This window comes from Rhipicephalus microplus, chromosome 1, assembly GCF_043290135.1.
Source record: "Rhipicephalus microplus isolate Deutch F79 chromosome 1, USDA_Rmic, whole genome shotgun sequence".
Taxonomy (NCBI): Eukaryota; Metazoa; Arthropoda; class Arachnida; order Ixodida; family Ixodidae; genus Rhipicephalus; species Rhipicephalus microplus.
This window is the reverse complement of record NC_134700.1, coordinates 178434591-178578769: the sequence shown is the minus strand read 5'-3', so window position 1 is coordinate 178578769 and position 144179 is coordinate 178434591. Positions and strand designations below refer to the sequence as shown.

Below are 144179 nucleotides of genomic sequence, written 5' to 3'. Positions count from 1 at the left end.
ATTCGTCTGTCCACATGTCCGTCTGTCTGTCTGTCTGTCGGTCTGTCCATCCATCCGTCCGTCCGCCCATCTAGAGAATGCTCCAAGTACCGCCATTTCGCATTTTCTTATAATATATTCATTATATACAAGTGCCACCATCCAGCGGACATTTCAAGGACCAATACGAGAAGTGGCTACAACATACAGAAAACGCACGACGCATGCCTTAAAAAGGTATTGACACCTCTTTTTAGAGGCGAGTTTGCTCTGCCATACAATTATCCTCTATACACAGACGACTCGGTGCAAGTATGATGATCTGCAACTCCTAATGAGATATTTTATTTTGATAATAAAGTACCATTTCTCGCAGCGCACCTATCGAGATTGACACTTCTTTGACGTCAGAGTACAGTACTAATCCTGCTGACTTCACGCAGCAGTCCAGCAAGTTGTGATAACGTCAAGCACCGAAACGCACACAAAAAAATGGCAGCTCTTGATCGTCTGTTTGCGCCATTTAGCCGTGTGGTCACTGAAATCCAGTGTACATGTGAAGTGAGCTATCGGAATCTGGAATAGTGTACACGCACGCGAATAGAAGACTACGCTTTTAGGAAGGCAAATAAATCGTTTGATTTAGAATTGGTCGTCATGGCACCATTAGTTGGCCCTGTGGATGGTCTTGCACCGGTGAAACGGGGGACAATAAGGGCTTTTAGCTTCCACGCACACTTCTATGCGTTACCGTGTTACCAGATAAATATGTGCGTGCACGGGTATTTGCAGAACGTGAACCTTTGAATAACGTAATCTACCCGCCAGATAGGCTTTACGTATGAGGCCCGATCTCGCAAATGAGCCTTCGTTGGGAGGAACTCACGATATAAGCATTGCAGAAACTCCAGCCGTCGAGTCAAAATAAGCCGTAGTGCGAGCATCATCAGCAATTACCTTGTTTAGGCCAGAATACCAAAGCTATAAGTGGTAATACTGGCCTAGAACATCGAACCTGTAAAAGCGCAAGCCCCTCAAAAGTAGAATAGGTGGATTCATCTTGCAGGATTGAAATGAACCAAGCAGTCACAAAAGTGTTATTGCAAAACCATTGTGCAATGCATGCATCGTGCCAAAACCGCGCTTCAGCGTTATTACGATTGAGATACCTTTTTAATTATTTTCACCTAAACAACAATACGCGTAAGCCAAAGTGTTCATGGCTGTGGTTGCACGAAGTGTCACAAGATGTTGACACCATCCCTGCAGTGACGTTGTATTTTTTCTGCGCATTTTTGCGCATAGGAGGATACCGTAAAAATGTCTTGTGATCTTGCCACAGTGATGAATCAATCCTCTCAAATTTAAATATAGTTTGAATGCAGTTAGCATCACCAGTTATGGTATGCAAAATCGTAAAGGTAAACATTTACGTATCTACGTAAGCGTTAACTTCTGGGGAACCGACACGTTGAAAAACATGCGTTCCGGTAACGGTAAACACAAATCGGTATCAGGCAACACGTTAGAGTGAAGAAGTATGCGGCTAAAAGCACTTTATTGGGAGTTTTAGAGTAGCGCACCGCGAGCTCTTGCGGTGCGGTCGCTGCCATGGCGCATGCTCTGTAACGAGAGCCGCATTCACGTTCGCAGCCGACCCGCAGTACATCCGAAATAGCGTGTGGTGATCACGGCCCGCGTGGCCCGCGAAAAACTCTGTGTATCTTCCGTGCATTTAGGTTTGGTTGGGGCGAAAGTCTCTGGACTTTTCCTTGGGGACAGCGAACGCTATTCTCAAACTCATATGGCAACCGCTAAGCCCACAATGCCCGCAACACCTGCAAACGTTATTTTAAAACCCCATAATATGTGCAAGTTGTACCGATTCAATTCCGATTCAGCACTGTGACAAGCGTGCACCGACTTGGTGTGCCATTGTGGAGACTGGACGCCAACCAAGCGGAGTTTTCTCTGTTTTCTCCACTTCATATAGGACGCGTACACGCACAACATGCAGCTGCTGAACGACTTCGCATTGTCGACGAAGAACCTGCGCCTTAAGAAGTCATGTCATTCTAACATTGTGCCCACTGCCGCGAAAGTTGTCACAGATGGCGCGTGCAGCAGACGACCTTAAAAGCGAAGCGTGGACGAGAATATGTCACGAAAATTTGCGCGTGCACAAACTACCATCCTGTGGCACTCCTAGTACCATGTCGTGACGTCAGGGTACTGTAGGAACCGAAACTAGCTTTTAAAAACATGATGTAATTAATTTTTTCAGAGTGCATGTCAGTTCGAGAAACCGTATTTTAAAATGTTATCGTTATGACCGCGACAGCGTTAAAGAGCTTGTTTCGCAGACGTTCTGGCGTCGGTGGCAGTGTCGGCATCGTGCGAGCGAAGGATCAAATTATACGTGACCGAAAAATTAAGAACGATGCAAATAAAATAAATGATAAAAATCCTGGGTCACAGTTTGGATCGAGCCCGGGTCGTTTGCGGGACAAGCAGATAATTGAGAATATTAAAGGTGAAATAACAATTGAGCTTTCCTAAATCATCTCTCGCCTCGCAAGGCCAACACATGCAGCGCATGCTAGTAAATACCCACTGCTAGAGCTGCACAACCATTCACTGGCCACTCCGAATATGTAGGCATGATGCTATGATGGTACATTTAATATAGCGGGATCAGTGAGCAATATACGGTTGTTGAAAGTTAGTGCTGTGTTGTCTTGAATGTGCCTTCTTTTGCCCATGTGCTCAGTCGGCGCTACTATCGATTATCATGCTACTATACCAACAAGCCAAAATTGCCACCCTCATCTCTTACTACCTTTCCATCCTCTGATTTCTCTCTTTTCCCTCTATTGTTATTCTATATGCATGGTTGTGCTCTGGGTAACCTACCCTCCCCCCCACCTTTTAAATATTCACATTCCTGAGCTGGAGGGGTCTGGACGGCTGGACTCAACTCTACCCTTCTTCCACGGACGTGCTTATCAGAGTCTTGACGAGTTATAATGACAACAGGCAATGAGAAATAATTCTGGGAAAACAGCGGGTCAAATGAACGTTAAAAAGGCCGAAATGTCTTTCGCTACGAGGAAAGCTGGCCAACTAGACTCTGGCATTGCTGCTGTAGGTCAGTGTGGGCAGTCTTTTGTTTACTTTGTAAATAGTTTTGTACGTGAAGTTGTATTCCGTAAACGTCCAGCGTCGAAGATGTCTTCCTTCGGCTCAATGTCTTGAACACGGGGTGGTCTCTGTCACGAAGCTCGAGCCAGGCGTTGCTTTGCCAAAAAGAATCGGTCTGAATTCCCGGAAAGTTTGAAAAAAACAACAACTCAATACTATACATGGCTACTCCAGCTCTCCTTTAAATTCGAAGAACTTTAGAGGCCTAGCTTGTCCTCCACCCGCGTACTCCTGTCGCAAGGTCAGACAGTGGTCGGTGCAGGCAGAAAACAAAAATAAACTGCTGCAAAGTCTCAAGTAGTATAAAAAAGAAGGATAAAAAATAAATCATTGCAATATTTTTTACTAAATTGCGGATAACGTTTCTGCCCCATACGGCTGAGACTCGTGCAACGCCGGTGAGGGTGCCACTAACTCGTAAAGTGTGCAAATTCTGAAAGAATCACTTGGTCAACTGTGCTACGCGCTTATTCTAGTTTCAAGTAAAACTTTATTATAGGCTGCAATTTAAACTACACAAATGATTACACAACAAGGAGGTTAACGAAGAATTCTTGTATTTTATTTACATATAATATTTTCTTAATTTATTGCTTTCTCTTCCTTGTCTTTCTTTTCTCCCTATCCCTCTTTTTTTCTCTCTCTCTCTTTTTTGTTCGCTGTCTTTCCTTATTTCTATCTGTTTGTTCTCTCTATCTCTAATTTTATTTTTTTTTGCACTTGCTGCGGTGGTGCCCTGCGTTACGGATTTGAAACCTTATACCGTTTAAATGGAATGCTGTGCTACGCAGTACAAATTTAGGGATGCAGATAGGGTAGTTCAACGGGCCAACGACGTGGAGGAGGGGTTCAGCCTACTTTTTCCGACGTGAGAGCAGCTCGCTACGTCTTTCTCACGCCCTGACGGACATAAATGAAGTTTTTTCATACCCACACACGCTTTTATTTCTCTCCTTCTCCTTTCTTCCATCACACCATCACATCTCTGCTTAAAACCCTTACTTTCCCTTGCCACCTTTTGCTATGTTTTGCTACGTAAGACTACGCTATGCTCTGCTAGGGCACCTGGTTAGCCGAGTGGTTAAGAAGCTCGGCTCCGGTTCGTGTGTACGAGGTTTCTAGTCTTGCTTCGCAAAGAACTTCTTTTTAGCCAAGGCATACCAACGACAAAGTTCATAAGGGTCGAGGGAAAACGCCAGGTGTTTGCAAAAAATGCTCTACGTTGCTCCTTGTCAGCCACGCGCACCAACAGCTACCACATCGGGATTTCTCGCCGCGAAAGCCGATCCCGAACGACAAAAGCTCCTAGCTTCTACCATGGGTGCCCACCTATCTTTCCACGTTTTTTCCAGCATTGCAGTTTAAACATTCTTGCATGGTCTGTCACGGGCATTCGCCTAACTCTGTTTTGTCTACGGAAGGAAAGACGTCTCGCTACGTCTTTCTCAAGCCCTGACGGACATAAATGAAGTTTTTTCATACCCACACACGCTTTTATTTCTCTCCTTCTCCTTTCTTCCATCACACCATCACATCTCTGCTTAAAACCCTTACTTTCCCTTGCCACCTTTTGCTATGTTTTGCTACGTAAGACTACGCTATGCTCTGCTAAGGCACCTGGTTAGCCGAGTGGTTAAGAATGCCAAGGTAAATCCCGTAACATCAGCCAGCCTCGTTGCTTCCTAAGTCGTTGTTGTTGTTTTCCTCTGCAAATGGCTCGTACACAAAGGAGGAAATTGGTCAATTATAAGGTGAATTTGTTCGATACTTTCTCCTTTGCTTCGTTCCTAAAAAGCAGTAGGTATTCATTAGTAATTTGAAGTGCCAATTGCGAACTTGAAAAGAAAAAAGGAGGAAAAGAAAAGTAGTGAAGCCAGAATTCAGCAAGAAAATCGTTTAGTCGCAGTGATGTATTCCTGAATAGCGAATAAAACATCCCTGTGGCTGTAACTCAGTGTAGAGGCTCCAAATGAAAGAAGAGCAGGTTCTGATAATTGCAAGCCCAGTTTTTTAGGAGTTGGGGCTAGTATGCTTCTCCTGAATAAGTGGAAACGGCGACAATATAATAAAAATTACTAATGCTTTCATCTTCATTACAGTAAATGCACAAGAGGGAGTTCATAAACCGGATCTGTGCAAGTGAAAATTGAGGGAGGTTATGCGGCAACAAAATTTTGTGATGACAACTTCCATCTTACAAGGTAAGTGTACACTTTTTCTTTTCATTATCATCTGTTTTCTTCAGTTTTTCTTTCCCGTTTGTTTTTTCCACTTTTATCTCTCTGTATGCCTGTTTTCTCGTCAATTAAAGTAGTGTATCCCAGGCCGAAGAAATTGCCTCACGTTTTTTTGGGAGGGAAAAAGACGAAGAAATAGGGAAAGAGGGCGTGGAGTAGGGATGTTGGTTCACGATGGTGATAATTCCCGTTCCAGACTTAAGAAGATTCTCTTAGCTGAAAATAAGTCACTGTTAAATCATATACAAATTTATGCGTCAAGGGTTCTCATAATTCTAAGATTATTGATGGCGTTTTCTGTATAGATGTAACTCACCTTCTACTGATATCATTCGTGGTTGGCTTCTCCGCTCTATGATAGCATGTGCAGCAGTGCACCCTTTACAGGCGAAACAGAGCACTAATAAAATACTACTACTTTTACGTCTGCTATGCTTCGAATTTCAAACATATTTATCGAAATGCAGTTAAGCGATAAAGAAGCTCTAGTTTAATGAAAGCTAGAATTTTCTTGTGTAACTCTTTGAGCCCACCGAGCTGGCACTACGACACCTGCTGAACCTGGTTTCATCTTGTTGTTGTGACTGTTGACCTTCACTTGTGGCTCATACCCATCGTGGGGGATCGGCCAATAATTGAGTGGACTTACAAAGTATTATTCAATTTTAGAGTTAAGGAACTTGTGGAGCTAAAGCTTTAAAAATTTAAAACAAAATTATTTTTATCACTGAGGTGTACCTTCTATAAATTTTTAGTATTAGTAATAGATAGTGACTTAATCAAAACCTAACTTAAAAAAGGGAAAAGTTGTGCACTTGTTCATACAGAAGAATATTAATATTAGTTCGTTTTTTTCACTGTCAAACCCAGAAATAGAGGCTCCAAAGGAAAGAATCACGGGCGTGAATAAGTTCATTCTAATAGCACGTAAAGGATTTTCTAACTTGGATTTGCGAGCTGTAGTAAATCGCCTACATGTCAAAAAGTAATGATCCATAGTTTCTGGCTCGCCACAGAAAGCACACATTGGAAAAAGAGCCCGACTAGACCTATGATGGTGGAAATTTAGTTTCGGCATCCTACAGTGCAGCCTTGTTTTGTGACTTCTAGTTTACGTGTGGCACTACTGGATATGCGCCAGGGATATAATGAGTGGCCATGCTTTTCAAGTCACCAAACCACGCAGCCACACCACGACATTTTTCGCCTCATTCTTCTCACGTGCATTTGCTGAATGGAACGACATTTCCCACGGCACTGCCGCCACTACCTGCCCGACTTTATGCCTGCAAAGTATAGCCCATCACCTGTCGCGTAATAAACATATGTGGTTGCTTGTGTTATATATATATATATATATATATATATATATATATATATATATATATATATATATATATATATATATATATATATATATATATATATATATATATATATATATATATATATGATGGGTTGGATGGTTTGTAGAAGCAGAGAAGGAAGAAGTGAGAATGGGAATAAACATAGCGTATAAGCCAGGCCACGTCACCCAGTCATCGTAGCGTCACACGAGTCGACTGGATGAAGACCTGGCGGCTACTTTGTCACCCGGCCACCATCTTCGAACGTCTCAGCAAGACGCAGTGACCGAACTTGGACCACAAAAGTACATCCCAACACTATACCAAAACCAGCATCATGACAGCACCATCAGACAACCTTGACATCCCAAAGTACACCAGATCAGAGGACGACGGACCCGTAGAGTACTGGTTCAACCTTTTCGAGCTCCACGCCACCGCTGCATCCTGGTCAGAACGGGAGATGATCATAAACATCACTGACTACATCTAAGGTGAGGCATTCTAGTTTTACCTCACCCACATCTTCAAAAACCATGAGTCTTGGAAAAAGATCAAAGAAGAAATGATCAGCCGTTTCAAAGAATACGATGAAGACCTGTCCATATCTCATCAGCTGAAGGCTTTTCAACTCAACCATCCCAGTTACGCGAATTCTTCCCGCAGTAAGCGTATTTCCCAAACAAGACTTGAGAGTAAATATTCTACCATTGTACCATTATATGACTAGATCGAATAGACTTCACGCATTACAACACCAACTAGGGACTTGCACGTCGCAGCAGAGAAGGTAATGCCACCGTATGCCAATAGGAATGTTGACCATTTTGTCAAAAGACTGAACTTATGGTTAGATTTTTTACGGGTGATCAAATCGCCATTTTCAATGTGTTTACGGCACCATAACACTCCACGTGTTCCTGAACAACCCGAATCACTTGATGCTTCGTGTCGCAGACATGGTCCACACGGCTTGACGGCATTTACGCATGAGGAGTTAGTGAATCCGCACGAAAGCAAACCAGACAACGAATGTTCACAGAAATCTCATTTCTTCAAAGTATTCAGCTCAGCAGTTCCACAAATACAAAAGCATTCACAATCAGCATCTTGTGAAGAAAAGTGTTCTGCAGAAGCGTTGAGTGTTCATCAATCACAAGATCAAAGCGACGTGAATCCAGTATACTACCTCAATGCCTATAATGAAAACAAAACCACAGGTGCGACTTTTGATGAAATAAGTACTCTTCAGGCAACCAATCAACGGTTTATAAATACAGAAGATTCAAGTGCACGAAACCCGGCACATTATTTTGCGCATGAAACAGTAGCATTGGTTGGCGTTGTAGAAGCCTGCAGAGAACTCGCTAAGAATCCTGGCGCACCACGTTCAATGTCACACCACAAGCAAGTTGATGAAACCAAGAAACTACAACGTCAACGTATACTTCAACATTGTCAACGATGAAAGAAAATGTCATTGAGTGCACTCTTAAGGCTTGAAAAACATTGCAAAAAGGCCCATCGTCGTGGATACCTTCTCCACCAAAAATCAAGAATGTGCTTTCGATCAAAACATCTGTGACATCGCCATAAAAAAATGAAAAATCTCCAAAAGCCACAAAAGCACGCCTTGTACTTGGCAGAAACACAGGCAGCGCCCAATCAACCTCGATCAACGCGCAAGCAAGCTGCCTGTTCGGCCTGTGCCACGACGAAGAATTCAATGCCTACGATATCTGAACTGTCCATTCTGCAAGCTGTTTGAACCTCGTTTGTTCTTCACAAGAATGCCGGCTGCGATTTCCGCTATTTCCACGTGCAAAGCATTCTTGTGCTTTTCTGGACGCAACCATCAGCCTCGCCCGCCAGATCTCTTATTGATATCACCGGACTGCAGCACTCCCCCCCAAGTCTTAGCCACGAAGAAGACAACGCGTGCATTTTGATACTTGTGAAACTACCTCTTTAATTTGACATTTGTGACTTTTAAGCTGCTCTGTGTTTACTTTTTTCATGTTTGTGAGTTGTAACTCATGCCTTCTTTCGGGGGCAGGGGGAATCATGTGGCATATGATGGTTTGAATGGTTTGTAGAAGCAGAGAATGAAGAAGTGAGAATGGGAATAAACTGGCGTATGAGCGTATGAGCCAGGCCACGTCAACCAGTCATCGTAGAGTCACACACACACACACACACACACACACACACACACACACGCGCGCGCACACACGCACACACACACACACACACACACACACACACACACATATATATATATATATATATATATATATATATATATATATATATATATATATATATATATATATATATATATATATATATATATATATATATATATACCCACCCCTTAGGTAACACCCACAAGTGGGGGTTTTTAAGGAACAAAACGAAATCAAATGAAACGAAGTGCAGATGTTTTGTCGAATTTGTGAGGGATGTACCTGCGGAGCTTTGTATAGTGATACCCTTGCCAAATCGCACCGCTTTTACATACGCGAATGGTGGAAAACACGGTAAAATTGGCCCACTGATTGATGACTTTGCTATAGAATCAGCCATTTTATTTAAGAACAACCCCTTATGACCCGGTACCAAACTAATCTAACTTTTCTCAAATTTGCGGGTATTAATGAACGAAACGCCTTTATTATGTGCAATTTAGCACCAACAGAAAGCGCAGGGCAAAGAGACAAAGAATCTGTAATTATAACAGCCGATGAAATTTCCGCGTTTAACTTTCGTAAGGCCAGTACCATTGCCCAAAACTCAGCCACAAAAAACGGGTATGAAATCAGATAGTCGGACCGAATAGGACAAATCTAAGTTCGGGCTGAATATATCACCATCTGACTTTTCTTCACACTATGATGCATCTGTAGCAGTATTTACACTTGTTTCGATGCACTGCAAGTGTTCTTGCAGTAAACCCTTTAGAGTGGGATTAGGGAGTAACTTTGGATTATTAGGGAATATGTCGTCAAATGGAATACCCCCATGGAGTGAATTATCAATAGTGTGCTTCATCTCGTAGGTACCTACAATCAGCGGGTCCAGTAAACGTTGTAGAAATATAATATGTGTGGTGTCAAACCGTGGCAATCTAACACTAAAAAGAATTCCGGAGAGGATATGAAAACTGTCTCCGACTGCTGGATTGGTCGCTCATAAATTCTTAAAAACGTCTCATGGTCAAGATACAAAACCTGACGAAACAGAAGAAACTCTCGATTCTAGGTATAAAACGCAGTTAGCAACCATTTTGGGTAGGCCAAGAGATAAGCGTAACAATTCTCTTACTAAAATAATGAGAGGCCGAATTTAGTAGGCTGGAACACTAGAGAAAAACACGCATCCAAATTCGAGAATAGGACGAACATACATTTGATATATCATTACTAGTGTATCTCTCCTCATGCCTATTCGCTAGTTGCTTATCCTACGTAACAAGTGGACTGGTTGTTCACGTTAACCAGCTATAGGTTCAATGTGTTGGCTCCAGTTAAGAGATGCATTATAAATTACCCCAATATATTTAGAGATTTCACCTGTGGTATGTCCTCGAAAATAGTAACATATTGAGATGTGCACGGGGTATTTAAAGGGGACGGTAAGAATGGCACATTTACTTGAAATAAATGAGAAGTGGTTGTCATCAAGCCAGTTCTCCAGGGTGATAAGATAAGACTGCAGGCGTTTGTATAAAGTCTGAATTGTGTCTTCAATTGCAAAGAAGGCAATATTGTCGGCATAAACATAAGTTTTTACGTCCTGGTTACGTGGAATGGTGCTCATTAGCACATTATTCAACACCAGGGACAGCACTGAGCTCTGCGTTACTCCACTCGTTTTTCTGTACACAATCGATGAAAAGTCACCTCGGAAACAATAAAACTTCCTGTCCAAATGGAATTTGTGAATCGACGTTACTAGTGAAATGGGTGTTGCTGTTCACTGCCCTCGATACACTATGTATGCCGGAAAGTCGTGGGATTCCGGTCGACCTATCAGAATACCATGCTCTACAGTATCGCATGCTTTAGCGATATTCAAAGTCACTAAAGCTGCATATTTGTTGTCCCGTCGAGTTAATTTTATACGACTTTTTAAATCAACATGGGCATACCATATAAAGCGCCCAGCCCTGAACCCGATTGGACAGGGGCTCAGAATTGACCATTCGTCAATAAATCTAGTGATTAAAGTATAGATAACTCTCTCAATCAAGTTCACACCAGATTTCATGTCAAGGCATTGGGCCTTATGTTGTCCAATATGCATCGGCCGTCTTGTTTCTTCAGCGACAATCTAATTTTAGATAGTTCACATTCGTGCCGTATCCATGAGTTCTTCAACGATTAATTCACAATATACAAAAGAACATTAGGCGATTCAAAGTAAAACGTTATCATGAAATTTGTAATTCTTTCCGGTCTAGGGGCAGTCGTGGGTAAACAGAGTACAAGTTCACAATACAGTATTAATTCACAAACAGTATTAATTCACAATATACAAAAGAACATTAGGCGATTCAAAGTAAAACGTTATCATGAAATTTGTAATTCTTTCCGGTCTAGGGGCAGTCGTGGGTAAACAGAGTACAAGTTCGGTCATTTCAGATGTGGAAAGTTCTGTAAATTCATGCATAGATTCCTGCATGTTGTGAATAGTCAGGAGATCTGTACTAATGCGACATTCTAAACCTTCAGCTATCTCTTCCAGTGAGGCCATTCATCTCTTGCAGCGCTAAGATACCTGATTTTAAAGGTAAAGGTTTTAGCAGTACCTTTCTTGACCGCAGATACGCGAACAAAGCACACCTATTGTTTGATTAGGCAAGATAATCGAAATGTCGACAATCATATTCTACTGTCGTGCATTTAACAGTGCGTTTAAATACACCGGCAAAAAAACTGATAGTCTTTCCAATTTATTGGGCATTGATTATGCAGAGGCTTCTTCCAAGCAGCTTTCTGCCTTTTGTAATCGCGCACATTTATCAGTCCACCAACGAGTTGATAGCCGTTTACTCGATGGAATAATGAACTCTGAAATTTGCCGACATCGCTCTAGTGTGGAGCTGATCTTAGATGCAATTTCCTGACCATTGACATTCTGAAGTTTTGCAATGGCCGAACACAGACAGGTCTTAAATTTCTTATGCTTGACATATACTGGAGGTTGCTGCTCCAAAGTTGTTATTGAACATACAATGTAAAACAATACGGGAAGATTGTCGCTGTCAGTTGGAGAGTCAACCACGGATCATGGCAACACATTAATCGCACTGGTACAAAACGTCAAATCTAACACTGATTGATTCTGACCTAGCAGAAATGTTACGTGTTCTTTATTTATACACCACAAACTTTTGTGAATGGTACACTCCAACAGCCGTCTACCACACAGGTCTGTCTTTCTCCCCCAGACAAATGATGAGAATTAAAATCACCTGTGAGCGCTGTTTCCTTTTGACTGGCTGCCAAAGCGCCGCTAAGCCCGTTTGTCCTTTGTACACCAAGGGGGAAATAACAATTCATGATTGAAAAAGGATGGCATCATGGGCGGTACAAATCTAATGCTATTATTTCACAATCAGGGTCCGACATCCCGAAAACAATTTTCGCCCTATGACATAATTTACTTGATACTAGTATCATTAAACCACCACCATGTGTGGATGATCTAATCGAAAAGAACGAAATTCTGTAAAAAATAATTTTTATCAGCTGTAAGCCAAGTTTCTTGTAGAATTAAAATATCGGTGTTAAGTTGGTTAGAGAGGTAATGCAAGTCGGTTGAGGCGGTGAATATTGCCACGTTCCATTTCCCAAGTTTTTGTTATCGTCCGAAAACACCGCACGATTCTCAGCGCAAACCGCGCCTGCAGTTTTCTAGAAGGTTCCGGACTGTAGTAGATCATTTCGATAAGATCACGCCCACTGTGCGAACGGTACAGATTGTTCTGGAACCTACGCCACCGCCAGCGACAACGCTAGAACATTCGACGGCAAGAGTATAAATGCCGACGCGCTTCGCCGCTTGTCAGTTGTTGATCGAAGGCCGACGCTGCGTTCGCCGCTATCAGTCCGAGACTGCTATCTGTGCAAGACTGCTGCTGTAATTAGACTTTCCCTTTACAGGGCACAGGTTCGCCCAAATAAACAGTTAAATCCCAACACTAAGTTTTTTGTCTTTGGCCTCGTCACGACCCCGTGACATCTGGTGGAGGTGCTGCTTCGTTCGTGTACCGGACGCCCCCGTCAAGCCGTGAACCCAGCCCCCTTCGCGGAGAAGACACCGACGCCAACCAAGAGCAGCGAACGAGCCGCCGACAGCAAGGTCTCCCCCCGGAGTACGGCCTGCTACAAGACAAGGCGCGGAAGACCAAGACCATGACCTCGACGGCAGCGACAATAACAACCGGAGCGTCCCAGCCCGCGATCGCCATTCATCAACCCAGGGAACCACCAACGTTCCATGGCTCATCGTTTGAAGACCCGGAAACCTGGCTAGAAACATACGACCGTGTGGCCGCCCTTAACCACTGAGACAACGAAGAAAAGCTCCGTCGTGTGTACTTCTACCTGGAAGACACCGCAAGGACCTGGATAGAGAATCGGGAGTCCACGCTCCGAACGTGGGATGTCTTCTGCGGCGCATTTCTTCAAACGTTCGCAAGCGTCGCTCGCAAAGAGAGGGCCGCTGCCCTACTCGAGACCCGGGTTCAGCTACCAAACGAAAAGGTTGGAATTTTCACAAAGGAGATGACCCGCCTATTCCGTCACGCTCATCCAGACATGCCTGAGGAAAAGAAAGTTCGTTTCCTCATGCGAGGTGTCAAACAGGAGCTCTTCGCGGGACTAATGAGGAACCCACCGAACACCGTCCAAGAATTTGTATCCGAGGCGACCACCATCGAAAAAACGCTGGACATGCGCACCAGACAGTATAATCGTCGCCTGACTCCAGAATGCGCTGCTGCTCAAGCCAGTGATTCCGACGACCTGCGTGAAACGATCCGAGCGATCGTGCGGGAAGAGCTGCGCAAACTGTTGCCTTCGGCGCAGCCTCAAGTGGATTCAATCGCCGACATTGTGCGAGAAGAAGTCCGGCAATTGCTTCGAATTCCCGAAATACCGCCGCCCGAGCCAGAAACTATGAGCTACGCCGCTGCAGTGCGCCACAGCGCTCCTCCCCGTCCACGCCAAAACGCCGCCCCGTCACACTTCCGTCGCCAGACGCCACCGCCGCCACCACCCCAACCGACGTCCTACCGTTCCCCAGCGGGCCAGCGCAGTGCACCGAGAAAAACGGACGTTTGGCGTGCACCTGACAACCGCCCGCTCTGCTACCACTGCGGCGAGGCCGGGCACACATACCGCCGTTGCCAGTACCGACAGATGGGACTGCGTGGCTTCGCCGTCAATGCACCGCGTCCGCAGCCAGGAGATCGGCCACGTGACATCGCTGACTACCTGGCAGGAACTCAATGGACACCACGAAGTCCTTCCCGTTCGCCGTCGCCCAGCCGCCGCATGTCACCACACCCCCGGCAGTACTCTGGCCCAACGCGGGGCCGGTCTCCTAGCCCGTATCCGGGAAACTAAGGGCAGCAACCGATGGAGGTGCGGTTGCTGTGCGACGAACTACCGAAGATCCTCCGACGACGACGCCGACGCGACGGAGCTTTTTGAACACAACTCCAACCAGGAAAAGCCCTGAAGGCAAAAGCTCACTTACCGAAGGTGGCCGGACGACGCAACATGAAAGCAGCGGAACAAGCCGACGCAGCCGTGACCCGACGCCACGCCCTAACTGTAATGCGAGACGGCGAACTAGCGACCTCGACGTTCTTATCGACGGCCACAGTGTGACCGCTCTCGTCGATACTGGAGCCGACTATTCTGTCATCAGTGGGTCGTTCGCCGCGAAGTTAAAGAAAGTTAGGACAGCTTGGAAAGGCCCTGAAATCCGCACAGCCGGAGGTCATCTCGTAACGCCTGCAGGAATCTGCACAGCGAGAGTCACCATTAACGGCCGTATTTATCCTACAGACTTCGTAGTCCTACAGCGTTGCTCGAGAGATGTCATCCTTGGCATGGACTTCTTATGCCTCCATGGTGCTGTCATCAACCTAAAAACAAGGTCAATAACGTTATCCACAGAAGAAGCACTACCGCCGCGTACGCCGTCAGGACACCATGCCTTGAATGTGCTGGAAGAACAAGTCACCATTCCGCCTCGCTCAAGCGTCATTATTTCAGTCGGCGCTCCTAAATCACCTGACTTGGAAGGCGTCGTTGAAGGCAGTCAGCATCTGTTGGTCACCCGAAATATTTGCGTCGCAAGAGGAATTGCAGAGCTGCGGGGAGGCAAAGCAACGGTTATGCTCACGAATTTCAGCAATGAGTACAAACATGTGAACAAAGGAACAACGGTCGCATACATCGAAGAAATTGTCGAAGCCACTAGTGCTTTCGCCCTCGCCGATTCTGCGGAACCTGCTCAGAGGAACCAAGCCCCTCCCATAGCTTTCGACGTCAATCCCAGACTTCCGAACGATAAGCAAGAACAGCTCAAGGCCCTGCTCCTGCAATACGAAGATTGCTTTTCGTCGGCATCAAAAATTCGGCAGACCCCAATCACGAAACATCGAATCATAACCGAAGAAAATGCCAGACCACTCCGCCAAAGTCCGTACAGGGTTTCGACGCGAGAACGTGAGGCAATGAAGAGACAAGTTGATGAAATGCTGCGAGATGACATTATCCAGCCGTCCAAGAGTCCGTGGGCATCCCCCGTGGTGTTAGTGAAGAAAAAGGATGGGACCCTACGTTTCTGCGTCGATTATCGCCGCCTGAACAAAATCACAAGAAAGGACGTGTATCCCCTCCCACGAATAGACGACGCCCTTGATCGGCTCCACAACGCCAAGTACTTCTCGTCAATGGACCTCAAGACTGGCTATTGGCAAATCGAAGTCGACGAACGAGACCGAGAGAAGACGGCGTTTATAACACCGGACGGCCTCTTCGAGTTTAAGGTGATGCCCTTCGGCCTTTGCTCAGCGCCTGCAACTTTTCAACGCGTTATGGATACAGTACTGGCAGGATTGAAGTGGCAGACTTGCCTTGTGTACTTGGACGACGTCGTCGTGTTTTCCTCGAGTTTCGACGAGCATCTTCGGCGCCTTGAAGCTGTACTTCAAGCCATCAAGACGTCCGGACTCACACTGAAGCCAGAAAAGTGCAGATTTGCGTATGAGGAGCTCTTGTTTCTGGGGCACGTTATCAGCAAGTCTGGAGTTCGTCCCGATCCACGGAAAACAGCCGCCATCGCCGATTTCCCGCCGCCCACTGACAAGAAGGCCGTGCGCCGATTTCTAGGCCTGTGCGCCTATTATAGGCGGTTCGTGAAAAACTTCGCCCGCATCGCCGATCCTCTCACTAACCTTACCAAAACCGACTCGGAGTTCAAGTGGGAAACGCCACAGGAACACGCTTTCCAGGAGCTTAAACATCGCCTCCAGACGCCTCCGTTACTTGCCCATTTCGACGAATTCGCCGAGACAGAAATGCATACTGACGCAAGCAGCGTAGGTCTTGGCGCCGTTCTTGTGCAGAAGGCTGACGGACTTGAAAGGGTTATTAGTTACGCCAGCCGATCGCTATCCAAAGCAGAAGCAAATTATTCCACAACAGAAAAGGAGTGCCTCGCCATCATCTGGGCTACGTCGAAATTTCGCCCCTACCTCTACGGCAGGCCCTTCAAAGTTGTGAGCGATCACCACGCCTTGTGTTGGCTAGCCATCTTGAAGGACCCTTCAGGTCGCCTCGCACGATGGAGCCTAAGACTTCAAGAATATGACATTACTGTCATTTACAAGTCCGGCAAAAACACTCCGACGCTGACTGTCTCTCTCGTGCGCCTGTCGACCAACCGCTACCCGACGACTCGGATGACGACTACTTCTTGGGAACGATAACTACCGACGACTTCGCTGAACGACAGCGGGCCGACCCGGAACTTAAAGCCCTAATAGAATACCTCGAAGGCAGGACGGCCGAATTCCCGAAGGTATTCAAGCGCGCACTTGCGTCGTTCTTTCTACGAAACGGTCTTCTACAAAAGAAAAACTTTTCACCGCTTCGAGCTAAGTACCTCCTTGTGGTGCCTTCAGCTCTGCGACCAGAACTCCTGCAGGCCCTGCTCGACGATCCGACGGCAGGGCACCTCGGTGTTTCCCGCACGCTCGCGAGGATACAAGAAAGGTACTACTGGCCACGTCTTACCACCGACGTCACTCGTTATGTGAGGACATGCCGGGACTGTCAGCGACGCAAGACACCGCCGACAAGGCCAGCGGGACTTCTGCAGCCAATTGATCCACCTTGCCGACCTTTCCAGCAGATTGGTATGGACCTACTGGGGCCGTTCCCGACGTCGGCTTTCGGAAACAAGTGTATCGTGGTAGCTACCGACTACCTCACCCGCTACGCCGAGACAAAAGCCCTGCCAAAAGGCAGTGCATCCGAGGTAGCTAAGTTTTTCGTCGAAAATATCGTCCTACGTCACGGCGCCCCGGAGGTCCTTATCACCGACAGAGGAACGGCATTCACAGCCGACTTAACTCAAGCGATCTTGGCATACAGCCAAACAAACCACCGCCGGACGACAGCGTACCACCCACAGACCAACGGCCTCACCGAGCGGCTTAACAAGACGATCGCCGACATGCTGTCAATGTACGTCGATGTCGAACACAAGACGTGCGACACCATTCTTCCGTATGTGACCTTTGCATACAACACGGCGGTGCAGGAGACGACGCAGATATCGCCATACAAATTGGTCTACGGAAGGAGCCCGGCAACGACGCTCGATGCCATGTTACCCAACGTCACCGACGAAGAAAACCTCGATGTGAGCGAGTACCTTCAACGCGCCGAAGAAGCCCGACAACTTGCACGTCTCCGTATCAAGAATCAGCAGACGACCGACAGCCACCGTTACAACCTTCGACGACGCTTCGTGGAATACCAGCCCGGTGAACGTGTTTGGGTGTGGACGCCGATACGCCGACGTGGACTAAGTGAAAAGCTTCTGCGACGGTACTTCGGACCGTACAGGGTGGTTCGACGGCTCGGCCCACTTGATTACGAGATTGTCCCCGACGGCATCACGAACTCTCAACGACGCCGATCGCGACCTGAAGTCGTCCATGTCGCGCGCCTCAAGCCGCTTCATGCGCGTTAACAAACTGAACTAGTGTTTTTTTTGTATTATTGTTGTATCGTAATTTATTCATTGTACTTTCTTGCATTATTTTTGTACTTTCATCTTTAGTTAAAGCATCGGGACGATGCCTTTTTTCAGAGGGGGGCAATGCCACGTTCCATTTCCCAAGTTTTTGTTATCGTCCGAAAACACCGCACGATTCTCAGCGCAAACCGCGCCTGCAGTTTTCTAGAAGGTTCCGGACTGTAGTAGATCATTTCGATAAGATCACGCCCACTGTGCGAACGGTACAGATTGTTCTGGAACCTACGCCACCGCCAGCGATAACGCTAGAACATTCGACGGCAAGAGTATAAATGCCGACGCGCTTCGCCGCTTGTCAGTTGTTGATCGAAGGCCGACGCTGCGTTCGCCGCTATCAGTCCGAGACCGCTATCTGTGCAAGACTGCTGCTGTAATTAGACTTTCCCTTTACCGGGCACAGGTTCGCCCAAATAAACAATTAAATCCCAACACTAAGTTTTCTGTCTTTGGCCTCGTCACGACCCCGTGACAATATAGAACTGCAGTTCAACCAAGTACCTTTACTTGGCCCATGGTGCTGAGCGCAACACAGAGGCACATGCCTTGCCCTTCATGGCGTCATTTTTTGCATTCAACTCATTCTTTTTAGTTTTTGGCTTTAGGCCCACAGAAATAGGTGGTCGTATACATTTATGAGCTCGGATGTGAATTTCCATATCTGTAGCATTACTTGTGCTTGGCGGAGGCGTACAATGGTGTGCCTGCAACGGTGGAACAGGTTGCTCAGCTTTACGTACACATTCAGACAGTTTAACCAGCACCATGCCAAGTAGTTTAATGGCATCGATGGTGTCTGATTGTTGAGGAACTGTAGGAGCCTGAGCTTGCACTTCTTCCACCGTCTCAGTTGAAAGGATTTGCGTTAAACAGTCACTGAAATCAGATATAAACTTATCCATTCCCTTAGCCATTGCCTTTTTGACGGCCAAGTCAATTACTTGTGAAAGGTTGGAGTCTATAATAAAATGTGTCGTACTGCTGCAGCAGAATATACGAAGGCCCTGCCTTTCATTTTGTCAATAGCTTCCCTGCGCGAGCAGCGGCGGTTGTCTATAATTTCTAGGATTGATATTTCCTTGGAGCGAGCAGAGCATTTGGAATCGTCTGTGGAGTGACTCCCTTCCACAAAGGCAGCATTTTTCTGATGTTGCTGAGCATTCACTTAAGGAGTGGCCTTTGGCGCAGAAGCGGCAATGAAAATTTGACTTGCATCCTCTCGCACTATGTCCGAATCTCCCGCAGTTTATACATCGGACTGAACGGGAAGGGAGAAGTTGCAAAAAATAAGAGGCCATAGCTTTATTTTTGACCACCAAGTTGTGCCCACAAATGCAGCAATGACAGATTTGGTCGGTATGTTCTTGTTATTAATCAGGCGACTGCAACGGTAAACGGAAATAACGTCTGCTCCCGAAGTCTGTATAGGGTCTCTTCTAGACTCAGTTTGGAATCGACGCCCCTTACGAGGCCTTTCGTACACGTGATGCGAGGCGGAATGAAAGCATTCACCGGGGTTGACGCGAACGAAGTACACTAAAGCATATCCTGCATACAGGTCTGCTCCAGTGACCTACCCACTATGCCATCTTGTCCAAATTGGCACACGTCAGTGCTGGTCTGAAAGTGGTTAGATGTGGCTTTCAATTCTTTTTGGACAGCCTGAGGGTTCGTGAGCCTGGTGAGACCCCAATTTTTAGGCACCTTGCAACATGAATGTTGCTGACCCCACTGCGAAAGAATAACTCGAACGGAAACTCATTAGGTGACAGTGGTTCCGACCAGGCGGATGGCACTTGGCCAGAAGAATTGGTTGACGTCACCACAACAGATTGGTTAAATTCAAAAGCAATGACAGTCTACTAGAGACTTTAAAATAAAGCTCAGAACGGAGACCACTCAATCTTAGCTAACAACCCCACGTTTAAACCGAGTCTGAATCCCGGCTGCGGCGGCTGCATTTTCGATGAAAGCGGAAGTGTTGTAGGCCCGTGCGCTCAGATTTGGGTGCACGTCAAAGAACCCCAGGTAGTCGAAATTTCCGGAGCCCTCCACTACGCCGTTTATTATAATCATATGGTGGTTTCGGGACGTTAAACTCCACATATCTATCATTCAAGGAAACTGAGTCTGGCACCAGCAGCACCGATGGCAGTGAACGTCAGTCACCTGACCTTGCGCTGAAGGCCGGTTGTTCTTAGCATAGCAGTGGTCTCCACACATGAGCCGAATAGTAATGGTGATAACTATGTTTCGAGTTAGTGTTGAAATAGGATGACGCCTACGGTATCATTCAGTTGTTATATTTTTCACTGAGTTTCTATTTTTTGAAGCTTTGGTGCTTGTTTCATTCTGTTTCGCCTGTTTATTTTGTGAAATACGTCTCTAACTTCATTTGTTTTTGCAGATTTATTAGTTTTAGCAGTGGCTCTGCTTCAGTCAGTTCGTTATTTGTGAACAAATGTTATCATGATCCTGCACGGACTCTCTGCGACTTCTTCGTCTTCTGCATCTCTCACAAGACATATGCGCCATTAATAAACTCTGATGCCAGAGTAAGTGACAAGAGAAAAAGAGGAAGAAAGGAAAAAAGACACAAAAAAGTTAGAAGAATGTTGATGAAGAAGTGTCCCTATGATGTAGGATTTGAACCATTGCATCCCTGAACCGAACGCGGCCATTTTGACCCCCGGGCGTGCTAGAACAGCATAATACCATTGCCTTGTGTAGTATAGCACAGCAAGGGCAGTGGAAAGGTAGTGAGTGCGAGAAGGAGTATTGTTAGGATGAAAAGTTCGAAAAGAAGGAGGGTAGAAGAGTAAGCTTATCGCAGAAAACAAAGAGATACAAATAAAGCAAAAGATAGTATATAGGAACACACAAATGGGAAGGTTTAGAAAGAGACATTGAAAGAAAGTCGATATAGAGAAAAAGACAAAGGAAGACATAGAAAGAAATAAAGACAAGAAATAGAACAAACTCAGGAAAACAGAAAGAAAGAGAAAAAGAAATCAAAGTTCAGTTGAGCATAAAATTAAAGGCTGCCTCACTCGGCTCTTGCTTCACACATCAAATCACTTGTGCGAAGTTGTGCTAAGCTGTTTATGCTACCAACTTCGAATTATCATGGCATTCCGTCTTGTCAATTTCATACGTGTATTCGCCAAACTTCCGAGGCCTACTAACAATCTATTTCGGCTTTTATGCCACTAGGGTATTTTAATTACCCCACTTACCAAACTGAACGGCCCACAGCCATATTTCGTAAAAACTCTTTCCTCACTTATCAATGTATTCTAAACGGCTCTCGTCGAGTTTTCCGCTCGCAGCGTTCAAGGTTTACCGAACTCGAACATTCGCAAGGGGCACGAAAGAGAATGTGCCTGCAATGAATTCGTTTCTTAAAAATGAGTGCACGGCAAGGACCGAGTGGGCAGACGAATTTCGAGGCAGGCGTCCTTTCGTGATAAAATTTTCTCAAGTGCCAATCAAAGGCGAAATTCAATTTGGCACAAATATTCAGTTTGTTGAAGAGACCAAGAGACCATCTGTGCCTGCTAGGCTTCCCGGTGTGTCTAAGAAGTTGTGTCGTTCGGCAAACACCGTGCGTGGCCACTCACACGTTTTTCTCGGTCTGCTCTGTTTTCGTTATCTGCTGCTGGTTTCTTTCGCATACCACTTTGCTCAATGGTTGCTTCGCATGAGCACCTGTCGCTCACGTTGTAATTTTCTGTTGTAGTTGAGCATTTTACTGGTCCTAAAAATTTTCATGTAGAACTAATTCCCGCATTTATACGTCTTGCTTCAGTAAAACTATTCAGTAAACGCAGAGAAACTTGCAGAAATGCCGGTTAGCAACAATGAACGGATATAAATGCAACTAGGCCTCACCACAGTGTTCCTGTAGGTAAGCTACTCGGCTTTTGACCCGTAAGTCACGGGATCAAATCTCGGTGGTTGCGGCTGCGTTTTCGATGGAGGCGAAAATGCTACAGGCCCGTGTGCTCAGATATGAGTGCACGTTAAAGAACCCCAGGTGCTCAAAATTTCTGGAGCCCTACACTGCAGCGCTTCTCCTAATCATACGGTGGTTTTGGGACGTTAAACCTCACATATCAATCAATCAGTGAAGTGTGTGCAATGACGAACTTAAATGTGCTAATGATATACTGAAATTTTTGAAAACTTAGTCAATACAAAGAAAATAGTTATTGCAAGGGTTGTTAAGTAATTAAAAGGGCGTGTTCGCACAAATCTGTAGTATTCACTATCTGGGCATGTAAGATACGAACTGATACTGAACCACAGTTGGCAGCGGAAGAACAAGGTATAGAGTCTTACATAGAAAAGGTTATAGACAAACGACATAGCGTACCACATAGAAACACTACTGCGCTTTTTTTACGTCGAGCTCTTTGAAGACAGTGCTGTTCTTGCCTTACTATGCGCTGCGGAGTTCCCAAAGAAAGCTTGCGAAAGGCATAGCAGAGAAAAAGTTGTGTGGTTCGCTGCTTTTTTGCGCACACGTAGTTGCGCACGGTAGCACGCCTTTCTTGGCGCTGTTGGTTTTTGAAAGGAAACAGAGGTTGTCATTACTCTTGTGTTATGTTTCACCACCTTTATTCTTCAATTATCTGACACGTCCTGTAAAAACTAAAAAATACGCAACAATGTGACGGCATTGCTACAGCAGATTGTTGATGTCTGAGCACACGCACACGAACACACACACACACACACACACACACACACACACACACACACACACACACACGCACACACACACACACACACACACTCACACGCACTCGAACACACACACACACACACACACACACACACACACACACACACACAAGCACACAAGTTAAAACCACTGCTCATCACTGAATCAGCAACAACGTGCAGTGGACGTTTGTTCTGAAGCAAGGAGAAAATAACAGGAGAATAAATTTCGGCAGGTATTTCGCTTGAAAGCTGAATAATTTAATTGGTTTCCTGTTTTTAGTTGTAGAAGGAACAGGAATGGTTTAGAGAGCATTGAAATATTTTGAAGCTTTCAGTTCGTGAACTAAACAGTACAATACTTCCCAATAAAAATTGGAAAATCACTATGGAAATCGGCGTCATGCGAAGCGTGTAGAGGAATGACTGCGGAGAAATTTCTTTATTCAGTGAAGGGTTACAAGATGACGCTGAAGATATGAAAATGTACTTACAGACATATGTCGAACAGTCACATATGTATTATATAACCACTTGTTTAGAGACACGTAACGATGCCAACATCAAGAGCGGTATTACCAATACCAAAAGTGGTACTTTGATATGAAGTGCCTGTGCTAGCGAGGAAGGTAGCACTGGATAGTGCTATGCTAAAAAACTCCATTACACGGCGCTTAACTACAATTTACGGTAACCCGACGCGATGAATTTATCAAGGAAGTACATGTAACATGTGTAAACAATTACATGGAGAATTGGAACCACAATTCACATTTCGCTAAAATTACACCTGCATACGGTACTTTTCTAGGCCAGTTCTGAAACCTGGCGTGAAGCTGTAGTAGAAAACTTCATTTCCACGCAAATAATTGGGTTGAATTTCTGCTGGGACCCTGATACTTACTCTTTTTGCTTATCGGGTAAACACGATTGATGCCATTTTTTTTTCTTATCGCTCTGGCACTTAAATTACCAATGTGTGTTCTTGTCGTTGCTGGGTAGACATAAACTGCCAATCACCTATGGCGAATTTTCGCATACCATATCCCTTGCTGTACGTGTATGTGCCGTACTTCTGGAGGAAATGGTTTGACGACATACGCGACAAAATTTTTTATATTATTCATGTCATCACACGACAGTCACATTCATCTAAAGCTGTTACCCTCTTATGCCAATTAGCCCCGACGCGGTGGTCTAGTGGCTAAGGTACTCGGCTGCTGACCCGCAGGTGATGGGTTTGAATCTCGGCTGCGGCGGCCGCATTTCCGATGGAGGCGGAAGTGTTGTAGGCCCGTGTGCTCAGATTTGGGTGCACATTAATGGACCCCAGGTGGTCGAATTGCCGGAGCCCTCCACTATGGCGTTTCTCATTATCATATGGTGGTTTTGGGACGTTAAATTCCACATATAAATCAATCAATCAATCAATAAATTAATCAATCTTATTCCAATTATGGTCTTCACCTAGTTATGGAGGTCAAGACGACAGCATCCAGACGTAGGTGGCTAAATAAATTCATAGATACGTAGATAGAAACGTGCAAAGTGCCTTCAATTCCCCAAAACGTGCTTCGCATTTAAACTGAAGGGGTATGGAGACGCTGTCCTAGATCCAGCGCACAAATAATGCATGCAAATCACATGGGAACTGAGCAGTTTAGAGAGGAATTCGTACCATGAAATCGTGCGTTTCGCATGAGCACCGTAGAAGCCACGCAATGCGTCGCAAATCTGTTAACATTCTGGCAATGTTATTTTTTAGGGAAGTTGACTTAGTACATTTTATTTCTTGGTGAGCTTGAAAAGGAAAGACACAGTTAGCCGCAACTAAAGCATAAAATAAAGCCTTTTATTGTTTTCTTATATCGATTCTGTGTGTCCTTTAGTGTGGCGTTGTTTGTCAAGTGTGTCCAAAAATACTGCACATAGTCACTTAAGGTTCTTCAAGATTGATAACATTGCTTCAAAGCAATCGACAGTGTCTACTTTTTAAACGCAATAGCATTAAAGAGCTCGTTTCGCACAAATTCTTGCCTCGGCTTTATTGCTGCAGTGAGTATCGGTGTCTGTGCCGGCGTCGGCATTGTTGGTTTTCAACAAAAATTGCCTTGTTCGTGCCCGAAAAATTGCGAAACCTGCAAATAAAATGAACAATAAAAGCTTCTGGGTCCGATGGACAATCGAATTCAGGTCGTTTGCGTTGCAAGGAGGTTTTTTTTTCACAGAGCCACCGTATTGTTGAAACTTCTTTGGAAATAAACGCTATAAGAATGTCAAGTAGTGGAAGTCTCCTTAAGAATCATATATATTGTCTGACAGAAGCGTGGAATCGCTCAAGGCGTCAAATGATGTGAATTGAGCAACAAGTTGTTCTTTTGAATGTCGACCAATTAGGATGCTCTCAGACATATTTGACTGTCGTCACCAGCCACACCATCAACAAATTGAACGATTGGGTTGGATAGAGTTTTCCATAAATACACCGGAAGGAGGTCTGGAGCTAGTGTCTATGGGAGCTGCAACGCATGGCACTTCAGTGAGCATCAGAATGATGGGCAGTATTCGGATTTGTCTAGTCTCCATACTTTCGGCTCCATTTGGCTTCGCCTGACTTGGAGTTGCTTTGTTAAGAAACAAAAATCAGCAAATGTTCAGCAGTTGTTTTTCACTAACTCAACCTTTTGGGCTTACCATTTCAAATTTGCCCATCAAGTTCACAACCATCCGTTCTATCATTCGAACCAAAACCAAAACCCAAGTGCGTTTGAGGATTGCAAGCACGAAGACTAGGAAAATTCGTGTACTACCTATAATTGCCTTGGTCGATGAACGATCGCAGCGCCAGAGGGCTTTCTAGTTCATTTTAGAAAACCCGATGTTGTGTAGGTTCGCGTGTTGCCCTATGTAGGCGTAGTGGGCCCTTCACTGGTGCGCAAAAGGAACAATTAGGACATAGTTGGCACTAAATAATCTGTTCACAAAAAGCATTCAGGGATACTCTGAAACAGTCAATGTTATGCGTACAGTTATTAGTTTCCTTACGGCACAGTCGAAGCATGCACAGAGAACTGAAGCAGACTGGCAGTTCACAAGCAGTTGCGCACCATACTCGATTACGCTATCGCGATCTAATTTTGAAGGCGAAGTTCCAGCATCTTACAATTTTTTTCGGTGCTGGCCGCTTCCAGATAGGACGTGTATCTATGTAAGTGGAACGTGTTTTTCGGGCTGCACCTTCAGTATCCGTTAATGTTATGCTGAGGAAGCACCTTACAGTTATTTTTGAGCCTCGCCACCATCGTGCGTGCAAGGAAGCTCCTGAGGCTTGACCAATTCCTTGCCGTATTATTATACCACAGACCTATTTTACTAGTGTAAAATGGTGTACAATAAGCTCAAGTAGCAGCCTTTCTAGTAACCGCTGCGCGAAGCGTTGGTTTACAGTTGCGTCAAGACGAATTCCTTAGAAACGTGAGGGGCGTTGTGTTCTTCTTTTGTGATAAAAGGAAGGGGTATATCAGCATAACAGAAACGGCTGCAAGAACGGCGCCATCTTTAAGCCACAAGCTTTGGGTAGTATGCGCCTAAAAGCCTACGGAGTGTGCGTACGCAATGTATGCTTCCACGAAGCCGGCTAACGAGAGCCGCTCGTTTCCGGGAAATCCGCTTTTTGCCCTCTATTCCTTCACCACCGGAATCGTCTCTATCTGGCTCGCTGAGTCGGGCTGCCTTCCGGGACTGCGTTAACGTGGCGACGAGAACGGATTGGTGCCTATTAGGAAGCCTAAGCCACGAGATAGGACTGACGACACCTAAGTTGCGCCGAGCTCTTGAGCTCAAGGTCACGAAGAGGACTCATATGCTCACTCTATGTACGACTGCCTCTGACGCTTTTGTATCAGTCTTTCGGGGCCCTGTTCTTCTGCAGCATTATTCCAACACGAGCTTCAGTTATACTGCACCATGTGCTTCTGCTTTTTTGATGTACACATTTTTCCATCGAAGCTGCCTTAGCTACTGTGCGCTATCGTCCTTGGCATCGTAGCAATATCAGTGGTAGGAGTAGTACTAATACTACTAGTAGTAGTATAAGTGAATGGTGAATAATGACTGGTGAATATAATAATAATTGTTTGGTGTCAACGTCCCGAAACCAGCATATATATATATATATATATATATATATATATATATATATATGAGGGACACTGTAGTGTAGGGATCCGGAACTTTTGACCACCATCTAAACACACGAGCCTCTAACATTTTTGCCTTCATCGAAAAAGGTGGCTGCTGCGGCCTGGATTCGATCTCACGACCTGCGGGACAGCAGTCGAGCAAAGCAACTACTAGACCACATGGCGGGTTAACGGTTTAGAAATTAATATGTGCAATTCGTGCAGTGTCCCTATTCTTTGTTTTTTTTTGAAACTTGACCTAGATATCATGTTTCTTTGCTGATGCGTTTATTTCTTCATAATTTTTACTACACTCCTGCCTTCCACCTAACAATGGCCTGTCAGTGTAGTGACATTCAATAATTTACTTGTTTATTCGCAGCATTTGGTTTATTAAACCTTTGAAACAATAATTTTGTTATTTTTGAACAGAATCAAACAGATCTTCCTCGCTGCACAAAATTAGAAAACCGTTGGTTCGTTCTTTGTCTATTTTATTCCAAGTTCGTCGATTTGTATTCATATATAGATTACAGTTGCGTCACCTAACCATTACCCTTATAATAATGCCGCGTGTGAGGCATGAGTGCATAATGTATAAGCGCGACACTTTTAAAAAAAGAACCACGACCGATAAACAAAATTTTCAGATATTTTATTTTTTTGTTTACCTTGAGTAGTACCATTACCTCTGTGCTAATTTGGGTCTGTACAGATGTATAATTATGTGTTCTTCTCAAAAAGTAACTATTCAAGTTTTAATTTGGGTCAGTCAAGACTTGTGATTATGTGCTCTTATCAAAAGGGAGTTATTTGAGTTTCATTGAGTATTTTTACTCTAGCTAAGGCAACAAGAACCACTGCAAAACATAAGCCCGTATTCACGAATGCTCCCTGATTCGAAACTCGATCACAAGGGATCACTGAGGACTGAGTCGGGTTGGTATTTCTGCAACGCAAAGAGTCTTTAAGGTCTCTTGAGGTCAAGTTTTGAGTCGAGGAGCGTTTGTGAATACGGGCCATAGAGAGCATAATCAAACGCTCACCATCTGATTGCCGCTTTGAGTTATGCACTAAGTGTATCGTTTGCTCCTTCGTGCTCTTTGTATACTTTTAAGTTTCTCCTTACCCATATTTCAGTGCTGAATATCAAACCGGATATTTATCGTCTGCTTTACATGCCTGTCTTCCGCGTGACGTTTATTTATCTCTTTATCTTTCTCTCTCTCTCTCTCTTAAAAGTGGTGCGTTCAGGGTGCCCTTATTTCGCCTTGTACAAGCAGCAGTTAGAATAGTATTGACCAATTGCTAGAGTTTCCATAGTTCGAACCTTCATAGTTTTGAAAATAAGCCACACGTACATCAGTTTACACGAACAACAAAGCAGAGATTGTGTTCTTTGAACGATACGTGCTAGCAGGTGACGTGCTGCTTGAGGTAACTGTCTGGTATTGGTCGTCATGGCGGGGAACTACTGTACCTTTGTTATAAAAACATGTGTTTTGAATAAGTTGTTTCAGTTGTTAGTAGCGCGTCATCCTGTAATTTTTAGTTTTTCAATCGGGGTGGTCTTGTCACACCTTAAGTGATGTATTCCTAAATATTACCCATAAAGAGTGACGGGCAGAGTGGCCGATTGGTGACGAAGTGTCTTCTCTCTTTACTAAATATCTACTTCAGAAAAAAATGCAACTTAATTCATGAGTAGATACATAGTATTTCCATGCAACCCGTTTAAACTACACATCTTCAGCTGCCTCCATCATTTTAATGGTGCTGCCGATAAGCAATATGGAGAGCAATGCGGAAAGCAATGCGAATTGCACAGCATGCAATGTGAGGATGCTAGGGACAGCAGCGAAAAAAGAAATGAGATAAACGCGTCAGTGGTACGGTCAGAAACAGTGAACTTCCTACCAAAGTAAAAAAAAACAGAGAGAATTTAGGACAGCAACGAAAACGGTTTTCTCGTGGGCAAAACGGGCATTCGCTCACAGCTTTGAGAGTGCACTATGCAGCGTATGTAGCTTACGTGGGCGGCTCCAGGGATTCGCTGCTAAAATATCGCTTGATGCTATTTTTGCCGCGCTTTATTCATTGCCGACTGTGTGCCACCAAATCCTCAAGCGAAAATGAAAGCTTCATTACGTCGTTTTGGGTAAAGCCCTTGTGCAGGCACTCTAGCAAGGCAAGATATGCAGGATGAGGACATAGCAGAAAACAATCCCATCGTGTTAGCAGTGGTTGCCTTTTGTTTTCTACTTTCTGCTCATTGTCTGTGTGCATGTATTTTTGCATGATACTTATTACAAGGGAGCTTGCTTGTGCTTTCAAGCAATGAGGACCTTCAGGGAGGTAGCAAGATTCAATGCTGGCGCATATGCGTAAAGGAAATTATTGCTCACACTTGCCCTCGCGCTGATAGTTGAAGGAAGTCCAAGCTTTGACAGGTCAATGGTATAGTGAGACGATACCCGAATCACTCTATGCGGCGACAAGCTGCACCAGTGGCCATGATGGCAACGGTCGTGTTTGTTTTCTGGTTTATTTCTTTGTTGTGCAAGACAAAAGCGAAAACTATTAAGAAAGTTTGGCATAAGCAGATCTGCCTTTTGCAGATTCACAGTAGCTGTAACGAAGAATAAGCAATAGTAGGGACTGTTTGCGGTACCACCTGCAAACGGGTGAGTGGTCGGTAGTTTAACACATTTCTTCCTCTGGTTTGCCATGATATATGAAGCAGGAAACCGAGGTAGTGCCACGCCATAGAAAGGGAAGAAGTACATCACTGTTTCCTTGGTGGGCGCGCAAAGCGTCATGCGGCAAACAGCGCTCACCCAGGCCTGTAAAGAGTAACAAACAAATAAAGCGTAAAAATGCGCTATAGTCTTGCGTAGTTGTACAACGAGACCTTGGAAGGCTTTGGTGTCTAAATTTATTTCGGTTGTTTCAACTGTCGTAACACAATAAACGGCAACTATTTACATGCTTTGAACGAAGAACTACAGGAAGATTACTTAATTTTTAAGTACCCTATCTGCTTATAATAAAAACGCCTGTTGATCCCATTAATTCTTGGAGTCTACATCATGCAAGGTAGTAGGCAAGTAGTTCCCGATATAGCGTATTTTTATCGCTTTAAGCGTAGCGTTGGCAGTTCTACCGGCTACTTTGGACATTTTAAGAAGTTATGTGTATCTCGTTGGCAGGACTACGAAAGAGATTCTTTTTGGAGGAGGAATAACCTCTTGCTGAAGGGCCATAAATGTGCCTTTTTGCGGAGGCAGCTATTCGTAGGTGTAAGAAGACCATAGCATCCTTGTTTTCTCCGCCATCTTGGCTACGGGAGTGATCGTGGGCTTCCAGGAGCGCCGACTTTAGTGACGCCCAAATGCATCTTATCGCCGAACGTAGCGTCGGTACGTAGCTTAAAGCACAGATGTTGGCTTTATCAAAATGAATGACATGTTACTGTGCGATTCTGTGCAAATCTTCTGGGGTATTCCTCCGGGTCAGGCAATGAGTAAGTTATAGGAGTTAATATGTAATGTTCCTTACATAGTTACAAAAGCTGAGAGCGAACGCTGCAACCACGGTTCACGGTGCCGATATACATTGCGTATTTTATTGCGACAGCACGTCATAGAAGCGCGCGCACACACACACACACACACACACACACACACACACACACACACACACACGCACACACACACACGCACACACACACAAACAATCACACACACACACACATACACACACATACGCACACACACAAAAACAATCACACACACACACACACACACACACACACACACACATATATATATATATATATATATATATATATATATATATATATATATATATATATATATAATGCCACGTTCCCTTTCCCAAGTTTTTGTTATCGTCCCAAAACACCACACGATTCTCAGCGCAAACCGCGCCTGCAGTTTTCGAGATGGTTCCGGACTGTAGTAGATCATTTCGATAAGATCACGCCCACTGTGCGAACGGTACAGATTGTTCTGGAACCTACGCCACCGCCAGCGATAACGCTAGAACATTCGATGGCAAGAGTATAAATGCCGACGCGCTTCGCCGCTTGTCAGTTGTTGATCGAAGGCCGACGCTGCGTTCGCCGCTATCAGTCCGAGACTGCTATCTGTGCAAGACTGCTGCTGTAATTAGACTTTCCCTTTACCGGGCACAGGTTCGCTCAAATAAACAGTTAAATCGCAACACGAAGTTTTCTGTCTTTGGCCACGTCACGACCCCGTGACAATATATATATATATATATATATATATATATATATATATATATATATATATATATATGTGTGTGTGTGTGTTTGTGTGTTTGTGTGTGTGTGTGTGTGTTTTTACTGCATATGAGAAGGACGTATACCCACTACCACCTTTTGATGATGCTATAGACTGTCTTTCATCACCCTCCTACTTTTAGTCTGTTGATTGCAAGTCAGCGTATTGGCGAATTCCAATGCATGAGGAAGACTAAGAGAAAACGGAATTTGTTACACAAGATGGACTTTCTGAATTTATTGTGATACCATTTGGACTATGCAATGCGCCTGGAACTTTTGAGCGCTTCATGGACAACATTCTGCATGGTTTGAAGTGGGAAGTACGCATGTGTTATCTGGATGATGTTGTGATTTTTGGGCTCACTTCCTGTGAGCACAATACCTGCTTCGACCTCGTGCTAAACTGACTAAGCAAAGCACGCTTGGTGCTCAACTCAAAGAAATGTCGTTTCGGAGAGCGCCAAACAATCGCCGTTGGACACTTGGTGAACAAAGAAGGCATATGGCTGGATCCCGCGAAGGCGGCTGCAGTGGAGGCGTTCAAGCAACCTCACTCAGCAAAAGAACTACGCAGCTTTTGGGGCCTCTGCTCATACTTCCGTCAATACATCCCTGGATTTGCCAATATTGCGCACCCACTCACGTGCCTGCTTCAGAAAGGCATGCCATTTGACTGAACTCCGAGATGTGCGTCCGCTTTCTCTGAGTTGAAGTTGCTTTTGACATCCCATCCGATTCTTCGACACTTCGATCCTCTGGCTCCCACAGAACTTTACACAGACGCTAGCGGTGTCGGTGCTGGCGCCATGTTGGTTCAACGCTTAGATAGCAAAGAACAGGTTGTTGCGTATGCAAGTCGCTCGCTAAGCAAGTCTTAGTGTAAGTACACCATCACAGAGCAAGAATGCCTCGCAGTAGTCTTCGCAGTGCAGTGCTTCCGGTCCTACCTGTACGGACGCCCCTTTACCATCGTGGCAGATCATCATTCGCGCTGCTGGTTGGTCAATCTGCGTGACCCATCTGGTCGACTAGCGCGTTGGCCACTCTGTCTGCAGGAATACGGCTTTACGGTTTCCTATAAAAGTGGTCGTCGTCACGCTGATTCAGATTGTCTTTCGCGACTACCGCTTCTATCAACAGACTGTGACGCGGGCAAATTCGACACCTACATCACGCCATTGAACCTGCCATTCCCTGACACCAATGCCTTTAATATTAGGCAGCAAAGAGACCGCACCATACAGGAGATGCTTCCTACCGAGACTGTCTCTTTCCTACCGAGACTGTCTCACTTCTGCATGCGCGATGGGCTTGTGTACAAAAAGAACTATGCTACGACCAGCTAACAATATTTTCTCGTGGTTCCGAAGAGTCTTCGCGTTTCTGTCTTGCAGGCTATGCATGATGACGCAACGTCCGGCCATCTAGGCACAGCGAAAACTCTTTGCCGGCTTCAAGAAACATTTTTCTGGCCGAAAATGCGCCAGACGACGGAACACTACGTCTCTAGTTGCAACGAGTGCCAACGCCGCAAGCGCCCTAACAGTGCTCCTTAAGGGCGACTACATCCTATTCCACCCCCTAGAACTCCATTCGATCAAGCAAGTTGGGGTTGACCTTCTGAAGCCCTTTCCGAGGTCTTCTAATGGCGGTCGCTGGATAGTCGTATGCACCGACCACTTAACACGGTACCGCGAGACAGCTGCTATACCATCGGCAGCTGCAGCTGACGTGTGTTTATTCATGCTGCGTTTTGTGGTTCAACGACATGGACCTCCTAAAATTGTTATCAGTGATGGCGGGCGACAATTCACTGCAGGCATGGTGGAAGAGATGCTTCGTCTATGCGCTTCAAGCTTTCGGCACTCTACGCCATATCATCTCCAAACGAACGGCCTGACGGAACAAACTAACAGGACACTCGCGAACATGCTATTTATGTATGTTGCAGCAGATCACAAGAACTAGGACGGCGTGCTACTTTTCATCACTTATGCATTTAACACCGCAAAGCATGAAACTATTAGCTATAGTCCGTTCTTTTTTTCAGTATGCTCGGCCACCTCGTCATACCCTGGATACCGTCTTCCTGTTTTTGGACCACCAAGATTCCGGTATATCCGATATCGTCTGCCGTGCAGAACAAGCCCGACGTCTTGATTACCTGCACACCCTCGCTTCGCAAGATAACTGGAAGACACGTTTTGACCGTCAATGCAGACACGTGACGTATAATCGCGGAGACCTCGTGTTGCTGTGGGCGCCTAATAGAAAACGTGGGTTGTGTGAAAAACTGCCGGTGCAATGTTCGGGAACTTATGCTGTTCTAGACCGTATATGTGATTTAACTTACCGCGTAGCACGTCTTCATTCAAATGGCCGACGGTCTGCAAAGACTGAACTTGTAAATATAGCACGTTTGAAGCGCTATATTCCCAGAGAGACTCTTTAGCTGGCCCGGTGTGCTTCGTCTGCGTGGTGGGAAATGTTACTGCATATGTGATTTGGGTATAAACCACTGGGTAGTGGGAAACAAGCAGATAGAGGACGTTCGGCTAGCGAGATAGGCCTCCGGTGCACCACACCTTCAAGTCTACCGGTATGTTACAGCGTAAACACATTTATAAACGTAACAATATATATATATATATATATATATATATATATATATATATATATATATATATATATATATATATATATATATAATGACATCTAACAGACAGTAATGCCAAGGAATGTACAGGGGAAGTTATTTGAACGAATGAAATGTAAATAAGAAGAAAGAAAAGTGGATGAAAAAATAACCAGCCGTGAGCAGGAATTGAACCTACGACCTTCGAAGAACGCGCAACGCGTTATTCGAAGGTCGTAGGTTCGATTCCTGCTCACGGCTGGTTTTTTTCATCCACTTTTCTTTCTTCTTATTTACATTTCATTTGTTCAAATAACTTCCCCTGTACATTCCTTGGCATTACTGTCTGTTAGATCTCATTAATATTGTGTTAAAACACGGAAAAACGAGCCCTTAAGTATACACTTCTTTCCCTTATATATATATATATATATATATATATATATATATATATATATATATATATATATATATATATATATATATATACTGTAAGGCAACGTTTTGGCTGCAAGACACTACTTTTACTTGCCGAGCCTCTGCCCTACAACACAAGTCAGACTGATGATGATGAGTATGTACATATGATAAATGACGCGTATGAATAATGCTCACACTTATTTTCCCCACGCGTGAGTGGCGAGCCTGGACGCGTCTTAGACAGAAACGGAACGTCGAACGAATGGCTTCAGACGTGATACGCGGACAATCTCCGAACCACGACAGCGACGATCCGAAGAAAGGTCGGTGGGAGTGACACGATAGTTCACTGGGGACGTTTGTTCATTGATTGTATAGGGCCCAATGAAGCGTGAATGAAACGTGTGACACAATCCTGGAGTACGAATGGGCGTCCAAAGCAACACTTCATCCCCCGGACTGAAGGAGACGCCGCGATGAGAGCTGTCATAGCGTTGTTTGCGGTCTTGCTGATTGGCTTCGGTATTAAGGCGAGCCCATTGCCGACATTCTTCGAGCCTTGTGATGAACTGCTCTGATACGGTTGCCGAGGCGTCGGTTGGCACATTTAGGAAAGAGACGTGGATGGTGAATGTCGGTGAACGACCGTACACGAGGTAGAAAGGTGAGTAGCCAGTAGTTCTTTGAACAGCGGTGTTATGGGCAAACGTCACAAAAGGCCAAATGGTATCCCAGTTGTCGTGGTTTGGTGCGATGTACATCGACAGCATATCTGTTAGTGTCCGATGAAATCTCTCTGTCAGCCCATTAGTTTGGGGGTGGTAGGCTGACGTCGTCTTATGTACTGTGTCACAGGTTGTGAGCAGGGTTTCGTATATGGTGGACAGGAACGTCTTGCCGCGATCACTCAGGAGAACGCGAGGTGCACCGTGACGCAATACAATGGCGTTGAAAAAGAACTCTGCGACGTCTGAAGCAGAACTTGTGCGTAGTGCAGCAGTCTCTGCGTACCTTGTCAGGTGGTCGACAGCAGTCACAATCCAACGATTACCTGCTGGGGTGATGGGGAGAGGTCCGAGTAGGTCTATGCCAACAATGGCAAAAGGAGTCTCGGGACACGGGATAGGTTGTAGAAGGCCAGCAGGAGACGAAGTTGGTCGCTTCCGCCGTTGACACAGATGGCAAGATGCAACGTACTTGGCCACAAAGGTAGAGATGCCCGGCCAGAAGAAACGGTTTCTGATGCGGCTTTGCGTTTTGTGAAATCCCAAGTGGCCTGCACATGGGTCGTCATGAAAGGCTTCGAGGACTTGATGACGTAGAGAACGCGGAAGTACTGGAACCCAGCGGTGTCCATCAGTAGTGTAAACGTAACGATGGAGCACATTGTTATCGAGCTTAAACTGCCGTAGTTGTCGGCGCAATCGAGCATTAGGGGTAGGTGATATGCCATTTAGGCGTTGGATAATGCGATTGCAATATGGATCATCACGCTGGCGTGTGGCGAACTCGGTGTAGCGATTTGAAGCCGGCGTTTCGATAACCGCAAAGTGTGATAATGTGAGGGGTGACGCAGTGCCTTGCCCACCAGACGAGCAATCAGCTGACGTACTTGATGATGACAGTGGAAGGGGGCAGCGACAGAGAGCATCTGCATCTTGGTGTCTTTTGCCAGACTCATAGATGACGTCAAAATCATACTCTTGCGGGTGGAGCACCCAACGACCGAGGCGACCAGACAAGTTTCTCAGTGTCGATAGCCAGCACAAGGCGCGGTGGTCTGTAATCGCTGTGAATTGGCGTCCGTAAAGATACGGTCGAAATTTTTGTAGGACCCAAACGACAGCGAGGCACTCCTGCTCAGTTATGGAGTAGTTCTGTTCAGCAGCCGTAAGAGCACGACTAGCATACGCTATAACTCTTTTTCCGTGAAGTGGCATCCCGCTGTAGAAGAACTGCACCAATGCCATGGCCGCTCGCGTCGGTGTGCAGACATGTAGGTGCGTTCTCGTCGAAATGGCACAGAACAGGTCAGACGTTAAAGCATTCTTCAGGGCTTGAAAGGCACGCTCGCAGTCGTCATTCCAAGCGAAAGTTGATCCGGATGTCAGCAGCTTGTGCAGTGGCGACGCGATGGCAGCAAAATGACTAATGAAGCGGCGAAAGTAGGATGCCAGGCCCAGGAAACTTCGTAGGTGTTTCTAATTTTCTGGCCGAGGGAAGCGTATCACGGCAGCAAGCTTGTCAGGATCCGGACGAACGCCCTCTTTGCTGACAAGGTGGCCCAACACCTTGATGTTCTTGTTGGCGAAATGGCATTTTTTTGTGTTCAGCTGAAGTCCAGCACTGGAAATACACGTCAAAACTTTGCCCAAACGATCAAGATGCTGATGAAAAGAAGAGGAGAAAATGACGATGTCATCTAGATAAAAGTGAAATGTTTTCCAATTTAGGCCGCGTAGAACTGTGTCCATCATACGTTCAAACGTGGCAGGAGCGTTACATAAACCGAATGGCATGACGTTAAATTTGTACAGCCCGTGTGGTGTTGCAAAGGCAGTTTTTTTCTTTGTCCGCTTCGTGCATAGGTATTTGCCAATAACCAGACCGTAAATCGAGGCTGGAGAAAAATTCAGCGCCTTGCAGAGGGTCAAGTGCGTCGTCGACTCGTGGCATCGGGTAGACGTCTTTGCGCGTGATCTTATTAAGTGCTCGATATTCGACGCAGAATCGCACCGAACCATCCTTCTTTCAAACTAGCACCACAGGTGATGACCACGAGCTGGATGAAGGCCGGACAACATCTCGTTTAAGATAATCAGCAACGTTGTCCTCGATGATTTTCCGCTCGGCGGACGACACTCGATATGGGCGGCGGCGTACGATTGTATTGCCTTCAGTTTCAGTTCGATGCATGGCGACAGAAGTGCGACCCAGAAGCTTGGAATATACTTCAAGTGAAGCGCTGTGTTCTTGAAGCACACCCAAACGTTCTTGCTTTTGCGCTGACGTGAGATCGGGATTTATTGTGGCTTTTAAAGCAGCCCTTGTAGCCTGGTCATCAGTACTCGTAGAGAAAGATGGCGAGTCTCCGTAAAGGGGCACCAGAGAAAGTGGTCTGGTATCTGTGAAGCAAACCACGCTGGTGCCCTGGGGCAGCGCAACAGGAAATGAAGTGGGGTCAACTGCCGTAACTAATGCTCTGCCATCACGAAATCGCACCAGGCTAGGAGCGATGGTAGGTCCACCAGAGATGTACCGTCCACACGGGGCTAGGAACACATCACAAGTATCGATCTTATCTGATGTCAGAGTCAGAATATGCTCATTACCTGGAGGAATAAAACAGTCATCAGCGGTGACGAAACGCTGGCTATGGGCATAGTTATCAGACGAAAGCGCAGTATCGGACATGTGAATGACCCTCTGATGGCAAGATATCACGGCTGAAGCTGAGGAGAGATAGTCCCATCCTGAAATGAGCGCATTGGTACACGATGAGAGAACAAGGAACTGTATATAGCGAAGGATGCCCTCAATAAAAACTCGTACCGTGGAAACACCAGAAGGCTGCACAAAAACCGCAATAGCACAGCGAAGGGGAGGTCCGCCATACGGTGTCTTCACTTTACGCAAACGGGAACACAAATCCACACTAATAACTGAGAGCGATGCACCTGTGTCCACCAAGGTCCATATACCCTCAACACACACTGAAAGTACATTTGAGGAGCGTTCCGGAAGAGTTCGATGCAGTCTGCTAAATGCAGCTTTCCCTGCTGAAGTTGCACTGTTTAGATTTCCGGGCGATGACCAGACGATGTGATAGCCGGATGAAGTGGTGACGAGGAACGGCGCATAGGTGACGGGGAGCGACAGCGCGAGGAGCGGAAGGTACTGGCTGCATCGAAGTGCTGTGGAGAGGGTGAGCGGCGTCGGCAAAGTTGGTATGGGTGACGATGTTGTGGAGAGGGGGCAAACTCATCCCTCTCGTAGTCACCATAGCCACGCCTTTCGTCTTGTTGACGTCGACGAGAGAACCGTGTGATGTGGCCGCGTATTCCGCAATAATAGCAAATAGGTCGAGATGGACGCCAGGCTTGAAACGAAGGAGGCGTTGCTCGTTGGGCAAGGACATTCAGTGAAGGCTGCGTAGTTGACCCATACTGCGATGATTGCTGAGGAGGTGACGCTGCAACCACCAGAGCGCACGTCGGCTTCGGAGTGGTATGCAAGCTCGGGACTTGCTCACACGTCGTGAACGCTAGTTCCTCTCTCACAATGTTGCGGAGGCTGCCTGTAGAAAGCGTCATGCGGAGCTCATAAGATGACGAGGTGGCTTGGAGTTGCAGCTCCTCGCGGATCATAGACCGTATCAACGCACGGAGCTCACCGTCATGCGTTGGCCTGATATCTGCTGTTTCAGGTTGCAAACATATAAGTTGAAGGTCATCGAGTCGCTGACACGTACTGGTGATATCGGCGACCGTGGTCGGGTTCCTTGCCACCAGAGCGTTAAATGCGACGGCGCCTATGCCCTTGAGCAAATGGCGAACGCGGTCATGCTCCATCATCGAGCTTTCAACGCGACTGCATAGGGCGAAGACTTCTTCAATGTACGATGTATAGGACTCGCCGGAGTGCTGGACACGTTCACCAAGCTTCCGTTTGGCGATGTCTGCACGTACAGAAGGGTTGGAAAATATCTGACGGAGCTGCTGCGTAAAGGTAGGCCAGTCTGGGAAATCCAGCTGATGGTTGAGAAACCATGTCTTAGCGACACCCGTCAGGTAGAAAGGTACACGGGACAGCTTCACAGAATCATGCCAATAGTTAAGCGCACTCACACGGTCGTACTCATCCAACCAGTCTTCAACGTCTTCACCGCAAAGGCCGGAGAACATCGGGGGATCTTTTTGAGGGGCGGTGACAGTCCAAGAAGGCATGCCCAGGGGTGCAGGCGGGGTGGATGAAGCCGTGTTGTTGTGCTCGTCTTGCGACATGACCGTAGGCTGACTGCGCAGACGGCGACCCGACCAGAGCTCCAGGGATGGTTTGTAGTCGAAGATAACAAAAAAGTGCTGTAAGGAGAGGACCGGGGGTCCGAGAGCACTCTCCACCACTTGTAAGGCAACGTTTTGGCTGCAAGACACATTTTACTTGCCGAGCCTCTGCCCCACAACACAGGTCAGACTGATGATAATGAGTATGTACATATGATAAATGACGCGTATGAATAATGCTCACAATATATATATTGTAACGGGGTTTATTTGCAGCGCAGAACGCGGAAAGCGAAGCAGTCAGCAGCGTCCGGCCAAGCGCAGCAAGCACGAGCTTATGCTGATGGCGATGCCCCTGATGCGCCGAGAAATGCCGCTGAAGCTCCTCTTCTTCACTACAATTGCCCTCCGCACAAAAAGACGCCATCCTTGCGAATTAGAGAGAACAAACGACTAATGGGTGGTAATATGGCTTGAGACGAGAGACGTGGACAGTGTTGCGGCCGCGATAGCGTAGGTCTGTGGATGGGATGATGGGCTCCACGATATAGTTGACGAGTGACGTTTGCTCTACAACACGGTATGGCCCGATGTATTTGGGAAGAAGTTTTGCGGAGCGGCCAGGCGCGGTAGCAGGTGCCCGAAGCCATACCAACGAACCAGGTGGAAAGTTTGGAGCCGAACGGTCCCCAGTCTGGCGGGATTGCTGCTGCCACTGGTCCTCGGTAGAAAACGAGCGAGCAAGCTGGCGGCATTCTTCAGCATGTCGGGCAGCTTCGGACAGAGTTGTACTTTCGGACTCATAAGGTTTATATGGAAGAATAGTGTCTACTGTATTTGAAGGTTCTCGTCCGTACAAAAGAAAGTATGGCGAAATTCCAGTAGTAGCTTGTACGGCGGTATTATACGCGTAGGTGACGAACGGGAGAACTTGGTCCCAATTTGAATGATCAGAGGCGACGTACATCGACAGCATACTGCCAAGAGTACGGTTGAAGCGCTCCGTCATGCCATTAGTCTGAGGGTGGTACGCTGTACTTGTGCGGTGCACGATTCGGCATTCGTTGAGTAATGCCTTCAAGGCGTCAGAAAGGAAGGCACGGCCTCTGTCACTTAAGAGCTCACGAGGGGCACCATGACGCAAAACGAAACATTGCAACAGAAACGTTCCAACGTCACGGGCTGTGGCAGTCGGCAACGCGGCTGTTTTGGCATAGCGTGTCAGATGGTCTATCGCAACAATAATCCAGCGATTACCAGCTAGAGTTGATGGTAGTGGTCCGTAAATGTCAATGCCGACGCGATCAAAAGGTCGACTAGGACAAGGAAGAGGTTGTGACGAGTAGACTTGCCCGGGAGGTAACTTTTGTCGTTGGCACTGAGCACACGAGCGAATGAATTTCCGCACGTAGTTATACATGCCACGCCAATCAAATCTGAGTCGAAGCCTAGCGTATGTCTTGAAGAGGCCTGCGTGGGCGCACTGTGAGTCCGCGTGAAAAGCTTCGCAGATAGCAGCTCGAATATGGCGGGGTATCACAAGGAGACACTTGCGACCGTCAGAAAGGTAGTTGCGTCGATAAAGAAGATCATCCCTTAGGCAAAAGTTGCTAGCCTGGCGGCGGAGAGCGCGAGACGGCGAAGGAGTTAGAGGATCAGAAAGAATGCTTATGAGGCCACTGATCCAGGGATCCTTTCGTTGTTCCACCGTCATGTTGCGCAAGGCAGATGACGCAAGTGCAGGCTCGAGGGAAGAGAGGCAAACGCCTTCATCCGATATAGGTGAGCGAGAAAGGGCGTCGGCGTCCGTGTGCTTACGACCAGATCTGTAAATAACGCGGATGTCGTATTCCTGAAGTTTGAGTGCCCAGCGAGCAAGTCGTCCGGAAGGGTCTTTAAGTGTGGATAGCCAACAAAGGGCGTGGTGGTCAGTGACGACGTCGAATGCGTGACCATACAGGTAGGGGCGAAATTTTCCAAGGGCCCAAATAATAGCTAAACACTCTTTCTCGGTCACGGAGTAGTTAGCCTCGGCTTTCGTTAAAGTTTGGCTTGCGTAGGCGACGACATATTTATCGAACCCTGCCTTTCGTTGCGCGAGCACAGCGCCAAGTCCAACACCGCTGGCATCAGTATGAACCTCCGTGGGAGCGGCAGGATCGTAGTGGCGGAGGATGGGTAGTGAAGTCAGCTGGTGGCGTAATTTGGTGAATGCATCGTCGCATGCTAGTGACCAGGTGGAAAGGTCCTTGTCGCCGCTAAGAAGGTCCGTAAGGGGCGCACATACAGAAGCAAAATTTCTAATAAAGCGTCGGAAGTATGACGACAAGTCGACAAAACTTCTAAGTTCCTTCAAGTTCTTTGGCTTCGGAAAATCGGCGACTGCTCGAAGCTTGGCGGGGTCAGGAAGTATGCCGTCCCGCGATACGACGTGGCCAAGATTGGTGAGCTGCCGGGCACCAAAACGACACTTCTTGAGGTTGAGTTGAAGGCCGGCGTCGGTGAGACGTGTGAGGACGTGCTCGAGACGATCTAAATGGGTGTCAAAATCGGTGGAAAAGACAACTACGTCATCGAGGTAGCATAAACATGTGTTCCACTTGAGGCCTCGTAAAATAGTGTCCATCATTCTTTCAAAAATGGCTGGAGCGTTACAAAGGCCGAAAGGCATAACGGTAAACTCGTATAACCCATCAGGTGTGACAAATGCTGTTTTCGGTTGGTCAGATGCTTCCATAGGAACTTGCCAGTATCCAGACCGTAAATCCAGCGAAGAGAAGTATTCTGCTTTCTGCAAACAGTCAAGGGCGTCGTCTATTCGCGGTAACGGGTAAACGTCCTTGCGGGTGATCTTGTTTAAACGTCGTTAGTCCGCACAGAAACGAATGGAGCCGTCCTTCCTCTTAACAAGAACGACCGGTGACGCCCACGGACTGTTAGAAGGCTGTAAAATACCCCGCTTGAGCATGTCAGCAACCTGGTCGTCAATAACATGGCGCTCCGACGCTGAGACTCAATAGGGGCGCTGCCGTAGAGGCGTATGGCTTCCTGTGTCAATCTTGTGAGATATGTTCGATGTGCGACTGAGGCCAGAAGCGTGGCTGTCAAAAGAAGTACGAAACTTTTGCAGCAGGTTCACTAACTGGCTTCGTTCTGAAGAAGACGTTGCGACATCGATGGAGTGGTGGAAAGCGTCAAGGAGTGACTGGTCAACAACAGAGTCAGAAATGAGTGCGCTGAGGTCCGTAGAAAGTAAACTAGATGGAGCGTCAAAAATGCGACGGGTGTCGATCGGATGCACGTGACTGAGACATTCACCATAGAATAAAGGTAAAGGCCCTTCTAGCGTATTGTACACGAGCGTCTTCGTGACGCCATGGTGGAGAGTAAAGAGAGCAATGGGCTGTGGAGAGCATTTGCGTTGAATGAACAGGGCAGAGGGTGTAAATAAAACATCACCGTCCGAAATAGCGTCACACGACACAGTCACCAGCAGAGAAGAGCGCGGTGGTACGGTGGCGTCGTCGGAAACAAACAGTTTATAACACGGCAGGGAGGCTTCGACACCGTATACATCGGGAAGTGCAGATAGCTCAAGTTCAGCGCGACAGCAGTCAATGACGGCATTATTATTCGCAAGGAAGTCCCAGCCGAGTATCATGTCATGGGAACACGAGGGCAGCACTACGAATTCGACGATATACACAATCCCTTGGATGACGACTCGTGTGGTACAGGCTGCGAGAGGTGTTACACTTTGTGCGTTAGCCGTTCTAAGAGAGAGGCCAGATAATGGCGTCAGAACTTTGCGGAGTTTGCGGCACAGGTTGATGGAAACGACGGATAGAGCGGCTCCGGTGTCGACAAGCGCCATGAAGACGATACCATCGACTGACACTTCAATGACGTTAGCTGGACAGGAGCGAGGACTTGTGCATGGTGACGGGGACGCAGTTCGTGCCTCGGGAACTGCGGCCGTTGGTTTTCCTGGTCGGAGGGTCCGGAACGGCGACGCATAGGGGAAAGCGAACGTCGACGTGGAGATGGGGAGCGGCGGGTCGGGCCGTGTGGACGATCAGAAGGAAAGGAAGAGGAAGGAGGGCTTGAAGGCGTAGAAGAAAACTGAGGGTCGAAAGAGGGCATCCATCGAATGTTCTGAGCAGCCTGGCGACGACGACAATAACGTGCCACGTGGCCAACACCACCACAAGCAAAACATATGGAACGGTTGTCGTGGGTCCGCCATTGGTCGGAATAGACACCGACTTGCGGCTGGGGGGCAGAAAACTGCGGCCGAGGTAGTATCGGCATAGGCGGCGGTGAATAGATCGGCGGCGAAAAGGGCGGCGACGAATACGTAGGCACTGGCTGGAACGCAGGCTGTTGAGGTCGAGCAACGGCCTCGGCGTACGTGAGAGGTGCGGCGACTGGCGGCGGTTCACGAGCGGGAGGAAGAACTTGTGCGACCTGGTCTTGAATGAAGTCGCGGAGTGTAGACGTCGATCTGCGTGGTTGATCGGGTACGCAGGACATCAAAGAGAGCTGACGAGCGACCTCAGCGCGGATGAACTCTTGGATCTTGGAGAGAAGAGGGTCATGGTCTTCTTCTATGCCAAGGGTGGACAGGCTGGACAAAGAGTTGTCGAGCACCGAGGGACGTCGGGTGGAAAGACGTTGCCTGCGCAACTCGTCAAAACACTGGCGTAACTCGGTCAGTTCTAGGACAGTGCGAAGACTCTTAAAAAGCAACATTTGGAAAGCGTCGTCCTCAATGCCCTTTATGATATGCTTGATCTTAAGCTCTTCGGACATGGACTCGTTGACTTGCTTGCAAAGGTCCAGAACGTCCTCAATATAGCTTGTGAAATTCTCACCAAGCTGCTGGGACCGAGTATGTAAGCGTTGTTCGGCACGGCGTTTGCGTACCTCAGGCCGCCCGAAAACTTGTGTGAGGCTCGTTTTAAAGACCGACCATGTAGGGAGCTCCACTTCGTGGTTTATAAACCACAGCTTGGCCACGTCCGACAGGTAGAAGGAGACGTAGGCCAACTTGGCGGCGTCATCCCATTTGTTGTGAGTACTCACTCGCTCGTACATTGAAATCCAGTCGTCAACGTCCTTGTCTTCTGTGCCTGAGAAAACAGGAGGATCCCGCAGACGCAGAGAACCGGCGCAGAGAACAGTAGGCGGTGCCGATGGAGGAGTTGGAGCGGTGCTTGCGTCCGTAGGCATAATGGATGGTAAAATACGATTCCGAAGCTCCAGGGTGATCGAAACCCAGCAGAATCCACCACTTGTAACGGGGTTTATTTGCAGCGCAGAACACGGAAAGCGAAGCAGTCAGCAGCGTCCGGCCAAGCGCAGCAAGCACGAGCTTATGCTGATGGCGATGCCCATGATGCGCCGAGAAATGCCGCTGAAGCTCCTCTTCTTCACTACAATATATATATACATATTTATATATATATATATATATATATATATATATATATATATATATATAAATATATATATTTATATATATATATATATATATATATATATATATATATATATATATATATATATATATAGATACATATATATATATATGTATATATATATATATTCACAGCATATCCCCGTGTGCATGATCATAGTGGGTCGAAGCGTCAGTCCATCCACCCAAGCTTCCTTCTGTGCATCTGTTTGTTCGTCCGTCTATCCGTTCGTCCATCTAGCGAACACTTCAAGTACCACCATCTTGCATCTTTTCATCACATAACCTGCATATAGAAGTACTGCCATCCAGCGCACATTCTAAGGACTGAACGAGAGGTGTCAGTCGCGCAATTACCTACGGCCTGCGCCTGATGTCTACTTCCTACCTTTCACCACTACTAGTTCATGGCAATATACTAGTTCATTATATTCATGGCACTGCGGCCTACCCTCGCTAAACCTTGCTAAAACCAAGGATGTTAGGCCCAGCGAGTTTAACATGGCTACCCTTTCTGGTCAGATAGTGCTCAAAGTGCGTCCTTCTGATACTGCTTTTTTAGTAAGCATCAAATTTCAGGCAAATTTCATTGGAGATTAAGTCACCAATACTTGTATCTGTAAGTTATTTAATCAAAAACTACTATCTCTTTATGCATAATTAACGTGCGCTGGTTTCTTCCACACTAGAAAAGGGTGCGCGCATGCTGCTCCTCTAGTCCGGCCGCGGAAGTGGCTGCGTACTATTACCACGACGATGACTACTACTAATACAAGTAATACTACTACATACATCGCGGATGCACGACCCACAGCATAGGAAGCTTCACCCCTAAACTGTTTTCCGACGCAAAGAATCAAACCAGTGACCTCTAACTCCACAGTGCACGACGCAAATCGTCCAGCCACAGTAGCGCACGTCTTTCAGTATACTGGCGGTGATCTATTTATATGTACACATCAATTACCGCAGGTGGTACGCCGACCTCTCGGTGGACTATTAGCGTGCTCCTTGCTTACCAGTGAGGTGGTGCTAAGTTCGGGCTCGACACCCCACTTATTGCGATGCGTCAGTGCGCACGGTGCCCTGGGGGCTAGTCGCCCGTGCCCGTACGCGCGTTCTTTCGCGCGCGTTTATCTTCTTGTGGAGGCAGTTTGTACCTCATACGGTTTGGACGAAATTTCGCGTTTAGTTCGCAGAGTGCGCAAAGGTCACCTCGCTCGCTGCAGAGGGCTCGTTTGCGAAAGAAGAGCGCTGTTCGAAACAGTGAAGTAACAACTGTGACACTTGTTAGTTCGCGCTTGCCTTGTGTGTACATGTACGTATGTTTCATTGCGGTTTTGTTGTGTGAGTAGAGTGTTTGGTATCGAGCAGTGAACGTTGTTAGTACGTGTTCGTGCTGTGTGGGTTCTTTTCGTGCCTCTTTTGAGCTTGAGCAGCGCGCTACACGTTTTGATCTTCCTGCCGTTCTTTGCATTTTCTTCAACTTTGTTGAAGAAAATGCAAAGCGTTGCGCTTGCATTTTCATTTCGTTGCGCTTGCAGCAAAGTTGGGAATTTTTTTCCATAAGCAGTTTGAAGCCGTAACATGGCTCTGCGGTAGAGTACTGAACTACTACTTAGAAAGCCTGGGTTCAAAAGCGTGAGATAGGGACAGGGGCAGAAGAGTGAGAGGGCAGTTGCAATGCCAGAATCATACATTGACTATATAGGGAGGGGGGCAAGAGGAGGGCGCTAAGCCAGCCCCACACATTGATATCGTAGGCAGAGTGGCCCACTCCGATGAACCTTCCCCCCCCCTCCCCCTTAAAGGGGAACTGTGCGCATGCTTATGCTTTGGTGCCATTCTGGCTCTCATCGTAATTTTCTCTCTTTCGGTTTCTCCTATGTTTCCCTGACCAACAACGCTACCAATGCCTGCTCCGCACTGCGGTACGAGCTCCGTAACGCGATCGCTTGAAGTTTAGAAAGTATGTTATGCCTTTCTTGATTTGATGCCAAACCCTGAATCACCGGCGGTTCATACCCGCATGCCTTGAGCCGCGGTAGGTGGGTATGTGCTACACGATACAGAAAGTGTTTCGTGACGTTCGCGACAAGTATATGGCGCTATTCATGCAATGACCTGTTCAACGGGCTCGTCATATGCTATATGCTTTCATGCATGTTTTGGTTTGTGTCAGGTATGGAAGACGACATTATCGCAGCTTCACTCTAGTGGTGCCAAGCCTCATAAAAGAGCGGAGCTCGATGACCTTCCTTATTTCTTTTTAATTTTCATCTCTTTCCCCCCTTTTTTCTCTCTCTCAGTCTTGCTATTTCTTTCGAGTGCTTCCTTCCTCTTTTTTGGTCTAATTATTTATTTTCTACCTCACTCTCTGTTTTCTTTCTTTATATTGCTTTCCCTCAGTCTCCTTGCTATCTTCTTTTTTTCTCTTTCTCTTTCTTTCTTTATCTCGTTATTTCACGTGTTTCATGTTTTTCGCATTCCAGAACTGCATTCCAGAACTGAGTATTTCCTTTAACGCTCATACCTGGTGGACTCAGAAGTGGGGCATGCCTAATCGCTTAGGCGCAAACCGACATAATAAGTTTTGCGAAACAGAACATAACTTGCTGTTAGCGTAACAGTTTACACAAGTTTACTGGGTACATAACGAAAAGAGCATGTGCTGCTTTATTATATTGATACTATTTTTTACGGTTGAGCATAAGTCACTTACACATTAACCGCACCATTTTTGATATATACGCGCCAACATGCTCATACACTTGAAGCTGCACATGTGGAGGTGTAAGGAAGGGAACGTGGTTGCGCAAATTTGTGGCCTGGAGCACACCACTTCTTTATCTCGGGAAGGATTAAACACCGAGTGAATACGAAACAGATGAAAATGCGCACGGATAAACACAGACGCCACACAGTTGCAATATGTCTTGTATTCCGTCTTTTAGCGCTGTTTTATCCTTTAAAGTATGAGCTCACCCGCCCAGACACCGGTTTAACTATCATAAAGTGGGTTGTACCGGTCCATACCTGGAGGTGATCATAGTGGCATGCCGTAGGGAGTGGTCGTGAAGTTTCTTCTATAGCGTTGTCCATGCATAGCACTCTACATTTAGAATACCTCTCATCTTCGAACTCGGTAATTCAAATCGCTATAGCATTATTTCTTCGCAACTTACTTCAAGCTAGCAGATGGGAAAAACATTGTTTCGTCTATGATTGCACAGCTTTCTCTGTTGTGCCAATAATTAATCTTGTTCCATCGTCCTATTTATTTTTTCAATCTACTTCGTTTTAAGGAGCGTAGTTTTGTTTGAACAATCTCGGTACAATATTATCCTATGAAAGGGTCTATCGAATGAGCTATGTGGGATGTTGAGGCTAAGAACACATTCTAAAAATAATTGAAGCTGTGTAAGAAGACCAGGAAAGACATTTTGAATTAAAAAAAGCGAAACGTAAATCCTGAACTCTGAAGTGTCCTTTCAATTTCCAGAATTCTTCCATTATATTTGTTCAAATGCACTAGCGCTGCACAAGATAACCCGTTCACTGAGTAGTAAGAAAGAACGGTTCGTTTTAAAAGGCTTGCGAACATATGGGACATCATGCAGCGAAACACAAGACCTAGAAAGATTGTTTGTGGGTGAATGGAACGATAATGTGATAAGCGTATGCGTTCTATGTTCGATGATGTTCTACCAAATTGCGTCTACAAGATAATGAAGCCATACAAACAAAGTAAAGTGGGTAAAATGACAGAGATAAAAAAGCACACTTTCAATTTTCGTTGAAATATAAACAAAAGAGCACAATAGTTATATTGCCGTCAGCCTTTCTGCTCATGGTTTCACTCTCAGTTTCAATGCGTCAAAAGCAGCCGGCAACACAGTTTGTTGATATTGTGGGGCCTTGAGAGATTTGCACAGATCTAATCGTGTCGCTTCGTATATTCTTTGCGCCACTCTAAATGCCCTAACGAAAACTAGGCAGTATATATCTGTGTGTGAGTCTGGGCGCGAAAATGCCGGGAATGTTTTCGAGGCCATTTGGACAGTGTTCGTCGAGTGGGCGCATCTTGTCAAGAGCAATTTTTGGTTGAAAAACAGGGACACATTTCTTTTGCAGCGTTGTTTCCTTACACGTTTCAGGGAAACTTTTTGATGCCAACGTGTCATCATTGATACAGAATGGGTTTTAGTAGCTTTTAAGGCGATGTTGAAAGTGGTATTCATTGTGCTCACGCTTTGTTTTTTGTCTTTCGTATGGAACTTTTTGCACTAATTCTGTAAGTATACACACACACTGCCCACTAATTTGATTAATACTTGATATATCCTAGCAAGCTTGCGTGTGTTCTTGTTTTTCCGTTTTGGTTTTGCATTCAGTTTTTGTTCAGCACCCCTAAAATTGCTTATTTTTTCCCTCTCATAGCGCTAACGGAGTATTCGCAAGAAAGACCTCAGATCCCGTATAAGACCTAGTCGGTTGTGTTCCCTAACTGAAACACCAGTTCTTTTAATTTACATATCTGCTGCTCTAATAAAGCTTCTAGTCTTTTCCAGAAATCTGCCATGAAACGAAATCGTATAATACTGCAGACAGTTATCAAATATCAAATTTCACTTCTATTGAAGAATTCTGGACGCACTTTTTCAAACACTAGTTCTAAGAATTTCTGCTCAAGACGGGGAAGAAGAAGAAGTGCCTCTTTAGAAGAACGCTTGTTTCTGCGCTCTGTATTTTTTTAGTGAAATCATCGGTCTTTTGAGGTGCCTCGCCTCCCCGTCTTGCGGTGATGGCCGTGGAGCATGCCAGAGGTCCGCCTGGTCACAGGTCCTCACACCCGTCAACCACAAGGAAGCAAGCTGGCTTTCCCAGTGACACTGAGGACACCGATATCTATTCTATGTTGGAAGACGACACATCCGACGGCAGCTTTATTCCTGTCCGGGGTTAGAGGGCGAAGAGAAGGACGGTGAATACAGCAGCATAAGCTCCTGCAAGCACAGCGACTGTGCAGTCAAGGCCTCCGCGCTGGCCGCACGTCATTATCTTCATGCCCGAAAATCCCGGGCATCTTCATCCCTTCATGCCTTCATGCCCGAATGTGCGGTGCCACATCAAATTAAGGACGTACGAGTAAACCCAAGAAGGAACATTCTCGCCATAGACGTCTGTCACAGAACGAGCGCTAAAAAAAGAGCGCGCCGCCAAATCCTTGCGACAACGGGCGGCAGAAACGCCGCGAGGTAAAAAGAAAAAAAAAGAAAGCAAACATCCAGGGCTCCCGGGCGCGCGCTCTCCCCGCAGAAGCACGGCTTCGCAGACGATCCTCCTCACCCCACATCGGCGGCCCAGCAAGACCGCGATTTTTCTTGAACGAAGGAGGCGGGGTCAGACCGAGTGAATCATCCTCGGGAGAGGGCAGTCGAACCGTCTCGTGCCTCTCCCCAGCCTTCGCTGCGTATCGCGCCGACGAAATGACGAGAAACATCTGGAAAGTCGCGCGCAAGGTATTTAACCGAGCAGCCGAGACGACAGAACAGGAGTAGACGGAAAGTTAGCGCCGGAGCGCGTAGGGATTCCGCCGTGGAGTCGGCGAAGGTTCTGCCCGTAGTGACAGAAGAGGAGGAGACGGAAGTGAGCGCCAGAGTGCGTAGAGAGTCCGCCGTGTGGTCGGCGAAGTTTTGGTCCGTAGGGACGGCTCGAGCTACAGGCAAGAGCGTGGGTTTACCGCTATCGAGCGAAGACGCGGGCAACAGCTGCGTGTGTGAAGCCGACGGATTACCGGCGAAGAAGTTTGAAGTTGGAAGAGTGGCCTATTGAAGACGGGAGTTTTCCTGGAAGAGAAACTCCGGCGAGGTTTCCTGGAAGAGAACTTCGAGAGCTGCAGAACGACAACAACGCTGGACTTTGAGTGAGTGATTCTCGGAAGAATATCATTCAGACTTTTGTTCCAAGGACTTTGGACTGAATAGGTTTTATATCTCTTTAGTCTTTAAGTGTCTTGGTTGTTCAATGCATGTGACTGCATTGTAGTGCATATTGTTGTCTGTGTCCGTTGTTTTGAGTGTGGCTGATTGTATTGTGTAGTACGTTGGTTGATTGGTTTGATTGGTGACATATTGTATGCAACTATTGTGGAGTGTGCATTTTTGTGTATTATTTTCGATCTGCCATTTTTGAGAATATAATATTTGTTTTGTTTATCAACTCTCGACTCTGACTTGTTCTTTGGGCCACAGCCGGCGTCCGCTGGCGCACCAATAAGGACCACTTCTAAATTGTCCACGCTTTCGTGGTGCGGTTCGGGGGGGCCGATACTTCGGCTCTTGGAACTAGCCCGGCGATCGCCTCCCTAATAAACGGGACAGGTGTGACAATTAATCTGGCGTCCGCGATACAGGACCTTTCGGTGCACAGTGTGTCCAAAGTAGTGAGAAAGAGCCTCGAGTTGTTGATAGTGCTATCGGAAGGATTTTGTGTGTTGTTCAGTGTTCTCGTTAACGAGTGCAGGGGAGTGCTCCGATAGACTGATCTAGGCAGATACTTTTTGCACGCGGCAAGGTTTATTTGCGAGACACCATGGATCTCGAAAAGATAGTTGCTCTTGGTGAAAAGATGGGTCTTTCTGGCGCCGAACTACGGAAGTGGGTCACCCAGAAGGAAAAAGAAGAAAAAGAGAGAGCCAAAGAAGAAAAAGCAGCCGAGCTGGAAAAAGAGAGGTTGGCGGCAGAGAGGGCGAAGGAAGAAAGAGAGCAACAATTGAAGTTGGAGTTAGAGAGAGAAAAGCTTGCAGCTGAAAGGGCGAAAGAAGAAAGAGAGCAGCAATTGAAGTTGGAGCTGGAGAGAGAAAAGTTGGCAGCCGAAAGGGCGAGAGAAGAAAGAGAAGCGGAGATGGCTGAAAGGGAACGGCAGCGGCAGCACGAGATGGAACTCGAGCGGCTCCGTTTGCAACAGCGAAGCGAAACTCCCGTCCAAGCTAGAGTTGAAAGCAGCGAACGGGAAGATCACGGCTTCCGCTTGAACCCAAGCAAGCTGCTTGTAGCGTTTGATGAAAGGAAGGACGACCTTGACGCGTACCTTCACCGATTTGAGACGATTGCGAAGAGCCAGAATTGGCCGGAACATCAATGGGCAACTGCTTTGAGTACTTGCTTGAGTGGTGAAGCCCTCAGTGTGTACGGTAGGCTGACGCCGACCGATGCAGCCAACTACGCAAAGGTGAAGGCTGCTTTGTTGAAGCGATTTAGATTTACCGTGGAAGGATTCCGGGACAGATTTCGGACAGGAAAGCCAGCTGATGGTGAGACGGCTACGCAGTATGCCGCCCGACTTTGCCATTATTTCGACAGATGGATTGAACTTTCAGGGACAGCACAGGAGTACGATGAACTTAGAGAGCTGCTAATTAAAGAACAATTTCTTACTAGTTGCCACCCAAGCCTGTCGCTGTATTTGAAATAGAGGAAGGCGGAGTCATTTGAAGGAATGCTTGAATTGGCTGATCAATTCTTAGAAGCGCAAGGAGGAACTAATTTGGCCAAGGTCAAGAAGGATTGTCCCGATGATTCGAAGAAATTGGCTCCCGAAGAAAAGAAGCGTGCACCAGAGAGCATTCCACGATGTTTTCTGTGCAACCGAGTGGGTCATCGCGCGAAAAACTGTCGAACGATCTTTACGAGCCCTCCGGCAGTAAAATGTTTTAAGTGTGGTCAGACTGGGCATAAAGCAGATGCATGTCGGAACGGAGTGAGCCAAACTCACCAGGTATCCTGTGTGCAAGTGGCACCGAAATCCGATAATAATGCCGTCACCGACGGATTCGTAGAATTGAAAAATGGGGAGAAAATTCCTATTGTCGGTGCTGTAATGTCAAAACAGCCAACCGGTGTTACGAAAGGAATGCCAGCGCGGCCTGGAAAAGTTGCGGGCAAAAAAGTTACGGTGTTAAGAGATACCGGCAGCTCCACTGTTATCGTTCGGAGAAATTTGGTACGGGAAAGTGAGTTGACAGGCAGAATGAAACCGGTTTGCCTAATTGACCGTACAGCTCGGATGCTTCCCGAAGCAGAGATTGAGGTGGAAACCCCGTTCTTCAGTGGGAAGGTTACTGCTTTATGCATGGCGACCCCCCTGTATGACCTTGTCATCGGAAACATCGACGGGGCGCGAGGGCCAAGTGATCCAGAATGTTTGGGAGAAGACCCAAAGATAGATCCCTCGCCAACACAGCGGCCGCGAGATACAAGGGAGGAGCATCCCGTGACGGATCTCACTAGAGCACAAGGTGAAGCTGCGGCGCAAGAGACAGCGAAGGAGAAGACGATCGTGTCGAATAAGTTCACAGGCCGAGCAACTGGACTTACGTCGGCACGACCTCAACCGACCGACAGTGTAAAGGAAACGGAGTTGGCCAGCCGGGAAAAATGTAGAGGCATTATCAAGCGGGTAAATAAACAGACAGGACCCGTCGAATGTAATGACGCGTTAACGGTGTCGGAAGAGACAACGATGGCTGAGACGACGCCTCAGATATCGTCGTTGGAAAGGGCTCGCCGAAAAAGAACGTGGAAGCACAAGAAAAGATCGAGCGAGCACCGCAAAAAGGGGCGCAAGCGCTGTTCGAAGTACTCAAGATAGGTGCTGAGGTGGAATCAGAATGTGTTGGGCAGTGCTGAGTGACATATGTTGTGTTAATGTTCTTGTTATCCTGTGTCTCAAGTGTATGTCGAGTGAGTCAGTGTTCTGTGCGATGGTGTGATGTATAGTGTTGTATAATTGTTTGATAGACAGAACTTTGTACGGTTGTATTGTTTAGAATGTGAGATGAAGTGTTGTAGGCATGTACCTGTGGCTATATTTCATGTGTTGTGGAATTGAACTACAATGTACGATTGTATTGAGTGATATATTGTGAATGTGAAGTGTCATGAGCGACGGATTGTGTTACAGTCTGTGAGAATGTGTGGTGACTGTTCGCGCTCGTTTGTGTGGTTTTGAATATTATGAGATAATATTCTTAAAGTGGGGGGCAGTGTCACAGAACGAGCGCTAAAAAAAGAGCGCGCCGCCAAATCCTTGCGACAACGGGCGGCAGAAACGCCGCGAGGTAAAAAGAAAAAAAAAAGAAAGCAAACATCCAGGGCTCCCGGGCGCGCGCTCTCCCCGCAGAAGCACGGCTTCGCAGACGATCCTCCTCACCCCACATCGGCGGCCCAGCAAGACCGCGATTTTTCTAGAACGAAGGAGGCGGGGTCAGACCGAGTGAATCATCCTCGGGAGAGGGCAGTCGAACCGTCTCGTGCCTCTCCCCAGCCTTCGCTGCGTATCGCGCCGACGAAATGACGAGAAACATCTGGAAAGTCGCGCGCAAGGTATTTAACCGAGCAGCCGAGACGACAGAACAGGAGTAGACGGAAAGTTAGCGCCGGAGCGCGTAGGGATTCCGCCGTGGAGTCGGCGAAGGTTCTGCCCGTAGTGACAGAAGAGGAGGAGACGGAAGTGAGCGCCAGAGTGCGTAGAGAGTCCGCCGTGTGGTCGGCGAAGTTTTGGTCCGTAGGGACGGCTCGAGCTACAGGCAAGAGCGTGGGTTTACCGCTATCGAGCGAAGACGCGGGCAACAGCTGCGTGTGTGAAGCCGACGGATTACCGGCGAAGAAGTTTGAAGTTGGAAGAGTGGCCTATTGAAGACGGGAGTTTTCCTGGAAGAGAAACTCCGGCGAGGTTTCCTGGAAGAGAACTTCGAGAGCTGCGGAACGACAACAACGCTGGACTTTGAGTGAGTGATTCTCGGAAGAATATCATTCAGACTTTTGTTCCAAGGACTTTGGACTGAATAGGTTTTATATCTCTTTAGTCTTTAAGTGTCTTGGTTGTTCAATGCATGTGACTGCATTGTAGTGCGTATTGTTGTCTGTGTCCGTTGTTTTGAGTGTGGCTGATTGTATTGTGTAGTACGTTGGTTGATTGGTTTGATTGGTGACATATTGTATGCAACTATTGTGGAGTGTGCATTTTTGTGTATTATTTTCGATCTGCCATTTTTGAGAATATAATATTTGTTTTGTTTATCAACTCTCGACTCTGACTTGTTCTTTGGGCCACAGCCGGCGTCCGCTGGCGCACCAATAAGGACCACTTCTAAATTGTCCACGCTTTCGTGGTGCGGTTCGGGGGGGCCGATACTTCGGCTCTTGGAACTAGCCCGGCGATCGCCTCCCTAATAAACGGGACAGGTGTGACAACGTCCAGGATGTGAGTGCGCTAGGACAGCTGCAGCAAATGACTGAGCTAGGTGGCACTAAAATGCGCCCCTTTATCCCGATGGATGATAAATCAATTGCCTGTGTAATTTATGACATCGACATCGCCATTCCTAATGCTGACTTGTCTACCCTCCTCAAGCCTGCAAACGAGGGAACTGTCATTACGCAACTGCGGCGCCTTGGAAATACATGCTGCGTAAAAGGGTTTTTCAAGGGAGATTGCATACCGTTCCATGTTAAAGTTGGACATTTCCGATATTCGGTTTGACCATTAATCGAAAAGCCACTGCAATGTCATCAGTACTTCAGGCTAGGACACGTCAAGGGCGTATGCCCCAACCTACGACTGTGTCCCCGCTGCGCTGAACCTCATGCTGAAGATGCCTGTCGGGCGACTACTCTGAAGTGCGCCAACTGTAGTGGTCCTCATGCTGCCTCGTCGAAAGACTGTCCTCGAATCCAAACGAAGCGCTCGGTTCTCAGACAAATGGCCCGAGACAACTGGACACACAGGGAGGCAGCCGAAGTGGTCCGGCGTCAGCGTCGACGTCGGCATCATCGGAAGTCTTCAAAGAAGACACATTCCCGAGACGCTCCTTCCCGCTCTTTAGCGGTTCCATTCATTAGCGCCGCGAAAGGGCCCACCACTTCTATGAAAGAATCAGAGAAGCCTCCTTCTCTGGAGAAATAGCCCACGCTCCCGACGCGCTCTTCTGTCAAGGAACCTGTGTAGGTTGTGGTCACTCCAGAGCCGTCATAGAAGCTTTGCCTAAAACTGATCGTCAAGTGCTCTCGGTGCTGCGTTCCCTCATAGAAGCCATCCGAGTGATATTAGTCGACATGAAGACACCATCTGCTCGAAGCGCACTTGGACTATTGCACGCTCTAAGCCTAGTGCTTGAATCTCTCAAATAGGAAGATGGCTACTCACACCTCATCCTTTCGTAAAGAAGTCAAGGCTGCATCCGTCATCCAATGGAACACCAGAAGACTAAAATCACGCCTTTCAGATTTTCGTGAGTTTGTGTTTACCAACGTGTTTCCAATCATCGTCATTTGTGAACCCAATTTGTCGAAACCAATAAGACTGTCGGGGTACGAAGCTGTCATGTCTTCAACGAGCAGTGCGTGCAGCAAAATCATCGTCTTTGTTCGTCGTGAACTGAGGTATGTTGTGCAACCAATTGCACCTCACGATGACAATCAGTATGTCTGCATCAGTGTTAAAAAGAACAAACTCAGGTTTACTCTCACAGGCGTTCATATAACGCCGTCGAATAATTTCAATTCCAGGAGATTAGCGGATATTTTGAGAGTGTGTCGTGCACCATGGGTCATCATAGGGGATTTCAATGCGCACAATCACGCATGGGGAAGTACGCGGACAAATGCAAGAGGACGCAGGTTAGCAAACATCGCCTACAACTATGGCCTTACTCTCCTGAACGACGGCAGCCCCACTTTTCTTCGAGGGGTGACATACGGCAGCTGTCTCGACCTTTCCTTTGTCTCCAACTCCCTCGCGAGATACGTCAAGTGGTTTCCAGATGTTGAGACACGAGGAAGTGATCACATTCCAATCCACCTTAACATCAAAGGCTTGTCTAGTTAGGGTCCATGGACGACCATTCGAGCAGTCCAATGGACCAACTTCAAATCTGACATGGAAGCTGCTTGCAGTGATGGCCTACGATCTGGGTTAGAGCATACAATTAAGAGCACAATGCAAAACGGCACTCGCACGGTGACAATATTTTCCACACGAAACGACTTTGATATCGAGTTGGAGCGACTCCGAGCACTGCGACGCCGGGCGGAGCGTTGGTATCGGCGTACAAAATCAATTCACGATCTTAGGGCAGCCAGGAGGATGCAAAAGAAGATTCGGTGTCGAATGGATAGATTAGCATCGGAACGATGGACAACGTCTTGCCAGTCACTATACCCTCACAAGTCACTCTCACACATTGGGAAAATGGTGCAAGGTCTGCGTCACCCTGCGGAACAGCGCTTTCCATTCAAAGCGCTCGCGCTATTTCAAAGGAGGTAAGACATTGATGTCGCAGAAGATTTCTGTGCGCAGATCGCCAACCAAGCCACACGTACAGATTCTGCAGTGAGAGGTGACGTCCCCCGTTCCCGTGACTACCACATGGACCTCCCTTTTACAATGGAGGAGCTCGAGGCGGAACTCGCTCTCTGCAGGCGTTCAACTTCTCCGGGCCCAGATGGCATTCCGTACCGAGCCTTGTGCAACCTTGGGGAAGGTGCAAGGAGAGAACTGTTGAGCCTCTACAACATATCGTGGGAGGATGGCAATGTTCATGATGACTGGAAAGTAAGCCGCTTGTTACCCATCTTGAAGCAGGGCAAATCCCCACTCGAACTCACCTCATACCGCCCGATAGCACTGGCCAGCTGCGTAGGAAAGATAATGGAACGGATGATACTAGGCCACCTGGAGTGGTATCTTGAATACTACAAGATATATCCGAATTCAATGGCTGGTTTCCGACGCGACCGCTCTTCTATTGACAATGTCGTTGATCTAGTTTCGTACGTTCAGCACGAAAGATCTCATTAGCGACTATCTGCAGCTTTGTTTCTAGATGTGAAAGGCGCTTATGACAATGTACTGCATGAAGCCATTTTGGTTGCTCTTGCGGTGGTTGGCCTTGGTGGTCTAGTCTTTCGGTGGATTTGGAGTTACCTGGCTGCAAGATCATTCTTTGTGTTAACATAAGATGTCCCAACTACGCGACGCTATACTTCCAGGGGTGTTCCTCAAGGCGGAGTTCTTAGCCCCACGCTATTCAATCTTGCACTAATTGGCCTTGCTGAATAGTTGCCGACATATGTGTCTGGACTTCGGCAGTCACACGCCCTCAGATACGTTCCCGGCTCCAAAAAGCAGCAACTATGATTGCCAACTACTTGTTAAAACGAGGTCTCAGCGTATCACCAGAAAAATGCGCGCTGGTGGCCTTTACTCGCAAAGCAATAACCCCTTATGCCATCTCAATCTGCGGGCGACCGATTTCTTACGCCAAAACCCACTGGTTTCTGGGCATCATTATTCATAGGGACCTCTGTTGGAGTCCCCATGTGACCAATATGAAGAAGCGCTTACCGCTATTTCCCAACTGTTCAAGTTCCTGGCAGGAAAAACGTGGCCGGGGGATGTCAGTAGACGCAATGATGGAGCTCTACAGAGCCCTATTTCTCGGTGTCCTCAGATATAGCTTGCCCGTGCTTAGCAATACCTGCAAGACCAATGTTCGTGTTCTACAGGCAGTACAAGGCCAAGCGCTGAGAGTGTGCCTTGGGCTGCCCAGATGTACCTCAACGGAAGCATCAATTGCAATTGCTGGTGACTATCCGATACAAACTCATATTGTCGTAGAAGTCCTGAGAACGCACATCAGACACTTCGCTCGTTCTCCCTGTCATCACCTTGCACTGTTGCCTTCAAAGAGGCGCCAAGCATTGTTCGCCAAACTGATAGCGAAATACAACGATAAACTTCCCTTGGGCTTCACTCCTGCACCTAAACCATCCATACCGCCATGGTGTCCTATTCAACCCACAGTGAATCTTAGTGTACCAGGGATCCGGAGGAAATCTGAGGTTTCGTCGCCCGTGCTGAAACAACTGTCTCTTCTTCTTTTGCGCGAAAAATATTCAGACAGCATACATGTATACACCGATGGTTCCACGAACCGCCACTGTTCGTCAGGGGCAGTAGTTGTCCCAGCAAGAGGTGTTACCATCAATCAACTTTAGGACTGACCACTCCATGGCATCTACAGCAGCGGAACTAGCTGCTTTGCACGCTGCACTTTGTGTGGTCAATCGGGAACCACCGCAACAATGGTCAATTTTCAGCGACTGAAGGGCTGCCCTACAATTTATGCTCTCAGCACTTCGTCGCGGGCCATACGAACAGCTTGTTTTCGAAATTCGATGCCTTCTCCACACTTTACATGAGAAAGGGCATCATGTGACGCTTCAATAGCTGCCAAGTCACTGCGGCATCATAGGGAACGAACATACCGATACTGCCGCGCGGGCAGCCCTTGAAGGAACACGAGAAGAAGCCATACCACTTTCGCGAACCGATGCTGCCAGTAATCTTCGACGACTTGCGCGTGAAATCACGTTTTTACTATGGTGCCCACCAAGCATCGATACAAATCGTCAACACCACCTGTCCTCTTTGATGGCTCTCCGCATGCCCACTGGACTCGACCGAAAAGAAGCCACCTTTATTCGTCGCCTATGGCTAGGAGTGGCATGTGCAAAATCTTATTCCTTTGTCATAGGAATGGCCGACAACGCCCTCTGCGATGCCTGTCATTGCGAAGAGACGCTACACCACATCCTGTGTGACTGTCCGTTGTATAAAATCCAAAGACAGTCACTGGCGTCCGCTTTTGCGCACATCGACAACAGCCAAATGTCTGTGGACACTATTCTGTCAAGTTCCCGAGAGAAGACATTGCAACAGAAGGCGACGAAAGCTCTGTTGAAATTCCTACGCGACACAGACTTGAACAAGCGACTGTAACAGCAATGTCACACACCGCGAAAGACAAGACTGGACTATGAGTGTGCACGCGGGTGCTGCTGAATGTGCTGTGTTTCCCTCTTCCCTCTCTGCTCTCTATCTTTCATCTCCCCCATCCCTCCCCCATGCGCAGGGTAGCAAACCGGCTGCTTATATGCTGGTTAACTTCCCTGCCGTTCTTTTCACCCTGTTTTCCTTCCTGTTCAAGACGTCACTTTATATTTCATTGTTCATAGATACTCGCTAATGAAAAGTGTGAAACAGTATGTAGTGTTGTTGATAACTGCAAAGTTGCCGTTCTCCTACATGTCACCTACAAGCCGTCATATTCTTTGTGTGTGTGTGTGTTGAAGTTCACCACTTTACGCATATATTGTCAAGTTTACTTTCATTCTGTCGTACAAAAAGAAAGCACTGGGAAAAAAGAAGCTGCGGTTAGTACAGGTTGACAAGTTCACAGCCGCCATATGAAACCTTGGTAATCAGTTAATAATGACAATTGGAGTTAGCACATACTAATATATTTTAATAGTGTAAGATGTATAAGTATGTGCCATTTCTGTGGAAAACGTTGTTCACCTTTACGTTATCGCTCGGTTATTGATGGAAAAATTAAGTATTTTTCATTGAGCACTTTATAGGCTGAGAAAACAGACAAATATTTATGTGAAACAAGTACTACCTTGCACAACACTTTTAGCTACGAAAGAAAACTTCTTTTATAAAAACGTTTCATATTTATATTTATAAATAAAACTCCCAAGTTTTCAATGCGGTGCATTGAAAGTATGGAAGTATAATAGAAAGGGTACGGCACCACTGTGGCTATCTTGGACGCCATCAAACCAGTAACAGTACTAATCATACCAATATTTACCGTAGGATATTCAAACTCAAACATGCTGGTCATCTTACCTACAAGGCTCCCACTTATCTTCAATAATTCTTTTATGGTGGACGCTGACCACTGATGGCAGCAGAATAAATTATGCATATACCGTCGGAGTTGCAGTGGCAACGACAAGGTCATGCAGGATTGATATAGCTATGTTGTTCGTACTTTCTTTACCAGTAATATACTAAACTTCCCGTTAGGTTATACGGTTAGCGTAACATCAATGAACGTGGTCATATTTCTTAGCTATCGCAAATGTAATTAAAAAAATTTGAAGCTTCCGCTAAGCCGCGCAATGCTTAAAACTGCGATGTTGGAGGATTCTGAATACAAACCTCTTTGCTTCTAAAGGTTGTGTCTAGGCCTTAACCAGGTGAGACCGGTTCTATAGGTTGATTCTATAGGTTGTGGCTAGGCTGTATGTGGTGATTGGTAGTTTTGTATGTCGATTCTCAGTGCAAACAGGTTCGAGTTAAAGCACAGGCAGTCACAGGTATGGCACAGGTGTCCATACTCTCAAGACAACAAGTCGTGCTTTCGCACTTCTCAGAAACCAAGATTTCACACTTCTCATATATCTGCGGGAACGGCGTCGTTGGCGTATGCGTTCTATCACTTCAGGGTCTGTTCGCAGCAACAGTTGCCTTTTCCGTTCCCTAGAATTCTTTCTTTGTACGTAGACGGAGTCTTCGAATCGCCGTCGTTGCTTCGCGGCTGTTCGTTGGGCTCATTCTTCCCGTCCTCACTTTTAATTGCCCAATGATGAGCAGTGGGGCTTATTCCTTTTCTGTCGCATATACCTGTGTACCATGATGACCATTTACGGGTAGGTCGAACATCAAGATGTCCCCATTAACATGACGAAGCTTTTCGCGAGCGACTCGCAAGGAACGATTCGCGAAGTGCTTTCGTGTTAAAAGTCTATGCGCGTTCGCGTGATGCAGAGCTCGCGCTAATATAGCCACATGACAACATAGCTGCAAGACATTTAGGGCAACTGTTAAGAGACTCTGTAATCTTTGTGCATTTGGTCGAAACACGCCGCAAAGAAAAGCACTAATCGTGTCTTTCAAGAAGCAATATTCTTCCCAATACCCACTTAAGACAATAGTTTCATTAAGACTTGCAGCACACTTAAATCTGCTTCTTTACAATTTCGGAAAGTTCTTTCAAAATTTGTTTTATCCGACCGCACATGTCATGTTTACACGAACAAAACTTTCTAATGGCACGCCCCCCCAAAATACTTGGCAGATTGCTCCGTTGCGCAAGCCTACCCTTTACTTGTCCCGCTTCTTACTGAATATATACGAGCTTCATTTCTAAGAAGGATTAAGGCTTCCATTACACGGAGTAAATTTGCACCGCCGTCTGCGAAACTTCTAATACCCTGGTCTTTTGCCTTTAGTCCCAAACATTTGTAAAGAGAACTCAACCCGGAGAACAGATGTCTCGTAGAATACATGGCTATGTAACCAGTATAAAAAAGAACACAGATGTACGGTACTTACTTTTCTAGTCGTGAATTTGATTTCGCGACGGTGGGATTCTCATTCCCCCAGGATGTTCAGATCGGAGAGAACTCTGGTGGCATACGAAAACGCGGAGGAATCTCTGAGCTGCATATACTTCTTGTGCAATTCCCTGGCTGAGGGTTCGTGCGAATGTAAAGTAAGGGCAGCACTACCACGTGGCTAAATGAATTATGTCAAGTTTTGATGCTTCCAAAAAGAAGCAGACACTATGAATTGTCTGGTAGTAAGTTTCATTAGCTGAAAGCTGTTTTGAAAGTGGTCTTACTGGGAATTCTACGGGAGTGAGTCCTCTATGTAATGAAAAGGCACGTACCAATTATTAGTGAGAAATACAAAGCCCAAAAAACTTGTGTATATGACGCGGGCACAGGTAAGAGTTTAAAGCGTAATGTTTTCGGGCATATTTTGTGCGCGTTGATGCAAAGTGTTTATATGGCGTCTAATAGATGTTTCTGTCAATAAGACTGACTGCTCTTCCATGGCCGTGCATGCGTCACTTCCATGCGATGAACGCGCTAAAATTGCGACGGCAGTGGTGTTTATTATCCATGAATAGAATAACACATTTTCTTGACCTCGCAGACGGGCTCCTTAGATCATATTTAAAGCAAGCGGTCCATGCTTCCTATAGAATAGATGGTGCAATCACATTAACACTATTGCGTTTAGCGATAAAATGCTCATATCGGAAAAATTCCGGTGTCAGCGTCATTGGCTGTCAGTCAAAAATTGGAGTTGTGCGTGAGACGCAACGAGATAAAGATGCAAAAATAAATTAATAAAAGAAATTTTTGGTCTGCGTAGGAGTCGAATCGATGGGTTTCACGTGCCAGGTAGGTGTTCGACTTACGGCTGAACCATGCCAGATCCTGGAACTCAAATTTAGTGTTGCTTGGTGAGTAGACCAACCAGAAAAAGAAAGAATAAAAGCACAGTGGGTGATTCCCGACTGCTCAGGTCTATGCATTCTAGGTTATCTTTACACGGTCAATGTTATGCGCCTAAATGCACCTTTCCTTGAGGCAGCGTTGAAGGTGACGAACACGGAGTTGAGGGGGCTATCATGCTCTATTCTTGCAGGCGCAGCTCAAGCGCTCACCAAATTTTTGAAACAATGCGACTTTTGAACCCTTGTCTGTGCGTACAAATCTTCTACAGGTGTTTAGCGCCACTTCATAACGTTTCGGTAATTAAAACATCATCACCTTCCCTCCGCATGTTTCACATAACGTCGATTTCCAAGGTGCGTGGGAACTGCCGAATTTTATAGCTATAGACCTTGTGGAAAATGTGCTGCCTTAAAACGGTCTCTGCTTGTATCGCCGTCATGTTAAAGTCTAAGTTCGTTGCGAATGTGCACATACGGAGCGTACGTGCCAACGTCTGGCTGCTGACGAAAATGCCAATACCACCACGTTTCATTTTGCCATATTGCTCACACGAAGGAAATTGGGATCCTGCAAAAAGGTTTTCTGTGTGCTCAGATTTGGGTGCACGTTGAAGAACAATGGTTGTCGAAATTTCCGGAGCCTCCTAGTGCGGCGTTTCTCATGATGTTATGGTCATTTTGGGACGCTAAACTTCACATATTACCATATGAGAAAAGGTCCGCAGGAAAACTAACCTACGTGTTGGTAGCTGCCGTCACGGCTTACGAGAAGCAGCACGTGCTCCTGTTGCTCTGGCTACTACTGACAACTAACGCCTTGTCCATGTCCGCGGTTCTGGACAGGTGCGGCATACGACAATACAGGCGCTCGTCAGGGAACAATGTTTCGTGTCGTTCTGCAATGCGACAGTTCTCACGCCGCGCGCTTGCAGATGCCAAAAAAACCGGCTTCGTGCACGAGCTTCACAGCTGTATCTTGGCTACTTGCCCATGCCCGCACTACCGTGCGCGTAATTACAAGTTTATTACATTGCGATAAAAATAACATATTATACCGTTGTACCACGGTCAGTTTTTATTGTGATCAGCGCTGATGCTGATTGGATGCATCAATCGCAATAAAAAAATGGCGCTGCCACGCTGGCCAAGCTGACTCGTATCGCACTTGACGCGATAAGAGTCTGTCAAATCGCGACCTAAAAGTCATATCTCGATGCGCTGATTGCAATAGTCTTGATCCCCCAAAGGGCACCATCAATAATAAAAGTGAACACATGGCGATGCCTCATTCATATCAAATACAATTTGTTACAGCCCTGATCGCAATCGCAAGGGCCCCTATGACGCTGGTGGTGGAAAGAATTCGGAGATGGTCTCGTTGTCCAAGTTACGAAGGGCCTTCTTGGTTACGCCGTCCAGTCCCGGGGCCGATTTCTTGTTGACCCTTGCTAAGCAGCCGAGATTTCCGCCTCGTCAAAGTCCCTGTCCAGAGAGGGGCTGGGCTTTCCCGTGTATTCTCCGTGTGGAATAGCCGGGTTTTGAGGTGCGTATCTGTCGCAGAGCTCCGAAAGAATTTATTGTTCCTCATTGGCGTGTGTGTATATTATCCTGTGCACGGTGTCCCTTTGGTTTGACCTGTTCTTGGTCAGGTGCCGCAGCAGGTGCCACGGTTACCGGTGTCAATCTGTCTGTCCATGGTGTTGCAGATTTTGTCATAATGCTGCTTACTAAGAGTCCGGCAATGTTCTTCAATTTTCCGCCCGGTCTGTTTAATGGTTTAGCCTCCCGCATGTGCACCAAGCGGGTGTGTTTCTTACTGACGGGAACTTCTGGCATCACTGTCTTCAGAAAATCTTTGACATCAGCCATAACTTTTTCGGCCCATTGTTTGATGTCCGTGCTGGGCTCGTGACTCATTTCGGTTATGTTCTGACGGAACTTATCCTAGTCCGTCTATTTCAACGTTTCGATGGTATCGATTTCTGAAGTCTCCAGTAATTTATTTCGAGAATTCTGTGGTCGCTAGCAAGGTCCTCGAACGTGTTTTTCCAAATAGATGATCCCGTGTTCTTCACTGACGTTAGATCGGGTGTTGTGTCTCTTGCAAGCCTGGTTCCCTTTCTTGTGGGTGTGCTGGGGTCGGTGATGGGAGTCAAGCCTGTCTCCTGTATGTCTCGTCGTAAAGCCCTGCCGTTGGCTCTATGTAAGTATAACCACATGCTCCGTACGCCGCGTTAAAGTCTCCTCCAATCAGCAGAGGGTGTGATCCCGCCAGGTCAGTGGCCCTTTTGTATAGGGTTAGGAAGCGCTGTCGCCCCGCCGCGGTGGTCTAGTGGTTAAGGTACTCGGCTGCTGACCCGCAGGTCACGGGATCGGATCCCGGCTGCGGCGGCTACATTTCCGATGGAGGCGGAAATGTTGTAGGCCCGTGTGCTCAAATTTGGGTGCACGTTAAAGAACCCAAGGTGATTGAAATGTCCGGAGCCCTCCACTACAGCCCCTCTCAGAATCATATGGGGGTTTTGGGACGTTAAACCCCACATATCATTCATTCAGGAAGTGCTGTCGTATGTGCGCAGGGTTGTTGTATAGAATAATAACAAACGTGCTGGATTGCTTCTTACTTTTGGGATTAAATTTTATAAGTAACTGTTCTATTTGCGCTACATATATGTCATGACTAACGACTGCTAAGCCTTTCCTGATCAATGTTGTCACAGCGCGCGGTTCTCCTCAGAAGAGAGACCAATCGATTTATAACTGGGAAGGTTAGCTCATTCGTGTGTCTCTTGTAACATTATTACGTCTGCTTTCAATATGTTTGAATGTGTTCTTGCAGGGCAGGTGTTTATTCGTGGTGTAACTCCTGCAATCACACTGCCAAATCGTCAGCTTGCCTTTTTTACCATGGTCCCCCATTTCGGCCTGGTGGTGGGGTGGTAGTCTGAGGAGAGGTAAATTGAGGGACCCTCGATACTGGCGCTGGGCTTGTAGCGGCGATGTTGAATTGATTAGATGGTACGCCAATTGTGGGGGCTCCTGCAGAAGTAACTGGCTGGAGTTTGGCTACCCTCACACCTATAATGTCGCTACGTTTTTTCTGAGTTTGTCAAGTCTCGACATTATGGTCGAGATCGCCAACGCAAGATTACCAATGGCTTCTGCTTGGTCTTTGAGTACACTTTACGTTTCCGTTAATTTCTGCCCTAGGTCGGTATGTTAATATTCGGTTTGGCTGATAACTGTCGGAGCCTTTCTCTTGAGTGGCTGAGGGTGGTCGTCTTGCTCCATGTGATTATCAGGATTTCTGCTTCTTCACCTTTATTTGAACTACTTGGGCGGGATTTAATTCTAATAAAAAATACAGAGCAGAAGTCATAGTAGTGGCTGCAATATGAATCGTACACAGACCTCAAACATAGCTAGTTTCTCTAGTTTTATAAAACTAGAGAATATCTAGTTTGACCAAACTAGAAAATCTCTAGTTTCATCAAACCATCAAAATATAGCGGCAATGTCATGTAAGGTTTATACATTTCATATATGATTGGCTCGAAATGAGAGATAATGAATGGCATCACAACAATGTTACATTCATCTCTTACTTCCCTCCTCCCTAAAACCAGAAACACGCACACAAAAAAAACAATAACACCTGACTGGAAACACACTAAAAGTATGTGAATATCTGACTTTAAAGTTAGAAGCTAGTTCGAATATTGACAACCTAGAAAAAATTTCTTGGAATATAAAAATGATAATATTTTCTTACAGTAATGACAAAACCTTGTGTTTTCTCTCTAACATGACAGTAAAATATAAGCATGGTGCACCACAAGTCGATTATACAGGAAATTAGTGCTCTAGACAGCTCTAACATAAAGCCCCACATATTTTGTTATTTAATGCGGGCATGGAACATAGATAGCTAGTTTTCATGTTTTATATTGAGCAACATTTTTGCATAGGTAGGAGTTTCTTCAGGCAATAAACACATCCACTTAGCAGAAATAATAATAACGATAATAATAATAATAATAATAATAATAATAATAATAATAATAATAATAATAATAATAATAATAATAATAATAATAATAATAATAATAATAATAATAATAATAATAATATTGGCGATGATGATGATAATAATAATATTAACAACTGCGCCTTTACGTTCTAAAACAATGATATAGTTATGAGAGACGCCGTAGTGGAGTGCTCCAAAATTTTGACCATCTGATGTAGCCGTGTTATATTGTGTTGATTAAACTTGTGCTGATGTGTTAATGTGGTCATCAAAGCTTAATTCTTTAAGCTTGCTTTCTTAATTGTAAGAAACGAGACAGAGAAAATAAAATGAGGGAAAAGCGGGGAGGTTAACATGAAACTGGAGCATCTGCTTTGCTACCCTGCACTAAGAGAAGGGAGAATACGGAATAATGATGGGAAAGAAAGCGAAATAGACGTACGAAAGAAAATGAAAAAAAAATTGAGCTGGGCTGCTATAGCCCATTAAAGAGGCCACTACAACGCAAAAAGTTCAATAAGGCCTTCACTGATTTTCTGTGCGAAGACAGATTATGTCGCCTGTCAAGCACTGACTGTTCTGACAAGGGTCTCTCGTCAAGACGAGCTAACGCAGCAGCTAGTTGCCGTCTTTGCACGCTGTAACAAGGGATGTCACAGAACGTGCTCTATCGTTTCATCGATGCCGCAATAGTCACAAACAGCACTGTCAATTGGAAGAAATGACGATTGATCGCTTGGACGTTAATTGTAGGTGCTTTATTGTGAGTTATAATAGAACTTCTTTGGCTTCTTTTTGTTTAAAAAATTCCTTTAAATTTTGCAATGGGAGCCCATTGCTTTCAGCGCACGGTTTTAATGAATTTAGTTTCGGTGCTCTGGGGCAACTCCATGATTGGCTTCATACATAACACAATTCTGTGACCGCAGCAATTGAATATTGAGCTATTTGCATAAGTGCGATGAGGGGGGGATAGCAATGGAATCTATTTTGTCAATTTGTGCATGAAAGTTATTAAAATTTAGCATAACTCCGTATGTCCTTGTGCAGATTTTAATTGTTGCGATGTTTTGGGCTGTTCGAGTATTTCGAATAGCAAAATTGCCTTGAGAAGGAAATTATACATTGAATTAATCAAATTATATTTTCGACGTTTCAATTATAATCACATCTCCGAAATGTACTTCATTGTATAAGGCCTTTTAAGCAAAAATCTAACACAAAACAGAAGCGGAGGAAAGTACTTCTGCAATGTTGCTAACCACGTTACCATCGCACAAATTATGCTATCACACACGAGTGCTTCAAAAAAAAAAAACTCCCCATAGGCTGGAGAAGATCTTTTTTTTTTAAACTGATTAAGCACACCACAATTTGAGATTGTTTCTGTCGGCCATAGGTAATTGGCAAAAAAATTGTTTATGTTGCTTTCTGGTAAAGCAAATTTATGCGCAAAGACGGTATGTACATTTCTCTGTTTAACTTCAATGGGGTTGCAATAATATTCATAGCCGTGTTATATTTTTGCCCTCTCCTTCTTTACGAAGCATTCCTGTTTTTGCCTTGTAAACTTTGGAATAGAAGCAAATATATTAGAGAATAAATGGCTCGCGCAGTTTGTGTCTTTCTGTTTCTTTGCAACGCCTTGCACGACAACAAATTCACATATTTTGAGAATTCCAGTAGAGCTAGAAGCAGTAGTATTACCAATGCAAGCTATTGTGTGTAATACGTACTCCTACGCACTAAAAGCGAGTGACGCACATGCTCGCTTTCTAATCCCCAAGTATGTATTTCTTTGAACATCGGAGCTGGGCATAAGGTAAGCCAGAATTTGAAAAACAAAATTTTCTTCTTTGCAGTTTAGAAGTGTATACATTTTTGCACATTTTCAAAATTCATCGTTTACTTCAAAATATTTTTGTGGGGGTGCAAACCACTTTTTTCTAGAAGCAAGTGGACAGCTCGCAGAAGAAGCAAGGCGAGCAAAACGAAAGGCTGAAAAGCGATGATGATGATATGGTGGGGTTTAACGTCCCAAAACCACCATATGTATATGAGAGACGCCGTAGTGGAGGGCTCCGGAAATTATGACCACCTGGGGTTTTTTAAAGTGCGCCCAAATCTCAACACACGGGCCTACACCATTTCCGCCTCTATAGGAAATGCAGCCGCCGCAGCTGGAATTCGAACCCGCGACATGCGGGTCGGGGGCTGAAAAGCGAGAAAATTACTTTTGCAAGGATCGCTAAGCTCGTAGCTGCTAAGTAAAATGGTTGAACTGTGTTTGTGGCAGTGGCGTCTGGAAGCCTCCCTCGTGAACACGCGGGAGACTTCCCGACGCGCTATGTTTGTAGTCAGCTTTGCAGCCGCTGTGCCATTTGTCACGTGATCACAGAGGGCGGCGGTGAGCTCGGAGCTTCATGGAGCCTCGGTACGGTGACGGTGGTACAAACGGCTCAACATGCCGACTTTGCCTACCGCTGATCACAAACATAGAACAGGTCTCTGCCACATAGCCTCGTATGATATAGTATAGCGATAATGCGGCGAAAAAAATTAAGGGTGAGCCAGACAGATGTGACTGTGAGGAGAAAGGGAGAGAGCAAACCATCCCATAAAAACAAAGAGGAAAAGTGAGAATGAAAGACAGAAAGAAAAAGTAGGAGGGAACGAGAGAATAAAAGACTTAGAAGAGAAAGACTAAAAATGATAAAAAGACCGAGAAGAAAGAAATAGGGACACTGGAAAAAAATATTAAAAATAAATGAACCCAAAAAGACACAAAAAGAATAGAAGAGACAAAAAAAGAAATAGAGGAAAAAATAAAGAAAACACTTGGCAGATTCGATGTAACTGGAAATCGACGTCATGCGAAGCATGTGGAGAGAAGGTGACCTTGTTGCAATTTTTTTTATTGAGCGACGCGCCTTGAAATTAGGCTAAATATATGTACAAATGCTGCACGCACAGAGATATGTTAAGACTTTCAGATGTTTATGCAACCAGCTGTTTGCTTTGGCTCAAGTATGCTAACTGGAATATGCGTATTAGCAACACCAGAAGCTGATATAAACCACTGATGCTCGCGAAGATGCTGGCCCTGGACACTGCTACATAAATAAATTTCAGTGCATGGTAACTAACCACAATTGACGTTAACCCGACATAACGGCTGTATCAAAGGAGTACATATGTAATATTTATGAAGTTAGGTAGGCAGCAACGAAACCACTAATGACGTTTCAAGAAGATTGGCGTCAAATTGAAAAGTAGAACCAAGACCTGGCGTAGCTCTGTGGTGAAATGCTTCATTTACACGCAGAATGATTGGGCTCAATTTCAGCTGGAACCCTGACAATTATTGTTTGCATTCGTCGGGTCGACTCTACCCATGTCGGATATTTCTCAATGGTCGCACGTTAGAATTGCCCATGTCTGTTCTCGTCGTTCCTGGGTAGATACTAACTGTCAATCACCTGTGGAAAATACTCGCATACAAGCGGCACTACCCGCCCGTTGGTGTCTGGCGGGAATTGTTTGACGACGTACGCGATGGGATTGTGACATCATTCCAGCCTCGACCAGTGCGTCATTTTCGTCAAACTATCTTACCCTGCCATGCTAATTTTGGTTCACGCCAAGGTAAGGGGGTGACCACGAGATCACCTAAACGTAAGCGGCTGTATAGATAGATAGATAGATAGATAGATAGATAGATAGATAGATAGATAGATAGATAGATAGATAGATAGATAGATAGATAGATAGATAGATAGATACGCTCTGAGTCACCGAAGTTTGCTAAGAAATGCTTGGCATTTAAAAGATTGGAACATTCAGCAAACTAGCAGCAGCTAGCACTACCTTGGTGCCAGCCAGCTTCACCATCGCTTTAACAGCGTGCCTCCAAACCACAGTCACGCTATTTTAATTTTCTTTACATTCTTGCTGACACTAGCTATGGTATTCTGAACTGCTATTAGCATCTTGTGGTGCTATATACTGTGTCATTGTTTTTTTTACCATTTACGAAAATTTAAAAAGAAAGAACGAAGTTCGTTTACGTAAACGTCTGCTCTGACACAGACGTCGATGTTGGAATGTTTGCGACTCTGTTTCTTCGATACGCTGCTGATATTACCATCTGGTGTCCCGGAGGTAGCGAAGGAAAAGTCGAAACTGCACTCCAGGAAGCCGTCGATCAGACGGAGCTCTTCCTTGCTGGCACAGGGCTGAGGCGCTCCTCGTGTAAATCAGAGCTTCTTTTATACAGGCCGAGTAGAAAAGGAGCAAGACCAAAAAAACTGAAAGCCTTTATCAGAGGTATACATTGTACTTCACACCGAAAGTGGCACCCCCATTCCGAGACTCGACGCTATTAGAGTGCTGGGCATGATGATAGAGTCGCACGGGTACAGCGAACAAACCAGCGCTAAGATTTCAATCAAGACCAAGAACATGATCACGTTCATTAATAGGGTTTTGAACAGAAGGGTGGACTCAAAGAGGACAATATACTGAGGCTCTTTCATGCATTCTTTATGAGTCATTTAACGTACCTTGCTGCCATGCACTCTTGGTATGGATTCGAAAAGAAAAAGCAGAAAACTATGGTTGTAAAAAACATAAAGAGGGTGTTGGGAATCCCCGTGCGGACAAGCATTGAACTGCTTATGCAGCTAGGAGTTCATAACACCCTAGATGACATCATTGAAGCCCAAGAAACTGCACAGCTAATGCGCTTGTCGTCTACGCCAGCTGGTAGGAAGATTCTGTCCCTTCTAGGTCTCAGTCCGTCGCTTGTAGGGGATCGCCATCTTCAACTGCCGGATGAACAGCGCACTGCCATCCAGGTCTCGCCATATCCGCGAAACGTCCATCCTCTTCACAACCTAGGCCGGCGCCGGGTTATGGTCATCCCACTTCTGAAGAGCAGGGGCCGAATTCACAAAGCTTTCTCTTTGGCTACGCATTTTCTTAGCCAAAAATTCTCTTATCTGGAGGCATTACTATAGCGCGGGTATGAATTTAACTTATTCGGCACTTAAGAGGGCAAGGAGGACTCACGATAGCCGATGAAACGACAAGGAAAGAAAGAAGTGTGTGCCGATAATATCAAGGTAGCACGCAAAGCGTCTAGCATCGAGAGTATACGATGATAGCCAATGATTTGCTGCATCTAAGTTTCAGTTCCGCGAGCGTCTGCTACAGCGCTTGCGGCATGCCGCGTACGTTGTAATAGACGTTTTGGTGGGCTGTGCAAAGCCAAGCACTTGCCTTTAATCAACGACTGTAGCTAAAAAAAATAATTGCTCGATGGCCTTAAGCCACCGAGCAATCCATGCACTATCTCGCCAAGTACAAGTAAACCACACTCCAGGTGCACCACATAAATGAAAACACACATAAATCGATGCATGCAATGTTTTAAAATGTGCCTCGAATGCCTTCCCCTATTTAACGCGACCAGTTAGCTTACATTTCATTGAAGCTGCGCTGCTACTTAACTAATTCGGTGCAATCTAGCCCGGTATAGTGGTGAACGTAAGGGTGTTTTGTACCTATAGTCAAAGGTAGCCTTTGTTACAATATTCTTATTACAAGACACGTGAGCGACTTTGGTGCCTGCAGACGAATTGTGCGGAAATAGATAGCAGCTGTAATCAAATGAAATTGTGAGCGCGATTTCTCTGGTTCCATGCACCGCAGCATGTTTATAAAGTCGGAATGCGAGAACGTGCATACGCTTACGCTTAGGTATATGTCTACGTAAAATGAGGGAGACTCGTCGGGAGGTGTCTCAGTGTTAATGCTTTTCACAAAACACGGTGCAAATATTTCGTCCAGCGTTGTTTGAGTGCGCAAACAAAGCAAGGGACGTGTATACGAGTCTAGAGGTTGAGAGACGTTATCACACGTGCGAAAAGGATGAAAAGAGAGAGAGAGAGAGACTCTCGTTTCGGCTTCGCGAAAGCTTTAAATTGATAGATGATAAAGACAATTTTCTGGCCCAGCAGACGTCAGGGAAAGTCTCCGCAAAGCAGCGTCAGATGCTCGGAGAGCATAAAAAAGTGGAGTACGCGTTATATGAGAGTGACAGCCACTCAGAAAGCGAGATGAAGTGTGGCTGTCCTTAGATGTGAGAATCAATGCTAATTAGGAGAGTTGAGTTAATGAGCCAAAACTTTCCTAAATAACGATAATGGAAGCAAACTGAGCATTCATCTAGTGAAAGTGACACTAGTGACTGTGAACTTATAATAGTTGATTAGCGTTGTCACAGGCCAATATATTTTTTTATTTTCTTATTTATATTTGGCAAACTATGAGAAGGTACCCTACGTTAGAGCCGGCTATCCCAACGTCATGATAGTAATGTACAAGAATAAATAGCGCACGGTTATAGATTCACACGTGGCGGTTTCTATTTTCTAGTAACCTTGGGCAAACGCATTCTAACTATTTTTTCTATTTTTGACAAAGTTTCACCGGACGTTTTTGCATTTGGCTTCATTCGAAGGAATGACGATATATCAGCAATAGGGCGAATGCAAGCACTGCTGCAGTGAACGAGCGGTTAGAGCGCTCAACTACAATCTAGGAGGTACTTGGTTCGATTTGCAGAATCACTGAGCACTTTTTTTTTTCAAGAGGTTGCACGGCCTGGCATTATGCGTGGTGGCGGGTACTAATTTTTTGAGAAGTAGGCTTTCGCACTTGCTTCTTTCACTCCCCTTTTCTTCCAAAAGCGCTGTACTGTGCTCCTTCAAAAATGAAAGAATTCAGGGTTCATAATTTTCTCCTCCATCCTCTCTTATCGCAAAAGTGTCCAGTACTGAAATACCAATATCATACCTGGTATATTACTTTTCACGTGTTTGGATATTCGACCAGCAATCAGTCTTCACGGTGTTTGGAAGAAAATCTACACATGCAGTGAGCTAACTACTTGCAGCCAAGTTGACTGCCTTTGTAGGGACACGCTTTCGTGCTAATTTGGTGGGCATCATCACATGCAGCAAGACCAAAGAGCACGGACAGTTAGAGCTGACGCAAACAGAGTGATTAGTTTGTGTCTTCTCTCCCGCTATTTGTCATGCTGCACGCTTCAGTGTAATGTCGCTGTCAATGGTTAAAATGAACTATAGCAGTTAATCGAGTTCTGCTGAGAGGGTCCGCTATTGTCCAGAATGGAACAGAACAATGGCAATTTGATTTGTGTGATAAAGAGATGCCCTGCTTTTGGTTACTAGAATAAATTTCTAAACTTAAGTTTATTTTTTATTAACAACAGTTCCAGTGCAGATGAAAGGTGCATGGACAAAACTCGTGTATTCAGCTTGACTAGGTTTGTGACCTTAATTGTAATTGCAAACCGGTATGACAGTGTGCATAAATATCACACGCATATACAACCACGGGTGACAGCTTGCTTATTCTGATTAAAATTGAAAGGTTGAAATCGACATATTCAACCAACGCAATGTCTACGAAATATGCCACGTAGAGTAGCTATGCTCTAAACTAATCTTCGCAGGTTCGTTCCATTTTACCCAATTTCTTGCCCATGACTGTAGGTTGGTAAATGAAACAACTTCTTCGAACACACATATTCTGTGTAAGATTACATTTATTTTTATGCAGTACAAAACAAATTGAAGTGTATAATGGCTCAAAAGAGAAATAACTAGAAACAAATTCAGCCAAATCATTACCAAACTTACTCACCATTGATAAACGGATTCTCATTTAAAAGATACATACATACATACATACATACATACATACATACATACATACATACATACATACATACATACATACATACATACATATACGCACACACTCATATACATATGTACACCCATACATACATACATACATACACACACTCAGGTGTAAATATTAAAATGAATGGCTATAAAACAACAATTCTAATACACTCATTTTGAATATACTACAGAAAGTAACTATACTACAGAAAGTAAATATACTACATAAAGAAATCCACCGGCACTGTTATGTCTGAACACGGTGTTTCTCGAACCATCTCGCAAAAGCTTGATGCATAGTTTTCCGCTGCTGCCCAGTGACAAGCAGTTTTTATAAAAAACACAAGAATAAAGCACTTGAAAATGTCATGCTAAAGAAAAGGGCTGTGCATCAATATTTTGTACATGTCTGCAATATCACTCTGTTTATTTACATAGCTTGGCTCATTCACAACCCACTAACAAAGCATGTTAGGACACTTGGGCTGAAAGTTGGCACAGCGCGAGTAAATTCTAGACAATACATGAATAATACAATCATAAGCTACTAAGCTCCTTGGTGCAAACAGTGTTTATATTGACAGCTATAGGTGCCATTTCGTTTCCCCAAAACACTTCTCAAAAGTAGAATCAACTATATTTAGCTAAAAGTTTCTATTCTGGCGCGTCGTGGTGGCTCAACGGTGGAAGTGACTCTTTCGGCCAAGAAAACAAAGACCGATTATTTTTCCAGTTCGTGAATTCACCCCATGCTAACATTGAGGCAGCTGGTAGGAGTGCTTTTGGAGAGAGGAAACCACCACATTCCCACCAGTTTTGGCCTTGGGTAGCTACTTCACATGGACAAAAATGATGAAAAACACTCCTCAAGAAGACTTCAAAGTTTGCACACCAACACAGTTCCCATACAGCTGTCTATTAGTCTGCTTGAAAAATATTGAGTTTACTGGTGGGCAAAGACTGTACACTATGTGAGGTGATGCTCCAGTGCACTGTATGTATGTCTTGCTGCTGGCCTCAACTGCATTGTTGCTCAGCACATATGTGTAAAATAACAACTAATACTATGCCACTGCAAAGTAATTATGTGTCATTTGCATGAAACAGGGACCACAATAAAAGAAAATAACAACATTTGCCTTCACAACGTTCAAAAACTGTAAATAAATTTCCACAGACTTTTCACAGTTCATCTGAGGATAGTAATATTGGTTGTAAACACATTCTTACTTCCACTAACAAACTATTTTAAGATGCCAGATTCAATATTAGAGTATACCAGCACTTTTGTAGGCCTAAACAATTGTACAGACACCTAGAAAAACACAAGCGAATGCATGCTATAGCTACATATAAAAATAAATACTTTTATTTCTAGTCTGAGTAGAGCTGCATAGATGATAAGTCACTTGCATTACATTATGAACAAACCTATCCGAGCAAAGTATACATTTAAAAAGTTACACTTACACCGTAGATAAGTAGACTGTTGAAGGACGGACAGGCAGTGGGATAATACCCAAGCACTAAAATCTACTGTTAAGATATACTAGAAGTAGTGATGACCCTCTTCCTTCCAAATAAAATAATCCACATAGATTCACTTCCCAGAGCTTATACACTCATGGCATCATTTGTGTTATACAAATGAGTGTACACTGAAGGATTACATCGACTAAGTACATGATTACTGCATCCATGGCTTTACTTCTTGTACTACAAAGAATGCAAACACAGTTACCATTGGCCACCATGGATGCTGTGAATTCTGGCATGCAAATGTAGAGGCACACAGGCACTTAACACACATGTTAAAAACTTCAGCTCAAAAATATTTGCCCACTAACACTACAGCAGCCTTTAAATTAGTCTCATAGTTTGGTATCTTCCATGCAAAATTTAAATAATTTCGAATGCAAGCAAAGGAACTGCCGAATAATGCACTGCTAAGAAGTTAAGCAGCAGCTGCTCCTGACATCACAATGTGCTCTTTCTGCTGTTGTAAACTTTGAGCAGGAGAACAGTCACTGGCAGTCCCTTTATACTTGTTGGTCTGCTGTGCTCTGTTCTTGATACACTGTACATGACCGTGGAGCACCAAACCCCTTGTTACTGCTGGAACTTAGAAAAATACAGATCATTGTTACAACCATGCTACATGCAAGAGTGTATAGTTGTCAATTATGTGCTCATATTTACAGATATTGTATTTTCAGAAGCCAATGACAAGCCTCAACACACACACACACAAACAGTGAAGGCTGAAAATATATTTAACATGATACAAGAGCAAAACCACAATGTTATAGATGAAGGCATGAAACTTCTGACAGGCATAAAAAGCCAATAGAGTTTCTTTTATTTCGACTTTACACTAGGTGTGAGAAGTAGACCACAAATGAGTTCACTAAAAAACACAAGTTAGACTGCATTACAACACAACAGCCAATGTTGATAACTTTAAGGCTGTCTAACATAGCCAGCTCACCATACCGCATATAGGAGCAAATGGGCAGTGTAGAAGACGCAAAGAACTTGTGGATTATGAGTCTGCTTGTTACCGACATCTATTATTCTAAATGAAGAAAACCTTTCAAAAATGCACTTCATCAGGGGAAATAATCATACACAACAAACACAACAGGCTCCTACAGGTGCCACCAACACTCACCATTATTGTTGATACCAGTGTCTTGCCGGATGAATATGCTGTGTCCTGCACAGAACACCAAAGGAGCGCTCCATGACTTGGATTGCATGTGTGCTAGCTGCATCGCTCTGCAGCTGAAATAGGCTAGTCACTGACAGAGAAATGAGAAGCCATGGCTTTGCAACACACTGAACGTCACCTTTAGAGATCAACAATGCATACTTAGGTCAGGTACAATTTGTAAAAAAATATTTATCACTATGCAATTGTGGTGAACATGTTCGGCTGAAACACAAGCAACAGCGCTGAGAGAGAAAAAGCTACATTAGGTAAAAGATGCAGTTACTGGCCCTATGTCATCTGAGGCTTCTTCAATAGGTCTTTCTCCTTGCAAGTCATGAACAGCCAAGCAATTTCACACACTTGCTATTTCCTTCCAGAGCACTTGATCCACAGAGGGAGTCACAAGCTCGAGAGCTAAATAAGGAATCAAATTATTTGTGCTCGTTTCAAAGCACAAGCTTTTGAGTCTCAGATTATTGGAGTTTCATTCATAAGCTGCAGGCTTTCAGCTTTCAACATTCTCAGTTATCTTGCAATTTAGTTCTATAAATGTTGAATAAGAATTATGTGTAAGAATATTACAGGTATCCTTTGAAAGCAACCATGCTTGGGTTTTCAATTTGTGCACAGTAAGTGGTGTTCACGTAATCGTATGTATTAAAGAAAAAACTAACCTTGCAGCCTGCCGTTAGGCAGTTTTGTGCCCTCGAAGCTCCCAAGCAGATTGCAGTCCTTCCAGATGAGGCTGCCATGCATGCTTCCACGCCACATCCGCTGAATGATAACAGTCCCAGCAGTGACATAGGCTTGCACAGTTAGGGAGAACGTGTCCTTCCTATTTTTGTACAGGTGCTCCAAGTAATGATGAGGATTGATGTGCCAGAATGTGCAACCGATGCATCACAGGACCTTAACAAACCAATCTCTGCGATCTGTGAAGAGCCAAAAACGAGATATTTAAAACAATCATTAAAAGCACTCACTTCTAATACTTATTTGAGGAAGCTATCACTTCGTTAAAGTGACCAAAATCTGCTATAATCACTTTCAAATAAACTGAGGACTCATATAAAATTTACGTACCGCAATATATATGTCCTACTGAAGTATAGTACTACCACAGTGGTAATCGTCTATAGAACTAATTTTCCAAAATAACATAAATGTTTTAAGTGCAACCTGGCTCCTGAAAAATAAAGTCACATCAACTTTCCAACTAACAAACGTGGTCAATCGACAGGCCCAACCTCATAATCAAACAAGAGCTCACTTGTATCAAATCATAAAAAACTTTTTATGTATTTGCTCCATAATATATGTATGTATATAACAGTAGTAGTAAATTTTTCATGCTTCAACTTACCATAGAGAAACATTACATCTGATGGGCTTAAAAACTTGCACACGTTATAGAACTGCGTGAATTACAGTACCGGTGAAATTTAGTTCTGCAAGGTGAACTCACCGATGGCAGCATTTAGTAGCCGTCGGTGTCATGAGGAACCAGGTATGGCCAACAGGCAAAGGGCATCTGCAGACTGGAAGCTGCCAATGACAGCAATGAAGGGCTGGCCAGGCGTGCACGTCCATTGATAAAGTGTAAGAACTGGCCATGACCGGCTGTTGTCAAGGCTCTAGTGCCGTGCAAAACGATGGCCAGACGAACTCGGAAACTTGTAGTTAGGCGGTATTGGCCTACACCTTCATCCAAAGCAAGGCACCGGTGAAATCTTTGCTTTTTCTGGGGCCGGAGGGAAGCTTGACGTTCAGGGGCTCTCGCTGCCACATAGAACTCTGAAGTTGTTACCGAAGAACAGTCTAGGCGCGCTTCCAAAGTAACACGATCCACAACAGAATGTAGCATCTCGCAGTTTTGGTTGATCACGTCACAGCGCTAGGACTATGGTTGTCACAAAAAGGAGAAGTGACGACTTAACAAACAAAAGCGCCAAGCTGCCCCACCACAACTTCGCAGGGCAAAACAGTTATCAACGCTGTCTTTCAATTTTCGGTCACACGAGCACAGCTTGTTCACAAGTCTTGGAACGTCAACACAGCACCACTGTTCACAACGAACATCGTTTCACTCCCGAACAGTACATTGCTCTCAAGTAAATAGAAGCGTACGGGCTAACTAGTGGCGAAGCAAGAACCGAGCGCGTAGTTCATACGTTTCCGTACGTACTTGGGGTCACTCAAGTAACGTGTCAAAACGCTGTCAATCCGAAATGTCGCACAGCACCAAACTGAGAGACTGGAAAGTCAAGCGAACGAACTGTTACCGGCACACAAACACACATTGCAGGCTTCTCGAGTGCTAGTTGCCGTCGATACATCGACGCCGATCCCCGCTTGATAACCACACCGACGCACAGGCTTCGCTGCGCTTCACCGTACACCATTGCACTGCCACAGCTTTCCGCACTGCTTACACGCACCGAAAGAGCTGCTGTAATCACAACACATCCGGTCAAACGCTGAAGTAACTCGTGCGAGAAGCGTTTGCTGAAAGTCGCACCGATCGATATGCTGTTTACGACGCCATGTTGTTTTCGACAACTGCGCAGCACATAAGATGATAAGATAGCTCTTAGAAAGTACTTGCACTATTTTCACGGCGTGACAAAATTTTCTCTTATGTGCGAGGGGGTGATATGACGAACAGGACAGGCGTGCCAGATGAAAGAAGTGTTTTGGCAACGTCACGGAGTGAGCTGATGTAGAGGGTATTGCTTCACAACCAATCACAAGCTGTGCCTGTCGGCCAAGCCGTCGTCTGCTCGCGTTTGTCGTCTGCTTCGATCAGAGCATGCGACAGGGGATTCGCCTTCGCAACGCTATTATTCTCAGGTCAAGTGGTCGCTACGTCGCACAAAATACATTTCAGTGGCTCGCTTTACCTTTGAATGATGTTCGTGCGCCAAGTTAAATGGCTGGTAATTGACGCAGGGATGAATTCAGCCAAGGTTAGCTCCAGAATCGTGAGGGTTTGCATATTTTCGGTGTCATACAAAGTTACTAGGGTCATTTCATTCCGATTGCTTGCCGTAATATCACGGTCCATATCGGTGTCTGAACAGTGAAGGTGAAGATGCATGATTTGTTTGTAGTTCCATGCGTAATCACGCTCACACCTAATACGCTTTGGTTTACAAAGTACGCTTTGTTCCAGATCGTCCCAAAGTCTACGACAGCTGTATTTCAGAGATCGCAACCATTGGACAGTTAGAGCCAATGAAAGTACACTGGAGCACAAACTTTATGAACCACTCACTGAAAACTTCCTCTCATTTTTATTTCCAATAGCGTGCAAAGAATGTGCTCCCATTAACCTCTTTTTTGGTAATTTCCACCAATGAGGCAAAGATCTCGAGTCGCACTTTTAATTGGATGAGATGGGGCACAACACAACAACATAACAAATAAGGTTGATCCTATACCATGTCGCGTTCGAATGCACCGACCATTCACGTATCACATTGGTTTTCATCCAACCACAAATCTTTACATGCTTAGTTTTATGCCATTGACGCCCAATAGAATTCTTCAATTACTGTGACTTCGAACTTATTGGACGATGGTGGTTGTGAAAACCATCCACTGCGTACATGGGAAACAACACACGAAGTTCAAAGCGCCGAAAGAAATAAAAACGCACCAGCAGTCATCAGGCAGCCCTTAATGGGCGTGAATTAACTCAAAACCAGCCAGGGCACCAAAGTATACCGCTGCGGCAGCAGGTTCTAAGTAGCCACATCGTTCCTAAGAGTGGTCCGGACCACCCTTAGGATTTTCTCTCAGCCATGGTGTTTTTACGCAAAATTTCGCTTCGTGAATCCACTTACGAGCACTTTTCGGTGACGTAAGCAAATATAGCAACTGCATCACCATCGCTGACATGTTCCCGGGCAGTCACAGCGCGCTTCATTTGCAGCGGCCGATGTGACAACTATGGCCTCTTACGACGTTTTTTTCGTTTCGTGAATCGACTTTCGCAACAAAATTTCTCTTGCGCAAAAATATTTTCGTAAGTGAGTTTTGTGAATCCGGGCCCAGAAGAGCAGGAACGATCCTCATTTGTTGTGTTTTGTCGATGGCGCTCGGTATGGTCGCTCAGCTAGGTTGTCTGTTTTTACCGTCAAACACATGGGTTCTGTCATCAATGCTGCGTCAGTAAGGGACTCTACTTCCTCACGAGCCGAACAGTTCGCTGTAGCCCTTGCCCTTTTGGATGACTTTAGATTGCAAATTTTCACCGACTCAAGGTCAGCAGTCAAGGCCTTCGCCTCTGGTTCCGTCTGTGCTGAAGTATTTAAACTACTTGAAAATAGAACACTTTCTCCGCATACCATTCCCTGAGTTGCTGCATATCTCGAACTCCTACTGGAATCTGTTGTAAACCTGAATGACACTGCTCACTCCCGGGCACGCGCACTAACCCTCCGCGCTGGAGAAGACGTAGGTCCGCAGGTTGGCAGTGAGATGTTCAGGGACGCCTTACTTAAATTTACTGAAGTGGCTAAACACTACCAGTTGAGTAGGTGGTCATTTTCTCCTCCGCACAGCAAGACCCCAGACCGTCACGTTTAGAATGCCCCACACCAGGTCCTATCCAAGCCTATATATATCTTTCCTCAGTATGGTCTCCTCATAGGTTTTTGACTCTACTTGTCTTGATTGTGGTAAGCCTAATGACTTAGCACATAAGCTCTGTCAGTGCCCCTCGTTACGGGGCTTAAGTCGGCTCACAGAAGAGAATTGGGATTCTGCCTTACGAAGTTTAGAGTTTCTACCAACAACTACGCGATGTCCAGAGAGCCCACGATGTGGCGGTAATGCTAGGCCTCCTCGTTTCTACGTGACAGTGGCCCGCGACGTTGCTCTAAAAGAGTAGCGTTTCTCAGGACCCAGTAAAGTTCTTTGTCTGTCTGTCTGTCTGTCTGTCTGTCTGTTTCCTCGAACGCCGTGTCACACAAGATTGTATTGTGTAGCCCGACGAAATGCAAAGTTGTTACAACAGCTGAATCAGGTTTATGCATATCTCTGCCAAAGGAGCCAGCCACGTGCTTACGCAAATCTTGTGCTTGTAATTCAGACAACTCAACCCGAGTTGGCCATTGCGGAGATGGCTAGACAATGACAAGGTTGGAGGGGTGGTCTACTATTTCGACAGTCCTTCCCACAGGCGGAGAGAATAATCGTCTTGATTGAAGAATCCATATCTTTTTAGCTTTTGTTCCGATGAGTGCAAGGCTGCACCAACAAGAAAGATTTTCCTGCAATTTCAACATGTCATGGGAAACTCAGCGCATCAGCGAAGCGAGTCGGGGAATTCGAAAGTTAATGTTGCTTTTCACCCAGAGAAAGTTCTCAGGTGTAGGTCCCGGGAAAGATGATCCTGTAAAGCTATGTAGATTGGATTGTAGAAAATAGACTTTTGCGAAAACGAACATGCTGGTAGAACTAACTAAGGAAAATGCAGGAAACTTATAGTGCACGTGTATGTGTATACCGTCGTCTTTGAAAACAGCCCATTTAGGGGTTTATACGTGTACCAAAGCGGGAACAAAAGACGATCGAATTTCTTAGCGACCAATTTCCTCGATATTTTATGTAGACAACGTCGGTCAATAGTACACTCTGTATGTTTTTTAGTTTCTTTGTAAGCTGAACCCCGATGTCATTTTGATGTGGTTGGGTAACACTGAGGAATGAGCTTCGCGTCTGTAGGCAAGCTTGGGCCGCGTAGTTATATTTTCTTTCGGCAGTACTCATGAACAATTTAGTATGAAACCATAGAAAATACATTGAGAGAACTTTCATAATCAGGAATGAGTGTCTCAACCTTCCCAGTGAATAAATAGCAGCATGGAAGACTGAAGATGTTTGGAGAACGTTTGAGGATTGAGAAGACCCATAACCATATAGGGATATGTGGTGTAGCAGAGTCAAATAAATAAAATAGTACAAAATATTCTAGTAATGGGGTATCTGCCAGATTTCTCATTATTTATGTCCCAATGCAAATCATAAGCTGTCTTAATTATTTAGCACGTCATTTAGCGTGCAGAGCATTTTTGAAACTCGCAAATTCTCTTTCTTGTTTTCTTTCCAGCAAACTATTTCACGATTCAAGGTTGTCTGCATTTTCGTGGTTTCACTGTCGTATATACTGTACAATGTTTGCTTGGAAATGTTTTCTTTAATTATTACTATTATCATCATCATCATTATCGTAATCACCATGGAGGAGTTTTCCGAGCTTTAGGTAGTAAACAATGAGCATAAACCAGCAGTGGGTGGTTAGGTGCCAGTGCCATAACCACAACGACCTTTGTATTGAGTGTGTGACCAAATTAGCTGGAAGATTTCACTCACAATTCTGTGGTGACGTTTACTCTTTAGGGAGCAAATTATGTTTGATTTGCATAGAGGACATTATTTTTATAGCCCAGTCTCCAGAAAGGTTTCCTTTATTGCAAAAACGTTTTTGCTATGATGAGTCCAACAAAAGAAACAAGCCACCGATCATTCAGCCCTTTTTTGCTCGCTCATTCACAGCATGGGTTCCGCTCTGGCAGACCTTCTAGTTCAGGTAGTATGTGAGGGTTTATTGGAGAGCTTCCAGCTCTTCATTACTTCATGCGTTTCAGAATGCCTGCTGCAACAAAAGAGTGTTATACCCTCACCATCTTGGCGGTGATGGGTGCCGGCTAATCCGCCTAAAATGCACAAACATAATCACCCAATGCAAAAAGACTGTCGCTGTTGCTGAATCTTTAGACGATAAGATGCGTCATGCCAATGTTATACGTTCTGTCTCTACCACCAGAAGGTTCAATTTGACCGATATTATTTCTATACCATTTATGCAATAAGTACTTTACTTTACTCCCATTAAAACTTAGGAATAATGTCCCTTGTACCACCCTTAGCCTTATTGACAGTTGCATTTATTAGGTAATGGCTAGACAAGTACGCCTAACGAAAGTTATATCATTGTGAGCCCTAAAATTGCGCTGTAAGTTATCTTATTATGAGCCTTAAAACTGCGCTGTAGCCTAAACATTGCATTGTAAAGGAAAAATGTTACAAATAAGAACACCTACATTTATTGAGGATAAATCCCTCCAGCTCACGTGCCACTTCAAGGCGTCTTCAGATGTCTGAAGCACTTGTTCAACGAGAGGATATAACGTAATCATAATACGACATCATTTCTAGTTGTATAAGACACTTTTTCATTACCTTAGGCTTGTTTATCTCGAATTTACGAGATTTAACGTCTATTATGGGGACATCCAGGAAAGGCACACAGAGATAGTTTGGTGCATGACCATGATCCGGCATGACTGTACCACAATTGTTAAACAGTTACAACAGGTGAACTCTGCTTGACTTGCTCTAAATAATTTGGCTACATTTCTACGACACTGAAAAAAAAGGCTCATTAGGACGAAGAATTATTGACTGCTCTTCGAGCACATAAGGCAACGTTTTTTTCTAATTTTTATTTACTAATAGTGCTACACTACACGTTTCGCTACATATGCGAACAGTTGTATTCATCTGCAAAGGTGCACTGCGTTAAATTTTCTCACCTTCGTTCCTCAGGTTTTGTTTGTCCTCGTTCTGCCACTTGTCGGAGTTATTACATTTCACGTTTGATAAGCGCTTTCAGCATGTACCTGAGTGCACATGCTTAAGAGGGAAGCAAATGAGGACGAAACCGAGAGAATGCCGCTTCATGAAAAGAAACATATTTGTTCACCCGTCACGCACCAATACTCTGTGTAAACAGCTCCGCAGTTAAAGAGATTTCCGTCCACCTAGTTTGCAGCATGGGAATTTAAAGAAAATGCGTATGGATATCGGACAACATTTTACAGCTAAGAAAAAGATGCCTCCAACTTTCGAAATGGAACCGTGTCTATCGTCTTTGTTGGTCGGTGGTTCTACCATCTTTCTAAATAGAATGCTAGCAAACTGCAATGTGAGAGCGATTTAGTCGACAACTTTTTGCACAGGGCACACAGCATATGGCAAGTGAAGCCCGCGGGGGCGAACACAATAAAAGTATTCTCCTTTCAGAAGAAAAAAAAATGTCCTTTTCAATTTCACTGAAAATCGTAATCGTAAAAATTGCAAATATTTTAAACAACAGTTTTTTTCCTGCGATGAGACCTCTGGCCCGCGGAGTTGCTCTGAAATACTTTTTTATGTCTTCCTTTCACACAGGCAGAGAATCGGTTTTTCATGTGAAGAAAAGCTCGCACCGAAACTGTATTTAAAAATGATAAGAAAGGTGAACCCTAATAAACGCACAGTCTGCACCCTTGAACAGCATGGTATTCTTTCTATCTACCCTAATTTCTTTCAATATTTGCTTCTAGTCAGAGCGTCCACTTTCAAGGTGGAGATGACCCTTAGCAGCACCCGCTCCCTCCCTCATGGCATCACGGGTAGATTAGAGCTTATCCGACCGCTTCATTACACAAAGCCTGTGTGATTTCTACCGCATCGAACTTGGTCGTGCTCAGCTAGTTTGGCCAGCAAACTAATTGTGGTGGTCCGCCAAGCCTAAACTTTAATATGGTCGCTCTCAGGGGTCTGTTATTCTCAGCATGTACGTACTCCAGTCACCAACAAAGGTCTTCATCCATACTTTACACGCATCGGGGCCTGACGAATGATATTAGTGTGACGTTCTTTCTTTAAAGCAATAAAAACTATGAATTCTGAAGTTGCGTTGTGCACCCAAATCAAGCAATCACAAGTATCAACGATGTGCGATTTTCAACAAATTCATTTAAAGAAAGTTTAAGTTGGGTGAAAAGCACGCTACAAAAGGTTATATATATATATATATATATATATATATATGAGATCTAACAGACACTAATGTCAAGGAATGTGCAGGAGAAGTTATTAGAACCAATGGAATGTAATTAAGAAGAAAGAAAGGTGGATGAAAAAATAACCAGCCGTGAGCAGGAATCGAACGTTGGTGTATTTAGGTTGTATAAGAGGGACAATTAATCAGCTGCCCGCTCATAATAAGTTCACGTGCTACGTGACGCCAAACATGCGCATAAGAATGTTTTCCCACTCGTCGTTTGGCTTATAGATGGCGCTGACTGTCACTCCTACTTCTAAATTCACATATAAACCCAAAAAAGTGGATGGAGGGAAGGCCGCTGTGGTAGCTCAGTGGTTAGAGCATCGAACGCGTTATTCGAAGGTCGTAGGTTCGATTCATGCTCACGGCAGGTTATTTTTTCATCCACCTTTCTTTCTTCTTATTTACATTCCATTGGTTCTAATAACTTCCCCTGTACATTCCTTGGCATTACTGTCTGTTAGATCTCATTATTATTGTGTTAAAACACGCAAAAACGAGCCTTTAGGTATACACTTCTTTCCCTTATTTCATTGAACGAGGGTCTCGTACTGGCAGACTTGGTGTGTTTAGGTTGTATAAGAGGGACAATTAATCAGCGGCCCGCTCATAATAAGTTCACGTGCTACGTGACGCCAAACATGCGCATAAGAGTGTTTTCACAGTCGTCGTTTGGCTTATAGATGGCGCTCACTGTCACTCCTACTTCTAAATTCACATATAAACCCAAAAAACTGGATGGAGGGAAGGCCGCTGTGGTAGCTCAGTGGTTAGAGCATCGAACGCGTTATTCGAAGGTCGTAGGTTCGATTCCTGCTCACGGCTGGTTACTTTTTCATCCACCTTTCTTTCTTCTTATTTACATTCCATTGGTTCTAATAACTTCCCCTGTACGTTCCTTGGCATTACTGTCTGTTAGATCTCATTAATATTGTGTTAAAACACGGAAAAACGAGCCTTCAGGTATACACTTCTTTCCCTTATTTCTTTGAACGAGGGTCTCGTACTGGCGAAATTGGTGTGTTTAGGTTGTATAAGAGGGACAATTAATCATCTGCCCGCTCATAATAAGTTCACGTGCTACGTGACGCCAAACATGCGCATAAGAGTGTTTTCACACTCGTCGTTTGGCTTATAGATGGCGCTGACTGTCACTCCTACTTCTAAATTCACATATAAACCCAAAAAAGTGGATGGAGGGAAGGCCGCTGTGGTAGCTCAGTGGTTAGAGCATCGAACGCGTTATTCGAAGGTCGTAGGTTTGATTCCTGTTCACGGCTGGTTATTTTTTCATCCACCTTTCTTTCTTCTTATTTACATTCCATTGGTTCTAATTATTTCCCCTGTACATTCCTTGGCATTACTGTCTGTTAGATCTCATTATATTGTGTTAAAACACGGAAAAACGGAAAAACGAGCCCTTAGGTATACACTTCTTTCCCTTATATATATATATATATATATATATATATATATATATATATATATATATATATATATATATATATATATATATATATATATATATATAAGACGAGTGCTAGTCACCGCGCTCTGTACCACCTACCTCTTGTTACTCCACCGGTCTTTCTTTTTATGAATTGCCAAAAAAAAACCTTATTTGAGCAGCTCCAGTGCAGTTTCTTTGTTTCCTTCCCGGTTTGTCTTCAATTTTCTCCATTGCATTGAATATTTCTAAAAAGCAAAACAATTGATTGAGCAATCATTTTTTTTTACTTCTAACACATCTGTTGAGGAATATGGATATAAAAAAGCTGATGAAATCTAGAACGGGTCCGGTGCACATTACACGAGAATAGTATTGAATGAACCATTACTATTTATTCGCGCAAGCTAATAAAAGAAGACCAACCAACCAACTGCAAATCTAAGTAACAAGGGGGTGCATGCATAAAGTGAGAACTGTACAAATCTGACCTGATACTATTATTGGCAATGGTATTACTGGGGTCTTACGTCCCAAATCATAATGTGATTATTAGAGAAGCATTACTTGAGGGCTCCGGAAACTTCAATGATCTGATTCTCTTTAACGTGCACTAACGTCGTGCAATACACGGGATTCCAGTTTTTCGCCTACATCGAAATGCGGCCGCTGCAGCCAGGATCGAACACGCTATTTTCAGGTCAGCGGCCGAGCACTGTTTCAGCTTCAGCATCATGGCCAACTTGTACAGATAGCGTCGCAAACATAGATTTTAAAAACGTGGGAACTGTCGTAACTACTACGGTGACCACAGGAAAATCAAAACCACATGCATGGGTTACTGTTTGACACTGCTGGTGTCAACTATGACGAGTGCTATTTTTTGACCAGGAAAAATTTAACTTGACTTATATGTCAACCCTTCATTATATATGCCGTTAAAATGCTGCTGACATTACAATGCTGCAACAATAGTGTCAGTCCCGAATATATTGCACGCGTACGCTTGTTCATAAAAAAATCACACCGTTTCACAGCAGTGGCTGAATTCCCGAACTTCCACTTCTCTATATACCGCTGCCTAAGAAAGCCCCAGAAAATTATAAAATCGATTATGTTACACAATCGGACACCTAGTACTTTGTTTTAATTTCCTCACCTGGCCTCTTTTAAGGTGCAATAACGTCACACAGCACACGGAATCATAGCGTAGCACCTCCATCCAAATGCGACCGCCACGACCGGAATGAAAATAGCAGGCTTTATGGGGTCGGACAGGTGAAAAACATGTTGGTCAAGTTTGCTAAGTCATGTCGAAATTTGCACTTCGACCTGGATACTCCTCGGTACTACTTCTTGTGGAGTACGGGTTATGAAAATGTAACTTCGTTAGAAATTAGCTCCCCATAATCTCCTACATCTCCGATGACATTGCATTGCTGAGTAACTCAGGGGACGAATTGAAACCCATGATTACGGAGTTGGACGAGGAGAGCAGAAAAGTAGGTGTGAAAATTAATCTGCAGAAAATGAAAGTAATGTACAACAACTTCGGAAGAAACAGCGCTTCGAGATAGGTAATAGTGCACTTGAAGTTGTAAAAGACTATGTCTACTTAGAACAAGTAATAACCCCGAAGCCGAACCACGAGACTGAAGTAACTAGAAAGATAGGAATGGGGTGGTGCACATTTAGCAAGCACTCTCAAATCATGACAGGTAGATTGCCACTGTCCCTCAAGTGGAAGGTATATAACAGCTGCATATTGCCGGTACTTAGCTACGGAGCTGAAACCTGGAGATTAACAAAGAAGGTTCAGCTTAAACTGAGGACGACGCAGCGAGCAATGGAAAGGAAAATGATAGGTGTAATTTTAACAGACAAGAAGAGAGCAGAGTGGATTAGGGAACAAACCGGGGTTAAGGGTATCATAGTTGAAATCAAGAAGAGGAAATGGACATGGGTCGGAATTGTAGCACGTAGACAGGATAGCCGCTGGGCATTAAGGGTAACTAACTGGATTCCTAGAGAGAGTAAGCGGGTTAGGGTGACACAGAGGGTTAGGTGGGCAAATGAGATTAAGAAGTTAGTGGGTATAAATTCGCAGCAGCAAGCACAAGACCGAGTTCACTGGCGCAACATGGGAGAGGCCTTTGTCCTGCAGTGGACGTAGTCAGACTGATGATGACGATGATGAAGGTGATGATGATGATGATAAAACTCCAACATTGTTCAGATGGTACGATGGGCCATCTTGTGTTACGATGGCTCAAGGTACGATAGCTTTGCTTATCGCATACAATTTCACCCGTAGAGCTTACTCGCAGTTCAAAACTGTATGAAAATATACTGCTCAGTGTAGGATAAGTATATGCCACGTGACGCCCCGCCACGGTGGTCTAGTGACTAAGGTACTCGGCTGCTGGCCCGCAGGTTTGAATCCCGGCTGTGGCGGCTGCATTTCCGATGGAGGCAGAAATGTTGTAGGCCCGTGTACTCAGATTTGGGTGCACGTTAAAGAACCCCAGGTGGTCAAAGTTTCCGAAGCCCTCCGCTGCGGCGTCTCTCATAATCAAATGGTGGTTTTGGGACGTTAAACCCCACATATCAATCAATCAATATGCCACGTGACGAACCATATTTTGAGCAGGACCGATAGGTAAAGATGAGGTATATTTTTTAGTAAGACAATTGAGGGTAATTTCCGAAATTCTAGCTTCTGGCGGTGATCCGTGTAATGCGTTGCACAATGCTCCTAACACAACGAAATCAAGAGCCATCTTGAAGAGACGAACGTGCCTTGACTCGTGCAACACTTATGATAAATTTCTCACAGCACGTTTTCCAATAACGCATGACACTAGGAATGGCTCCGCTTGTGCGAAACATAACGAATGGCCGTTTGACTTTGATTCAACGTCAGATCATAAATTGAACCAGGGTGCAAAGTCAGACAGTTTCCCAAACGCACCACCAATAAATTTTCTTGGATCAGCATATCTCCGCGTCAGTTACGCATCTCGGGAAGCACCGAAAAGCTCGCTTTATTTCCGCAAAGTCACAACGGCTTCATGAAAAATGACCGCAATGGAAGATAGCCTGCAGCAAGCCCAAGGCGGTTTTTAGGAATCGGCTCGAAAACGTGAACCGAATGAACCTGGTGCATTTACCCTTTTTTTTTGCTTATTCAACTTAGAATTTCTTCGGCTGTTTATTTTGACTTTTATTGGCGAGCACAGCTCTTACGTCTTTAGTTCACCTTTAGCGAGGAAAAAAATATTCATGCAAATTTCACCGCCCGTAGTGATTGGCTTCGCTCGAGTGCGATAGCTGCCGTTTCTCGTCACGGGAAGTCATAAAAAGCACAGGAAGTCTTCGTACTATAAGGATCAGTGTATTTTCTATATGCAGAGTGCGACCTATATGAATTCAGATGTGAAATAATTGCGATCTAGACACGCGTATCGCACCTCTCTTGCTTTAACCAATCCGCTTTCCTGGGGGCATTAGAAAGATTCGAAGACCGACAAACGCACTGAAGTTCTAGGCTGCTGTGAACTTCCCGAGATAGCTTTAGCTTCTTTTTGGTTGGGCCACAGAAACACGAAATAGTTGAGGGCTGCAGGCAATCGTCTGCAATATACTAGGCCGAGCGGCGCTTCCTCGAGATTGCTTTGGGTGTGCATGCTCGATGCCAAATAGAATCAACGAAACTGTAATCAAAAATGAATAAAGATGAAGGGGCTGCTTAGTGATAAGTGTTGACCTGCTGCTAACATTGGTAAGCAACTATAACACTGATGTACGAAAAATTACGTAAGATGTTTCTTAGCACATTTTGCGTATATTCGTCCTTCATGTATAGAGTAAGAGGATACAGCACAATACACCAGGAACGTACATTCAGAAAGCGTGAGAATGAGAGAGAAAAGGACGAGGTTGATTGGGCGTTGAAGTTATATGCCTGGCGATGCGTACAGCATGTCTAAGCAGGCTCCAGAAATTCATCACTACGTTCGGTTTCAGGGAACATGTGCGCTCGTTGAGGTTGTGGAGCATCAGATGATCTGTTTCAACAGAGTGAGGTTAATGTTGACGTTCGCATTTATTCCCTTTTGAGTTTTTGCAAGTGCGAAAATTGAGAGAACTGTGCAGAATTAATGTTTTGTTTATTTGTCTTTTTTTCCTTTCTTATCATGCGAAATTTGATTCGGGCGCAGCGCGTGTACACAGACTTGTTTTCAGCGTGTGCCATCGCTCTCCTTGCCACTTGCTCAGTGATATTATAACTTGTATCGAACTCGGAAACTGTCTCGCTCGGTTACCGCGCCAAGTACGAACACGGCAAAGATAAGTAATTTGATGGGGCTCGATCGATCGGTCGATCAATCGATATGTAAGGTTTAACGTGCCAAAACCACCATATGATTATGAGAGACGCCGAAGTGAAGGGCTCCGGAAATTTCGACCACCTGGCCTTCTTTAACGTGCACCCAAATCTGAGCACACGGGCCTACAGCATTTTCGCCTCCAACGAAAATGCAGCCACCGCAGCCGAGATTTGATCCTGCGACCTGCGGGTAATTTGATGGAGCTGGACGCAAATGTAAGCTACTGTAGTCCTGGTAAATAAGGTCAACGGTGCATTACACGAAGATGCCTTAATTGAGGCATCACATGATTTACATAAATTCAGGCGAAATGAGCTCTTTAACGCTATAACGTTAAAAGGGCACGACCTTCTAGGTTGTGGTTTTGATAGCAAGGTCATCATACCTACTCCTGTTTGTAATCACAGAAGTTTTTCACACTATGTTCGCACATAAACACACGCACGACTTCTTGGATAAAGTAGACAATGTTTGTGCGGAACATATAGTAGTATTATGACTGCTCAGTCCATACTCTTGCTTCTATACACGCTGTATAACTTGTGGCATTCGCCCCTGTACACATACGCGGGCTACCAAAAAGCATCCGATTGAAAAGGATAAGGCAAATCAGTTAATCCACGTGACCTATGCACAGGATACTCAGTGGCATGCGTTGTAAAGTGGATCCTGGTGACCGGAATGTTGCGGGATGAAAATCAAACCGCGACGGCTACTAAGCGATGAAGGCGAAGTGTTAGATGCCTAGGTGCTCTATTTAGAGAAACTCTAAAGAGCCCCTAGAGTGAAATCTTGAAGACCACCTCATAACATCATTGTGGTCTCAGGAGGCAAAACCCATGTAACTTACAAAATGAGCAGATAAATTACGCGGAGTTCTCACTTTTTGTGGTGAAGGACGAAGGAGGTCATGTACATGTCATCCCGAAGAGGGGCAACTTCCATTTGTGTTCCTTCTAGAGTAGAGGGCAGAAGCAAAGAGGGATGAGAGCACGCATGTCCTATGTGTTTTGTAAGAGTTGGTTGTGGTCATGGTCTTCATTATTTTTTATCATGTGTCTTTTGAAGTATCCGAACAAGAAAATTCATAGCAAGGATTTGTGTACTCGAGAAGACGTTTGAAAAAAAAGTGTACTTGTCTCCTTCAAGATTAGATTCTAAAGTTCTAGCCTTTAAGAAGATAAGCCCACATGTGAAAACTTCAGCTTGCACACAACTGCCGTTCACGCATTTTTTTCAACTCGAGCTTCCGCTTTCAATTTCGTGCCATTTTTTCGAAGTCACCACATGGTGGTTTTGGGTCGTCAAAACACACATATTAATCTATCAGTCACCATCATGAAAACCTTAAATTACACACATACAGAAAAAAGATTATTCTAATCCTATTTCTCACTTTTGTGTGTCGTGAAATAAATACCAATTACACTGTATTGTATGGTACAGTAAAACGGTCAGTCATGACAGCTGATGCAGTAGATTGCAGAAAAAAAGTGATTTAGGGTTGGTAGACTTCAGAAAACAAACCTTGGTAGTTTTAGTACGGGATATGGCGCGTCACTAAAATACAAAGCAAGCAGACGTAGAGACATGGTATTTAATATGCTTACCTATTGAGCGAATGAGCCTGAGTGTTGACTTTGTTTCTTTTAATTTCTGAGAGTAATGTGTGTTTATAATTTGCAATAGTCCGTAAATACTCTTTCATGTCCAATGCTGCCCCTGAGACGGCTTCATTTAGAAATACGCACATGAATATATTAGATACAATAATCATCGCATCCCGAGTTGTATTACAAACACAACACCTCACCCTACCAAGTGATTATGTTTTCCTATGATGGGTAGGAACTGGACTTTCTAACATGCACTTGAAGCATTTTTCATGAACAAGACGTGCTTGTTTAAGCGGCTATGCAACCGAGTATTGCTCTCTCAAATTATGTCGGCCAGAGTTCGATGTGAAATGATATCACTTTTATCTTTGTTATTTTTCTAGCGAGTGACTGTCAATACGTACAGGTTCCAGACAAAGACATGCCGAAATTTAACGATTCTTTATAAAGTATTTTTGAGAGACTGCCAGGTAATCCTCTTATCTGTCCGAAACTCCGACACTGGCTTTTTCTGGAACCTCGCAATTTAGGTTGATGTTCTCTGCTCCACTGAGACAGTGAAACGGCGCACACGTGATCACTAACGCTGCAACAAAAAAGAACCTGGTAGAAACAAGCAAAAAAAAGAGGGTGGGGGAGTGCGAATTTTCTACTTAAGGACTTGGCCCAACAGGGACATGGACGTCCATAACATGACGCTACGGTCAAAACGTTCGCTGTTGTCCTAATTGGACAGAGATTCCGAGAACCTCCTAAAACCCGGAAGTCGGTTAGGGCGCCAATAAAAATGGAAAATGTCGAACATTTTGAGAGCTTGAATCGTAGTTACTATTAATACATCGAAACGTTTCGCTCAATAACCCACTGCGTTGATTACATCAGCAATAACTAGATAAAGAGCTAGCAGTTTCTGTAGAAATATAACGCATGAGAGGGGCTCCTTAGAAATGGGACGTCACCGACTTTGCGCTGAATCTCGCTGCTGTCTTTTGAGAAGACGGTAGGGCCGAGAGCGGATGGGGAGATCCTTTGTTGCGCTCGGTAGCGGAAGCCACTGATGAGTGAGGGAGAGTGTAGCATGCGCAGCGCAGCGCAAGCCAGCAGCACAGGCAACGGACAACCACTGGGTGAACAACAGGTCGATGCGGTGATTCCGCGTGTTCACCAGCTCAATGCCGCCTTTATTTCTTTCAATGTCATTGCACACACGCGTTCATCAACGAGAGCCGTCGGTCCGCCTTAGTTCAGTGAATGATCGTGATGCGACGCTGCATGAGGGGTCACGCTGCTTTCGCCACACGTGCTTCGAAGCGCTTTCTCCCGGAGATGAGATAGACTGCTTTCCCCTACAATATCGTACGTCTACTAGATTTGTTCCTTCGTGCTCCTTTTTTAAGGGTTACAGCTACGCTGCCACCGCGTCACGCCGCAGCGCATGTAGTAGCGTTGCAGTGACGCTTTCTCTTTGGTTGCCCGAACAGCGCCACAAATGGCGACACGCTATCTCGAAACATCGTATCTTTTACGGAGCCAGTGAGATCGCCGACATAGTGAACACGCAGAATGCAAGATGCCGCCCCACGGATCTGCACACAACTAGACGAAAAATTACATCGTATGATTTCCGCCACGAGGCACTGCATGATGGGGCTTCCTCGCCCATGACAGTAAAGCACACGCGTAGGTTAGGCGATTGGCGAGAGCAGGGAAGAGCTAGAGGAGAGGGTGGTGAGTGGCTGGATCAGGCGTATCTGACTGGCATTGTTAAATAGAGGGTGAGTTGATTGGTTTGAAGTTAGTGGGCAGATTCGAAGAGCGATAGTGAGGTAGGTGGGAGAAGGATCCGAGTGGACATGCAGCAGGAAGGAGCTTCGACGACGCAGTGACGGTGGGGTGTAGGCCTGAGGATCTTCGTTCCTAAAAAATTCACGGATGATTGCGATACTGCTTCACACGAATCCTGAGTGCAGCTTCGTTTTTGCGGATGGGCCAACTATGCTAAAAGCAAGGTAATGACTGCGCAAATAATCATAATTTTCATGAACCGGAGAGCACGCCATTGATTGTCGCTTGTGGAGAAGCGAAGTACTCGATGCACATCTGTAGACTATGTACACTTTGTTGATGTTGCATGTGGCTGATGACGATGAAGAATCTCGGTTGAACACTTTGTAGGGCACGGGAAGCATCAAGCCAATGCTCTTGTTGTGCAATTAGCAATGTGTGATGACTGGTTATCAGTTTACTTTTCTGCCACGCTATCATACATAGATTGAAGTGATGCCTATATAGTGCTTTTGCAAGCAAGGATAGGTATTATTGTAGGAATTTGTCGCTATTGATGCATGTGGCGTGTTAAGAAACCAGTTCTCGAGTGAAAAAAAAAAACGTGGCTCTCTGGTACGCATTGGGACCCAGGTTCGAATGCCATTGGATCTTCGCGTTTCTTTCCTTTTATATCTTCATGTCTGTGAAGTTTTTCATGTCTACCGATTACGCCATCGATGGCGACAACGACGCCGCACACCACAGGAGTGAGCGCCTAAGATCCGCGCCCTCAAATGAAGCGCTATTCGCATGCACATCATGTAGTTGAGACAAGTCTTTTCGAACGCATCCTCAACCACTTTTTAAGTAACTGCGGAATTATTTCAGTAAAAGAGTTTATTGTCTCATACACCAATTGTCGCAAAAATGTTTCCGATCCTTGAAAAACAAGTGGAGATGCAGAAATTTGTCGTTCGCTTTGCGCACTCGTTTCTCTTATGTCTACGAGCGCGCGAGATCCTTCACAGAAGTTGTGGCTAGGAGATGACAGAAGATAAGAAAACCTGATCAGTCTCTCCCGGTGCGATTCGCGAGCGTGCTATTGTATTGCTTGTGCGTACCACGACAGCAAATTGAGGTAGACCGACCTGTCTGATGAAATTGCGCGAGTAAATTTTGCGGATATTGTAGGCTTGCAAGGCACGTCGATTATACATGCGTGTAAAGGGCAGCTGATGTCCTGGCTGAACATTGTTACTGATGTCACAGAAAAGGCGTCACTCTCTTCTTACGAAGTGCACGCTGCAGATATATCTTCATATCACACGTAGCTGTTATTGGCAAAACCAGGCAACGTTTGACTGTAATCTTTCGATTCACTGGAGTAAATGTGTAAGTTGTATGATGTTTTCGTAAAAGCAGATTGCCAACACTACAATCACAATTATAGTTGTCGCAGCGGCAAGCTTCTATGGGGCTTTCTTTTTCCAAAGCAGTTCAAGTATCGATGTGGCTCTTCAGTAGAATACATAACTGCCATGAAAAAGGCCTGGCATTGACAGCGGGGCTCTGATCATTCATTTTTATTCGCTACAAGAACATTTTTCGCTCATCAATGTCACCGCCGACGTCGGTGGAGAATCGTTAATGACATGGGTTGTTTAGAGCTGTCGCGTTAGGTTTTTTGAAATATATTGCCGCTGTTCCTGTCGCACGCGCACGCCTGCATACATGTACCGTGGCACGCTGGTGTGTGCAACATGTTACTAGAAAAAAGGGTCTCATCACGCGCACAACAGCATATTCACGTTATTCCTGCGAACTATGCTCGTCACACACTCGTGTTCGTCTGTGCCAATATTGGTTATAATATACCAGTAAGGAGACAGCTACGAGGGCGTCCAGATGTAGGTGGCTTGGTAAAAGGAAAGCAATGAAAAGAGACGAAAGAAAGAAAAAACAAGACTGACGCGTTTTTTTTAAGAATACGTATAACACGAAAGTGAGACGTGTCTTCAGCGAGGTAGCTAGGTGTGTATTCTGCATTGTTTTGACACAAGGACGAAGGAATGAGTGTTACCGCAAGAAATTTGAATTTCAATCGATAAACGGCAAGCAGCTTAAAACTTACAGTGTGCACCCCATACAGAAAGCGCGCACGAAATGAGCATACCAAGCACGAGCACCGACAAACAGCTATCCCAGCTCGACACTTCCTGTATGTTGCTCAAACAGAAAGACGCACAAAAAGAATGTTCAGGTATACAAAAGAGGAGCGCGAACTGCTGTCACAATTGTTATCTCATCGGAAGTGAGCAGCGTGCTCTTTTTGTTAGCACGGCCGTGGTAGCGAGCGAAGTGACATTCGCGCTCTTCTGTATACCGAGTCTCATACGATAAGAACTCGCGCAGGAGAGACCCTGCCCCGAGTAGGCACGCGCTCAAAGAAATGCGACAGGCGCCCAACGCTAGAGTCACTCTAGCCAACGCTGGAGTTACTTTATATGCTACAGTAACTACCCACCGTGGGCCTAGCTGTTGGGCCATCTCGCTTCCGATTAAAAAAAAAACGTTGTTAACTTGAGAAGCTTACAGGGCTGCCAAAGCTACATGGTGTATATAGGTGACTTGCTGTTAGCAAGCTTGGTAAGGCTCGTTCCGTGGCTCAGTGACTTTCGTCGCGCACTGCAAAGTGAGAAGTCGCTGGTTCGACGCCCAGATACAGAACATTTCAGTCTCGTTTTTTTTTTCTTTGCAATCTCCTGGTATATAGTTTAGTACGTCATATCTTTGACGAAAATACCTCAGCAGAGCCGTGGTGGGCACCGACATAAAATATTTTCACGTTAAAATAAATGAATAAATAAACTGTCAATGCTTATATATATATATATATATATATATATATATATATATATATATATATATATATATATATATATATATATATATATATATATATAGCTTTCAAAGAAATGATTCTTCTTGCATTTCCCCGCGTTTTGACAAGACGAGATACAAGAAAATCAGTGTGCTTTATGACAGACCACGTTAACGAATAGTGACGTATGGAGAAGAAGCAATGGCACACATGGGGTAATCTGATCACTGTCTGTTTGAGACACTGGTACACGTCAAAACGCCTACGAGCTACAAGTCAAAAAAGCCTACACGTCAAAATCCTAACAGTGTAGTGGTTTCGCCGTGTAAAACATGATAATTTCGAAACAACTCCAACAACAGAAAAAGTGTTACATAGGATGGACGAGCACTGAGTAGAATTAGAAAGAAAAACCAAGGGTGGCGTCACGGCCTTCCTTTCGAGGTTCACGTTACCGTCTGTCCTCATTTTGAACTCGCTTCAATGCAGTGCTGTCACGATAGCAGAATACATAGCTTTCGTTAGCGGGGCTCTAAGAGCAGTTCCTTAGCAGCCTCTTCATCGAAATAATGTCTTGTTTACCGTTCATGCAGCCGTCTTCGCCTGTCAAGCTCATTGTGCCGGTGATGATCCTTGCCAACGATCGTGGTGTTTCCTGAAACTGCCAGAAACTCAGCATCTTTCTTAAGAAAACAGAATGCACGAGAAAATGAGGACTTGTGTACACCTTAATTTCTACTTCTATCTAAAAAGGACGAGTACCTTTCGTAACGCGTTACAAAAGAGCTCAGATGTCAAGTGCCTTCGAAGACAATTAGAGAGAAAAAATCTTGGCTTGCTTCTGTAGTGTTCTTGCCGGGCAGATCGCGCCAGCGGGCAGCTCGCAGCATGTAGACTGTTATTAGGTGCAGACAGAATTCTGATGATATGTTTTCTTTTGGTATTTCATTGAATTTGACCTGATGAATGCAGAAGATTTCACTGACTCCTTGCTTTTATAAGGTGGATTCACGGAGCCATCGTTGCTTTACCCATGATAATAAGGTGTTTATTCAAGCTTCGATGATGAGACAGAGTACATGTCACATGTCAGTCATGCAGCTTTTGCAGTTTTTTCATACAGTAGCATCACACAATACTTTCGGTATTTTTGGTTCCAATAACTGTTTTGCTAAAAAAACAGAAACAATTGTGTCAGTAGAGGATTAAAGCCTGCCTTTTGATATACACAAAATACGTTTTTAAAGCTCAAAAATATCGCGACACCTTTTTATTTCCATTTGAAAAAGCGTTTTTTAATGAATCGATAGCTTTTGTGGAGTTCTGGATCTGCGATATGCTTTGGGAGGGAAAATTAAAATATCTTAAAGTAAGGTAACGTTTGAATAAATTCGTGAATTATGTCGCTTTGCACACAAAGTCAAGGCTAACGGTGATAAGCATTTGCCGCCACCATCGTTGTACCGCCAATCTGTCAACAGTACAGTCAACTTGTGCAGATATTGTACCAATATTTGCCCCGTATTTAGGTGCACTTATGTTGCGTGAGATAATGTACTTTTGGTAACGCTAACGCTGTCAGTGCCCAGCATGAAGGCGTGGTAGCCACTACATAGAATTCGTTTGCGTGATAAATTAGGTAATTTGAACAAACAAGCCAACCTTCATTTGGATATACTTTACGCATTGCCACGCCCCACTAGAATCTGTCTTGACAGTATTATGGGATTTTTTGGAGTCTCTACTGTGCACTGCCGTATTTATATATTACTAAAATAATTATTTGAAAAGCTAGGACAGCTCTCAGAGAACAGTCTTTTGATTGGACGGTTTGAGCTTCAGTGCTTTATAACAAGATGATGGTTGGAACTTATGTACCAACCAGTCGGGCAACGAGAGAGAAATTTTGAATTAAGGTTAGCACGCGTCAGCTGTTGTTTGACACGGAACTCGCCGATATACAGATATGAATTTGCATATAAATTTTCCCGAATTCCGAAATATGGAGGAAAGGTAATGAAAGGAAAAAAGGAAACCGCCGGATGCCACATGCCATGGGAATCAATGTTTTGTGAATCATGGTTATGGATGGTGACTTTGATCGTAAACAGGTCATGTGCTACGTGGCGCCACCAGGGAGCAAAGAGTAAGTTTTGGACACTCGCCGATATGGGAGCAATTGACGCTGAACAACACTCCTAGTTTTGAATGCGCATATAAGCGCCATAATGTGGACGGGAAGATGACCTCTTCCGTAGCTCAATGGTAGTAAATCGGACGCATTATTTGAAGGCCGCTGGTTTGGTTCCTGCCGGCGTCGTCGTCTCTTTGTCCTTTTTACTTTATTTAGATTTACAATAGAACAACTGCTAATAGCATTCACTATATTTTTCGCATTATTGCTTAGTTTTTTTTTTTTTTTCACATTGCGTCTAAGAAAAAAACTAGCTTTTAATATACTCATCTTTTCTCCCCACTAAATGGTAATTCACACGTTTGTAACACAATGCTAGAGGGAAACTTAACTTATTTTTTCAAGAAAGTTTAGTTTTTTTAGACATTTCCTGCAATTCGTCGTGATTGTATGCTAGGAACTGGTTAATGCCATTCTTTTTCTCCCACAGATATATATTCTACTGCTTGGTACTCGTACACAAAACGAGGAAGACCGTCGACAAAGTTATTGCCAGCGTTACACCAGCGAATTATTCACAACCATTCTGGCGCCGGGCTTCCTTCTAGGATGGCTTCATATAACTGCGGAAAGTATTCAGCAGGGAGCTTCATGTCTTCAAGAGAAAGAAATAAGGATGAAAGAAAGGCAGGGAGATCAACCATGGCTGAGTCCGGTAGGCTACCTTGCGCAGGGGAAGGGGTAATGAGAGTGAAACCTAGAGAGGGAGGGGGAAAGAAAGGTGAGTGATGCCGTCGACATAACGGCAGTTCTGTGCCTAATATCACTGACGGTGAGTCGTGCCCGTGTCGTAATAAAATGAGCATATTCGTTGCATTACGTGACTTTTATGCGTGGTCCAATGCGCTCGAAATCTTGCTGATGGTGAAGCAATATGGTGCCGCTTGCGTTCTCAAGCAGCAGACTTCTGAAGGCTTGCGAGAACTGTAATGATGGTGTCAAGCAGTTGCAACACTTTTTGAGCTGTCGGTGCCTGCATCTTGCTCAGCAGCACGCGCATAGCACTGGCCAGGGTGCTGACCATGCCGATAACTTGTCCTTCTTCGTCCGTCAGGTTATGAGGTACCGATGAAGTGTCTCTCACTGTCAAAGTCTGATGCCTCTCATCCGGCGCATGTATCTTCGTAAGTTCGGGCCAAGCATCAACTGCATTGCTGGTAGAGGCGTCACGGTCCTTTGAGACGGCTGCGTTCGGACAGGGTTGTAAGAGTGAAGCGTCAGCTCTTCTGCTAGATGAAGCACGTTTGTTCTTAGAACTGACAGCGCTCGGCCCGATTGAAACAGGTGGAGCTGGTTGGGGATGTGCCTGGCGAGGTGACAAGGTTTTGGAGGCTTTGGTGCAGCGCCAGTGATGGGGCCGTCGTAGCGTGATGGATACACTTGCTTCTCAGTGTTACATTTCCTATCTAGCCCTTTTTTCTGTATTGTTAGCTGCCTTCAAATAAAAGGATGGTCCTTCGAACAGGCATCATGTGGCGCATTGCAATTCGAGCTCTTCAGTTTTGTGGCATGGCACGTGTTCCTGTTGTGGTGCCCGGTGCATCGGGAACAAATAGTAGACTTCGTGCACACACAACTTACGTCACCTAACTTTATGCGCTTTCAACACTGAAGCGGTTTCGGCACAAAAGGGTGAATTGTGTGTCGTATGTGGCTCACTTTTACGAGCCAAGGGAGTGATTCGCCCTTGAATGTAATCCTTACGCGTCGTGATGTTCCAATACTATATATATTTCCAATAATGATATTTTCTGTATCCGGCTTGATCAATACTTGTAAGTGCGGGTTCGTAATGGCTTTGTCAACATCATCTATTACCCCAGTGCTCACTTCTTTCTCCAGCGGTATATCAAAGTGGACTTTCATAACATAAAGTTTCGTAACTTCACGTAATCTGTCTTGCACAGTCACTCGATTGACATCAATCGCTAGGGTGTTCCTGCGGCTATATTCACTCTGATTTCTTTTACTTAGTTCGGCACCACTGCCTTTAGCTGTAAAGAGACGGCTTGGCGGATGAGGCGCCTCATGTTGGGACTAGCAAGAACTGGCATGAAAAGGATGGCTGATACCTCGGTATTCAGCATAGATTGTATGGTAGACATAGTCAACTTGGGTGACGTGCTCAAAAATTGTCTCTTTTCCTTGCGGCTCTTCACAAGCTCGAAGGTGTCGTCCCAGAATGTTTCACTGTTAAAGTATTAGTGTACTATCAGCGTCAAATGAAACCCGAACAGCGGCAAGCCTCCGCGATAGTGTAGTGCGTGCCGTCTATTTATTCCAATGGGCAGGCGCGCGCATCCTGTTCGGCTGCTTTGCGCATATATGCGTGCCTGTTCCTAGTGACAAGTGGACGGCGCGCACTATGCCATTGCGAAGGCTGGCCACTGTTCGAGTTTCATTTGACGCTGATAGTACGCTGTCATCGCCATCAGTTCCACTCTCGGAGCTGTAGCACTCCCTGGAAGGATCACCCGTGGTCACTCGGATGTCTGCTAGTCTTTCGTAGCGCTCCACCTCCATCGCACACTAACAGGAGACCTCGTTTGACAGGTGAAGTGAAAATTATTCACAAAACACCATGAAACTCAAACATTCGCTATTCTGCCACGCTGGTACTTTGTCATCGTCTCCCCCTTCAAATATAGCATTGCATTTAGTTATCGCAAGTGGACTCCGCAAAAAGCTGTTTATTATCTGTTTGGGTTGAGTTAGGAAGTTCACTGTGTTTTGGTAAATTCCTTCAGGCTCTTAGAGTGCTCCGTGAGATGCTTTGGCGCAAATAAAATTACAACCTATTCGCTGCCGACTGGAGCATGATAATCAATTTCACTTACAGTTTTATCTCCGTGTATTTGTGGGTCGTGGCAATTCTCTATTACCCAAAGGAATTGAATCCCTCGTTCCGTTGGCTTTACCTATTTGCTAGGCAGATGCTTCAATACAGAAAGGTTTCACGTTCCCAAGCTCCATGCAATAACGTCACTGCAATTTATTTGCAGGTTAAGGCTTGCAAACTCTGGTGCTTCTACCCTAGCTTATGGGCAAGAAAGTCTCGGTGCTTGCCTGAATAGACTGTTCAAAGATTCTTCGATAGTTCTTATTGCGACGTGAACAGTTAGGATCTTGAGCATTGGTTAGCTGTACTGTGTCTCTCTGCTTTATTGTATTTGTCAAGCCATTCTTTATGCCTGCAATGCAAAAATCCAATTTTTCTGTCCACAAGAGCTTCCGGTTTTCACCGACTTCACAAAGCCAAGAACTCCACCAAGAGCTGCCAGCAGTGGAACACACTTCAAAGTGGTCATTGAGAGTACATGAACGTTGTAGTGACTTGACTAGCGTTGAAAGGTCTTGAAACCCTTTATATCTTGTACTAATGTCACACGGGTGTTTGCAAGGCCATTTAACCAATGGGCTATTGACTCAATTGTCAAGCGCGCGCTTCCACACGGGTGTATTCGAAGGCCATTGGGTCTGTAGAGTCAAGAAAGCACTCCATAACTCCTCTTAAACTTCGATGGCCAATTGGGTGAAAGACTTCGGGACGGCGCGAGCCTGTCCTCTCGTTCACAGTCTACCTGTTTGACTCGCACTTACGATTATAAACATGATTAGAAAAAAGGATTCTAACCAGTATTTTTTAAAAACAGTGTATGTGAGGACTGTGAGTTTTTCATTAGAGCGTTCTTGCTACTTGAAATGTGTAAATGCACGTACTCTCGACCTTAATCTCGTTTTTATCTTCAGCGTGCTGTCTCGCAGTGTATCGCTTGCCAGAGTTTGGCTTCTCACCAACGTAAGGCAGAATATGCATTAAGAACTACAAATAAACAATTTCTTGAATACAAGGCTCGGCAGCGCCACACAGTTTTCGCGATGAACGCCTGAACCACTCAACGGCCATTCGAAACTGCCGTGTGTTTTTAGAACAAGTGGTTAACGACTTACAGTACTAGGTACTTTACCTTTGGAGAGCATAATGTTGTCCCATGATTGATTGATTGATATGTGGGGTTTAACGTCCCAAAACCACCATATGATTATGAGAGACGCCGTAGTGGAGGACTCCGGAAATTTTGACCACCTGGGGTTCTTTAACGTGCACCCAAATCTGAGCACACGGGCCTACAACATTTCCGCCTCCATCGGAAATGCAGCCGCCGCAGCCGGGATTCGAACCCGCGACCTGCGGGTCAGCAGCCGAGTACCTTAGCCACTAGACCACCACGGCGGGGCTTGTCCCATGGGCCTCATACTTGATGAGTCCGAGTTGACACAAAATGACGCCGTCAACGAGTTCAGGATGCCGTGAAACTCTTCATATGCAGCCGTGCAGATATAAAAGCCAGGAAACTGCCGAGTTCAGAAAAGGCGGTAAATGACTTAGAGTACTTGGTACTCTACTATGGGAGAGCACTAGGCCGTCACTTGATGAGTGTGTGTTGACAAAAAATTGGCTGTGAACGAGTTCACATCGATGCGCCAGCAGCCTAAGAATAGCAACCCTGCCATGTAGCAGCTCGAGAACTCTATTGAGTTGACAGAGTTGTAACGTTTTGATGGCTATTGACTGGATGACCTTTCAAAAGGTCCTGTGCGGCACATGTATAACTAACCTTCAACTAGTCTGTCTTGTTAAACAATGTAAAAACGGGACCAACGAGATAATTGCCAAGTTTGGTGAGTGAGAATAAGGAACCGAATTTATACTTACTAGGAATAGTACGCCGCCCTATTTAGCAATGTAGCCATCGCCTTTAACAAGTCTTGAGCAGGTTACAGTGATTATATCTTAGTAATAGGGATGTTCATTGTCAATGCGAACTCCGGATTTTTCTCGGGAACCATCATGGGCCAAAACGCTTACAGTGAGGAAGGGAGAAAACGACGTTTTTGTAGAGAGTGGAATGCCACGTTCAATATTTTTTTCGCCATGATGTTCTGTTTTGTCGACATCTTAGTGAATTGGGTTCCCTCACAGGTATATACATAGCAGTTGTTATTGAAAAAAAGCTTCTAAGACTCACTGTGCCACTCGAGGAAATCTTCAAGCCTGATCGTCTGCTGAATCTACCCGTGACGGCGTCCACAGTGTAATCATTCTCATGTTAAGATCTAACGCACGAAAACCTCTTTGTGTGTCAGCCTGTAGTTAAACGTTCGAGCTGTGAAGTCTACGTTTCGTACAAACTTACGCCCTCATACCTCTGATCCTGATATTGAACAATGCGCTTTAACTCTACTCTACTTCTCCCTCTGGTCTTGCGGTATTATAGAATTATAGGTAGCATTATGGCATGCTTATTCACTTTTTATTGGAACGGTCGTAGCCCAATATGCGGACTCTGCAGACCTAGGAAAAGAGTGGCGGACCTGCTCTGCAAATACAATCACTTTGACTCCAAAAAAGCAACACTCTCGCCACACTAGGCCAGCTGTACAACCACTTCCTATTACAAGAGATACTTGGGGGGCATACAGGGACCTACACGCCAGTAACTCTACCGCTATACAGACGTAACGTTGGTTTCTAAGGGAAACTAGAATGAATGGCAAGTTCTGACTGTTCACTTATTATGTGGTGTGTGCTACTTGAACAGTGCTGTTGTCACGACTTTGCATTGTCGTCACAGGTTCGTCTGTAGTCTTTCAATCTTTCACACTCCGTTTTTCTTCCCCAACTGCAGGGTAGCCAACCATAGATTTCCTGTGGTTCAACTTCCTGTCTTTCCTTCAGTTTTTCTCTCTCGGTATCGAAGCCAATGAGCTATTCTTCAAGCAGCTGACAAAACTTGCTCAAGTTCAGAGACTCATGATAAAACATTATATGGCTCAAATGGTACTATGATAAGAACACACTAAATTTTATCAGGGGTCTTGCGTTTAAAAAAGATGCAGTAATTTTGGGCATGTATCTTTTCCACTTCGAAAAATAAACAGCTTACTGGAAAAGTACCAATGGGCTAGGTTTCTAAAATGGCAATCAGATCTTCTCTATTTCAACTACGACAGAGATGCTGCCTTACTACAGTACATGAGTGTCATGAAACTAGTTGTGTGGGCGTTCTTTCTGGGCAAATGATGTGCCATGTTTTTTTTGCAGGGGGCTACTTTTTCTCACTACGAAATTAGTAGAGATTCACTGTTGTTCCAAACAAATGCATTGTCACTGATGTGTATCTATACTATAGTGTTTGGCATTGACACCTTCGTAAACGCCGTGCGGCTTTGCTAATAATTTACATAACTCGATAAAAGTACAATTCTTTTACACAGAGGCAAAAGTGCAGTCTTGTTTCGCAACTCTTTTTCACTAGTGCATCATGATTGTTCAGCGAAATCATGAAATACCAACTATCCCACCTTTCTATCCTATCGCACCCTAACTACTTTATTATAGTAGTTATGACATGCGCATACTTCTTTTCTGTTGAAGGAACTTGAGAGGTTTCTCTGAACTCAAATATTTTTCTTTTATTAGGAGATTTCTTCGAGAGTGACCAACCTCTGGGTTTGCGATTGCTCCTCGACCTGCAGCGTACAACAAGCTGCAAGAGGAAATGATGATCAGTGGCATCGTCATGTTGCATTAATGACGCGAACGGGAACACAGCTCATGACTCAGTCGACTGGTTATAAAACTGCCGCAAAGTTTCAGCTTCTATAAACTGCAGTGTCACCAAGTTCACGCGAAAGCGGCCATGCAGCCCGTCCAACCCTTTGGTCGACTTACGAAACTGTCGTGACAGGCGTCACACTTGAAGCATGTCTGATAGCGTTAGCGACAAACGTGCACGCCTCCTCCATTACAAACTTTCGCTTCCACGAAACTCTTATCTGTTCAGTTCTGGAAGTTCATGTCATGGGCGCGCAACTTTATCTCACCAACGTCGTTCCGTTGTTTTGTGAGGCAACCCACGCAACTTGTTTGAGCTCTCAGCTCAAAGGGAAATCGACGTAAGGACGCTCGGTTAGTTATTACGCGTCTCTCCAGCTTTGTTACTTTGCCTTATAACTGAAAAACTGTGCTGACGAACTGTGAAGTCGAGTGGAAAGTTCGTATAATGCGATGGCGTCGTCTTTTTTGTGAACACAACCTTGGTATGGCGCCGGGTTCTTTTGAAATATGTTCTACAGTTAGTTGCTTATATTTATAAAACACGTGCCTTAGACTCACGTTTTACTATGCCTTTGCGAGTGTTCATGGGCAGTGGGCCAAGTGTGACATTTAAGAAGTAGAATAGTACATTACTAAACATTCAACTTATGTCATTTCTTTAGCTACATATATAGGAGCTCTCTACTACGTGCGTTTAACGGCTGCCTGAAGCTTTCTGGCTGCCTATATCTTTCAACCGCAAAGCCTTTTGAAGCGGAAACTTATTTGATGTGCAAGAATGTGCTGCCTTCAAGCCACATTGTTATTGAAGAATAACGCTTTATCGCCCTTCAACTTCGGCATGGCGGCATTGAAACCTTGGCTGTCATTGTTTTTGCTGTTGTAGCGACATGTTCTACTGACACAGAAAACTGACTGCTATGAAGTGTCCATAGTTGCGATAAACGAGCTGCGTGTTACCAGACGACAAAATTTTCGGCTTAGAGCTCGCTATGTTCTCGCCTATAGTGCCAGTATTGCCCTTCACCATTTAAGTTGGAGCTTTCGAGGCGAATACGGGTGAACTCTGTCAAGAATACATTAAGATAGCTAGCCGGTGCTACACCAATGCTGCAAGTGGCCCAACACATCGCATATCTCTAGAGAATCACAACCCTATATAAGCTGATAATGCACCAGCAAGAAAAATAGCAATGATGAAAGAGGGTGCACTACGCCCATGGAAGTTCGGATTAATCACCAAGAAGCCCATTGAGTGACATTAGACAAAAAGTAGATGAAGACGGAAAGCTTACACTGTGTGCTCAAACACTCCTGCATCGCATACAATAAAATGACAGAGATAGTAACCACTCTGCTCTCTCCAATATGCGCAACACAAAACGTGCATGGCAGGTAACAAATAAAAGCGTGTTACAGATCGACATGAATGTAAATGAAGATACGGGCACTGTCGCAGTGCATAACCATGGTCTCCTTAACAATGCGCTACTTTGGCGTCACGTACATAAACACGATGCAGCTTCACGTAACTACGCACCTCATATCATCTCTTTCGAGGTTCTGTGGCCCGTTTGAAACTATCGCTCTTAATTAAAAGCATGCCATCGTGGCCACTGGCTATGTTGTTTAGCAATGTCAGCTTATCAAATTTCGTTTACCGGATTCCTACAGTCCAAGGCGTTTACAAGTTTATTCCCACATAAATTCTTTGAATACTCAAGGTATATTTTAGAGCGCATCTCTTAGGCACCCATTTCTGCGTTTAGTGGTGTCGCCATCTTTGACGTAAACAATAGACACGCAAAAATAATAAAGTGGCAAAAAAACACGAAGTTGAATCGGAAGTACACTACCATAGACCAGCGCTAGTGCTTGATATTCATTTGCACAAGTACCCGGTGTTGGTGTCTTTTCTGGCAAGGAACTGCTTTAACTTTTGTAATATAGCGTGGAAGAAGAGAAAAATAGCAACCCGTCAACCCCCAAGGCTAATTGTGGAACGAGTGTGTACTTTGACGCTTCCCCCTCTGCAAAGTTCTCGGTCATAGTTATTCATTGTCATCAGCCACATGCCATATGCAACGAGGCGCACAGAATACTTTGCAGACAGTCGCGGGTGCCTGGCTAATCTGCATAAAGACTAGAAATGGCTTAGTGGGTGCTGTCTTACTTCAAAAGAAACTATTATTCGTGGTGTAGTCAATACTTTGCAAAAAGCCAGAAATTAATGCACAGTTGGCCTCGCCCCAATGTGATGCTCAACTGAGAATCTGCTTTAGGCAGTGTCGTAATCACTGGTCAAGGCTTTTGTCATCGTTTTCATTCATCTTCCGCGTGACCGTTTGTTTGAATTCCTCCTTTTGTAGCTCATGATTTGTGCTATGCGCTAACCCAACGTCAAGCAAAAGGTGTGAGCATAAGTGGAGAAGCTTCTTTGAACTACTCGAGTAATATTTGCGTTCGTTCAGAAAAGAGAAGAAGATGGTAGGGAGAGTGGGAACGTATCTCTGTGTGTCTTGCTCTATAGGCAGCCCAGTGCTGATTACGGCAGCAGTTCTCTGCGATGCTGTTGGTTAGGAGGCACCTATGTGCCCTTACTCGTCGATAATATGTGGGTGTGCAGCAAATCTGCAGATGCCTGGTGGCCTCGTATGCGCTACACCCTTGCGACCTCAGAGTGCGATCGTATCATCTCAAGTTTCCCAAAAGCCTGCAAGAGAAGAACTCCTTGAAGCAATAGCTTGCCTTTCTGAGTGAAGAAGTTGGCAAAATACATCTTATTTGTATGCATTATATAGCACTCGTGCTCATCTTCGTTGGCTTGCTTTGTTATGAGTTGAAAATTCTCTCATTGCCAGGCTGCTTCATCTGACTTATAATTCCTTCAAAGTTCGTGGCTCACATGTTTTATATTGTCAGCATCCATAACTAGAAGCAATGTGTTATTTCGGAAATAATTTATGTCATCTCCCGGCTTACTGATCCAAACATGCGAGCTTCAAATTCTCCCGTCACAGCTTCTGAGATGTCAGCGACATTGGTGTTTTCTCAGTCCGCATACAGCAGCATTTCATTTCAGAGTGAGATCACAGACGCTCCATTGATCGTTTCTATAGAGGACACTGTTCAGGCAACAGGTAGGGAACGTTAAGCAGTCGCAGCTGCTTTTTCTATTGTATCAATGCCACCTTTCCGTCACTTCGCCAATTTATTATTTCTTAGAACACTTCCGCAAACATGTGAGCTGGAAACTGTTTTCGATCGCTCAGTATTTCGATAGAGCCGCATTTTCGATAAAGGCAAAAATGCTTGAGGCCCGTTCACGTTCTACATGCACTAAAGCTTACGTGCTCGGTAATGAACTTCAGTACATTCAACTTTCCAGAGTCTTCCATAAAGGCGTCTCTATATTCATGTGGTGCTTTTGGAATGTTAAACTAATAATGAAGGGATAAAGATAGAGATAAATATATAATAAAAATGAACGTAGACAAAAAAGCTATACACAAAAAGAGATAGAGAAGGAAACAAAAAGATAGATCAGGGTTCTCAAGCACGCGGCTTCTGGACCGCATGTGGAACATACTTGAATTACGTTATTTAGCTACACGGGCATTATTTGTCTCAAATATTTCTCTCGTGAGAGAACCCCAGTGGTCAATATGCATTGGTGCGTACCCGTGAACCAACGCTCTCGTGTTTTAGAAACGGCGCCCAGATTTTAGTTGTTGTGGAGGTTGATACATTGTTTTAATCTTGGTGGCAAGTACCTTTCAGACATTACTCTTATATGAGATAGGAGAAATATCTTTCAAAAGGCAACATTAGTTGACATTCCTAAAAACTATGCCTCCTGCGCTCTTACTTCGGTCGTTGTGTCATGGCCAATGCTGGAGTGAATTTTTGAGAATAATACCCGTTAAGTGAGCTGCACTTGAGAGCCCTGCAATAGACAAATAAGAGCTAGGACTGCCTAAGTGAAGGAGGTTTTAATCTAGGAGCCCATCAGCACCGATATTTGTTCAGCATGGCACCTCCAGTGCAGTTTATGCGAGCTTGCCTTTTCCGGGGACTTCATATCAAGCAAGCGGCGTTTAACTTTGGCAAGTTTTTCTTTGTTCAGCGATCACCTGTAAAACAAAGTGAACACGCAGCGCGAATGATCACGAAATATTTCCGTTTTGGTCGCAGTTTGGCGATAGCAGTTATACCAACACTATCAACATGTTTTTGTCGTTGTCGCAGGTCATATCTGGTATATGTATGTATATAAAAATTGTATGCACTAATAAATTTGCAAAAAACGTAACGTGCACACGCAAATGGGAATTCAAACCTGCAGTGCCTCGTTGCGTAGCGCACTTCATTTCAAGATGCCGCCGTTCTCAACAGGAACTCAATTAAGACGTGCCCAGCATACGTAGATACACCACTTACTTCTAGCGGTATGCAAATCTGGGAAAAGTTCAGAGTGTTCACTCATGAGATGGCGAAGGGCGCGCTTTAAAAGTCATTGCCTCTCTGGTAGGTGCGTTAGCTAGGTAAGCTGCTCTTGTGTTCGGAGGAGCATTGTCATTTGAGACTTCAATCAAACGCAGCTGGCGTTGTTTCAAACGCTCGGTACAACACATGTGGCAAAATAAAATACGTGATACGCGGCCGTTGCGTCACCGGGTGCGCCGTTGGTCAAACTGCGTTGGCGTCGTATCACTCGGGTCTCATGGTAGTTTTTTTTTTTGGGGGGGGGGGGGGGGACGGACGGACGGACGAAACTCCTTTTAGCAACACCCGTTCATCCCGCGTAGTATTAGTAGTAGTGTGTAACCAGTCTTACATTTTGACCTCCAAATGGTGTCGGTAGGAGATTTCTTCTGTGCGTTGTTGAACAATGAAAAATTCACAGCGTGCGCGTTAACTAAAAGCTGAATTCTCCTGTCTCTCATTCCTCTTTAGCAGCCATTGGCATGTACATTGAGCACTATCTGACAAGAAAGGGTTGCTACGTTATACTCGCTGGGCGTAACCTCATTGGTTTTAGAAAGGCTTAGCGAGCGTTGGGCTGCAGTGCCATGCAGTAAACTAGTATATACCATGAAATCGAGGTGGTTAAAGGTGGAAAGTGTACACGAAGCGCAAGCAGTAAGAAAGTGTGCGTGTGCCTCCTCTCGTTCAGTCCTTGGAATGATCGATGGATGGTGGTGCTTCTATATGAGAAATATATGATGAAAAGATGCGAGATGGTGGTACTTGGAGTGTTGAATAGGTGGACGACAGATGCATGGACGGACGCATGAGCAGACGCAGGGGCGGATGCATGGACAAACGCAGGGACGGACGCACGAACAGACGCACGCGCGGATGGGCAGAAAAAGCATGGACGGTCACACAGACGGACACATGGATGGAAGGAAGCAAGAACGAATGGACGGACGAATGCTTCGCCTCACTCTCCATCATTCACTCCGTGGATATGCTGTCATTTATTATTTCTGGGTCTTGAAACAATGCGAGCCCAAGAACAGAAGATTAGATTGCATTCTGCGCATGCGCACTGGTGGCTAGCTAACCTTGTGCGTCCCCTAGCTTGTTCGGTCCTCCGTAGAAGTTAGGGGACACTGTATTATGCTGACGCTTTGCTCGCCTATAACAAGTATTGGAGCCCTCATAATATTTTGTTGTTTCAGAATGTAAAGATCAGTAATAATAATAATAATAATAATAATAATAATAATAATAATAATAATAATAATAATAATAATAATAATAATAATAATAATAATAATAATAATAATAATAATAATACTAAAAACCATTATTGTAATATATAGTGTTATATTATGATTATAATAAATAATAATATTATTATTTTGTTATTATTGTTATTGTTGTAATGAACTTTACATTCCTAAACCATAAATTATTAGGGGCACTCCAATAATTGTTATTGAAGGGCTAAAGATCAGCCTAACAAATATGAATAAAAGAAGCGACTGTGGGTAGAAGGCAGAGGTGTCGCTGTATTTTTTTTGTTTTATTTACCCATGACGCCGCCAAGAGAATCAGTATTTCTGTTCGGATCTGGGAGTGGCCCGCAAAATGCTAAAGCGCTTTCGCAATGACCTAATAAAGTTCATCAATCCATTGATCCGTCACACTGATGAAACGCTTTGCTGTGTCAATAAATACATGAAATACAGAACATTCCTTCCTGCAGTAAACTGTACAGTTATCTTGCCGTAATTACACCTTTATATAATAAGAAAGTGTCATTTGGTAGCCGCACACGAATGAAAGCACTGAAAAACTTCAAGCAAAAGGCAGAGAAATTCCTTTATAGATCGATTATTGATATTTGGTTTTAACATTTGAAAACCACCCCATGATAATGAGAGACGCTGTAGTGGAGCATTCCGGGAAATCTACCACCTGGGGTTCGTTAACTTGTACCTAAACTTGTGCACACGGGCCTACAGCATATTCGCCTCCGAAAATGGAGCCGCCGAAGCCAGGATTCAATCCCGCGACATGTGGGTCAGCAGCTAAGTACCTCAGCCACTAGACCATCGTGGTGGGTCATAATGATGATCGTCAAAACTTTATTACTCCCAAAAGAGGGGACCGGCCGAGAGGTCGGTTACGCTGCTTAGAGGAGGTCAGCAGGGATCCCTTGGTACACTGCAGCCTCCAATGCGCGTGAGATTACCCGGCGTTGCTGTGCCGAGTCAGTGATATGCAGAAGGGACTTCCACGTATCTTCTGTGTGAGAAGTGTAGTGTACTGTAGGCACGTCCATGCCATGTGTATGAGGGTGGCCGATTAAGAGCAGTATTAACAGTGTGGTGTCACGAGCTGTGGGTATACCTTGCTATAAATCCAGGGTTTGGGAAAGACACCTGTCTGAAGCTTGCGCCACAGGACGGCATGACGTCAAGGGAGGTCTTTATGAGCCGGAGGTTTTTGTGTGCCTTGAGTTAGTGTCGCTCGAAGTATCACTCACAACCCTAATATTCGATAATACCAGAATAAACCCACTCTATTTCCAAAGGTATACTTCAGATCTGACTCATATTCTTGCTTCTGACTAACAAGCTCGCTATTGACCTTAATTAGTACATATTATCCCTATATATAGCAACTGCACTCTTAAAGGCCTGCAGCGGAAAGTGCTCTATAGGGGGAAAAAATAGATCTTTTTTTCGTTGAGTTTCCTGGATGGCTAGCCGAGACTTCATTAACTGTGTATACTACACTTTCGGGATGTCTATTAAGTCATCGATACGTTTGAGGACTTTGTTTCATACAATAAGAGGAGGGAACAGACTAAACTATGCACTAATTGCCGACGTCGGGCAATCTGACAAGGTTTTGTGTGTCGCTTGTTTTGACAAGCTTGCATGCATAAATCAGAACAAAGGTGTTTTCGCATTTTACTCTATGAAAGAGCATCCGTATGAACTCTATCTCAGATTCTGTGTTGCCAAGTGGTGACTGCAAACAGTAACAACGACGACAGCTTTCTACGTTAGCGGATTGAGGCAGTGATTATGCCACCTGATGTGAAGTTGCACATAGAAAGTGTGGAAGTTTTAGTTGCTCGCATTCCACTGTGACTTTATTTAGATGCACTGGAATGCAAAGAGGATCCTTTTTCAAAATACAGGGTCTTAAAATTCAAGAAGTGTGTTATTGAAAGGCGCTGAGTAATGTTAAATTTAATTGTTTCAACTTTTCGCTTTCTATGGTTGTTCAGAACTGTGTTCCGATAAGAATATTGGTGCTAATAAAGTAGGCTATATTTTCGTGCATAACACGATGTTATGCACGAAATAAATGTTAACACGATGATGTTAACATATTGTTAATGATGGTGTTAACGATGATGTTAACACGATGAATAAACCTTGCTATGGCTTGAGGCCTTACATGCCAGTTCTTAGTTTCAATAATGAGAACAAGGAGGCAGTGACGCCGAATAAATTATTTGGGATATTATTAGGGGTAATTGTATTTTAAATGTGAAGCAAAGAAAGTTCACAAAAAGCTAACGCACCGCCGGCAGGGACCGTACTTGTGACACGTTATCGAAGGTCGCAGGTTTTCGTTTATACCTGCTCATAAATTTTTCCGTCCTCTTCTCTTTCTTCAGACTTATTTTGCCACTATTTTTAATAACTTCTTCTTGTCGGTTAGTTCTCCGTAATATAGTGTCTACTGAAGAAAATAAGCCTTTAAATATACGCTTCTTTCCAGTTGAGTCTTAACGTTGTTTTAAATAGTGGCTTCTGACTTTCGTCTACTGACCCACAAACACATATTTATTACATTTCGAATTTTAATAAATGAATGCATGCTTTTTTCTATAACTGAGCACGGTACTGACTAGGCCGCTTTATATTTTCACGAGTTACCGTGCGTTGCGCAGCTTCCGAGGCAATTAGCGACAGGCGGGGAACAGCGTCTCAGCGGATAAAGCGTGCTGTGGTGAGCTGCGAGCCGACAATTCCTTCAACCCTTGTAACCGTAGAAATGCTTCCCCTGGGTAATTTTCTCCAGCAAACGACCCATATCTTGGCGTGCTTTCTTGCTAATTTCACTGAGAAAGTTGCTTTATTGCCGCACGAAATGGCTTGTGGCTAGATGAACATAACATCCGTGAGTGCGTAATCTTCGCACTTTCTACAAGGCACTTAAATTTGCTGCACACGACGCTTTGCACAGTGGTCTAATCGCTTTCTCCAAATTAAAGAATTTCATTGAATGAATACGCCACAGCTTCAAGTTTTGTTTGCTGCCTTCACGTTGCCGGGTATTTAACTTCAGACGAAACGGTAAGCACTGCGGTTTCGAGGGCTTCCATAAACCGGGGCAGAAAAGCTTATTGTGGCAATAGCACATCTGTGTCCAGGAAGAAAGTGTCATATCCCAAATTCAACCACAGTCGTAGTCAAATAGAGCAAATAAATGTTTACGAGACACTAAAGTGTTAAATGTGACCATACTGTATTGACGCATGTACTTCATTCTTTTTGTACCTGGCGGGATTCAACGAGATGAAAGTCTTACAGGCACTATAAATCGGAGGAAGCCACGCCTACATGTTGGGTGAGCAAGCATCCCGGACTTTTTATTTTGTTCTGACCACTCAGAGTACGCGAAGTCAACACGGAGGTAAGTTCTTCAATGCAGGCGAGCAACAGCAATGGTGCTGAAGTGTAACCTGACTCATGCCCTAAGAATCGAAGCATTCAATCCACAAATGTAGAAGCACAGATCCTTGGAGGAGTTTGAATTGATCCACTTTGGTACTTAGGAGCACAAAACATACAAGAAACAAGAGAAGCGCAAAGCACTAATCCTGTTTAGTACTTCTCTTTTATGTTCTCTATCTTGCGCTCCGAAGTGCCAACATCTTTCACCAGATATCAGATTTACCCAGGACTTTTTCTCCTACAGTTACTATACCTGTTCTCTGTTTCTATCAATGCGAGTCTCAATTTTCCTTACTCGCCTTTGTAACCACGTGAAAACGTGCGTATTATTTTGCGTCAGCTTACGAATACCTTTGAGGACATGACCCTTCTTTAAACTTTGGTCATTTTTCTTTTCAAGTGTGAATACACTTTATGAGTGACCCCAAACCATCCACCGCCGTCGGCGGTGTCCGCAGTCTTCTCTCTATCTTTAAAAGAAAGAGGACATGGCGGGCCGCAGCGCGACGCTCTACCAAATAAGCCACGGACGCGACGCTGATATCGGTGTCAGTACCGCGCCTTATACCCCCTCCCCCTTCGCTCGCTCCTCCGCTCTCCTCGCTCGCTGCAGCTGCGCGCGCACCCAGCTCTCTCGCGCGCCCGCCTTCTCTCTCAGTCTCCCGTCGAGAGCGGGTCGTGAGGGGGAGTAAAGTTAAAATCTGTTGGCATTCGCCAGTGAGTTAACGTAAACTCCCCCGTGTGATCAAATTGCGATTCCCAGGAACCATTACACCATAAAGGCACCATAGTGTGATTAAAAAATATAATAGTGCGAATTAATAAATACCCCTCATAGCATCACCCCGTGTATTCGCACTTAACCATGTTCACCCTCGGGGAAATGCTTGGGAGTTTTTTGTAGGGCAGCAAACGCGATGCTAAGGTTCTACTTGATAGCACTGACGTTCTCTCTTTATATTATCTTTCTCTCATGATCCGAAGTGAAGAAGGCACAAAGAGAATAGAAAAAAGATTGCCCGCAGCTTCCCTCGGGGGAACACTGAGGAGGATGCGGAGCATATAATTGGTTAACGGGGTGTTAAAGTGCGACTTACTTGGGTCGATGGCTAAATTGGTTAACGTGGTTGTGAAATGGGGTGTTAAATTGCGACTTACTTGGGTCGATGGCTAAATTGGTTAACGTGGTTGTAGGAGGGGGTGTTAAATGAGTGAACACGTACACACGTATGCGAAAGGGCGGCGCTGGTCGAAGGGACGTCGATCATTGTGTTTGTGGATTCGTTGGAATTCATTTCACCGCGACCTTGGACGTCGACGCGCCGTACAAACCAACCGACGAGCGGCAACTGAGCGAGCGAGCGCCAACCTTGAGTATATATACAGCTCGACGGCGCATGCACTGTCAGCTGTTGAATGTTCTCGAAGCGCGACGCCACATGCGCGTCCACTGGAGAATCAGGAGAATTGTAGATGTCGAACGCGGTGTGTAGAGGAGGAAGGGTGCACAGATGGTGGAGGAGTGAAGCACGCGCGGTGTGTAGAGGAGGAAGGGATGCACAGATGGTGGAAGAGTGGGCGACGGCGCGACGGCGCATGCGCGCGCGTCAGCTGTCGAATGTTCGAGAAGCGGTGCGGACGGCGCGGACGGCGCACTACAAGGCGCGAGTATAAGATGCTTCCGCATCTAAAATTGGCAGATCCTACGTGCAGTGGGAATCGATGATATGGAAAGCACGAATGAGGAAGGTTGATATGTCACTTTAAGATCTGCACAACCTTACGAGGCAGACGTAAAGTATGCCGTAAAGACTTTTATGTCATAATTATAATGTTTGGACGTATAATTTAAATTGGCGTTCACTCACGTCTCCTGATACCAAATTTGGTATTAGTGGGGCTAGCGAAATAGCCTAGAGCTTGCTATGAGCGTAGCGTCTAGTCCAGTTTTACATGACCGCATGCCATGATTATCATGTATGAACGTGGTATTTGTATTATTCCTCCATTCGCGTCACGTAATACCAAATTTGGTTTATCTGAACTTAGCGAAACGGCGGTGAGCGCTTCATGAAGGGCCCACTATACTCCTACGTAACGCTAACTCGCGCGCACGCTAGGCGCAGCGACGCTACGCTAGCAAAACGCGAGCACTCAATAGTCTGACGCCAAGTGCGACCAGCGCGACCAGCGTCTCTCGGTGTGACCCAGTGGCAACTGGCGTCATAAAGTTCCCAAAGTTAACTAGAGGGCACTAGAGTGCACTAGAGGAATTAACCAGAGGGATCGTTCAGCGACCATGGGAATGATGGGCAGTACACACATTTGCCTAGTCTTCGTACTTGCGGGCTGCGAATCGTACTTGCGGCTTCGTTTATTACTGGTTACGGTTTTGTTTTGAAAGAAAGAACGAAGCCTTTTGAACTTAGTGACTTGACTCGACATGGTAAGCCTAAAAGAATAAGGTTGTGAAGCGCAAACGGTGAACATTTGCTAATTTATGTTTTCGTGAAAAAACAGCTCCAAGCCACACGAACAGACACGGAGCCAGAAGCAGGCCAGAAGTACGAAAATTGGGCAAATGTGTGTACTACCCATCATTCCCATGCTCGCTGAAGCGTCGTGTGTTGCAGCTCCCATAGACACTAGCGCCAGAGTTCCTTCTAGTGTATATTAAGAAACTCTATGACCGGCGCGAAATGCAGTTTCGCGCCGACGACGCTACTGAGACAGAACCGTGTCTTTGTCTCTTCGTGACGTAGAGACGCCGGGCGCGCTGAAAGGCGCATGTGTCAAAGCAACGCAGTGCGGCGCAAATTGGCGCCTGGCGTGGCATCGCCGGCGTGACGCGACGAAACGAACGGTGGCGCGCACACGTGCCGGGTCCCGTCGAAATGTACTGGCGCCTTGAGTGTTTAATGCAGTCATGCTCCTATATGAGATGCATGTCATAATTATTATGTTTGCACCAGTCACATACCTTCGTCATTCATTCACGTGACGTATTACCAAATTTGGCAGTGTACCAGCTGGTCATGAGAGTACCAGCGCGATGCCTCAAAAACAGGCAAAGTCTTCAATAGTTTTGAAAAATAATGTTGGAAGACGGCCCTGTGTAACCCAGACCGGGTGCCCTAGAATCAGCTGTTATGAGCTGTTAACTCTCCTCTGTTTTTTTTTTTTTTCAAGTGAATTTGTTCATAGGTTACTTGAATGCGCAACCGTTGCAAAGAATTGTGCCGCAGTAGCATGGGCTGAGCGTGAAACTCATGAAAAAACTTAAGTGCCAGGATATACACCCTGTACAAATTCCTGTTTATTTGCACAAACCGATGCTGCCGTACAGATAAGCCCCGCAAAATCCTATTCATTATTTTATGAAGCGACTACATTGTACTTAAGCCACTTCTTTGACTTGTTTGTTTCTGAGTATTGTTGATAGAATGATACATCCATACACAATTTTTTTACTCATTCTGAGAACATTATTTTCTATCATTCGGAGACGTGGCGACTATAGAACATCTCAACGTGGGGTTGTATGGCTTCAGTAGTACGTCTGCATAAATTACAGCAAGAAAGAGAGCACGGAGCAGAGAGAGAGGAATAATTATACGGGAAAGCTAACCATGTCAGGTCACATCACAAACAGCGCATGAGCAAAGTGCTACAGCCTACCCTCGAAGGTCGTATGTAACAATAACTGTGCATGTAGCAACCTTGGGAGCCGAGCGTATACACTTTAAACTCGTTCTTCTCAAAGCAAATGGAACACCGACCGAAGTGTAGAAAAATGTGAGCTCGATGAACTTCTCCGGAAGCACAAAGTGATGGATATATTGTTCGAAGTTGGGCTTTCCAACGCTTCTAAAGTTGGACATCAAAGCCTTCCGGGCATTCTCCCCAATTCTCTTGAAAAGTGTCTCGGTGCCCTCCCAGTGTGCATACTTGCCGATGCCGGTGATGCGAGACTCTCGCAGTCCACGATCTAAAAATGACAAATACACAAACAGACAGATCCATTGATCCAAAGAGAGCTGAAAGAAAACTTTCACATCTTGTGTTTTTTTTTGTAGCAATTAGTTAGCGACCCAATTACCTTGGCCGGAAAGCCCATCTGCTCGAGCACACGACGAGATATTTGAAGATAAATATGTAGCACTGAGTCGAAGTTTTGGTTTCAGAGACATCCGTCAGTCTTTCACGGACAGTTTTGAAATGAGAGCGCACTGCTTAGACAGACTGGCGGACAGATGGATGGACGCTTCACAACTCATAATCGTTCACTCTATGACTATGTGGTTATTTCTATACAAAAACCTTAACGCCCTGTACTGATGTTATATCATAATATATTATGTTATATCATATCATATATAATAATATGCAGTAGTATCCGAAGGATATATACACATTACGTCATCTAGTGAACAAATAAGAAAGCTAACAAAACGTGGCTACTACTACAACGTACACTACTACTACAAGGGAATGACCAACACCGTAAGGAGCTTCGCCTCTAAAACCAAAGGTAAGTTTCGCGATCAGGGTTGTGAGAAGCACTTTAAAACTGATTTGTAAATATGTTGTACATTATATAATCTGTTAACATTATGTGTCGTGGTTCGTTTAGTCAATGTCTTGGTCCGAGGCTGCCATTTAACAGTCAGACATTCTCTTCATAAACGAAATGTAGGTGAAGGGCTACACCTCACACTTCTACGACAAAACACGCAGTGACTCCTTTAACCCTCTCACCTCCCTGCCTTCCACACACACACAAGCCATTCCGTATCAATTATATCCAGCCAATACAATGCGTATTAACTATCAGAAGCACAACACAACGCCCCAGTAATGTATTGACGGCCATTCATGGCATTACAATTCAACCCCATGGGCCTAAGATGCGATTGAACATAACCTTCCTTGGGTGGTTCAAGGATAAATATACCACTCTATGATATAGACACTATTGGGCCTTTTAAATGCGAAGCATTTCTTAGCGAACCTCGGCGACATTGAGCGTATCTATCTATCTATCTATCTATCTATCTATCTAAATATATATATATATATATATATATATATATATATATATATATATATATATATATATATATATATAGCCACTTCCCATTGCGTGCTCTCGTGGTCACCTTCTGAACTTGGCGTGAACCAAAATTAGCATGGGATTGTAACATGGTTTGAAGAATGTGACGCACTGGTCAATACATGAATAATGTCACAATCTTGTCGCGTACGTCGTCAATACTTCTCACCAGACAGTGGCACATACCCACGAATGCGTATGTGCTACTGGTATGTGGGTATGCAGGGGACTAGCGCTTGGTAATTACCCACGAACGATGAGATGATACACGGGCAATTTTAACGCGCGAGCGTTAAGAAATACCCAACATCGGCAGCGTCGACCCTACTAATGCAAAGAATAAATGTCAGGGTCCCAATGGGAATCAAACCCAAGGATTCTGCGTGGCAATGAATCATTTTACCACAGAGCTAAACCAGGTCTCGGAACTAATTTTCAAATGGACGCTAATCTATGTAAAACGTCAATAGTGGTTGCAGTGCCACCTACCCAATTTAAAAAAATAAAAGAAAAAACATTACATATGCTACCTTTGATACAGCCGTCACGTCTGGTTAATGTCAATTGTGTTTACTTGCTATGCGCTGAAGTTGATTTATGGAGCAGCATCCAGGACGAGCATGCTCGCTAGCATCAGCGCTTCATATACCAGCTTCTGGTGTTGCTAATACGCATGTTACAGTTGGCATCCTTGCGCAAGTGCAAACAACTGAATATAAAACATCTGCAACTCCTCGACATATGTCTGCGCATGCAACATTTGTACATATATTTAGCATCAATTCTTGACGTGTCACATAATAGAAAAGTTGCAGCTTTGCCGCAAAGGCGAAGCATTGAACGTGATAGCAAAATATTGGAAGGTCACGTGCAAAATGGCAAGCAAATCAAAACGTGCCCCGCATTTCTCATGCACATATGACGCAAAAAACGCACTCGCAGGTACAGATAAACGCGAATAAGCGTCTCAGTTGTTGGTTCGCTGAGTCTCAAAAGCACGCGCTTTTCGCAAACGAAGACTGCAATGATTGCAGTGGCCTTTGTGTTCTCGTCAACTACAGCAGAATCGTTCCATGTAAAGCCCGAGGCCAGGCAAGGCGTACTATCCTCATACCTTACCACACCATGTCATATCATACCAGTTTTACTACATACCATGCAAATGAATCCACCGCAAGAGCAGTAAGACCATGAAATGTAAATGATGACATGTATGACATACATGTGACGATTTTTATGTTATAACTAGTCAGTTATGTTCGTCATACAATCATGTTATATCATACCAATTTCGGTATCCATACCATTATCGAAACGGCCAGGAGAGCTATAAGTCGTAGGTGGCTAGATAAATAGATAGATAGATAGATAGATAGATAGATGGATAGATAGATAGATAGATAGATAGATAGATAGATAGATAGATAGATAGATAGATAGATAGATAGATAGATAGATAGATAGATAGATATGCTCAAAGTCGCCGAAGTTTGCCATGCAACGCTTCGCATTTAAAAATTGCGACATGGTGACCTTCCCTCCGCATGCTACGCATAACGTCAATTCTCAGGTACGTGAGATCTGCCGAATATTTTTTTCTGACGTTTTACACAGGAGTTTTGCTAAAGATAGGGAGAAGCAGTTGCATGACATCATTTTTCGCTGCCGAAAAGCCCCGCTGGAGCTTCGCGTACATGTGGTATACCGTGAATGTGAGCCAAAGGCAGGCTTCCTACTACCATGTAGTTAATCGGATTGAACCTGTTTGTCTCCCCTAAAAGAAAAACTACTCTTTCGAAACTTTGTGATCGACTTGCTCACAATTAATGCTATGCAACAGTACATAAGCCAGATCGTTTGTTAGACCTCTACATTGCGAAAATGAAGCCACGTTATGAGCCACAATGCTATTTTTCCTAAATATGTCATGCTATTTTGGAAACGCTTTAGATGCGAAGCATCTCTTCCTCGCGCCTATGTCTTGCGGGTTCCGCAGCATTCTCATTCACACTACGCATGCGCAACTCTCCTCCTTGCTCTGTCCAACAGCTCAGCTGTGCGTCATTCTCCCCACTTTTCTCCTACCACCTGCATGTGCTCCGTCACCCCCTCTCTCCTCTAGGTATTCTCCCAGTTGCGTTAACGCCTCCATTTCGCATGGCCCCGCTGTGGTGGTCTAATGGCTAAGGTACTCGGCTGTTGGCCCGCAGGTCGTGGGATTGAATCCCGGCGGCGACGGCTGCATTTTCAACGGAGAAGAAAGCGCTGTAGGCCCGTGGGCTCAAATGCGGGTGCGCGTTAAAGAACCCCCGGTGGTCGAAATTTCCGGAGCCTTCCACTACAATGTCTTTCATATTCATGTGGTGGTTTTGGGACTTTAAACCCCACATATCAATTATTAATACATTGCGCATGCTCACCTCCCCTCTTTTCTATTTTATTCTTCCCCTCTCTCACATCGCAAAGCCAATGCAGGGAGTCCTTGCTAACCTATGCATGTTCCCCCTCTCCTGTAGGCATTCCTCCCCGCCACCTTCACACCAATATTGCGCATGTGTGTCCCCTCTCTCACTTTTACCTCAACTACGCTCCCCCTCTCAGACTTCGCAAAGCTGACGCATGCAGCGTCCGCCAGCAAATTTCTTTGTGGAAAAAACTGACTGCTTCCGCTACACTACTTTTCACTGGTCACCACGTAAATAAGGAACTGGATGCTCAACTTCAAGTTAGGGTCAGTGGAAGTTTTTTTTCTTTTCGTTGTTCAGCGACAAATGGACATCGTACACGTTAGCTAAAAGCGGACTGCGGGTCTCGGTGTACCATCAGAGTCTCCTGTCTTTCACTGCCCAATAGCAGCGATTGGCATGTTCCAGTAGGAAACACCGGTACATCAGTGCGTGCTTTGCGCCTCCTTAGGTTTCTCGACTGCGCGATGCCGCCATGAGAACCAGCGTCAGCGCCACCACCAGGGTAAGCCTTACTGCTCGCTGCTTTGTGAGAACAAAAAGTTTCTATTTTAATATGATATCGTTACGTGTCAAAATTTAGGTATAATTGAGAACTTCTTTGTTTATATATTTTCTGTCTTTTCTCGCGTCATTCGACGAAAGATCGACCTTTCCATTGGGGAATACGCGGCGTTCGATGTTCTGTTCGATACAGAAGGTCGAAAATGGAACTTCCTATGTGACCTTTTTTATGTTGCCGAACGGCGCGAAATGGTAAACAACTTCAGCGTAGCACACCTTGTTGCCAACTTTGATGAGAGATCAAGGGTGGATCATGAAGTTTTGATTGAAGTTGCAGAGTTCAATATTTCTTTCCGTTGTTTTTCATGGGGTCGTCCTGTTTCTACGCTTTTAGGGTGATAGTCTATTTCCGCATGGTACTCTTTTTCAGAACAAGACCGTCATAAGCCGAGTTCACTTCAACACAGCAATGCTTGCCGCTATACGTGCCACATACATTGGATGAGCCACACGGCTCACCTGCGTTCTAATAAAAAATGAAGAAGCTGTTCAAGCTACCCTATCGGGTATGGCCGACAGCGATTGGTCAAGTCCAAGATCTAATCTCGGGATCAGATACAATGAGGAACAGAACAGCGTAACTGAAGTGTAGACGACAGTATAGCCTATTGTATTAAGGAACGGTGAACAAAATCGAGCGAAACGAGCTGAGAGGGTACTAGAGAGAAGACTCGCGCACCGCTCTGCTTGCGTGCGTTTGATACGCGAAGGCTTCTGGACACTGCCAGCCGGCCGTTTCCACTCTAGCTATTGAAACACCAGTTTGAAAGTTCATCAAACAATTCGCACTGGGTGTCCGAACAAAGTACTTCAAGAAGTGTAGCGGAATGGCCGCCAGGAGCACACTCAGTGCCCATTGTTCTTGTGGTCATCTGCTCGCCAGTAATTATAGATGCGAAGCAGCTGTCCCTCGTGGCTGTGTTCATCCTTCGCTCATTCACCCAATTCCCAACTGCACACACACCAACTCTCTACCATCTACTCCCCTTCTGGCGCTGGTAGCGTGAGCAGTGCCTCTAATTCGTTTCTTGGCTCCCATTTTTCTCTCTCCGCAACTGCTGTGCACTCTATATAATGCGGCACGCACCCGCTCCTGCTATAGCTCCTGTTGCACTCTCCTTCACAACGGCGCTATGTTCGTCAATGTTGACGCCAATTGTAGCGGCATCGGTAACGCAAGCTGTGATTGTGACACAAGATGTCAAAGCATTAGCGTAAGCAGCGCAGGCACCGTAAGCAGCACCACCGAGCAGATGAGGGCTCGATACGCAGAACGTAAACGGCAACGCCAGCAACTGCATTCACAACTTTCCCCTCGCGAAGCAAACGTAAATGGCAACGCCGTCAAGCGAATCTTCAAGCTGCGAGTCAATGCGAAGTAGAAGCGCAACGAAAACATCAAGCTGAGGACCCCCAGGCGGCGAGGCAACGCGAAGCCGGATCGAAACAGAAGCGCTGAGCCCAACAACCCGAGACTATTGAGGCAATGCACAGCCTAAACGCTGGGCGTTCACTTTGCGGTGCAACGAATACATACACTGTAATACGTGCGATGGAGGGGGAATGGGTAACATGAGCGGTAAAACAATTAAACAACTTCACACACTAATGAAACATACACAAAAACATACAAATGGAACAACAATGGAAAAACACAAGCTAACACCAAGCGCTGCTTCACATCCCCCCATGGTTCTCTTTTGTTGGAGTTGGTGTATTCTTATAAACCCGCATTTGTGGCGAGGACTTCTTATCATAACTTTTCTATGGCTTAAGCACGCTCATAGTGATTTGTGAGAGTCCATTTGATCACTGAGAGCAGCGCTTAGGCTTCGGCTTCCCTGTTTACATCTTGCCATATTTTTATACAGCGTGCTGCTTGTGTTTGTTTGTGAAGCCTGCTCCTTTGGTTAAGTAGTTTTGTAGTTCGGGACCCTCAGCTTACAGATAACTTTGTGTGATGTCATTAAAATAAATGAAGTGGTCGTTATGGGTCACAACCGTTGATTATATTCAAGCTTTCTGCTGCTGAACGTGCACGCGCGTCATAAGAACTTGGAATTTTCACGAGACAATGACAAGGTTTGGAGCATGAAGAAAAAGGGTATGCATGACGGCGCTATCAAATATAGACAGCTTTTCTCGTGTTTCCTTACGCAGCATATAATTATAGCTTTGTTGATAAATTCACCTTTTATAATTCGTTCACAGTTGCCCGGGAGAAGGCGAAACAGATTTTGAGTAGCCATACTAACATAAACAAATACAAAGCTTTCGCATCTGAAAAGTTGTAATGAGATGTATCTGTAATAAACCAGTGTAAATCACTTTGTTTAAAGTAATTTATTCTCGCAGGCAGTGTACATAAATAACATCTCAAGAAAACGGAACATGCACATACACTGAAACATTTGTTACGGAAAGATGCGTATACATCTGTACAGTACATGGCGAACGGAAAATACAAAATAAACGTCAATATGTACACTTCATGCATTCATATGACATTGCTGCCAGTACCAAACAACAAGCAGCCTACAAAAACCAGGCAGGCCGAAAGCTAAGCTTCACGTGTCTCTCACAAACGAAAACAAAAGGGCAGGTCCAGTGCCGAATTCTTCTTCACCGAGAAAGAAGACTCGCACTCTCTTCCCGATCTGGAGCTCTGTGTACACTAGCTCCAGATCGGGAAGAGAGTGCGACGGTGAAGGCCTGCTGCAACCACCTCGCAATGATTGCGCTAAACACAGTGAGCACCAGCAGCCACAAGAAGGCAAATAAAGTGGCCTCGAGAACAACGCTCTCACGAAACGAGGTGGTTTAATGCGATAGCGCGAAGTCCAGCATGTATGGCCTTCAAAAAAAAAAAAGATGAGGAATAACACATAGCCTCAGAACATGCAAATTTTTTTCCGTAGAGAGCAGTTGGAGCATGATGTTAAATGTACCATTCGACACCATTCGAGATCGCCAAGGGTAGCAAAGAAACGCCACGTAAGCCGCCGCATGAAGTCCCGGAGGTGACCAGGCAGAAATAATGACTTCAGTGCGCTCCAAGGCACATGACTACAGCGAGTGCGGTAGGCCGGAGGAACTAACGGGAGCAACAGAACAACTGTGGTGTCCACAATATGATTGTTCAATACATCTACCTCAGGACACGTCGACTGGACATGGGATTAAAATGCGACATCGGCTGCATAAAACGAGGGAATTGTTACTGGCGGTCGGTCTCTGTTAAGATGCACTTTAAACATTCCGGTATGAAATGTGAACCATTTCTCAGCGAACTTCGGTGACCTTGAGCGTATCTATCTATCTATCTATCTATCTATCTATCTATCTATCTATCTATCTATCTATCTATCTATCTATCTATCTATCTATCTATCTATCTATCTATCTATCTATCTATCTATCTATCTATATATCTATCTATCTATCTATCTATCTATCTATCTATCTATCTATCTATCTATCTATCTATCTATCTATCCGCCTACAACTTTCAGCTCTCATTGGCATTTGGATAATGGTATCGATAACAATCTTGGTATGATATAACATCACTGTATTGCGAACATAAGTGACTAGTCGTAACATGTAAATCCTGACTTGTATGTCATAAATGTTATTCTATACATGTCATGGTCTTGCTACTCTTCGGGTGGTTTCATTCACACAATATGTCGCAAAACTGGAATGATATATGACGTGACTGCATGGCTAACACAAGCGACCAACACATAAAAATCATGGTACGCGTGTTGTGTAAAAAAAATGACTATATTCCACACTCATGATGTGCTCGCGGCCGTCTCGCTAGCTTCACATGTACCAAATTCGGCATTACGTGGCGCGAACGGACGATATAGGTAAACGACACGTCCAAACATGATGATCAAGACATGCTTGTCCATGTAACATGACTTCCTCCCACACTCGTGATGCGCTCGCGGCCGTTTTGCTACCTTCACATATGCCGAAATTTGGTATCACGTTACGTGAATGAACGACAAAGGTATGTGACTGGTTAAATATGATAATCATGAGATGCATGTCATGTGAGAACAATAATACACGCCACACTCTAGGCGCCAATTCACTTTGACGCAAGCCGTCGCGTGTTCGCGCCGGCATTTGTTTTATCCCGTTACGCCGGCGATGCCACGCCAGGCACCGATATCCCCATAGTAGAGATCTGCCCACTGACCTTCATTATGAATCTGCACGTCATATACTCGCAGGCGCGCGCTGCACTGTGTTGCTTTAACGCATGCGCGTATGAGCGCATACGGCGTCCCCTCCTCCCCCCCCCCCCCCCCGTGTCGGCGCAAAATGCAGCATGTCGCATTTCGCGCCGGTTGCCACCAGGCCGCGCTGGTCTTGCCTGGCGTCACACTATAGAGTGCTGGTGTTTTGCTAGCGTGGCGTCGCTGCACACAACCTGCGCGTGCGTCAACGTTGCGTCGGAGTATATTGGGCCCTTCATGTCGCGCTCGCCACCGTTGCGCTAGCTTCACATGTACCCAACTTGGTATCACGGGAAGTGAATACGTGACGAAGGTAATTGACATGTCCAAGCTTTATAATCATAATATGCGTATCATGTAAAACATGACTACAATCTACGCTCAAAGCGTTCTCGTGGCCGTTTCACTAGTTTCACATATATCAAATTTGGTATTACGCGACGTAAACGGGTGATGAATGTAAATGACCTGTCCAAATATGATAATCATCACATGGATTTCATGTAAAACATGACAACATGCTACCCTCATAGCGCGCTCACGGCTGTTTCGCTAGCTCCATATATACCAAAGTTGGTATCAGGTGACGTAATAGAGGACGAAGGTAAAGGAAACGTCAGAACATGATAATCATGACATGGAAGTCATGTACGGTGTAATTTACCTCGGCCTCTCATGGTTGTGCTGATTTTAAAGTCACCTATCACACTTCTTCATTCGTGTTTCGCATATCATTTATTCCCACTGTACGTGGGATCTGCCAATTTTTTTCATGTTTAGCGCTGCACCTGAAATATCACCATTCAGAAAGGATAAACGCAGGATGTTTAAAAGACTATTTTCATCTCTTATGTGCAGAATTATGTCGTCGGAAAACGCAGTGACTTTTGCGACACTGCTTCCCGGAAGTGCAAGATCCAGGATAGGCGAAACCAGTTCTTAAGCATACAAACATGACTCAAGGCTGAGGACAAATAGCACAGGACACAATGAACAACTCTGACGGACCCCAAGTGTAATAGAAAAGGCAGCACTCTCCCGACTATTCAGAAAAAATTGGCGAATCCCATGTAAAGAGGAAATCGATAAGATGAGAAAAGTTTAAAACCAACGCAATCACTTTAAAAACAACACAACGTTACGAGATGGAGCTAAATGACGCCGCACATGACTTCCGTGTTATGGTTATCATGTTTTGATATGTCATTTATCTTCGTCATCTACTCACGTCACGTGATACCATGTTTATTAAACGTGGAGCTAAAGCGACGGTCGCGAGCACGCTTCCAGCGTGGTATGTTGTCATGTTCTTACTTACCATGCGTGTCAGAATTATCATGTTTGCTCCAGTCGTATATTTCGTCACCCATTGTCGTCACGTAACACCCAATTTGGTATATGTGGAGCTAGCGAAACGGCCACGAGCGCATCATGAAGGGCCCAACAAACTTTAATGTAGCGTTGACGCGTGCGAACGCTGGGCCCAGCGACGCTACGTTAGCAAAACGTGAGCAGTCTGTCGCTTGACGCCTGGTGCGACCAGCGTTCGTCGGCGGGGCCCGACGGCAACCGGTGCTAATTGCGACGTTCTGCATTTCGCGCCAATGCGTTACCCAGACAACACTGCGTCTCCCCATTTTCTTGACGGAGGGATGCCGGACGCGTTGAAACGCGCATGCGTCAAAGCGACGCCGCGCGGCGCGTGCCTGCGAGCATATATGGCAGCACCGGCGCCTGGCGTGGCAACGCCAGAGTGACGTGACGAAATGAAAGCCGGCGAGCACGCGCTCCGCGTCACGTCAAAATGCATTGGTATCTTGACAGTGGCATGTAGTCATATTCTTATATGACACGCATCTCATAATATTCATGTTTGCACCAGTCACATACCATCGTCATTCATTTACGTCACGTAAGAAAAACTTGGTATATATGTAGCTATCGAAACGGCCTCCAGCGCTTCATGAGCTTCTTGTAGGTAAAATACCTTCTTTTTCTTTAAAGACTTAAGGACAGCACGTGAAGACCAGGACAGGGTACAGGCTATGTTATGACTGGTGGTAAAGAAGAAGTTGTCTATTTTTCATCCAGGCGTTGAAGAAGCGTGGTGATAACCCATGAAGGTGTTTAACGGAGTTCTCAAAAATTGAACAGTTACCGTCGAGAATGTTTTGCAGTCAACGTCAAGGAGTGTGATAGGTCTCATATCTTCGGGACTAACAGAAGTAGTGTGACCTTTCGGGACAAGTACAATGTGGCCACTTTTTAAACTAGATGGGGAAACACCTTCCTCGAAACATTGCCGTATAACCGCTGTAAAAACAAAACCAAGGTCATAAAAAATCACAGACTACTCATGGAGTCGATTATGATGTGTGCGGCTAAGTGTCCGTTCGTGCGCGTGTTCATCCAACATTGCGTGCATACGGACGGACGGTGGGACAGAGGCACGGACGCATGGAAGAGCTGATGGATGCATGCACAGACGCACGAACAAACAGATGACAGCACGGACAGATGGACGCACGGATAGCGAATGCACGGACGAACGGTCGAACAGAAGAATGGACGGTTGCATGAACAGACTAATGGAGGCACAAATGAACGGACAAACAAATGGACAGATGAATGGACAGAAGCACGACCAGACAGACGGACGGTTAGAAGCAGGAACAGATGAATAGACTGACGTACGGAAGCGCGGAAGCACGGACGGATGAATGAATAGGTCAACTGATGGAGGCATGAACAGTTGGCCACACGGACGGACTAACAGATGGACGCTTCGCCCTACTGATCATCATTCACTCCGTGGATGTGCTGTGATATCCGCTCATGCCATGTTGTTATATAATTGCCAAGGCCATATAAACAAAACGCCATGTATTGAGCAAGTCATAATCTACAGCTGACCATATACTGCATACGAAGGAGGGAGTAACCCACGGCCTAAGAAGGTTCACCCCTGAAATGTGATGTAAGTCTTAACTGGAAAACCATCTGGCCCATGGGCCATTTCACGTTTCATAGATTGCAGTGCCGCCTTTACCTCTTCGGTTAATGGAGGGACGTGCAGGCAATCGGAAGCTTGTGCAAGAACAAGGGGCAAACCTCTAAGCATGGGCGGTAATAAATCACAGTTTCGCCGCATCGCCGAACTTAACATCGCTTCGCAATGCGCCAAGGTAAGAGATCAATCTGTAGTAGGCCGTGGCTGCGCATGTGGTATCTGCGTAGCCGTAGAAACACATACCTGAGACTGGCCGAATAAACAATTGCCTCGCATAACGTAGCATCTCAGGATTTGCAGAGGGGCTGCGACTACAACACCAGCGGCCATCGCCAGATTTAAGGCAGCAGTCAAGCGCTGAAAGCATTGACGTAGTTCACGCTGCTGAGCTCGCACCAGGGGAGCCGCGGTTTTTCGGCGCGCAAGGCGATGCGTAACTTTGCTTCAGTATCGGTCAGCTCTTCAGCGTGCGATGACGAAGCGAACACTCTTCAACTGAGCAGTGCAGACGCCACTGCGTTTACGCAGCGAATTACACACGTACTGCAGGTGACAAATCTGCCCGAGAAAAGGTGTCCTGGAGGGTGCGAACATCAAGACGCCATACTTTCTCCGAAAAAAGATGCATGAAATTTCTAACTTGAAAAGAATCGGGTGATGTAAAGAGATGTACACAGGAAATGGTGGGTAGATGGAACGCGTAAATTGGAGACAAATGCCCCTGAAGCACCTGAACTATAGGCCTGGTCGAGTCTGCTGGAGCACGGTAGGATGGTCCACGCCACCATGTCCAAAAAGTATTTTCGTGCATGACACTATGCGCATCTAGTAATTAAATGTGCTGGACAAGGCGTTACAGCTCACTTGTATTCAAAGCAGCCCAACCACAGCCGTGACTTTGTACATTGCTTCGCTTGATGGCGGCTTCGTTGGCTTCATTCAACTCGATATACAATCCGAGGACTCTGAAATTGTCCACGCGCGGAACTGGGGAGACAGTACCGGTGAATAACCTGTTATGGCTCTCTTATGTTGGCTTCCGGGACCGGTGAGAACCACCTCTGGGCCTGGAGAGTAAGAGCTCGGACTGAGCGGGCGAGCATTATGGGCCGGTAGCGATGCGATAGTGCTCCTTCAGATCGATGGCCTTTTGCAAAGCGCTTTCTTTCGATCTGACCCTCACATCCGCTGTAGCACCAGATGATGATGTCATCGGCAGAGATTGTGTGGTTAATGTTCGGTGCCTTATTCAAGGCCCGCGATAGGTTGATCATGCAAATATTGAAGAGCGTCTGGAATATCACCACTTCGAAAGGAATCTCTTTGATCCAACGGAAATTTCCTGTGAAGTGGGATGACCATAAAGTGTTTCTCTGCCAAACGCTGCTTATTTAGTTTTGGTTTAACTTGTGAATTTACGCATTTTCCGAGAATCATCGCTCTAATGTGAGCGGCGATGAATCCATACTCCACAGTACGCAATCCGGAATTGGCGTCGCCTTCTACGGGAAACTGAAGGAATCACAACAGCCGAGATGACGACAGCCCCAGTGGCAACACTGAGCTGCACTCGGCGAGTAGTGAAGACAGTGACGTCAATTTTATCCCTGAAGTGAAGCGTAAACCTAAAAGGAGAATGGTTGGCACGTCTTCGCCAGCTAGCATCTCTACCATGAAGGCTGCATGCCGTTCTGAACGCCATACCATACTTTTTGTTCCTGTTGACTCTTGAATCAACCTTAAGAACACAAATAGGCAAGAGATATCGGCGCGTCTCGTAGCTACTAGGCCTAATGAGATACAGAATATTTGACTCAACTTATGCAAGGGTATTTTGGCCATAGACGATGAGCACCCGCCTGCTCTACATACCTTGCGAACTCTCACGGAGCTTGGAGGCATCAATCTGAGTACTAACATTCGGCAAGATAGTGACACGACGACGGGCGTCATTTATGAAGGTGATGTTTCCATATCAAACGCACACATTCCTGTGCTGCTAAAGCCAGCTACTGAGGCAACGGACATATTGCAAGTATGCCGGCTTGGTGAATCTCATTGCACCAAGGTGACTTTCAGATGTTATTGCATTGCATCACATGTAAAGGTTGCTCTCTTTCGTCACGTTGTCCGACCATACATCCTAAGGCCGCTACAGTGCCACAACTGTATAAAACTGGGACATGTTTGTGCTGTGTGTAACAACAAGCAAGCATGCCCACGTTGCACCGAACCCCACAAAGCAGAGGCTTGCCAAGAAACTCTCCTAAAATGCAGCAACTGCAACGGGAACCATGAGACCTCATCCAAAGACTGCCCATAACTCAAGAAAGAGAAAAGCCTGATGAAGCAAATGGTGAAAGATGGATCCTCACGAAAGAAAGCGGTAACGGTGGTTCAACGACGGCGTTCCCGTCAATGGCAGTGTTCGCAGAAAAAAAAGGCATTCCAGTGCCAAACGTGCCTTTACTTACTCCGCCACCACCAACGCTGCCCCGACAACAGCACCATCCTCCGCCCCCGCCATCAGGTGGTGTACGTTCAGAGGTGCCGAAAGACACTGTGGTGCAAAAGAGAACATCTGACTGACTGGCCCGCTTTACCACGGGTACACGTGCCTAAGAAACAACACAATCGACAGTCAACAACGACCACGCCCCCAGAAGGCAGTCTATCCGCCCAAGAGGTACAAGTTTATTTCTGTATTGAGGTTGTTCATGATTGTTATCAGCACTCTCTTGGCTAGTCTACAGATTCCTGCCGCAAAATGCGCGCTGCAAGCCTTAGACATACTAGAACCAATTTTTGCCAGCTTTCAGTAACAAGATGGCTCACCATAGACCACATCAGCCTTACCGAGTAAAAGTCAAGCGTGCTTCAATATTTTAGTGGCACGCCAGAGGTCTACAGTCAAGAATGACCAAGTTCAGACAGTTCATTTTTGAGAATAACTTTCCTATCATCATCTTTTGTAAACCGTATTTTTCAAAAATACTTTGACTGTCGGGCTAAGAATTCCTTCCTTCAATGTGCATTGAGCGAAGTCAAGTTTCTGTGCATATTCGGAAAGAACTCACTTGTGTCCACCAAATAGTAGAGTCTCACACTAGAAAGCACTATGTGTGTCTATATGTTGAAAAGAAGTAGTTGTCGTATACGCTGATAGGCACATATATAGCGCCATCACGTCGACTTGATCAACAGATATTAAATGATATATTTGCGACAACTGCAGCAACTTGGATATTGATGGGTGATGTTAACTCCTATCATCGACTGTGGGGAAGCACCAAGACAAATCGAAAAGGCACGAACCTAGTTGATCTTGCATCGCAGCATGGACTTCACGTGCTGAATGACGGCAGCCCTTCTTATCTCTGAGGAGAAAATTATAGCAGATATTGTCTCGAAAGTCCAATGCTTCGCAGATATTGAAACCCATGGCAGAGACCGAATTCCCAAGTACGTGACAGTAAGAAGTCTGGACGATTCTCTTTCCCCTGGACACTCAAGACTTAATAACTGGGAAAAGTGTCAGATATCAGTGGAGGCCAAGTGCATGCATGGACCATCGGAATCCATTGAAGAAGTGATTTGTTGTGCGATGTAGACTTTTACGAAGATATGTTGGAAATAATAGAGACGTACCGCACTCGACCAAGAGTTGGAGCAACTTTAAGCTGTCCGCCAGCGTGCCGGAAGACAATACAGACGCACGAAATCAATGACTTCAGAGAATCCGGACGCATTCAGAAACAAATCCAGTGTCGAATGCACAAATTCCAGAAACAACGACGGAAGAGTTTTTGCGATTTGCTAGACCCTCTAAAGCCTTTGTCTGCCATATGGAGGACTCTTCGAGGTATTCACTCGCATCCGCAACACCGTCAACCCTTCGCTGCTCTGGCGCTACATTAACGTCACTCACAGCTTGATGTTTCTGGTGAATTTTATGCAAAGATCGCCAGCGATATCTCTATACCGATCGACCTATTGTCACCGGACGTTTCAGTCTCACGTTTCAGTCGCAGCAAATGAGCGTTGCATTCACTATGAAAGAACTTCATGCAGCATTGAACACATGCAGGCGCTCACCGTCCCCAGGTCTTAACTGAGTGACCTATGCTGCCCTACGTCACCTAAGCCCGAATGCTCAATGCTGTTTCCTCGACATATTCAATAAGTATTGGCACGGTGGTATAGCGCCTGATGCGTGGAAGTGCAGTTGCCTGGTGCCTTTGTTGAAGCCTTGAAAGTCTTTGTTGAATCTGGCATCATACCGTCCCATAGCACTAGTACGCTGCGTCAGCAACGTGGTGGAGAGGATGCTGTTTACACGCATTGAATGGTACCTGGAGCATTATAACATCTATTCTGATGCTATGACTGGCTTTCAATGAGGTCGCTCTTCAATCGATAGCGTCATTGACTTAGGGACCTCTGTTCAGCAACAGAGAGCTATGAAGCGGCTGTAGGTAGCTCTGTTCTTAGACGTGAATGGTGTCTATGACAACGCGACCCATGAAGTTGTTTTCAATGCTCTCGAAGCAGCTGAACTTGGAGGTCATGTTTTTCGATGGGTAAGAAGCTACCTCACAAAGAGATCCATGTTTGTTCTAAATGAAGCATGTTTGTTTTACGAATAAGCATTTCACAAGTCGTGGGGTGCCTCAAGGTGGCGTTATGAATCCGACTCTTTTCAACCTGGTTCTGGTGAGGCTCACCAAAATGTTGCCACAGAGGGCTTATGTATCTCTCTGCGGTGATGATATCTGCATCTGGACGTCCAGCGTGACAAGACCTCAAGTGCGCTGAAGGATACAGAAGGCGGCAACAATGACATCGGCATACCTTCGCCAGCAAGGTTTGAATATCGTCACATAAGAATGCGCGGTGGTGGCGTTTACACGTAAACCGATGTTTTTCTACCCATTGTGCATCGATGGCAAATCAATTGCTTATAAGAGTGGTCATAGATTTTTAGGTGTCATCATAGATCGTGACCAAACCTGTAGCCCGCATGTCACATACCTGAAGAAAAAGCTCATATGAATTGAGAAAGTACTCAAGTTCGTGGCCGGAAAAACATAGGGCCCATCCACGCACTTCATGCTGCAGCTTTATACAGCCCTTTTTCTCGGACTTCTCCGGTACAGCATTTTTGCCCTGTCCAACTCGTGCAAGACAAACATCCATGCCCTAAGAGCGTACAAGCCCAAGCACTTTCAACATGTCTTCGCCTTCCAAGATACTCATCGACAGTGGCAACTATTGTTATCAGATAAGAACAGCCGGTCACAAGGTATATCATTGTCTAGACGCTGAGAGCGCACATTTGGCATTTACGAAGGCTTACATCACATCATTCAGCGTGTGTGACAGCGCGTGGGCCCCGTTCTTCGTTCTTCAATATTGTGACGAAACATCACGACATATTGCCGCCTGGCTTTACACTTGCGATGCGTCGAGCATCTGCGTTATGGAGTCTCCGTCAACCAGAAGTGCGCTTACCGGTTCCTGGAATCATTAAGAAACACGCATGTAACAGCTGGCCCTGAAGAAATTGACTATGCGTCTGTTGGACGAAACGTACTTTGACCACATACATGTTTACACCGATGGCTCGACGGATTTCAACAGCTCTATAGGAGCATTGGTTGTTACATTTGGTAATGTGTCAATACAATACAAATTTTCTCACACCACGACGTCGACAGCAGCTGAACTGGCAGCGCTTCAAGTTGCAGTCAAGTACATTCTTCGGCAGCAACCTAATCAATGAGCCATCTTTTGCGATTCTAGGTCAGCCTTACAGACACTACGGTTGGTTATACAACACGGGTTACACGAACAATCAATATATCAGATCAGGCACGACTACCACGAAGCGCTCGAGGAAAAGTCATGATATTGTATTTCAATGGTTACTGTGTCACTGCGCAATTGTCGGCAATGACCGCACGGATGAAGCAGCTGAATCGGCTCATGACCAATGCCTGCGTACGCACATATCACTCTTGAGAACGGATGCTGCAAGGCAACTACAATCACTTGCTCGCCCCATAACTCTCCTACAATAAAATACGCCGGGTATCTCCAACGCGCGCCTGTATTCAATCAACCCAAACATGCAGCTTTGTTTGCGATCCGGTCTCCCACGACACGCTGAAACTCTGCAGTGTCGCATGAGGTTGGCCGTGCCATTTACGAATGCGTATTCTGGTATCTTTCGAATGGCGAGCAGTTTGGCATGGAATATTTGCGCCTACCGGGAGACGCATGAGCACATTCTACGCTACTGGCCAGCATACCAGTCTGAATGACGCATTATGGAAGCCAAGCTCTGTCAGCTGGATTCACGACCGCTTACAAAAAACAAGATCCTGGAACCTTGGCCGACGGTTTCGCATACGCGCAAAGTCACGAAAGCCATTTTGTACTTCTTGAGTACCACCAGACTTCACAAGCGCCTGCGAAAAAAAAAACAGCGTGAGACCATGCTTAGTAGTCTCGAGCTGAGTATTCATTCGTCTTTTTTTACTTCTCTTTTTTTCTATCTCTTTCCTTTCTAATATTCCCTCTTTTCCCCACCCCAAGTGTACGGTAGCCAACGGAACCAAGCTTGGTTAACCTCCCTGCCTTTCCTATCTATTTTTCTCGCTCTTCTCCTGTGTAAAAACCTATCTGTCATAAATATTTTGGACCTCGAGGAAAGAAAGCAGTGCACAAAATTGTATGCCCTTTTCCCAACGTGACACTGAGCCAAGGTCTTCAGAATAAAAGAATATGTTACGTTGTGAAAAGCTTTATCTAGGTACAAGCCGACAATTGCGTTAGTGTTGGTGAAGCCGGATTCAATGACCTAGTGCTTCTTCAGCTTCAAGGCGTCCTGAGTCAAGAGTCTTGACCGAAAGCCAATCATATTGTGCATGCAGCATTCGTTAGACACGCGGTGTTAAGTGAGAAGGTTGAACATGACGTACTCGGACACCTTGCCAATGCACGACGTCAGTGAGATTGGCCTCTGAGGTTCTCGGTACTTGGCGCCTTACCCGGCTTGGTTATCAGTACTGTGCAAGTCGTTTTCCAGGAGTGAAACCATTTCGCCAGATTTTGTTGATTTTGTTTGTAAGAAATTTGTTGCAGTCATCGTCGAGATGCTTGAACATTTTGTTGGTTAGTCCGTCGCGCCCCGGGGTAGATCTCCCCTTAAGAAATTCGAGAACCTGCTTGACCTCAGTCATGGTGAAGTCCTCGTCCATTGATGGCACGTCACGCCGTTCGTAGTCTGCAAACTGAGGGAAAACCAGATCGTTGGTGGTGGTCTGGTACTTGTTTATGAGCTGTTTCGTTATCGCCTCATCAGAAGTCGAGTCGGTGGTGAAATGAACATATTTCACCAATGGTCTATGATCATTAGATTTAATGTTGCCACCATGCAGAAAGTGCTTGAGGAGCCTCCAGCTACACAGTTTCTAGCTGACCCTCTATAGAGGCACAGAACTCATTCCAGTGCTGCTTGCACAGGACTTTACAATAAACCTCTATTGTTTTGTTGATTTTGGATATTTTCGTCCATGGCTTTCTGTTGTGGCATTGAATCTTCGATGTTGCCAGCAGTGCCTGCTTAGCTTTCAAAAGATGCGCAAGCCCACCGTTCCTTATGTTCACACCAGATCGCTTGTGACCTCTATGCTGGTGCTAATCTTATCTTCTTTTAACTTTTAACGCCAAGAGTCTAGGTCCTCATTCGAGGTACAGTGGCTAAAATAGGGAAGTGTGATGAGCGGCAAGCGGTGCCTACGGAGTGCACTGAAGCCTCTGAAGATGAGCCGCGTGGGGGCGCGCGCAGTCTTTTTTACGTTGTTTGCCCGCTTCCGGCAGTTTCGTTGGGCGCGTTCATCGTTCTTTTTTTATTGCGGTGGTGCTCTGACACCAATGCTTCTGTATGGACTCTCGTGGCGCTAAAACAAAGTCATTGCTTCAGCCCAAGGTGCACTACAAGCTACAGGTCAGCTAAAAAGAAGCATGCGTTGTTCGCCGGAAGCTCTGTTTGCGTAGTGGCGGACAGCGATCCCGCGCACTGGCAAGCTGCTTCAAGAAAACTTGGCTGTGTGCGAGCTGCACTTCGACGAGAGGTACATCTCCCGGCACTTCGAACACACTTTGAATGGCGAAATTGTCCGCATTGAAAGGGGTAGGCCCATAGATATGCTTGCCGTTCAAGGGCGAATGTTCATTGCAGGGTGCCTCCTACATATTAAATCAGTGTATTAGGCAAATCTTGCGCCCCCCTTTTAGATGACTAAAAGAGTGCCCTGATGCCTAGTCAATGAAGCAGATTTAGCGCCCCCCTACCAGGTGACTAAGGGGGGGGGGGGCGCACCCCCTTTGCCCCCTCGTTTGGACGCCTATGGGTAGGGCTTTATTTGAAGCTTTTCGCATTTGTAGACGCCCTTGAAATCACTTTTTCAAAGTGGTTTAGCTAAATTAGCTTCACAGTGAGAGCCTGAACGAGCTTGTTTCCTGCTTGAAAAAAGAAACCACACTATATGCTGCGCACAACATGATCCGAGCCTTACCTATCAAGTGACAACTTTTTTCTCCTCACCCAGTTGCGTTTTTACACAAAGGCACTCCAAAAGGAGTGAGCATCTTCTCCTGAAAAGAGGAAGTACCTGAAGCTCAGGCGCGTCACCTTGGCTTGATCCCCAATGTTTTGTGGGGCGCTTGTGAACCATAAAGCTTTTTTTCTTGGTGGTGGAAAAAGACGCGCGAGCAGTTAATAAGAATGCATTGTTGTAAACAGATAGTGAGTCACTGTTCATGAATGCGTTGCATGACCTGTATGCAGAAAATAAAAGGTTTTCGTCCAGATACCACTCGGGATTTTCGTCTCTGAGTTTGACAATACCAATGTTGGGGCTTTAGTTACAGATTAGTGCTTCAGGAAATGACGGTTCACCGTGGAAGGTGTTGCAAGAATTGGCTCACAACTGAGTTCATCGTTCGATTCTTCTACTACTTCATAACGATAAAATGTTTCAGTGTCATCACGCACTCACTTTCGGCACACTATCAATATTTCAGTTGAGTCGCGAACCCACGTAGGTATCCTCTAATTCCAGAAGCTAATTACCATAATTTCTTGGTCGCCATTTGGGGCTATGCACGGGCAACAAAATATATTTTAAACGTTTCACATGGCCCGCGCGCGTGGTTGATTCCCGTCACCTCGCGCATCGCCACCTTGGGTGACGTGCAAACGTGTGCCAGCGCCACCTGGCGGTTTCCTCCCAAGGCGTTACGTGTGAGCCGGCGCGTTCATCACACTTCTCTATTCTAGCCACTGTATCCGAGGTAAGGCACGCTCGGAGTGGTTGGCTTGGAGGAAGTCCCAGTCCAGGAACTTATAGGTTTTCATCTTGTTACGGGCCACCTCAATGACAACTTCGATGATACAGTAATCGATATCGAGGTCCTTAGCTGTGTTTGCCCATTTGACATATTTCAGACTCTTGACAAAGCTGAGATCGGGGTACTATCTCGGCATACCCAGTTCTTTCTTCTGGTCGCGAAATCGTTATTGGTTATCACGGTAAGATCTTCCTCAGTTGCCGTGTGCCATGTTCCCTTACCCTTCTTTGTATTGACGAGGTAGCTCCACGCCTGATGCTGGGAATTGAAGTCCCCCATGATGACAAGAGGCTGACAGCCAGAACAGTGCACAGTCTTTTTGAGAATACTATTAGCCCGGGCTCTGTGGGCACAGAGTCTGCAGCAAACATTTATTATCAAAATAACTTTCCTTCGGAAACACCGCTAAGGAGGGTCGGCAAGCAATTCCGTCAGACGTATTCGACCCCATTGTCCGCGGGACTGAGGTCTCGCGGGGAAGGAGTGTCGCCACTCTGGTCAGTAAAAGTTCACGTGTATTCAGCAATACAGTATTCTAAATGTAACAGAAATGTAGATGCAGTCCTACTCCCACCTCGATAAAAAATATGGTGACCCCTCAATAAAACCCTGTTAGATAGAATACTGCGTACAGGCGTGAAACGAGTTGTAGCGGAAGAGAAATAACAAACCAAGTTGACCTTTCGTTTAAAAGCCAGAACATCCGATAGCGAGATGAAATTAGTTTCTTCTGGGCACACAACATCACAATTTGGAGCACGGGCTTCACTAATTACCTCAGCCCGCTTTGCCACTCTGCGAAAACCTTGAACGTTCAATGACATTCAGTAAAACTGACTTCAATACAAGATGATACACAGTTCTACCAGACGCAGAAGCGGGTGCCCCGCAAGCGACTGAGTACAGGTGATCCACCGGAAGCATGGGGCTTCTGGGGTCATGTTGAGTACGCAGACTGTTTCTGCCGGAAGTTTCAGAGTCACTGCTGAATATCTGGTGTCGCTTGGTCTCGTGCTTTTTAGCGAGGGGGATACAACGCGTCTAAACTCTCCCGGCCGACGTCGCCGGGGTGCTGCAGTCGCGTCTTCGCAAGGTCGTCTGGCTCGTGGTGGTGTGACAATCATCATAGATAGAGGCTTTGTCGTCTTGGGACAGCGTCTCCTCAACGTCACGAGGACTTGGGGAAGTTTGGGCAGCATTCTGATGAGCGTCCAATAACAAGTGACGCGTTTGTGACGCGTTTGCCGAGAGGTACCTCGTCTGGTGAGGGCTCGACCTTTGGTTCCGTTGGAATTAGCACTGAATAGGAGCCACTAGATATATCCTCCAGGCCACGAGGCATTGCCGAGTCCGGGCTGGCAGGAGACGCAGTGGGTGTTTTGTGTGGCGTCGTAATTCACGCAGCTTCGACCTGCCAGGTGTCAGGGGCTGGCATCGACGAACTGTCACCTTTGTTCTTAGTCGGTGTTCCTGGTTGAAGGGGCGGTAAACTATTGAATGCCACCTTCGAGTACGATGGCCTCAGGTGACAGGGGCATGAGAGTCGCCACAGCGGTGACACGGCAGCGAACAGCCCTTCCCCTCATGGCCGTAATTGCAGCACCTTCCACAAACGCGAGCTGGGCAGTTCATGCGGAAGTAACCATTGTGGCCCTATCCGAAATGGTCCACATTCAAGTGGTCACGCGCATCATTTTGAAGTCGCCACTTACATGAATGGAGCGCCCACTGAATTCCTTTATAGCCACAGGTTGCACAATGCCCTGTGACTTTGAGGTAGTTGGGTGCATCGACGAGGTCTTCATTTATATTCGGAAGTATCGCGTCTTAAAGATCACGGTTCGGCGTGACCTCATGAGCCATCTGCAGTTGTGCAGCACCTTGTCGTAGAGAGACAATGCTTGCGCGAGGACCTCACTGGCGCAGCGGCATGGCTGGAACAGGGTGGGGACTTGTTGAGTGACTTGGAGCTTAGATGTACGACATCAACATGCTCTCGTCTGATGTTGAGGTGAGACGCGTCAACGATTTCAGTTAGAGCGGCTTCACTGCTAGTGGGGACTCAATGATTACGGCCTCCAAAGTGCTGTACATAGTACACCTGTTCGACCCCTACAACTGAAGACCTTGAGCTAACGACGGCCTCATAACTTGCTCCCTCAGGGAAGACGACATCGAAGGCTAACGCCTACTTCGGTGGTTGGCTTGCCATGATGGCGCCCGCCAGCTACGGACACCCTTAGGCCGCGTTCACACTGAGCATTCCGGCCGCCGAAAGTGTTCCGAATCCGGTTCGGCGGCGGCGAGATCCGCCGAAAGGGCCTTCTCCGCGCCAATTGCTCTCAGACCGATTTTTGCGGCGTATGCCGCTGAATCGGTCACCGCGGACCAATAGGAGCGCTAGTCAAGGAATTTTGAAAAATGGTGGCCAAGCCCTACTTACTTGTTATGATGCAGTGCACGTAACTGATTGTTGAAACCAACGGGAGTTTAACCTACTTTGTGCCTACTTCGCCTCCGTATTTCATGAAAGAGGTGACCAAGCTTGCTGTTGGCGTGACCGAGCTTGTTGCGGTCTTGCAGAGCAAAACAAACCCACCAACGCCACTGGCGTCGGTGGTTTTTCTGCTCTTCGTGCATTACAAGACAGCCACTTGCCAGCGAAGTAAGCAGCACTGTCTTTTCTAGCTTCTTGCGTACGAGAATCGTCGAAGTATACACCACTGGGTAGCGTAGTAGCATTTGCGAGCCGCGACAACAACCGG

General features: G+C 45.3%; 1 protein-coding gene and 1 long non-coding RNA gene across 2 annotated transcripts; both read right to left on the bottom strand.

The window, feature by feature from the left end:
- Positions 1-29546: 29546 nt before the first annotated feature.
- On the bottom strand, positions 29547-88113 carry LOC142769023 (uncharacterized). The gene is made up of 2 exons (XR_012885607.1): positions 88030-88113; positions 29547-29858 (listed from the first exon to the last, which is right to left on the bottom strand). It is a non-coding gene; the product is annotated as an uncharacterized LOC142769023 (long non-coding RNA).
- LOC142803211 (uncharacterized) lies at positions 74691-80100 on the bottom strand. The gene is made up of 4 exons (XM_075888305.1): positions 79029-80100; positions 78238-78495; positions 77522-77566; positions 74691-76971 (listed from the first exon to the last, which is right to left on the bottom strand). The coding sequence occupies exons 2-4, from the start codon at positions 78332-78334 to the stop codon at positions 76805-76807; spliced, it is 309 nt and encodes a 102-aa protein (XP_075744420.1). The 5' UTR covers positions 78335-78495; positions 79029-80100; the 3' UTR covers positions 74691-76804.
- Positions 88114-144179: the final 56066 nt, after the last annotated feature.

Excerpts from the sequence above, each read along its gene's own strand:
- LOC142803211 (XM_075888305.1), bottom strand. The coding sequence starts at position 78,334 with ATGTGGCGTGGAAGCATGCATGGCAGCCTCATCTGGAAGGACTGCAAT. Across the intron at positions 77,567-78,237 it reads GCCTAACGGCAGGCTGCAAG|GACACAGCATATTCATCCGG; the intron begins GTTAGTTTTTTC and ends TGTTCTGTGCAG. Across the intron at positions 76,972-77,521 it reads CACTGGTATCAACAATAATG|TTCCAGCAGTAACAAGGGGT; the intron begins GTGAGTGTTGGT and ends TATTTTTCTAAG.